Source organism: Rhinoraja longicauda, chromosome 5, assembly GCF_053455715.1.
Source record: "Rhinoraja longicauda isolate Sanriku21f chromosome 5, sRhiLon1.1, whole genome shotgun sequence".
Lineage (NCBI taxonomy): Eukaryota > Metazoa > Chordata > Chondrichthyes > Rajiformes > Arhynchobatidae > Rhinoraja > Rhinoraja longicauda.
The window spans coordinates 4,023,601-4,167,779 of NC_135957.1; the positions used below are offsets into that span (position 1 = coordinate 4,023,601).

The following is a 144,179-nucleotide window of genomic DNA, read 5'->3' on the forward strand; positions in this document are numbered from 1 at the left end:
TATTCCTTATGACCTCTTACTGATGAATGCCAAAGACAACTGCCTGTCCACCTGAGATGCCACCGTCAGGGGATTTAATCAGAAGCTTTTGGGTTGACCATGATATGGAGTGATAATGTTCGGTATAGTGTGTTGCCGGGCGCTGCTCCTAGAGGCTGAGCGCATGGACCAGGCACGGCCTGCAGTGGCACAGAGTGGTGGAGGACACCATCGACCACGCTTGGCCAGGCCGACCCTGCAAAGCCGCCAGGATAACGAGCCTTCATGGACAGGTTAAGAACTAGGGCAGCACGGTGGAGTTGCTGCCTTACAGCGAATGCAGCGCCGGAGACCCGGGTTCCATCCCCACTACGGGTGCTGTCTGTACGGAGTTTGTACGTTCTCCCCGTGACCTGCGCAGGTTTTCTCTGAGATCTTTGGTTTCCTCCCACACTCCAAAGACGTGCATGTTTGTAGGTTAATTGGCTCGGTAAATGTAAAAATTGTCCCTAGTGGGTGTATGGTAGTGTTAGTGTGCGGGGATCGCTGGTCGGCGCGGACCCGGTGGGCCGAAAGGGCCTGTTTCCGCGCTGTATCTCTAAACTAAACTAAACTCTGCACTTACAACCGGGACTTGAAAATGGAGCCACATCTGGCGACTGTGCACTGCCTCAGTGCACTACTACTACGCACTAGTCCTGTACCTGACATGCTTAACTAACATGTATCTAAGTGCTTATGTGTTGTGATACTGGTGCTGAATTGTATACCAAAGGAATTTTGCTTTACCATAGTACCGTTGACATATAAAGTATCATTGAACAGATTATTACTGTAGAGATCACTGTCTATAAGATGCTTCAGGATATCCTGAACTCATGAAAGGCTTTATAAGAAAATAACTGCAGATGCTGGTACAAATCGATTTATTCACAAAATGCTGGAGTAACTCAGCAGGTCAGGTAGCATCTCGGGAGAGAAGGAATGGGTGACGTTTCGGGTCAGACCCTTCTTCAGACTTGAAAGGCTTTTATCTCTCGATATACAATAATGAATAATTTAGCTGCTATCCTAAAAGGATAAGGTAGAAGAATGAACTGTGTAGTACAGTTACAAATGATCCTAAAACCAAGGCATTAGAGGCTGACTTTTGCCAAAAGGCAATCAGACCGTGGTCCAGTGTGGTTGGATTGTTGTCACAACCCTTGGCATAAAGCCCCTGCACACACAGAAAACATGCTTTAGTTTCAATGAGGCAATTCTTTTCAAAGGTGTGGGAAGGAACAGCAGATGCTGGTTTAAACCGAAGAAAGACACAAAAAGCTGGAGTAACTCAGCGGGTCAGGCAGTATCTCTGGAGGAAAGGAACAGGTGACGTTTCGGGTCGAGACCCTTCTTCTGAAACGTCACCTGTTCCTTCTCTCCACAGATGCTGTCTGACCCGCTGAGTTCCTCCAGCTTTTTGTGTCCACCTTCAATTCATTTCAAATAGTCTCCCAGAAACATAGATTGTCTCGATGCCGAGCAACGTATTTTGAATGTCAAAGAGAGACGCGAGGAAGTGCAGATGTTGGAATCTTGAGCAAAACACAATATGCTGGAGAAACTCAGCGAGTCAGGCAGGATGTGCGGAGGGAAACAGACAGGAGACTTTTTGGGACGAACTATCTTCAGACTGAAATGTACTCTAAATGCAACCTCACCAATATCTTATACAACTGCAACATGACTTCCCAACTTCTATACTCAATACTCTAATGACAGACGAAGGCCAAAGTGCCAAAAGCCTTTTTGACCACCGGATCTACCTGCGACTCCACCTTCAGGGAACCATGCACCTGCACTCCAAGATCCCTCTGCTCCACAACACTACCCAGAGCCCCACCATTCATTGTGTAGGTCCTGCCCTTGTTAGACTTCCCAAAATGCAACACCTCACATTTCTCTGCATTAAATTTCATCAACCATTCCTCAGCCCACCTGCCCAATCGATCAAGACCCTGCTGTAATTTTTCACAACCACGATCTGCAAATCCACCCACTTTTGTGCCAGTGAAGCCGAGCTGAACTGCACTGGTGTAAATACCTGGCAATGTAATTTTGTCTGGACAGTGCACTGAACTGAATGACTTATGACTGAATGAATTTATGAATGACAGGCGCAAATACACCAAACAATCCTATTTATAAATAGCGGGCACAAGTAAGCTGAACAGCCTTATTCATGAATGACAGGCACAGATACACTGAACACTCCTGGAGACTTTAGCCTTTCTGTGGCCTCCTTTTTATGAATAACAGTTCACAAATACACTGAACAATACTATTTATGAACCACAAACAAATACAGAAAACAAGCACAAGTGGAATCAAGAACATAGGACGTAGGTTTAAGGAGAGGGGGGAGGGGGATGGGAAAGATTTGAAAGATCTAACAGGAATCTGAGGGACAAAGTTTTCCACACAGAGGGTAGTGGGTGTATGAAACGAGCTGCCGGAGGAGGTCTGAAGAAAGGTCTCGACCCGAAACGTCGCCCATTCCTTCTCTCCTGAGGCGCTGCCTGACCTGCTGAGTTACTCCAGCATTTTGTGAATAAATACCTTCGATTTGTACCAGCATCTGCAGTTATTTTCTTATACTGCCGGAGGAGGTAGTTGAAGCAGATAGTATACCAACATTTAAAAGACAATAGGACAAGTACATGGATAAGAAAGGTTTAGAGGGATTTGGGCCTAATGCAGCCAAGTGAGACTTGTGCAGATGGGGCCTGATGGTCGACATGGCCATGTTTAGTCCATTGTCACGTGTACCGAGGTGCGGTGAAAAGCTTTTGTTGCGTGCTAACCAGTCAGCAGAAAGACAATATATGATTACAATTGATCCATTTACGGTGTACAGATACATGATCAGCCATGATCATATTGAATGGCGGTGCGTACAGGCTCGAAGGACCGAATGGCCTACTCCTGCACCTATTTTCTATGTTTCTATGTTTCTATAAGGGAATAAGAAGGTAGACACAAAATGCTGGAGTAACTCAGCAGGACAGGCAGCATCTCTGGAGAGAAGGAATGGGTGACGTTTGGGGTCGAGACCCTTCTTCAGATCCTTATTCAGATAAGGGAATAACGTTTAGTGCATTGTTAAAGTAAGAGGAGTTGCTGTAGGGGTAGAGATTTATGAGTGTGGTGTGATTGTAATATGAATTTGTAGCTTCTGTGGCTAGCCCGCAAATAGTCTCCTGGGTTGGGTGCCATCTTGGAAGTTGGGCCAGAGGGCCTGTTTCCCCACTGGATGACTCTACAACTCTAGAACAATCCTATTTATAAAAAACATGCACGGTTACACTGAACAATTCTATTTTTGAATAACAGGCACAAGGAATGATTACTGAGGCAAAAAAAAGGAGCACAACTTTTTCACGAAGAGAGTTGTGAATTTGTGGAATTCTCTGCCACAGAGGGCAGTGGAGGCCAATTCACTGGATGAATTTAAAAGAGAGTTAGATAGAGTTCTAGGGGCTAGCGTAATCAAGGGATATGGGGAGAAGGCAGTCACGGGTTACTGATTGTAGATGATCAGCCATGATCACAATGAATGGCGGTGCTGGCTCCAAGGGCCAAATGGCCTCCTCCTGCACCTATTTTCTATGTTTTTAACCATGGAAAGTCCCTGGAATTAAAAGCCTACTGCATTGAATAATTTAGAGGATATTAAGAAGTCACCTTTCAAAAAATATGAACAGAATGGAAAATAGCCATCGAGCTCAAATGATTTGGGTGTCGAGTTCTTGAGTCTCCGCCTACCAATCTATAATTAAATAATCAATCAGTCATCTTCTGGGGCCATGCAGGTTTGTGGGTTAATTGGCTTCTGTAGAATGCCCTGGTGTGTAGGATGGAAAAGTGGGATAGTATAGAACGGTGTGTGGGCGATTGATGGCCAGAGTGGACGTGGTGGATTCGGTGAGCCAAATGATGCGTTTCCACACTGCATCTCTATACTGCACTCCTGAAGTATAATACACAGTTCTGGCCGCCCAGCTCGACCAAAGATGTCATTAAGCTGGAAAGGCTGCCACTGGCGGTGACACAGTGGTGGACTTGCTGCCTCACAGCATCGGAGACCAGAGTTCAATCCTGACTAAGAGTGCTCTCTGTACGCAGTCTGTACGTTCTACCTGTGAGGTTTCTCCGGGTGCTCCGGCTTCCTCCCGCATTCCAAAGACGTGCAGGTTTGTAGGTCACTTGGCTTCTAGGTTGACATTGTCCCTAGTGTAGGATAGAACTAATGCACAGGTGATTGCTGGTCGGCACAAACTCGGTGGACCGAAGGGCCTGTTTCCACATCGTACCTCTAAACTAATCTATTTTAAAAAATTACAACATGTCATCGTCATTTGATATGTTCTATGGTGAATCCAAAGTTACCGAGGACCTTTCATAACCATGCAGAGAACAGATTCAGTTGTTCAAAGCTTGGCATTGGATCACTGCAGTACACATTAGCTGAGCCAAGCCTTATTAATGAAGTGCCGCGTCAAACTGCCACTGAGCAGTCTAGTTCGCAGGGAGGCGTGTCCTGTACGGGCTCCTCCTCCACACCCTGCACTTCCTCGCCCTGGTCCACCGTCTGTCCGGACACTAAGTGGCGGTCGGTGTTGCCTTCCGGTGGCGAGGGGGCCCCGCGGTGGGGATTCTGCCCCTCTCCATCGGGGACCTGGGGTGGAAGGTATTGCACCGAGGAGTCCCCTGCAACCTGTTCCTCGCGCGGTTCACAGACTCGCCAGCCACCTGCCACTTTTGCAGGTTGGAAGAGTCTGTGTACCACGTGTACATGGAGTGTGTGAGTCTGTGTACCACTTGTACATGGAGTGTGTGAGTCTGTGTATCACGTGTACATGGAGTGTGTGAGTCTGTGTACCACGTGTACATGGAGTGTGTGAGTCTGTGTACCACGTGTGAGGTTGCGGCCCCTGTTCCAATATCTAAAGGGGCTGCTCCTTGCTTTTAGGCTGCACTTTTCACCCACCACCCTCATCTGTGGACACCCTGTGCGTAGGGGAGAGGGTAGGGCCAAGGATGTCCTGGTTGGGTTGCTCCTGGGCCTGGCCAAGCTGGCCATCCACGACTCACGGCGCCAGGCGGAAGAGGGCTCTGCCCGAGCCGACTGCCTGCCCCTTTTCCGGGGTCATGTCCGCGCCCGGGTGGTGTTGGAGAGGGACCGCGCGCTGTCCACGGGCACCCTGGGGGATTTCCGGGACCGCTGGGCACCGCGGGAGATTGGATGTATCCTGGATAGGGATTGTAATATAATTGTATAATAGTTTCAATTGGTATATTTGTTTGTACAGTATTCTGGTGGTGGGTTCTGTTTTGGTTTTATTATATTGTATATATTATTTTAATATTTGAATAAATATTTTTGATTAAAAAAAACAAAAACAAAAACTGAGCAGTCTAGTAACTGCAGGGAGTCTTGATTAAGGACTGTCGGGACTTGCCTGTCGGGAGCTCCGGCAGCGGCAGGGGCAGCGTGTTCGCCCGCCCCGAATTGCGGGGCTTGGGTCGGCCCGCCGCGGACCTTTCACCGTCCGGCGCGGCCTGGAATAGGCCGCGGGATTTTCACCGCCCAGCGGGGGCTTCAATATCGGGAGCCCCGACCACTCCGACGTGGCAACTCCAACAGCCTGACCGCGGGAGAAGACGGCAGGGAAGAGAAAAAGACATTCTGGCCTTCCATCACAGTGAGGAGGGACTGGAGGAGACTCACTGTGATGGATGTTTCTTTTTGTTTGGTGTTAGTTGTGATTGTATGTGTTATTGCATTTTTATTGATTATTCTTATTGGTCTTATTGTTTAACTGCGGGTAATGTTTCATTTCACTACACATTTATGTGTATGTGACAAATAAATGACTATTGACTATTGAGGAAGGAATTGCTAACTTACTGGGCACATGCTGGGGCTCCATTCACCTCAATCAGCCAGACTTTGAGATCTTCATCAACCATGAAGTCAAATCCAAACAGCTGAAAGCTGTGGTAAGGGAGAAGCTTTGTGCCAATCCCAGATTCGATGCACATTAGACAGCTCCTAAAATTAAAATTAAATTAAATAAAACATAGCGATTTTAGCACTCACAAGATACACCCGAAAAAAAAGAAAAGCACACGTTCAATTGAATCCCCACCCCCTGCCCTCAACTGGCTTGGAGGTTGAGATTGTTCCTAGCGTGTAGGATAGAACTAGTGTACAGGTGATTGCTGGTCGGCACGGACTCTGTGGACTGAAGGGCCTGTTTTCACACCTTGGAACGGCACAGCAGTGCAGCAGTAGAGTTGCTGCCTCACAGCACCACAGACCCGGTCCCATCCTGACCACGGGTGCTGTTTGGGTAGAGTTTGCACGTTCTCCCCGTGACCTCCAGACCATGGGTTTCTTCCAGGTGCCCCGGTTCCCTCTCAAATCTCAAATACATGCTGGGTTGTAGGCCAGAATGTGTGTAGGGAGAGGATGAAGAAAGTGGGATAAGGTCATCGATGGTTCACACAGACTCAGTGGGCAGTACGGCCTGTTTACGTGCTGTATCTATCAATCAATCCCTTTATGCCTTGTAATGTTTTAGTTCAGATTTAGTTTAGTTTAGAGATACAGCGCAGAAACAGGCCCTTTGGCCCACCGGGTCCGTGCTGACCAGCGATCCCCGCACATTAACACTATCCTATACCCACTAGGTACAATTTTTACATTTACCAAGGCAATTAGCCAACAAACTTGTACGTCTTTGGAGTGTGGGAGGAAACCGAAGGTCTCGGAGAAAACCCACGCAGGTCACGGGGAGAACGTACAAACTCCGTACAGACGGCACCCGTAGTCGGGATGGAACCCTGGTCTCCGGCGCTACATTCGCTGTAAGGCAGCAACTCTACCGCTGCGCCACTATGCCGCCCTAGTTCTTAACCTGTCCATGAAGGCTCGTTGCCCATGTTATATTTACACCCTTATTTTTAGCTTAGTTTAATTTAGAGACACAGCATAGAAACAGGCCCTTCGGCCCACCGAATCCCCGCCACCAACGTCTGTAGTCTCCTTGTGCTCTGGTATTTTATTTCATTCTTCACATGTTTAAATTATAATGGTTTATTTTTAATTGTCTACTGTATATGGTGTTGTTACTTGCGAGCAAAGCACCAAGGCACATTCCTTGTATGTGTACATATTTGGCTGTTTTATTCAATTCAATGGGCCCGGGGACTGGATCAATGATAGGAGCTGAGCGGTTAGATGCAGGTCGACACATAATCAAACCTTCAGCACATCACCCAAGCAGAATTGGCAAATCCGATAGGGCCTCTGGCAGAGGAAGCTGTCAATAAGTCTGGACTAATCAACCCGAACACCAGCCTCAGTGACACGAACAGCATGCCTTGTAAAACACTTTGCGGAAACATGGGCCCTTTCTTTCACCGCTATAAATAAAGGGGCATGAGAAGAGACGGGTGTTTTTAAAAAAAAAAGAGATGCAACATGGAAACCGGCCTTTTGGCCCTCCGAGACCACGCCGACCATCGATCGCCCGTTCACACGAGTTCCATCTTACCCCACTTTCTCACCCACTCCCAACACGCCAGGGGCAATTTACAGAGGACAATTAACCTACAAAACTGCACGACTTTGGGATGTGGGAGGAAATCGGAACACAGAGAAAACAGTGGTGCAGCTCTCGCAGCGCCAGAGACCCGGCTTCCATCCTGACCTCAGGTGCTGTTTGTGTGACAATAGGTGCAGGAGGAGGCCATTCGGCCCTTTGAGCCAGCACCACCATTCAATGTGATCATGGCTGATCATTCTCAATCAGTGCCCCATTCCTGCCTTCTCCCCATACCCCCTGACTCCGCTATCCTTAAGAGCTCTATCTAGCTCTCTCTTGAATGTATTCAGAGAATTGACCTCCACTGCCTTCTGAGGCAGAGAATTCCACAGATTTACAACTCTCCGACTGAAAAAGTTTTTCCTCATCTCAGTTCTAAATGGCCTACCCGTTATTCTTAAACTGTGGCCCCCAGTTCTGGACTCCCCCAACATTGGGAACATGTTTCCTGCCTCTAACGTGTCCAACCCCTTAATAATCTTATACGTTTCGATAAGATCCCCTCTCATCCTTCTAAATTCCAGTGTATACAAGCCTAGTCGCTCCAGTCTTTCAACATATGACAGTCCCACCATTCCGGGAATTAACCGAGTAAACCTACGCTGCACGCCCTCGATAGCAAGAATATCCTTCCTCAAATTTGGGATTTTGTACGTTCTCTCTGTGACCATGTGGGTTTCCCCCAGGTGCTCCGGGCTTCCACCTAATTCCTCCCACTTGGCGGGACTGTCATATGTTGAAAGACTGGAGCAACTAGGCTTATACACACTGGAATTTAGAAGGATCTGAGGGGATCTTATTGAAACATAAAAGATTATTCAAGGATTGGACACGCTTGAGGCAGGAAACATGTTCCCGATGTTGGGGGAGTCCAGAACCAGGGGCCACAGTTTAAGAATAAGGGGTAGGCCATTTAAAACGGAGATGAGGAAAAACTTTTTCACCCAGACAGTTGTGAATCTGTGGAATTCTCTGCCTCAGAAGGCAGTGGAGGCCAATTCTCAAGAGAGAGTTAGATAGAGCAGTTAAAGATAGCGGAGTCAAGGGATATGGGGAGAGGGCAGGAACGGGGTACTGATTGTGGATGATCAGCCACGATCACAATGAATGGAGGTGCTGGCGCAAAGGGCCAAATGGCCTCCTCCTGCACCTATTGTCTATTGTATATTGTCTATCACAAAGACGTGCGGGTTTGTAGGTTAATTGGCCTCTAAAAGATTGCCCCTAGTGTGCAGGGAGTGGATGAGAAAGTAGGATAACATAGAACTAGTGGAACGGTTGATTGATGGTCAGCGTGGACTCGGGTGGGCAGGTCTGCTTCCGTATGTCTAAACCTTTTTTAAAAACAAACCGATGCGGTCATGGGGAGAATGTGAAAACTCCACACAGACAGCAACCAAGGTGAGGGTCAAACCCTGGTCTCTGTTGCTGAGATGCAGCAGCTCTACCAGCTGCACCAAGATCATATTACATCGAGACAGTCAGTCCCAGCTGCAAGCCTCCAGGAACAGGTAGCAGAAACTCAGCTGCATGTGGGGGCTTACGTTGTCACCCTCCCCAACTGACCTCAGTCAGGCGAACGACAACAAACAGAGACAGCAGAAGCAGAAGCAGCTGCATAACTTCTGCTGCCTCAAACGCAAGAAGAAGAAGAAGCCTCATGTGGTTTTCTGATCATTTAAACCCACTGATCTCCAACTGAGAAAAAAAAATGAAAGCCCACAGAATTCTCATCAACAGTAAACAGTGGTGCAGCGGTAGAGTTGTTGCCTTACAGCGAATGCAGCGCCAGAGACCCGGGTTCCATCCCGACTATGGGTGCTGTCTGTACGGAGTTTGTACGTTCTCCCCGTGACCTGCGTGGGTTTTCTCCGAGATCTTCGGTTTCCTCCCACACTCCAAAGACGTACAGGTTTGTAGGTTAATTGGCTTGGTAAATGTAACAATTGACCGTGGTGGGTGTAGGATAGTGTTAGTTTGCGGGGATCGCTGGTCGGCGAGGACCCGGTGGGCCGAAAAGGCCTGTTTCCGCGCTGTATCTCCGAACTAAACGCTGAAGTTCAGAAGTTAAAATGAAACGCACCTTATAATTTGCTTGATTTGTGGTAAAATACTGCTTTCCAAGCTAACGTTGTGAGTGCTCATTAGGTACTGGTTGAATTCTTCAAAGAACATCTCATTCCCTTCTTCATATTTCCCATAATTCTTGGAGAATTCCTTCTGAATACAGTGATTTGTCAGGTGACTCGTTTTATCCTGAAAATCAGTGCTGTCATATGGATCCGAGGAAGTTCGTAATACTCCTTCCTTGTAGAGGTATATGTTATATTGGTGATCAAGAAGCACCCAGCTTCTGGTAACGCAAGACAGAGAGAGAAACATGTTATACACAGCAGGATGGGGCACCAGAAAACACAAACTATATTCTTTAAAATTGCCAGAAAGAATAAGTAAATCAGACAGAATTCATGCCCCATACAATAGACAAAAGGTGCAGGAGTAGGCCATTCGGCCCTTCGAGCCAGCACCGCCATTCAATGTGATCATGGCTGATCGTTCTCAATCAGTACCCCGTTCCTGCCTTCTCCCCATACCCCCTGACTCCGCTATCCTTAAGAGCTCTATCTAACTCTCTCTTGAATGCATTCAGAGAATTGGCCTCTACTGCCTTCTGAGGCAGAGAATCCCATAGATTCACAACTCTCTGACTGAAAATGTTTTTCCTCATCTCCGTTCCAAATGGCCTCCCCCTTATTCTTAAACTGTGGCCCCTGGTTCTGGACTCCCCCAACATTGGGTATTTTTAAAGCGGAGATTTATTAGTGCTTGATTAGCAAGGGCGGCAAAGGTTATGGGGAGAAGGCAGGAGAAAGGGCGGTCATGGTGGCGCAGCGGTAGAGTTGCTGCCTTACAGGAAATGCAGCGCCGGAGACCCGGGTTCCATCCCGACTACGGGTGCTGTCTGTAAGGAGTTTGTACGTTCGCCCCGTGACCTGCGTGGGTTAGAGCTGCGATCTTCGGTTTCCTCCCACACTCCAAAGACGTGCAGGTTTGTAGGTTAATTGGCTTGGCAAATGTAAAAATTGTCCCCATTGGGTGCAGGATTGTGTTAGTGTGCAGGGATCGCTGGTCGGTGCAGACCCAGTGGGCCGAAAGGGCCTGTATCTCTAAACTAAATAAAATAATGGGGTTGAGGGAGCGATAAATCAACCAATATTGAATGGCGGAGTAGACTTGATGGGCCGGATGGTCTAATTCTGCTCCTATAACCTATGAACTATAACACAAGGAACTGCAAGATGCTGGAATCCACTGCAAAACACAAAGTGCTGGAGGAACACAACAGGTCAGGCAGCATCTGTGCAGGGAAATGGAGAGGTGGCTTTTGGGTCAGGACCCTTCTTCAGAGTTGATTTGAAGCATCATCTGTCCCTTTCCTCCACTGATGCCGCCTGGCACGCTGAGTTACTCAAGCACTTCACGTTTTGCCTGCAAATCAGGCTGCATTTATGAAGAGAGAAGATACACAAAATGCTGGAGTAACTCAGCGGGCCAGGCAGCATCTCTGGAGAGAAGGAATGGGTGACGTTTCAAGTCTCTCCAGAGATGCTGCCTGTCCCGCTGAGTTACTCCAGCATTCTGTGTCTGTCTTCGGTTTACACCAGCATCTGCAGTTCCTTCACACACATTTATGAAGACAGGAGCAGTTAGTAATTCAGATGACCCTTGAAGTTCTCCGATCTCGCCTTTCGATAATTAAAGCTGTCGTTCCAATCTATTATTTTTTCACATTACCCGAGGACATACATGCAAACTGATGGGCAATTTTGAGATGGATGTATGGTAGTGGGCGTTAAAGTGAAGACAACTATTTTAGAAGAAGGGCATGGTTATGATCTAGTTGAGTTTATTGTCGCATGTGCAGTGAAAAGCTTTTGTTGCTGGCTATCCAGTCAGCAGAAAGACAATACATGATTACAATCAAGCCATTTACAGAGTGTAGATACATGATAAGGAAATAGCGTTTAGTACAAGGTAAAGCCAGCAAAGTCCGATCAAGGATAGTCCGAGGGTCACCACTGAGGTTGATAGTAGTTCAGCACTGCTCTCTGGTTGTGGTGGGATGGTTCAGTTGCCTGATAACAGCTGGGAAGAAACTGTAGCTGAATCTGGAGGTGTAGCTGAAGAACTGAATCTGCAGCTCACAAGGATGAACATAACTCTCAAGACATTGGAAAAGATTATTACAAAAAAAATAATTTGAAGGCAGGGCCATCAGAAAATAATGGGATTGGTGGGAACCCACTTCCAATCCAGCAGAAAACAGCTCCTCACCTACTGCTCAGGATCGCTACAAGGAAGAGGACGGCTGTCCAGAAATATTAATTAAATTAAACTGACCTGATGTCAAACTTTCGGTGTCCTGGTTCTAACAGTAATGGTCTCTCGAGGTATTTTTGAATCACGTGAACTTGACCTTGATTATCGATATAGTCCAACAATTCATTGGCGTCAGAAGAAATAAAAATCCCAGCACCTGGAGAGAGACATCAATGCATCGGTTCAAATGGAAATCACACAGCATGTGCAATCAGAAAGTCCATGTTGTGACCAGGTGGAGGTAGACACAAAATGCTTTGCGTTTTGCCCAAGCAAATCAGGCTGCATTTATGAAGAGAGAAGGTAGACACAAAATGCTGGAGTAACTCAGCAGGACAGGCAGCATCTCTGGAGAGAAGGAATGGGTGACATTTCAAGATTCTCTGGAGATGCTGCCTGTCCCGCTGAGTTACTCCAGCATTCTGTGTCTGTCTTCGGTTTACACCAGCATCTGCACTTCCTTCCCACACTTTATGAAGACAGAAGCAGTTAGTAATTCAGATGACCCTTGAAGTTCTCCGATCTCGCCTTTCGATAATTAAAGCTGTCGTTCCAATCTATTATTTTTTCACATTACCCCCATCGTCCTGTCAGTTCCACTGTTTGCATCCTTTTAACCCCTCGTTATCACCTCCTCCACAACCAACAATAGACCATTGTGGGCTCCACCTTTCCTTGGTCATTGGTGCCGGCTACAATGTGTTCTGAACCTTTTCATACCTCTGGTTGCCTCTCCCCCGACTCTCAGGCTGAGGAAGGGTCTCGTAAATCTTCAAAAGTTTAGATTTAGATTTAGAGATACAGCGCGGAAACAGGCCCTTCGGCCCACCGAGTCCACGCCGCCCAGCGATCCCCGCACATTAACACTATCCTACACACACTAGAGACAATTTTTTTAACATTTTACCCAGTCAATGAACCTACATACCTGTACGTCTTTGGAGTGTGGGAGGAAACCGAAGTTCTTGGAGAAAACCCACGCGGGTCATGGGGAGAACGTACAAACTCTGTACAGACGGGATGGAACCCGGGTCTCTGGCGCTGCATTCGCTGTAAGGCAGCAACTCTACCGCTGTGCCACCGTGCTGCCCCTGACTCCAAGGGCCTGTTTGTCCAGACATGGCTGCCTGAACCACTGAGTTACTCCAGTACCTTTGTGCCTGTCTAAGCGAGATTCTATTTAGATCAGGGATTATAATTAGAGCACTCCCCAAAACATTCCAAACAAACCTTTAGCCAGAGAGTGGCAAATCTGTGGAATTCATTGCCACAGGTGGCAGAGAAGGCAAAGTCATTGGGTATTTTTAATGCGGAGATTGACTGGTTCTTGATTCGTACGGGCATCAAAGACGAGGAGAAGGCAGGGGAATGGGATTGATGGGGAAAGATAGATCAGCCATGATTGAATGGCGGGGCAGACTCAATGGGCCAAATGGCCCTATTCTGCTCCTGTGTTTTGTGGTCTTATTTGGTCCGACCATTCCACACTGCAAAGTGATCCCATGGTCATAAAACACAGATAAAGACAAAGTCCTTTCTTCTTCAACAGCCAGCAAATACAAGTCTTACATTTGGATTGACACAAAAACCGGAGTGAATCAGCGGGTCAGACAGCATCACTGAATAAAAGGAATAGGTGACGTTTCGGGTCGGGACCCTTCCCCTGAATCTTAACACGCAATTTTTTTAATAAAATTTAAAAAATTGATTTTAACAAAGCACATACATGCTACAACTCATAGTACCCAATGATACCTACATTATAAATTCGATTATACATGTATTCTTCATCAATTGTCCAAAAAATTTTGGGGGGTCTTTCCAAAAAGGGGTTACCTTCGGACATGCCCATGTGGAGTGTAAAAAAGTACCCACATCTTGGTTGCATCTAAAACAAATTTCAGATAAGTTTGGTTTAATTTGTTTAATTTTTTCGGAGTTAAATATAATTGATGTAAAAAATCATATTGTACTAAACTATATCTCACATTGATAGTATTTTTCATACTGTCTAAACACAATCTTTCCCAACTTGGTTCATCAATGCTAATATTCAGATCTGTTTCCCATCTTTGTCTTGATTTTTGAATTCCTATCTTTGGACTAGATTTTTGTAATGATTTATATATTGAAGATATAAATTTTTTAGAACACGCAAATTTTGAAAATCTACGACAATTCCCACCACCACAATCCGTCTGAAGAAGGGGCCTGACACAAAACCTCACCCATCCATGTTCTCCAGTATCTGCAGTTCCTCGTATCTAAACTTTATTTTTTCCACCTTAGGTGTCCTTGTCACGATACAGGTGGTCACGGTGGCACAGCGGTAGAGTTGCTGCCTTACAGCGAATGCAGCGCCAGAGACCTGGGTTCCATCCCGACTACGGGTGCTGTCTGTACGAAGTTTGTACGTTCGCCCCGTGACCGCGAGACCTTCGGTTTCCTCCCACACTCCAAAAACACACAGGTTTGTAGGTTAATTGGCTTGGTGAAATGTAAAAATTCTCCCTAGTGGGTGTAGGATAGTGCAGGGGATCGCTGGTCGGCGCGGACCCGGTGGGCCGAAGGGCCTGTTTCCACGTTGTATCTCTAATGTGAACAAGACCTCCATTAGCCGTGGATATTAGTCATCTGTCCTGTGATTTACCTTTGGCACCGGCCGAAGACTTGGCTATCCACACGTTCCGCTCTGCACTCCCTTGCCTCTTGTGGTGCGATGCCAGGAACACCTCCCGGTCGTCTGTCCTCACGTTGCTTCTTTGCACTTTTATTCCATTCTGCAAGGGGATGGCTGGGGCTTGCAGCCCCGTGGGGTAGATGACGTAGGATTCAGGAAACCAGGTGCATGACTCCAGCTCCGGGATCGACTTGATCAGCCTAGTTTTGAAATAAAAGCATATCAGTCAAGATTCAATTTATTGCCCAGTGAAATTTGAGTTACCTACAGCCATACTGAGTGAAAAGCAACAAGACACACAGCCACATGAAGTAAAATGTAACATGAACATCCACCACAGCGGATTCCACATTCCTCACTGTGATGGAAGGTAATAAAGTCCAATCAGCTTCCTCTTTGTTCACCCGCGGTCGGGGCTGTTGAACCGTCCACAGTCGCCGCTGCCGACTGTCCGAGGCCCTCGCGTCGGGACGATCGAAACTCCCCGCGTCGGGACGGTTGAAACTCTCCGCGGCATGGAGCTCCCGAGTCGGCCTCTTCTCACCAGAGACCGCGGGCTTCACGGTGTTAAAGTCCACAGGCCCCGCGGTTGGAGCTCTCCGCAGTCGATCCCCGGCAAAGAATCGCAAGCTCCACGATGTTAAAGTCTGCGCCGTGCCCACAGCATGAAGCGCCGGGCCGGTCTCCAGGAAAGGCCACCAACTCCTCGATGTTAGGCCGCAGTGGGGACGGAGATACGATACGGGGAAAAATCACATCTCCGTCGAGAAAGCTGGAGAGAGCAGAAACAGGCCCTTCGGCCCAACTTGCCCACGCCGACCAACATGACCCATCCACACCAGTCCCACCCGCCTGCATTTAGCCCATAACCCTCCAAACATTTCCTATACATGTATCTGTCCAAATGTTGCAATAGACACAAAATGCTGGAGTAACTCAGCGGTTCAAGCAGCATCTCTGGAGGAAAGGAATAGGTCAAAACCCTTCTTCAGTCTATCTTCAGTGTAAAAACAAGTCACTGAAGTTCCTTCCTACACAATGTTGTGAGAGCATCAGCCTCAACTACCACCTCTGGCAGCCCATTCCATATACCTACCACCCTTTGTGTACAAAAAACGTTGCACCTCAGGTTTCAATTAACTCTTTCCTCTCTCGCCGTAAACCTATGTCCTTAGTACAGTGAAATCCTGAGCAGAGTGTTCACTTATAGAACTGTACAGCACAAGGACAGGCCCTTCGGCCCGCAATGTCTGTGCTGAACATGATGTCAAGACCATTGCTTATTTACCTGCAGGTAACCCATATCCCACCATTCCTTGCGTATCCACATGCCTATACAAAGGTTTTCAAAATGCCACTAACATCTGCTTCAACTACCACCCCTGGCAGTCTATTCCAGGTACTCACCACTCACGTGTGTAATAAACCCCTGCTCTGCATGTCTCCTGTAAACTTTGCCCCTATCTCCTCAAAGCTAAGCCCTCTAGTATTTGACTCTAGAGAGAGAAAACCTTCATGATGTGGTGAGGCGACATAATCATCTCCAAATGTCCAGACATTGGTCATTCACACATCAAAATGACCACCCAACAAAACAATGAGACTTTTCCACGGGAGTTTTACAATATTACGGGTTTTTTCTACATTTTTTCTCCCACCTTAGCAGTTAAAATTGATTACCAAAACACAAAGTGCTGTGGAAACACTGTGTCAAGCATCATCTTAGTTTAGTTTAGTTTAGAGATACAGCACGGAAACAAGCCCCTTCGGCCCACCAGTTCCGCGCCAACCAGCAATCCCCGCACATTAACACTATCCTACACCCACTAGGGACAATTTTTACATTTACCAAGACAATTAACCTACAAACCTGCACATCTTTGGAGTGTGGGAGGAAACCGAAGATCTCGGAGAAAACCCACGCAGGTCACGGGGAGAACATACAAACTCTGTACAGACAGCGCCCGTAGTCGGGATGGAACCCAGGTCTCCGGCGCTGCATTCGCTGTAAGGCAGCAACTCTACCGCTGCGCCACCGTGACCGCCCATACGCTGGAAGGAATGAACAGATGACATTTTGGGTGGGACCCTTCAGCAGACTGAAGACCCTTTTTTTTGGTCTGAAGAAGGGTCCCGAGCCGAAACATCATCTGCACACTCCTTCCACAGATCCTGCCTGACCCACTGAGTTGCTCCAGTACTTTCGTGTTGCTGAGAACATAGAGTATCGAACAGTGCAGCACAGGAACAGGTCCTTCAGCCCCAAATGTCTGTGCCAAACAAGATGCCAAGACCAACCCATCTGCCTGCACATCATCCATATCCCTGCACACCCTTGTGCATATGCAAGCCTCTTCAATGCCAATATCCTATTTGCCTCCACTACCACCATTGAATTAGTTTCCATAATAACTGCCTTGACTCTCCTAGTCAAGTGGCTAAATCCATTATCATCCCAGTCCAGAGGAGAAATATCAGCACATTCCAAGCATTCTAAAACTCTTGCCCAAAACATCTCCTTTACACTTTGTCCCACTCACCAGGAAGCTATGCCCCCTCGTATTTGATATTTCCATCCAAAAAGTTCTGAATGTCTACCCCATCTATACCTCTCATAATATTATAAGCTTCAAACAGTTGGGGCGGTGTGCCACAGCGGTAGAGTTGCTGTCTTACAGCACCAGAGAACTGGGTTCCATCCTGACTACGGGCGCTGTCTGTACGGAGTTTGTACATTCTCCCTGTGACCGCGTGGGTTTTCTCCGGGTGCTCCGGTTTCCTCCCACACTCCGAAGGCATGCAGGTTTGTAGATTAATTGGCTTCTGTAATTTGTAAATTGTCCCTAGTGTGTGGGATAGTGCTAGTGTACTATCGGCATGGTCGGCGTGGTCTCGGTGGGCCGAATGGTCTGTTTCCACGCTGCATCACTAAAGACTGAAGCCCCCCCTTCAAGCTCTGACGTTCCAGAGAAAACAATCAAAGTCTGTCCAATCTCTCTCTCCCTGTAGCTAGTGAATGTTTGAACTATATTCTGCACTCTGGTATCTTTCTCTCCACTCTAGCTTTTGTACTTGAGCCGGGCTTGATTGTATTCATGTACAGTATTACGCATTTGATTTGATCACACGCAAACAAAAGCTTTGCACTGTACCTTCGTACACGAGACAATAAAGTTTAGTTTAGGTTAGAGATACAGCGCAGAAAGAGGCCCTTCGGCCCACCGGGTCCGCGCCGACCAACGATCCCCGCACATTAACACTATTCTACACCCACTAGGGACAATGTTTACATTTACCAAGCCAATTAACCTACAAACCTGTACGTCTTTGGAGTGTGGGAGGAAACCGAAGATCTCGGAGAAAACCCACGCAGGTCACGGGGAGAACGTACAAACTCCGTACAGACAGCACCCATAGTCAGGATTGAACCCGGGACTCCGGTGCTGCATTCGCTGTAAGGCGGCAACTCTACCGCTGCGCCACCGTGACCATAAACCTAAAGCACTTACGGTTTCTTGTGTCTTTCTTAAAATTGTAGCGTTTCTGGTAATGCCCAGAGAAGATCTTTGTAAATGACAAGGAATTTGGTTTTACAGTGAACAGACTGTTGTCCAGGAGCTCCTGGGCTTGGCAGCTGCCAATTGACCAATTGCTGGTTCAGGGCGGCACGGTGGTGCAGCGGTAGAGTTGCTGCCTCACAGCGCCAGAGGCCAGGGTTCAATCCTAACTACGGGTGCTGTCAGTACGGAGTTTGTGCGTTCTCTCCGTGACCTGCGTGTGTTTTCTTCGGGTGCTCTGGTTTCGTTCCACACTCTAAAAACGTAGGTTTGTAGGTTCATTTGCTTCTGTAAAGTATAAATTTGTCCCTAGTGTGTAGGATAGTGTTGATGTGCGGGGTAATCAGTGGTTGGCCTGGGGTCAGAGGGCCGAAGGGCCTGTTTCCACGCAGTATCTCTAAACTTAACTACGTTTCTTCCTCGCAATGGCAATTGGCAATTGTCAAGGCTTTCAAGGCAACGGCAGCATTATTACTGTCAGTTAGGCTGACACTGCAGAGGCTAGAAATCCAACTCATGATTTGGACAACGGTGTCGCAGCTGGTGGAGCCGCTGCCTCACAGCTCCAGAGGCCCGGGCTCCATCCGGAGCTCGGGTGCTGTCTGTGTGGAGTTTGCACGTTCTCCCCGTGACCGTGCGGGCTTCCACTGGGTGCTCTGGAAACAGGCCCTTCGGCCCACCGAGTCTGTGCCGACCAGCGATCCCCGCACACTAGCACTATCCTACACTAGAGAGGACAATTTCCAATTTACCAAAGCCAATTAACCTACAAACACAAAATGCCGGAGTAACTCAGCGGGACAGGCAGCATCTCTGGAGAGGAGTGCGTGACGTTTCGGTTCGAGACCCTTCTTCAGGCTCCCTTTTTGAAGTGATGCTGCCTGTCCCGCTGAGTTACTCCAGCATTTTGTGTCTACCTTCGATTCAAACCAGCATCTGCAGTTTTTTTTCTCTAACCTACAAACCCGCACGCTTTCGGATTGTGAGAGGAAACCGGAGCACTCGGGGGGAAAACCCACGCAGTCAAAGGGAAAACGTACAAACTCTGTACAGACAACGACCATTGTCAGGATCAAGCCGGGTCTCTGGCACTGAGGCGGCAACTCTACCGCTGTGCTACCGTGCCACCCCAACACTAAGGGCCACCACCACCAAATCTGCAAAAAAACTAATAACTGGCCAAAGGTTTTGGGCACACCTCTTGTAACATTAAGGATGTGAAGTTTCTTCATTTCAAATTAAAGCAAATTTAAAGTCCAGCTAAGATTGACACAAAATGCTGGAGTAACTCAGCGGGTCAGGCAGCATCACTGGAGAGAAGGAATGAATGGGTGACGTTTTGGATCGGGACTCTACTTCAAAAAGAAGTCCTTCTTCTGAAGAAGGGTCTTGACCCGAAAAGTCACCCATTCCTTCTCTCCAGAGATGCTGCCTGACCCGCTGAGTTGCTCCAGCATTTTGTGTCTATCCGGTTTAAACTGGCATCTGCAGATCCTTCCTACACATTGAAGTGCAGTTCAGTGGTTGAGCCAACCGTCCCATGAAATATGCTGCCCTCCATCCACTCCTTTATGTCCAGGCTCAAAACCTATTTCTACTCCCTTGCGTTTGAGGCCCTCTGGGGGGGGGGGGGGGGGGGGGCGCTGTGAACTGTTTATGTATGTGCTGTTATGTTTGTGTGCCATTGTATGTTTGTTTCTTAGTACCTGCACTGATGTACAGCATTTTGGTCAACGTGGGTTGTTTTTAAATGTGCTATACAAATAAAATTGACTTGACTTGACTTGACTACTTTGCCTTTAAAGACTGCATGCATGGAGCTATTCTCCTGCACCATTGCCATGCAAGAGTTTCAGTATCAGAGTTTCACAATGCCTCAGAAAAGCCACTAGCATTCACAAAGACTCCTCACACCCCTGCAACAGTCTGTTCGAAATTCTACCATCGGGCAGACGATACAAGGCCTTCTACGCCCGCACCTCCAGACTCAGGAACAGCTTCATCCCCAGGGCCATAGCTGCTATGAACCGGTCCTGCTGAGCCGGATGGTCACATCGCACAGTGAACCGGCACAGATCTACTTGCACTTTATACTGTTTAAAACTGTTTCTAATTTTGTTTCACTGGGTTGTATAAATTTATACTGACTAGCTAATTAATTTATTGCATCGTAATTGCATTCCCAATCTCGTTGTACCCCTGTGCAATTGCAATAAAGATATATTGTATTGTATTGTAACCAGAAGACTGTGGCAAAAATACGAGGAAGCTCCAATCAATGTCAATTGTTTCTAAAGTAGTCCTCTGAAACAGCAAGGACAGTCACGTTTATTTTCTGTCAACACAAGCAGATTTCTCAAGTTGGAGGTCATGCATATTGCAATGCATGTTGGAGGTGATGCAAGAGCCAAAGAGGAAGGCAGGCTGGCCGGATCTCATGGTTGCCGACCATTTTAAATCCACTTCCCACACTCACCTTCCTGTACTGGGCCTCCTCCATTGCCAGAGTGAGGCCACACGTAGACTACAGGAACAGCGCCTCGCATTCGGTCTGAAGAAGGGTCTTGACCCAATAGACAATAGGTGCAGGAGGAGGCCATTCAGCCCTTCGAGCCAGCACCGCCATTCAATGTGATCATGGCTGATCATTCTCAATCAGTACCCCGTTCCTGCCTTCTCCCCATACCCCCTGACTCCGCTATCCTTAAGAGCTCTATCCAGCTCTCTCTTGAATGCATTCAGAGAATTGGCCTCCACTGCCTTCTGAGGCAGAGAATTCCACAGATTCACAACTCTCTGACTGAAAATGTTTTTTCTCGTCTCAGTTCTAAATGGCCTACCCCTTATTCTTAAACTGTGGCCCCTGGTTCTGGACTCCCCCAACATTGGGAACATGTTTCCTGCCTCTAACATGTCCAACCCCTTAATAATCTTATACGTTAAGATCTCCTCTCATCCTTCTAAATTCCAGTGTATACAAGCCTAGTAGCTCCAGTCTTTCAACATATGACAGTCCCGCCATTCCGGGAATTAACCTAGTAAACCTACGCGAAACCCCACCCATTCCTTCTACCCAAGGATGCTGCCTGTCCCGCTGAGTTACAACAGCACTGTGTCTACCCTCAGCGTAAACCAGCATCTGCAGTTCCTTCCTACTCCACACCTCATACTCCACTTGTGTAGCTTTACAACCCAACGGCATGAACATTGAATTGTCCAATTTTACGTAACCTTTAGCAAAGCCCCCACCCCTTTCTCCCCAACACTCCCATTCCTCTTCAATCTTTTTTATCCCCCTCACACTCTTTTTTCCATCTCTGGCCTATGTCCAACCACCTGCCTATCTACCACCCCCCCCCCCCCCTCCCTTCCCTGTGATCGCCCATTACCTGCCACGCTTGGTCCCGCCCCCACCTCTCTTCCACCATTCTTACATAGAAACATAGAAAATAGGTGCAGTAGGAGGCCATTTGGCCCTTTGAACCAGCACCGCCATTCATTGTGATCATGGCTGATCATCCACAATCAGTAACCCATGCCTGCCTTCTCCCCATATCCCTTGATTCCACTGGCCCCTAGAGCTCTATCTAACTCTCTCTTAAATCCATCCAGTGAATTTGCCTCCACTGCCCTCTGTGGCAGAGAATTCCACAAATTCCCAACTCTCTGGGTGAAAAAGTTTTTTCTCTTCTCAGTTTTAAATGGCCTCCCCTGTATTCTTAGAATGTGGCCCCTGGTTCTGGACTCCCCCAACATTGGGAACATTTTTCCTGCATTTCGTTTGTCCAGTCCTTTCATAATTTTATATGTCTCTATAAGATCCCCTCTCATCCTTCTAAATTCCAGTGAATACAAGCCCAGTCTTTTCAATCTTTCCTCATATAACAGTCCCGCCATCCCGGGGATTAACCTCGTGAACCTACGCTGCACTGCCTCAATAGCAAGGATGTCCTTCCTCAAATTAGGAGACCAAAACTGCACACAATACTCCAGATGTGGTCTCACCAGGGCCCTGTACAACTGCAGAAGGACCTCTTTACTCTGATACTCGAATCATCTCGTTTTGAAGGCCAAGTACCTGCATGTTTACTTTTGAAAGCTGTAACGCATGTTTACTTTCACCCACGCTCCTCCACCAGTCTGAAGAAGGGTCCCGAACTGAAATAACTCCTGTCCATGTTCTGTAGAGATGCTACCTGGCCTGCTGAGTTACTCCAAAACTGTCATTTTTTAATAAAGCTGAGGAAATTGTCTATGAGGATCCTTCATTGCTTCTACTCTGGGGCTGTAGAGAGCATCCTGTCCGGCAACATTGCAGTCTGGTTTGGGAACAGCTCTGCCCAGGACAGGATGGCCCTGCAGAGAGTAGTGCGTTCGGCAGAACGCACCATGGGAACTACACTCGTCCCCCTGCAGGACGTATACATCAGGAGGTGCAGATCCAGAGCAAGCAAGATTATGAGGGACCCCTACCACCCCAGTAATGGACTGTTCCAGATGCTACGGTCAGGCAAACGCCTCCGCTGTCACGCTGTGAAAACGGAGAGGATGAGACGGAGTTTCTTCCCACAGGCCATCAGGACTGCTAACTTTTATAACTCCAGGGACTAAATTTTGTCTTCTCTATATTAACTTTATTTATATGCTGTAACTGTAATTCTTTTTTGTGCACAATCCGCAAGCATTGCCACTTTCATTTCACTGCACATCGTGTATGTGTATGTGACAAATAAACTTCACTTGACCTGCAGTTCCTCAGAATTTCCCAAAGTGATCACATTGTGGTGTGGATGTTGCTGTAATTAGGAAACCCTGCAGCCAATAGCTCCCACAAATGTCGACAGAAAGTGGTTTTCATCAACGGCCTCAGCTTCCAAAATGAGAAGCCTACGACTCAAAACAGACGGCTATGGAGGCCAAGTCAATGAATGTTTCCACTCGTGGGATAGTCCAGGACCAGAGGGCACAGCCTCAAAATAAAAGGACGTATCTTTAGAAAGGAGATGAGGAGGAATTTCTTTAGTCAGATGGCTGTGGAGACCAAGTCATTGGATATTTTTAAAGCGGACAGATTCTTGATCAGTATGGGTGTCAGGGGTTATGGGAAGAAGGCAGGAGAACGGGGTTAGGAGGGAGAGATAGATCATCCGTGATTGATTGGCGGAGTAGACTTGATGGGCCGAATGGCCTGATTCTGCTGCTATCACATACGACCTTAAAGCAACCTGGTGATTTGACCTCCAGTACAACAGTCAAAACGAGCAGATGTTTTACATACTTGACGAGTGATGCTTTGCGGCAGAGTTTGTCAGCGCCTCGGTAATAGTTCACAAGCTGTGCGAGCCCTGGTTCATGACCTGTAAAATGACCAGAAGGATCATTATTAGACCATTCGTGATGGACAGCACAATGCAGAACATACATAGGTGGCCATTTTGCCTCTGTAGCTTTAGTTTTAGGTATGTCCTTTTACTTGAGGCTGTGGCCTCTGGTCCTAGACACTCCCACTACTGGAAACATACTCTCCACATCCACTCTATCCAACCCTTTCATTATTCGGTAGTTTTCAAAGAGATACCCCCTTGGCCGTCTAAACTCCAGCGAGTGCACATTCTGGCCTTCCATCACAGTGAGGAGGTGACTGGAGGAGACTCACTGTGATGGATGTTTCGTTTTTTTGTTTGTTTTGTGATGGTTTGTGGTTGTGTGTGAAATTGTTTATTTTATTGCTCTTACTGTTGGACTGTGGGTGACGAAATCTCGTCCAAAAGACGTGGTTTTTTTTGGATGACATTAAAGGTCATTCTAATTCTGATTCTGATCCCCGAGATGATTCTCATGAACCTCCCCTGGACCCTCCCCGAAACCAGCACATCCTTCCTCAGATAGAGTTGAGTTTAGAGATACAGTGTGGAAACATGCCCATTGTCCCACTGAGTCCGTGCCCACCAACGATCACCCGTGCACTAGTCCTATCCTACGCACTAGGGACAACTTACAGACGACCAATTAACCTACAAACTTGACCGTCTACAAACCGTAGAAAGCCCACGTGGCCACAGGGAGAAAGTACAAACTCCATACAGACAGCACCCATGGTCAGAAGTGAGCCCAGGTCTCTGGCACTGTGGGGCAGCAACTCTACTGCTGTGCCGTCCCTAGGAGGTGATTCAAGGGTGCCACATAAGATGCACAGACAGTCAGCTCTACAAGGTAGGAATACCAATTCCCTTTCACAGCCGACTGCCTCATCTGGGTCAAGGACCTGAAAGGATATTGCAATGAACAGTGGCTGGCCACAGGATTGCAGTTAGAGTCAGAGTGATACAGTGTGGAAACAGGCCCTTTGGCCCAACTTGCCCACACCGAACAACATGTCCCAGCTACACTAGTGCCACCTGCCCACGTTTGGACAATATCCCCCTAAACCTGTCCCATCCATGTACCTGTCTAACTGTTTCTTAAACATTGGCATAGTCCCAGCCTCAACTACCTCCTCTGGCAGCTTGGTCCATACACCCACCACCCTTTGTGTGGAAAAAGTTACTCCTCAGATTCCTATTAAATCTTTTCCCTTCACCTTAAACCTATGTCCTCTGGTCCTCGATTCACCTACACTAGGCAAGAGATTCTGTGCATCCAGCTGATACATACCTCTCATGATTTTGTACACCCCTATAAGACCACCCCTCATCCTCCTGTGCTCCAAGGAATAGTCCCAGCCTACTCAACCTCTCCCTAGAGCTCAGACCCTCCAGTCCTGGCAACGTCCTCATGAATCTCCTCTGAACCCTTTCAAGCTTGACAACATCTTTCCTATAACATGGTGCCCAGAACTGAACACAATATTCTAAATGCAGCCTCACCAACGTCTTGTACAACTGCCACATGACCTCCCAACTTCTATACGCAATACTCTGACTGATGACGGCCAAAGTGCCAAAAGCCTTTTTGACCACCTTATCCACCTGCGACTCCACCTTCAAGGAACCATGCACCTGCACTCCTAGATCCCTCTGCTCCACAACACTCCCCAGAGCCCCACCATTCACAGTGTTGGTCCTGCTCATGACAGGATCCAACACCTCACATGCCTGTTAAATTCCATCAACCATTCCTCAGCCCACCTGGCCAGCTGATCAAGATCCTGCTGCAAATTATCACAACCATTATTACAATGTGCAAAACCACCCATTTTTATAACATCTGCAGACTTGCTAATCTTGCCATGTACGTTCTCATCCAAATCATTGGTAGAGGTGACAAACAGTAATGGGCCCAGCACCGAACCCTGAGGCACACCACTAGTCACAGGCCAACAGTCCGAGAAGCAACCTTCCACCAAAACCCTCTGCTTCCTTCCATGGAGCAAATTTGCTGTCCATTCAGCCATTTCTCCTTGGATCCCACATGGAATCTTGTCGAATGCTTTGTTGGTCCACATTTACAACATCTACAGCTCTGCCCTCATCGACCTTTTTGGTCACGTCTTCGAAAAAAACGATCAGATTTGTGAGAGAAGACCTCCCACGTACAAACCGTGCTGACTATCCCCAATCAGCCCTTGCCCATCCAAATGTCTGTATAACCTATCCATCAGAATACTCTCCAGTAACTTTCCAACTACAGATGTTAAGCTCACCGGCCTTTAGTTCCCAGGATTTTCCCTGCAGCCCTTAATGGTTGGAAACCAAAAGCAAGACCCACTGCAAAATTTATAAAAGATTATTTCATGCTCATTTATCTTAATCTTTCAATTGCAATCTATTGTCAGTATTGAAAACAGAAAAACAATTCTGGGTGGCACAGTGGTAGAGTTGCTGCCTCACAGCCCCAGGTTCGATCCTGAGTTGGGTGCTGTCTGTACGGAGTTTGCGTGATCTCCCCGTGGCCACGTGGGTTGTCTCCGGGTGCTCCAGATTCCTCCCACATTCCAGACGTGCAGGTTTGTAGGTTAATTGGCTTTGATAAAACTGTAATTTGTCCCTGGCGTATAGGATAGAACTAGTGGTCGCTGGTCGGCATGGACTCGGTGGGCCGAGCGGCCTGTTTCCACGCTGTATCCCCGAAGTAAAGTAAAAGTAATAGGGAAAAACAGAACTGCTGGAGGAACTCAATGGGTAAGCATCCGTGAATGGAATGGACAGACGATGTTTCAGGTCAGGACTTTTCAGACTGAGTGGAGATGTTGGGGAGTAAACTGAAAAAAAGAGGTGGGGGAAAATAAACTGCAGATGCTGGGAAAAATCGAAGGTAGACACAAAAAGCTGGAGTAACTCAGCGGGTCAGGCAGCATCTCTGGAGAGAAGGAATGGGTGACGTTTCGGGTCGAGACCCTTCTTCAGTCTCAACCCGAAACGTCACCCATTCCTTCTCTCCAGAGAAGCTGCCTGATCGGCTGAGTTACTCCAGCATTTTGTGTCTACGTAGAAACATAGAAAATAGGTGCAGGAGGAGGCCATTTGGCCCTTAGAGCCAGCACCGCCATTCATTGTGATCATGGCTGATCATCCACAATCAGTAACCTGTACCTGCCTTCTCCCCATATCCCTTGATTCCACTAGCCCCTAGAGCTCTATCTAACTCTCTTGTAAATTCATCCAGTGAATTGGCCTCCACTGCCTTCTGTGGCAGAGAATTACACAAATTCACAACTCTCTGGGTTGAAACATTTTTTCTCACTTCACTCTACCTTCAAAAAGAGGTGAGGGTCAGGACAAAGCCTGGCAAGTGATAGGTGGATACAGGATAGGTGGAACGGAGGTGATTAGCAGATGGGTGGAATATGCGGCAAAAGCTGGAGGTGAAAAAGGTGACAGCTGAGAAGAGAGTATTAAATGTAAAGCCAGAGGGAGGATATGGGTGGAAGGGGACACGTAGGAGGGAAATGAGTGTGGGGGGGAGAGAGAGTAAAGGGAAATGGGCGACTCTGGGAAGCCAATTAGTGGATTCACTGAAATAAAAGATCATCTCAATGTGGAAGAACCTGCATTTCAATACTGCCCTTCTTGCCTCATAACATTTTACAGTTCTAAAAAACTATTTCCTTTGTCACCCTTGCGATATAGGAAGTGTGGCAATGTGACTGTGTGACTGTGGGTGCTGTCTGTATGGAGTTTGTAAGTACATGGAGGATTCCAGAGAGAACAATCTCTTTTGTGAGTTCTGACGAAAGCCCGTAGATCTTGTGCATCAATTCTGCTTCTCTCTTTCCTGCGACTCTATTTTCACGTCTGCTATTTTTGATATCAATTATGGGATAAATGCTGGCGAGAGACTTTTTATCTTCCCTTCAGATACAGAAGGGAACGTGCTTTGCTTTCAAAGCTATTATTGATGCACAACCCTAATTTCCCTAGAGAAGGTCAGATTATTTTTGCCCGCTACAGTCACTGTGAAGAAACACAGACAACGTTGTTTAGCTCAGTCTAGAGATGCAGCACATTGGTAGAGTTGCTGCCTCACAGCGCCAGAGACCCAGGTTCCATCCTGACTACGGGTGCTGTCCATGTGGAGCTTGCACTTTTGTCCCTGTGACCGCGTGGGTTTCCTCCGGGTGCTCCGGATTCCTCCTACATCCCAAAGACTTGTAGTTGCAGGTTAATTGGCCCCCTGTAAATGTGCAAGGGCCTGTTTCCAGATGGTATCTCTGAACTAAAGATGCAGCATGGATACCAGGCCCACGCCGACGATCGATCACCAGGTCACTAGTTCTATGTTAGCCCACTTTTCCATCCACACCTACACAGTGGGGACAATTTACAGGGGCCAATCAGAAGCCAATTCACCTACAAACCCGCACGTCTATGGAATCCGGAGCAACGGGAGAAAACCCGCGCAGTCACGGGGAGAGCGTGCAAACTCCCCATGGACAGCACCCGAGGTCAGGATGGAACCCGGGTCGCTGCCGCTGTGAGGCAGCAACTCTACCGCTGCGCCACCGTGCCGCTCCCGAGTTAAGTAGCGCAAACCAGAATTCTAACCCAGTCGACAACGTTGGCCAACACATTTGCAGGCCGGTGAGGTGAATGACTTAGAGGGGGGCTTGCACAGAATGGTACCCATTCACACCTGCTGCCCTCAAGCCTCTCGTTGGTAGACATCGCAGGTTGAGAAGGTGCTGTAAAAAGATATGTTGATGGTTGAAACCTCCATTGTGAAGCTGGTCTGACAGATGTACGGCACTAAGATACACGCTGTTCATTACACCCCTCGGAAGAACAAATCTGCTCCTCTTTAAGACATTGCAAGTGGATTATTTAAATCCAGCAGTGGAGACAGACAGTTTAACACTAATCTCCTCCCACGGACAAAATAACTATCTAGAATCGTCCTCCCACTAAATAACTGCATGTAGAATTGAGAAATTCAACATGTTTTACACGTACTCTCTTAATTTAGTGATGAGCTCTTGGCATTGAATTTGAAACAGACCCGGGTTCCATCCTGACTACGGGTGCTGTCTGTACGGAGTTTGTACGTTCTCCCCATGACCTGCGTGGGTTTTCTCCGGGTGCTTTGGTTTCCCCCCACACTCCAAAGGGGTACAGGTTTGTAGGTTAGGTATCACAAAATGCTGGAGTAACTCAGCGGGTCAGGCAGCATCTCTGGAGAGAAGGAATGGGTGACGTTTCGGGTCGAGACCCTTCTTCAGACACTTCTTCTTGAGTCTGAAGAAGGGTCTCGACCCGAAACGTCACCCATTCCTTCTCTCCCGAGATGCTGCCTGACCCGCTGAGTTACTCCAGCATTTTGTGATACTTTCGATTTGTACCAGCATCTGCAGTTATTTTCCTACAGGTTAATTGGCTTTGGTTAAAAAAGTAAATTGTCCCTAGTGTGCAGGGTGATCGCTGGTCAGTGCATAGGCCTGTATCTCTAAAGTCTAAAAGAATCATATGACAAAGAAACTGAATTAGGCCATTCTCTCCAGAGATGCTGCTTGACCTGCTGAGTTACTCCAGCACCTTATGTCTATCTACAACATTTTGCTTTCTTTATAGAGGTTCTTGATCATTAAGGGCATCAGAGGTTATGGGGAGAAGGCAGGAGAATGGGGTTGAGAGGGAAAAATAAATCAGCCATGGTGGAATGGCAGGGCAGACTCGACGGGCCGAATGGCCTAATTCTGATCCTTTTAGACTTTAGACCTAAGAGTAACAGCATGAAAACAAGCCCTTCGCGCCGACCTGCGATCACCCCGTACACTAGCTCTATCCTACACACTAGGGACAACTTACAATTTGATAGAAGCCATTTAACCTACAAACCGGCACATCTTTGTAGCGTGGGAGGAAACCGAAGCACCTGGAGAAATCCCACACAGGTCATAGGGAAAGCGTACAAACTCCATACAGACAGAACCCGTAGTTAGGATGGAACCCGGGTCTCTGGCGCTGTGAGGCAGCAACTCTACCCCTGCACCACTGTGCTGCAGTTTAAGATGTAAACTTCACCTTTCTTAAACTGCACGAAAGACAGTAATGGCCCAGGGACCTGCCGCTCCCCGACTTAAACTGACTGCTAATGTGCAACTCGCTCTTCCCTTCTTTGCAATCACTGATGTGGACACCGCCTCTCTTCCTCTCGCCCTCCCCCGGAGATTTAAGATGTGCTGTCGGAGTACTTGGCAGAATAAAGGCCGAGTCCTGGCTCCAGACCCTGTGCAATGCAGCATCTCCACTCTGTCCCACCCATGAGGTGACCGGAGATTATTCCAGCACTCTACCCCCTCCCCACACCCCCTCCCTGCGGGGGTTAAACCCCTTTGCATTCACTTGACAAGCATGGATATTCACAGGTGTGCAAAAAGGAAGGGGTGTGCCTGAAGCGACAGGCGATCTTGCCTTTCACGCGTTGGCAGACCAGCGGCTATTTCACAGTGCTGCCTTTTGTTCGTAGGTTCAAGGAGCAGAACGAGGCCATTCGGCCCATTGAGTCTACTCCGCCATTCAATCGCGGCTGATCTACCTTTCCCTCTCAACCCCTGACACCCGTATTAATCAAGAATCGATCGATCTCTGCCTTTCAAACATCCATTGACCTGGCCTCCACAGCCTTTAGTGCAGAGGTGTTCAGTCCGGTGTCGTTTTTTAACTCCTTCCCTCCCCAGCCCCACATCTTTTACCAGCCACAGCCCCATCGCTGCCGACTGTGGGAACAAGACGGTCAAGATGTCTCAAACTCCCCGTAGAGCCGGGGTGTGCCACAAGGCAGCCACCCCCGTCAAACTCCCCGTAGAGCCGGGGTGTGCCACAAGGCAGCCACCCCCGTCATCCAGTGGAACACAACGAACTGCAGAGGCTGGTTTGCCGAGGAAAGACGCAAAGTGCTAGCATCCATGTAGAGGGGTTGTTTCAAATCAGACTGAAAGCAGGGGTGGGAGGAAAGAAAGCCCCATAGACTGTGTCCACAATTACATAGAGTCACAGAGTGATACAGTGTGGAAACAGGCCCTTCGGCCCAACTCGCCTACACCGGCCAACAATGTCCCAGCTACACTAGTCCCACCTGCCTGCATTTGGTCCATATCCCTCCATAACGTACTATCCATGCACTATCATTGGCTATATTTAAGAGGGAGTTAGATGTGGCCCTTGTGGCTAAAGGGATCAGGGGGTATGGAGAGAAGGCAGGAACGGGATACTGAGTTGGATGATCGGTCATGATCATATTGAATGGCAGTGCAGGCTCGAAAGGCCGAATGGCCTACTCCTGCACCTATTTTCTATGTTTCTATGTTTCTATGTTACCTGTCTAACTGTTTCTTAAACATTGGGGTAGTCCCTGCCTCAACTACCTCCTCTGGCAGCTTGTTCCATACACCCACCACCCTCTGTGTGGAAATGTTACCCCTCAGATTCCTTTTAAATCTTTTCCCCTTCACCTTAAACCTATGTCACCTGGTCCTCGATTCTCCCACTGTGGGCAAGAGACTGTGTGGGTCTACCCGATCTATTCCTCTCATGATCTTGTACACCTCTCTGTAAGATCACCCCTCATCCTCCTGCGCTCCAGGGAATAGAGTCCCAGCCTGCTCAACCTCTCCCGAGAGCTCAGACAAATTACGGGCAGTGACGAAGCTAAAATGACCTGAATGCAGACAAAACGTGTAAGAAGGAACTGCAGATGCTGGTTTTGGGAAATGGGGAGGGAAGGAGTTAAAAACAAAAGACAGAAGACTGAACACCTCTGTACAAATAGAATATAAATAACGACATTAATCAACTTCTTCTCAGAAAAACATTTTGCTTGCAATGAGATTCGTTCCCAATACCTACAACAGTGGAAAGTTGAGAGTTTATCTTAGCTTATTTTAGTGTAACGTACAACAGAGGCAGAGTTAAGAAAATCATTAAAAATGGGCACGGTTGCTTTAAATTATTCCAGTCCAAATAATAAAACAAGAATTTCTATCTTTCTCCTCCACAGTCTTTACATTAATTGAAACGTTTTGCATTAATTGAAATGTTTTAACGGCCAGGGTTGGTCTAAATTCCAGTCTTAATAATACATATAATTAGGAAAAACAAAAACTGCAGATGCTGGTTCAAATCGAAGGTAGACACAAAATGCTGGAGTAACTCAGCGGGTCAGGCAGCGTCTCTGGAGAGAAGGAATGGGTGATGTTTCAGGTCGAGACCCTTCTTCAGACTGAAGAAGGTTCGTGACCTGAAACGTCACCCATTCCTTCTCTCCCGAGATGCTGCCTGACCCGCTGTCAGTTTCTCCAGCATTTTGTGTCCACCTAATAAATATAATTCCTCTCTTTCCCTCTCCACAGTAGTTCCATGAATTGAAATGTTTTACATTCATTGGCATGTTTTAATGGCTAAGGTTGCTTTAAATTATTCCAGTCCTAATAATTTAAAATCATTTCTCTCTTTTCCCCCTCCACAGTAGTTTCATTAATTGAGATATTTTATTAACCATTTTTAAGGGGAGAGGGTGGGGTGATTACAAAGCTGGGTGCACATGATCCAGTAGGTTTGGTGCAGTGTAGGTTTCTCTGGTTTCGGATAATGTAATACACAACACTAAAGCCACCCCAATTAGATACTCCAGAGAGGACACCGCCCAGAACTACATTGCCGATCCGCCACTGACCCGGAGGTGACAAATTACAATTCCTTCCCAATGGATAATTATTTTCTTCTTCACAAAAAAATTATCTCCAGTCATAGAAGAAATAATAAGCAGGGAGATGAATGCAATCTCTCCCCCACGAGATGGTCTTACCCAGGGTCCCGAAAGGCAGCTTGTTCCTCTCCCCCAGCATCAGGTTGAACCTGGGATTGTCCCTCTTGAGTCTCCGCCATTGCCCCGTGGAGATCAGCATCTTGCCCACTTCGGCGTAGACCGAGCTGTTCCGATCCCGGAGCACGAACGTGTACATGGCAGTGATGGGAGAGAGAAAGCTGTAGCAGCCGGCAAACCCAGCCCACCTGATACACTGGGCGCTACGACCGACCCACACAATAGAGGCACTTCCTTGTAATGCCACTGCACGCTGACTAACAGACCATGTGGGTGTCAGCGAGCATCTCCCCACACAATAACTACACCCCAGATATTAACACTCCAGACACTAACCAACACCCTACACACTAACAACACCCCACACACTAACTACACCCCAGATATTAACACTCCAGACACTAACTTACCACCCACACCCCACACACTAACAACACTCCACACACTAACTGCACCCCAGATATTAACACTCCAGACACTAACTTACCACCCACACACTAGCTACACCCCACACACTAACCAACACTCCACACACTAAGTAAACCCCAGATATTAACACTCCAGACACTAACCAACACCCCACACACAATAACACCCTACACACTAACAACACCCCAGATATTAACACTCCAGACACTAACTTACCACCCACTCACTAACCAACACCCCACACACTAACACCCAACACACTAGCTACACCCCACACACACTAACACCCTACACACTAACAACACCCTACACACTAACAACACCCCACACACACTAACACCCTACACACTAACAACACCCCACACACTAACTACACCCCAGATATTAACACTCCAGATACTAACTTACCACCCACACACTAGCTACACCCCACACGCTGACCAACACCCTACACACTAACAACACCCTACACACTAACTACACCCCACACACTAACACCCTCCACACAAACTACACCCGCCCACACACTGACACCCCACACACTCACTACACCCCAGGTATTAACACCCCACACACTGACTAGCGCTCCAGACACTGACAAGCGACCTTCCTGGGTGTCAGCACTCAGCATCCCTCATCATGGACATGGGCACCGCGCTGCAAGGTCCAAGTGCAGATGCAGGCACCAACTGGGGAACACGGGCAGCAACGAGCGAGTTACTGGAGGGTGATGGCACTGACCACTGAACCCTGCCTCGCCCACAGTACAGGCACTCACTGCCCGGCGAGGAGTGAGTGAGGAGAGGAGCAGGAGCTGCAGCCCGGGGGCCGGGTGTGGCCGCTGCCGCTGGCAGGAGACGGGATCCCGGCCCTGGAGCTGGATGAGCTGGAGCTGGAGCCGGGGCCGCAGGGCGGAGTTAGAGGCGGGCGGGTGTGTGTGTGTCCCCAGGGCGGAGCTGATGGCCGGGTGTGTGTCCCCAGGGCGGAGCTGGAGCTAATGGTCGTGTGTGTGTCCGCAGGGCGGAGCTGGAGCCGGCTGTGTGTCCCCAGGGCGGAGCTGGAGCTGGCTGTGTGTCCCCAGGGCGGAGCTGGAGCCGGCTGTGTGTGTGTGTCCCCAGGACGGAGCTGATGGCCGGGTGTGTGTGTGTCCCCAGGACGGAGCTGATGGCCGGGTGTGTGTCCCCAGGACGGAGCTGATGGCCGGGTGTGTATCCCCAGGACGGAGCTGACGGCCGGGGATATCCCCAGGGCGGAGTTGGAGCCGTGTGTGTCCCCAGGACGGAGCTGGAGCCGGGTGTGTGTCCCCAGGACGGAGCTGATGGCCGGGGGCGTGTCCTCAGGGCGGAGCTGGAGCTGATGGCCGCGTGTGTGTCCCCAGGGCGGAGCTGGAGCCGGCTATGTGTCCCCAGGGCGGAGCTGGAGCCGGCTGTGTGTCCCCAGGACGAAGCTTTAGGCCGGGGGCCGGGTGCGTGTCCTCAGGGCGGAGCTGGAGCTGATGGTAGTGTGTGTGTCCCCAGGACGGAGCTGATGGCCGTGTGTCCCCAGGACGGAGCTGATGGCCGTGTGTCCCCAGGGCGGAGCTGATGGCCGTGTGTCCCCAGGGCGGAGCTGATGGCCGTGTGTGTCCCCAGGGCGGAGCTGATGGCCGTGTGTGTCCCCAGGGCGGAGCTGATGGTTGTGTGTGTGTGTTTTCAGGGCGGAGCTGATGGCCGTGTGTGTGTCCCCAGGGCGGAGCTGGAGCCGGCTGTGTGTCCCCAGGACGAAGCTTTAGGCCGGGGGCCGGGTGCGTGTCCCCAGGACGGAGCTGATGGCCGTGTGTCCCCAGGGCGGAGCTGATGGCCGTGTGTGTCCCCAGGGCGGAGCTGATGGCCGTATATGTCCCCAGGGCGGAGCTGATGGCCGTGTGTGTCCCCAGGGCGGAGCTGAAGGCCGTGTGTGTCCCCAGGGCGGAGCTGATGGTTGTGTGTGTGTGTGTGTTTTCAGGGCGGAGCTGATGGCCGTGTGTGTGTCCCCAGGGCGGAGCTGGAGCTGATGGCCGTGTGTGTGTGTGTGTGTCCCCAGGGCGGAGCTGGAGCCGGAGGCGGGGAGCAGCAGGCCCAGTGCGGCCTCTCCCTCCCGCTGTTCTTTACTTTGTCTCCCTCCCTCCCGCCTCGGGCCTAACGACGGCAATCAATGGCGCAGCAACGTCGGCGTCGACCGCTGCCATCCTCACCCTCACCAAGCGACGGCCTCTCCCACCCTCACCCCCCCCACACCCACACTCCCCCTTCCCCCCACACATCGTCCCGGGGCTTCCTGGTCCTTGTAGTTCATCCCCGTAGATTCAACGCGCCAGGCACTAGGGACGGCCGGCTGGGCCATCGTCCCGGGGCATTCTGGTCCTTGTAGTTTCAATCCGTCGATTCAACGCACTAGGGGACGCAATACGCATGCGTGGGACGGACGGCTGGGCCATCGTCCCGGGGCATTCTGGTCCCGTCGGTTCAACGCACTAGGGGCGCAATGCGCATGCGTGGGACGGACGGCTGGGCCATCGTCCTGGGGCATTCTGGTCGTTGTAGTCTCTCAAACAGAGACTACAACGACCGGCTGGCAGAGTCCACCAGGGGCGCAGTGCGCACGCGTGGACCGCCGCTCGCCCAAAGCCTTCTGGTCGTTGGAGTCTCCACCTGCAAGAGAGTCAAGATTTATTGTCATGAGTCCCAGATAAAACAAAGACATCCTTACTTGCTGCAGCACAACACAATATGTAAACACAGTGCACTGGAAACAACATGATAAACGAGAGAAAAAAAAAAGTTCAGTGTGTACATATAGTTTATTTTATACAGGTAAGCTGAGAACTATTATATTTAGGAAAGAAAACTGCAGATGCTGGTGTAAATCGAAGGTAGACACAAAAAGCTGGAGTAACTCAGCGGGTCAGGCAGCATCTCTGGAGAACATGGATGGGTGACGTTTCACAGAGTGCTGGAGTAACTCAGCGGGTCAGGCAGCATCTCTGGAGAACATGGATAGGTGACGTTTCAGGTTGAGACCCTTCAGGTTCGATCCTGACTACGGGTGCTGTCTGTACGGAGTTTGTACATTCTCCCCATGATCTGCGTGGGTATCTCCGGGTGCTTTGGTTTCCCCCCACACTCCAAAGGGGTACAGGTTTGTAGGTTAGGTATCACAAAATGCTGGAGTAACTCAGCGGGTCAGGCAGCATCTCTGGAGAGAAGGAATGGGTGATGTTTCGGGTCGAGACCCTTCTTCAGACCCTTCTTGAGTCTGAAGAAGGGTCTCGACCTGAAACGACACCCATTCCTTCTCTCTAGAGATGCTGCCTGACCCCCTGAGTTACTCCAACATCTTGTGTCTACCTTCGAACTATTATATTTGATGATCTTCTGCTGTGCTGCAGGCAGCATGTCGCACCAGAGATAGTCACTTCAGGCTGGAGTAACTCAGCCGGACAGGCAGCATCTCTGGAGAGAAGGAATGGGCGATGTTTCGGGTCGAGACCCTTCTTCAGACTGAGAGTCAGGGGAATGGGAGTCACCGAGATAAGGAAGGGTAAGGTGTGAGAGCGATACATCAAAGGAGATGCGGTTCCAGGAAGTTGTAGATTAGATCATTGTTAGTTTGTAAAAGGTGACAACAAAGCAAACAGAGATAACATTTAATCAGGCGAACAGTCAGACTGGTCGGAGAACTGGGATGGGGAGGGATGGAGAGAGAGGGAAAGCAAGGGTTACTTGAAGTCAGAGAAGTCAATATTCTTACTGAACGTAGAGACAAAAAGCCGGAGTAACTCAACGGGTCAGACTCTGGAGAAAAGGAATAGGTGATGTTTCGGGTCAAGACCCTGGGGATGCCCCCACCGACTCAATGTTCATACCGCTGGGGTGCAAGCTGCCCAAGCGAAATACGAGATGCTGTTCCTCCAATTTGCGCTGGGCCTCACTCTGACAATGGAGGAGGCCCAGAACAGAAAGGTCTATGTGGGAGTGGGAGGGGGAGTTGAAGTGCTGAGCAACCGGGAGATCAGGTAGGTTTAGGTGGACTGAGCGAAGGTGTTGAGCGAAACGATCGCCGAGCCTGCGTTTGGTCTCGCCGATGTAGAGAAGATGACATCTGGAACAGCGGATACAATAGATGAGGTTGAAGGAGGTACAGGTGAACCTCTCTGCCTCACCTGAAAGGACTGTCGGGGTCAAGGACACAGTGTGCACGCGTGCGCCTGGCTTTCACCCAAAGGCTTCTGGGATTTGCAGTGCAAACAAGGGTCTGGATTCCCAAGTAGGAGTGTGGAAGGTTTATTACAGTGTAGGAAGGAAATGCAGATGCTGGTTTAAACCAAAGATGGACACAAAACACTGGAGTAACTCAACTCAACGGGCAGCATCTCTGAAGAGAAGGAATGGGTGAGGTTTCGGGTCGAGACCCTTCTTCAGACTAGTTAGGGATAAGGGAAATGAGAGATATAGATGACAATGTAGAGAGATAAAGAACAATGAATGAAAAATATGCAAAAAAGTTACGATGATAAAGGAAACAGGCCATTGTTAGCTGTTTGTTGGGTGAAAATTAGAAGCTGGTGTGACTTTGGTGGGGGAGGGATGGAGAGAAAGGGAATGCCGGGGCTACCTGAAGTGAGAGAAATCAAAATTCATACCACTGGGCTGTAAGCTGCCCAAGCGAAATATGAGATGCTGTTCCTCCAATTTGCGTTTAGCCTCACTCTGACAATGGAGAAGTCCCAGGACAGAAAGGTCTTTTAAGTACTTCTTGGCAAACTGTAACCTGGCCATCCTATTTTTGCAGCTAACCAGTGGTTTGCATCTTGCAGTGTAGCCTCTGTATTTCTGTTCATGAAGTCTTCTGTGGACAGTGTTCATCGACAAATCCACACCTGACTCCTGAAGAGTGTTTCTGATCTGTCGGACAGGTGTTTGGGGATTTTTCTTTATTATAGAGAGAATTCTTCTGTCATCAGCTGTGGAGGTCTTCCTTGGCCTGCCAGTCCCTTTGCGATTAGTAAGCTCACCAGTGCTCTCTTTCTTCTCAATGATGTTCCATACAGTTGATTTTGGTAAGCCTCAGGTTTGGCTGATGTCTCTAACAGTGTTATTCTTGTTTCTCAGTCTCAGAATGGCTTCTTTGACTTTAATTGGCACAACTTTGGTCCTCATGTTGATAAACAGCAATAAAAGTCCTGTCCGCCAACCAATTTTCTATCCACCTCTTATACCTGCATTAAGGAGGCAATTAATCACACCTGAGCAATTACAAACGCCTGTGAATCACAACTCTTGTATTGAATAGCCCAACCGATAAAGCATGCCATATGCCTTCTTCACCACTGTGTCTATATGTCCCACCACTTTCAGGGTATGCCAAGAACGGTCTCAACCCGAAACGTCACCCATTCCTTCTCTCCAGAGATGCTGCCTGACCCCCTGAGTTACTCCAGCATTTTGTGTGTACCAAAGTCTCTCTGTTCTCCAACACTCCCAAACCCCTGTCAATTACTGTACAATGCGTGTTCTATTTTAACTTTGCAAAATGCATTACTGTGCACTTGTCTTGATTAACTTTCAGCCATTCCTATGCCCATTTCCCCATTTATCTAGATCCGCTTTCAACCCAAGATAATGTTCATCACACCAGTCATTTTGTCATCGGCAACTTTAATCATATCATCTATGTTCTTATTCAAATTGTTTATATGTCAAAACAACAGTGGGGCCAGCACCAGACCCTGCAGAACACCAATGGTCACAGGCCTCAAGTATGAGAACTGCAATAGCAACTTCCAGACCTTTCCAATACATTCTTTTCTAATTGCCATTACTACACAGGGAGTCGGAGTGAACTTACGCAAACACAACAGAACACATCTTCCAGTCATTTTTTCCAGTTTAATTGGTTGTGTGTATATATATATATGTATATATATTTATATTTATAGAGTGAGAGAAGCTCCCATGACATGTTGCCCTGTTGGAGCGGAAGTCTGTAAGAAGGCTCTTGACCCAAAGCGTTTTATATATATGTGTATATGTGTGTATTTATATGTATATATATGTGTGTGTATATATATGTGTGTGTATATATGTATATATATATATATATATATGTGCATATGTGTGTGTATATGTGCGTATATGTGTGTATTTATATGTATATGTGTGTGTATAGATATGTGTATGTATATATGTGTGTATTTATATGTATATATATATCTGTGTGTGTGTGTGTGTGTGTATATATATATATATATATATATATACATATATATATATTTACACACATACACACCACCCTGTTCATCTAACAACTGCCCCCAAGTGTCCAAAATAATACAGCAAGATATATCTAGACTAAATAACATAATATGCCAACAGTAACTCGCCTAAACATAAATGGCTCCTACAAGGACAACTCACCATTATTGTGCAAGGGTTAAAATGGTGTGCAGCTTGACAAAGCTTCAGTGAACACAAAGACCCTGGGAAGATCTTTGTCTCAGGCTTCACAGAACAAGTGTTACAGTTTTGTGCAGGAAGGAACGGCATATGCTGGTTTAAACCGACGATAGACACGAAAAGCTGGAGTAACTCAGTGGGTCAGACAGCATCTTTGGAGAAAAGGAATAGGTGACGCTTTGGGTCAAGAGCCTTCTTGCAGTCTTCCCCTCCAAAGGGGCAACATGTCATGGGAGTTACTCTCTGTATCAGGCATTGTGGAATCTTGACTTTGACAGTCCCATTGCCCCAGACAACCTCCCTTCCCCCGAGAAGAGTGTAACTGGCACCCTCTGACCCAGCTTTAGTTTAGTTTAGTTCAGAGATACAGCGCTGAAACAGGCCCTTCGGCCCACCGGGTCCACGCCGACCAGTGATCCCCGCACACTAACACTATCCTACACCCACTAGGGACAATTTTTATATTTACCAAGCCAATTAACCTACAAACCTGCACGTCTTTGGAGTGTGGGAGGAAACCGAAGATCTCGGAGAAAACCCAGGCAGGTCAAGGGGAGAACGTACAAACTCCGTACAGACAGCGCCCGTAGTCGGGATGGAACCCGGGTCTCCGGCGCTGCATTCCCTGTAAGGCAGCAACTCTACCTCTGCACCACCAGAGAATAATATAGATTATTGACAGAGAATAATATAACATGTAGTTCTATCGGTTACTAATAGTTATCAGTATGTATTAGAATTGGTTATGAACATATAAACATATCTTTTATTGGTCACTAATACCTATCAGAGTATACTAGGATTGGTTATTAGAATCTAACACGCATCTGTTATTGGTTACTAATACATGAGAATAGATAACGTTTATATTGGCTATTAACGCTATTAGAATGTACTTAGATTGGCAATTCATTACATCAACTAGAAAGTTGGTTGCGCACAAGATTCCAAATGACGACATTTCAGGTCGAGTCGGATCTCAGCCTGAAATATTGTCCTTCCATTCCCACCACAGATGCTACCTGACCCACTGAGTATTCGCTCCAGTAGTGCACTTTGGACACAGAGGGAATTTGTACTGCAGGCGTGCAAGGGAAAATCACAGTGTGAAAGGTTTCTCAAAGGTGTTCAGGAGATTTTTTTTTTAGAGATACAGCGCGGAAACAGGCCCTTCGGCCCACCGAGTCCACGCCGCCCAGCGATCCCCACACATTAACACTATCCTACACACACTAGGGACAATTTTTACATTTCCCCAGTCAATTAACCTACATACCTGTACGTCTTTGGAGTGTGGGAGGAAACCGAAGATCTCGGAGAAAACCCACGCAGGTCACGGGGAGAACGTACAAACTTCGTACAGACGGCGCCCGTAGTCAGGATCGAACCCGAGTCTCCGGCGCTGCATTCGCTGTAAGGCAGCAACTCTACCGCTGCGCCACCGTGCCGCCCAGGAGTTTTCTCCTGCAATATGTAGAGGCCCCCTCACGTAAGAGGGCAACACTTGATCTATTATTGGGAAATTGGGAAGGGCAAATGAATGAAGTGTTTGTAGAGGAGCCTTTTGGGGTCAGTATACGATTAGGTTTAAGATAATTATGGAGAGGGACAGAGAGGGCCCACGTGCTAAAATGCTCAACTGGGGTAAGGCCAACTTTGAGGGTATGCAAGTCTTGCTCAAGTTGATTGGAGCAGGATGATTGAGGAGAAAGGAACATGAGCCAAGTGGGATGTTTTTAAAAAGTGTGCTACAAAAGCTCAGGATATGCACAGCCCTGTTAGAGTGAAGGGCAAGGCAGGCAAACGTAAGGACATCGGTTTAAGGTGATGGGGAAACTATTTAATAGGAATCAGAGGGGTAACTTTTTCACACAAAGGGTGGTGGGTGTATGGAACAAGCTTCCAGAGGAGGTGGTCGAGGCTGGGACTATCCCAACATTTGAGAAACAGTTAGACAGGTACATGAACAGGACAGGTTTGGAGGGATATGGACCAAACGTCAGCAGGTGGGACTAGTGTAGCTGGGACATGTTGGGCCGAAGGGCCTGTTTCCACACCATATCACTCTGACTGTAAGTGCCAAATATTTAAAAATCTAAAATGTGTAGAGGTTCTAATGGTTAGACGATTCAGTTTCCGTTTAGTTTATTGTCACGTGTACAGTGAAACGCTTTTGTTGCGTGCTAACCAGTCAGCAGAAAGACAATACACAATTCCCCTAATTATCAATGGCTTTTCTCAGTCTGTCATGTTTTTTGGTATGACTGTATGGCAAACCAAATTCCTCATATGTTGCAAAACAAATTACAATTATGATTGTTATGTAACTATAATGGAATGAAACACCAAGCTGCTGCACATGATCAGATCAATAGGTTCCTCAAGGTTGATTGAAATCCAGTTAACATTGCCCTGTGTCTCAGCTATCTGCACATGGCCCGTATTCCAACCATTCCAGAATGCCCCATGGTAATTAATGCCACATTTGCTGCTGCAGTACTGATTACCTATAAGCATGTATATAAATCCAGGAACCATTCATTTCTGAATAAGGTAACCTTTCCAGATCACTAATGTCAAGCAAGTACCTGCTATGTAATTTCACAGCTGCTGTTCTCAAAGACAGAGTTGTTGCTTGTGCAGAAGATAGACACAAAATGCGCGGACCCGGTGGGCCGAAAGGGCCTGTTTCCGCGCTGTATCTCTAAACTAAACTAACCCTGAAAATAGTGATCCCAAGGATTTGGACCTCCTGACCCATAGACCACAATCAGTATGGTGACGAAATAATCTTCCACAATAACTCTCAATACTGAATGCACAAGAATGCATTCTCGGCACCTTCCTGCGCTCTCTACACTCATAATTCTGCTCTGACTTTGTTTATAAGTTTGCAGATGACACCACCATGGAGAGCTGAATTTCAAATAATGATGAGACAATGTACATGAATGAGACAGTGCTTTAGTAACATGGTGTCAAGCAACAACCTCTCCCTCAACGCCAGCAAAGTTAAGGAGTTAGTCATCGACTTCAGGAAGTGGGATGGTATACATGCGCCAGTCAGAATCAATGGCACTGAAGTGGAGATGGTCTTAGCAACATAGAAAACAGGTGGAGTAGGCCATTTGAGCCAGCACCGCCATTCAACATAATCATGGCTGATCATCCGAAATCAGTACCCTGTTCCTGCTTTTTCCCCATATCCCTTAATTCTATTAGCCCCAAGAGCTAAATCGAACTCTCTTGGAAACATCCAGTGAATTGGCCTCCGCTGCCTCATGTGGCAGAGAATTCCACAGATTCACATCTCTCTGGGTGACAAAGTTTTTCCTCATCTCAGCCCCTTATTGTTAAACTGATCCCTGGTTCTGGACTCCCCCAACATGGGGAACAATTTCCTGCATCTAGCCTGTCCAATCCCATAATAATTTTATATGTTTCTATAAGATCCCCTCTCATTCTTCTAAATTCCTGTGAACTTCAGGTTCCTCGGCATAAATGATCAAATTTTATTGATGCAATGGCCAAGAAAACACACCAAGGCCTATAATTTCCCAGTGGACAAAGGAAATTCAGCACGTCTCTCATGATTCTTATCCATTTCTACAAGTTGCACTGTAGAAAGTATCGCATTGAGATGCATCAAAGCATAGTTGGCAAATTCTCTACCCAAGCCCCCCAAAAAAGCAGAGAATTGTGAATGCAACTCAGTTATCATACAAACCAGCCTCTCCTCCCCATTAACTTCATCTTCACACTGCCTCAGGAAAGCAGCCAACATAATCAAGGACCACTTTCACTTCTCTCCTGGCCCATCGGGCAGAAGTTACAAAAGCTGGAAGGCACGTATCACCAGATTCAGAAAGTTCCTTCACCACAGAACCAGGGGCCACAGTCTAAGAATCCAGAACCAGGGGCCAGTCTTAAGAATCCAGAACCAGGGGCCACAGTCTACGAATCCAGAACCAGGGGCCACAGTCTACGAATCCAGAACCAGGGGAACATGGGGCCACAGTCTTAAGAATAAAGGGGAGGCCATTTAAAATTGAGGTGAGAAAAAACCTTTTCACCCAGAGTTGTGAATTTGTGGAATTCTCTGCCACAGAAGGCAGTGGAGGCCAATTCACCGGATGAATTTAAAAGAGAGTTAGACAGAGCTCTAGGGGCTAGCGGAATCAAGGGATATGGGGAGAAGCCAGGCACGGGTTACTGATTGTGGATGATCAGCTGGCTCAAAGGGCCAAATGGCCTCCTCCTGCACCTATTTTCTATGTTTCACAGTTATCAGACTATTGAATAGGTCTCTCATAAGGTAAAGGCTGTGCTTGCCTTCTCAACCTACCTGTTAGTGGCCTCTGCACAATTTCTATCTGCACTTTCTGTATCTGTAACACATTCTACATAATCAGTTTTCCTCTTGTGCTACTTGTGTATGGTTTGATTGTACTCACATGGTATGAGATTTCACGGGGTACCACACAAATCCAAGCTATTTCACCATCCCAGCGCATGTAACCAGAATGAACTTATCAGACTAGCCTCTCCATTCAAGACCACTAATATAATTTTCAGTACATTGTGCATTTTTCTTACATCTTAGTATTTGGATACAGATGAGTTAAAATGACCAGGCAATTTAAAATATGTGACATTGCATAATTAAATCAGATGCGAACAAAAGATACGTTAAAAGGTTTTAATACATTTGTACAAAAATCTTTTACATTAGGCTTTGTTTATAAAGCTCTCAGTAGCTCAATATGAAAATACGGTGTCATACATAACAAACAACAAGTTCAGAAACTTATTAATGCACAATAATCCACCACCAGCTCCTTGCATGGATGAGTAGTTGTTCACCAAATTTCAGACTTATTCTAGACCAAACAAAAGAGTTCTCACAATAAATGCCTTATAGATTGTTTACATTGATCTTTAGGAAATCATGACATGATCCAGGTAGATTTTCCAATTTAAAAACAGTTGATCAGCTTTTACATTTGCTAAACAAAAATAAATTGAAATACTTAAGATGTACAGTGCAATATTATCTGAACAGTGTAACTGTTAATGGTTCCACACTTGATTGTGACAAAACGTCAAAGCAATTTAAAACAAAACTGCAGTTCGCACATTACAGCGTCAATAAACAATGAAACACAAATTGGTTAGGATCTTGACTAAATATACCATCACCAGAGTGGTACTATTGAAACTGTACAATATAAAAGTGGCAGTCATTTTTCTCTTTTAAGATTAACTCTCAAAAACAAAAAGGTAATTACTTAAGGTACTAAAAACAATACACGTTCTTTTTCAGTGTACTACTTCTATAATACATAATCACACAATACCCAAGCAGGAAATAACTTAGAACACCAGAACTGTACAATAGGTTTTAAGCAATTTCAGTACACGGAAAAAACAAGTACTTCACCGGGAAGAAGTTTAAATGTGGTCACAGGTATATTCTCTCTATACATATATATATCATAAAAAATAATTCATTCAAAATGTAGTTCTTACATACTCAGACCAAAAGAAAATTAGCAGTGTCTGGCATGTGCCACTGCATGCATTTCTCTGAACAGTTAAACAGACTATACATGGTAAAAAAATAAATAAAACACTATCAACAAGCCAAATAAGTTAAAGAACCAGGACAAGCTACAATATACACACTGAACATCAGTCTTTCAAAATGGGTGCTAACAGAAAGGTGATGCTGTTGGGTCAAAAGTCTTGAACATTTCTTTCAGTGGTTTTTTACCCTTTTTACTGTTTAAGTCGTCTTCCTCCACCTGGTTCGAAGGTGCAGAATGTTTAGTTTGCCTTGGGTCACTGTACTGTGGTCTGATTAGGCCGGCTAAAGCCTGGATTGGTAGGTTATGCACAGCAGGAGCAGACGTTGTGGCTGCTTGAGCAACAGTCTTTGACTGCGCTTTGTACGCGTCTGCTTTCTCTGGACCAAGATCACCCGCCTCTTCTGCGCTTGTACTTTCCTGTGCCACTGAAGACTTGTGCGTTGTGGATGAATCGCACTGTGCGTTTTCTGATTTTATGGGATCTTTTGGTACACTAAGCTTTTTCGGTTGCTCTCCTTCCTTCGAGGAATCGGCTTGTGTCGTTAAAACCGAGGTCACTAAACTTTGAGAAGTCTGGGTCCGTGGATCATAGAGACTAATGCCACTGAGCAGCGTGCTAGGGGATCCAATTCCCATGCCACTTGCTGATAGCTTGGGAGCGTATGGAGGAAGTGTGGTCTGATCTGTCTTAACGGTGACTTGCGTTGAAGCACCACTTGCTTTTGATAAGCGCGGATCCACTCGTGTGACATGGGACTCCCTTGTAGCAGTATCAGTGCTGTTTTTCTGCAACCTCGGATCCGACGACTTCTGTAGTCGTGGGTCTAAAGGTCTTTCCGAAGAAGCCCTTGGGTCTATGTTCTTCTCTGCACTTTTTATTGCGCTGCTCTCCTTCAAGCGCACAGACAGCCGTGGGTCTGCGATCTGACGGGAGTCATTTGTAACATTCAGAGCTCTGTTCAGGCGCTGATTGGCTATTAGTGGAGGGAGAGGCAAATTTATTGAAGACACCGGATCTGGTTTTGGCAGAGGCAAGGGAAGGAGATCTTCCGGTGTCCAAACAACAAGTTTTGCAAAGTTGGGTTTAGAGAGAGTTATGTCCATCTTGATGTGGCTAAACTGCTTTAACTGACTGCGTGGATCCCGCAAGGTTGCAGCAGGTACGGTCTCCAAAGGTATTATGGCTGCTTTCTCCCTCAGTTCCCGTTCAGTATCTTCATCGTCATCCAGTCCTTGCTGCTTATTTGATATAGGATGGGTATCATGTTTAGGGCTCTCGCTGACAGGGAGAGCTGCAGTGGGATTCTCATGTGCTTTCATCTTTCTGGGATCTCTTGCTAATCTTGGGTCAGCAGAGACGGCTTCTGAAGATTTCTTGACTTCTCCAGCTGTACCCTGACGCAGGCCAGACCTTGATCGAAGATCAGAATGCTTATTTTCAGTGGACTTCTCTTTCACAAGCCTGGGGTCCGTGTATGTGTAAGACGATTGCTCTGTTGTAGGAACTTGCTGGTTCTTCATGGTCTCACTTTGTTTCTTGAGTGTTTTCAGTATCGATTTCACACTGCTACCATCTTCCTCTTCGTCACTCGAATACCAATTAACAGTCTCATCTGAAATGATTTAGGAAAAGAAACATACGTATGTTCATTAACACGCCAAGTAAAATACAAGCATGTAGCAAGTGGAATCATTCTGCCACTTCTAGACATATCGTACATTAGAGAATGCTGCTCTAGATATAGCCACGGGGATCATGAAACGGGCAACAGTTGAACGTTCAGTTGTTGAACTTGTACAGAAATGCTCGTCATGTCAATGGAATCAAAATGAATGAAAGGTTCCAGTACAGCAAGTTCAGATGGCCTTAAACCAATTGCAGCTGAACAAGACTTCATAACATAAATACAACTTATTGCTGAAGCTATTTTATTAGACACCACAAAGCTGACTGTGACTGGGAGCTTAACCCAAACTGTTGGAACTAAATCTAAGATTTCTTCTGCCTGTAAAGCCAAAAGATTCTTATACATAGTTATGATGTGCTGATATAAGACAGTGTCCGATCACTGAAGTTACCTTTAGGATTACCCCCTGAAGTTTTCAAAAAGATCCTAAACTGAGTACACACACTATTATCCAAATAATTCTACACAAGGTCAAATTCATTCTTATGTTACCAATCTATTTATATTATATTCATTAAATGCACAAGATCCGGCCATAAAATGCATAGAATATTCATTAGAAAAAAAACTGCAGATGCCAGTTTAAATCAAAGGTAGACACAAAATGCTAGAGTAACTCAGCGGGACAGGCAGCATCTCTGGAGAGAAGGAATGGGTGACTTTTGGGTCGAGACCCTTCTTCAGACTGAAGAAGGTATATTCGTACCTAGAATATTCATTACATTATTTGGAGCACTATATATAGTTGTGATACAAAATCAAACTTCCAGTTGATAGTTTTTATTCATGCCGTTAAATTTTGAATTCAAGTTTGCAACTCAATTGGTGGTTCTAAGCAGTGGCCACTGGGGGCAATATAAAACAGGGTTTGAAGTTGCATGCAAGCCTACACACCATCTTGTTACAATCTAAATGACACTAAATCAGGCCGTCAACTAGGCTTTGCAGCAGTTTATGCCATACAAGCCTCATCCCCAATTAGATCTAATTCAACCTACAAAGTTTTCTATTCCTCTCACCTTTGTATACACGAAGCAGACTTGTAGATTTGCCTCAACTATTTCCTATGATTGCAGTTTCCACATTGCAACTGTTTCATGTAAAATAAAAGTCACTTTTTGAAGTTGTGCCTCTTGGTCAGGTAGAAAACTAACTTAGATGGAAATGTATTCACCTTCCCTCATGCCTCTACACATTTCTGTCATACTGGATCATAACCATACACAGTGCACCAAATAATGTAATGGCCTTTATGTTAAAATAAGTAGCATTTTCCTTCACAATGCAATGTTTCAGTTTTCTATTAGCATGTGGTAATTAGCAGAGCAGATGGAGAGATAACTGGCAGTATTAATAATGTGCCCTATGGAATAGTGTTTCACAAATCAAGACTCCATGGGGTGGGATAAGATATTAGAAGGTACAAAGGATTTACTGAAAGGCTGAACTTCATAGAATACATAGATAATTTTTGATAGTTGGCAAACGTTTTAGTCCTGGGTGGGTATAGAGCATAACTACCTATAACAAAACAATATTGTGAAGTACCAAGTATCTTCATGACGCAAAGATGGCAAGTATGAGGCCGATATATGAAGCAAGTTGGAAAAAGGCAGATTAAGTATATGGGGGTAAACATTAAATGGCGAGAAATTATTAATCTATGTGCAGAGTGATTTAGGTGTGTTGGTACAGGAAACAGTTGAAATTCAAGTGGAGAAGGAATCATATCAATTAATATACTGACATTCATTGCAAATTCCTGTTTTTACATCTATACAAATAAAGACTAGCTCTTAAACAGCATCTTCCATTGCCACACGATATTCTGACATGTCCTGCAGTCAACAATGTGCCTGGAATTGTGATACGGTTGCAATGTAGGAAACTGTTAAGCCTGAAGTAGTTAGTTGATTATTGCCAGGACAAATAAAATAGCTGTCTTCGTCTTAAGCAATAGCACTTTGGGATTTTGGTATCACGGAGCATCCAGAAATCAACACTTTTGATAGTTTAGTTTAGAGATACAGCACGGAAACAGGCCCTTTCAGCCCACCGGGTCCGCACCGACCAGCGATCCCCGCACATTAACACTATCTTATACCCACTAGGGACAATTTTTAGTGCAAAGCATTTACAATACTGTGCTCGAATGTCCACCTAGATTACTGCACAAAGGTTTCCAGGCTCAAAATGGCGACTATCCATTCAGGAGTGAGAATACTACCCAGAGCTTGACAGCTAATAACAGAGGGAACTCTTATTTAATTGTAAAGTTCTTTATGATCTCCTTATGATCTTTAGGCGACAGTGATACAGATAAATTCACAGAAACATGGGATTGATTCACAAGAAGAGACTGAGGACGTACCGATAGCCTCCACCACTCAGAAAAATATGAAGCTCAATGAATCAAATGACTAAATGCTAAGAGGTAATTTCCCCTGGTTTGAGATTCCAGAACAAGGGTTATAAAACTTGCAAAAAAAGGTTGCTACTATTACAAAATACACTCTTACAGACAAATTAGACATTTTGTCAGAGAGCTGTGAATCTTGGAAATTGTGATAAGAGGGCTGGAGAGTTCCACTTTGTTCAAGAAGGAGATACAAGTTAATAAAACAAATTCCTTTGGATAAGATGTTTATTTAATTCACAGGATGTTAAATGTTGCTTGCAAGGCCAACATTTATTGTCCACCCATAAATGGGTATGAAATGGAGTCTCTTGCTGGGTCATTTCAAGGGGTAAGTAAGAGTCAATAGCTCTTAGATCGGCTTGGACGTACATAGGACGGACACGGGAGCAGTAGATTGTCTTCCCTTATTTACATTAGTTACATTATTTACAGCATGTGTTAAGACTAACCTTCATCTTTGCTCTGCTGCAAGTGTGACTGTTTATTGTCAGGCCCTCCCTCTTCCTGCTGCTTCCGCTTAATTCTGAGAAACAGGGCTTTTTGCTTGGCTGGGAGGAAGTCTGGAACATTAACAGTAGGCTTACGACCTGTTGAACTGCTGCCATCTGATTCAGTGTCACTTTCTCCTGAATCATCTGTGCCCAAGAAAGACTGATGATCTCTCTGCTCAGATGCTGAATTTGATACTCCATCTGCATATTTTAAAAAAACAAAGCTTTCTTCGTAAGTCAGTAAGGCATTACCTGTGGATCACTAACTAGCTGCATTTATATTTTTGTTAAACAAGCATCTTTTCCAGTTAAATTTTGTTGCACCTTTAAGGAGTTCAGATTTATCTCTACTCTGCATCTTCCTGTTCCAGTTAACCAGCGAGGAATCATTTACCATGCCTTCATATGATGCAACCTTAAAAAATTAAACTGCTTGCCTACATGCTGGGTCGCAAGGCAATGAAGGTACTTCATTCAGTACCGAGACAATTAAAAGCAGGGTTTAATCTTTTATGGTGGTACAGCACACCATCACAATGCCAAATTAAAAAGCAATTAAATCAGTATTACCTTCCCACTGAAAGGGTTGTATCAAGCTGCAAAGATTACAAAGTACAAAATCTAGGCTACTCAACACATCTAAGTTGTTCATACTCCACCTGAACTTGCTCTCACTATTAAACCTCTCAGCACAACCTTTCATTCCTTTTCTCCCTCATGACGGCATTTTCAAACAAAAAAGAATAATGAGATCCTCATTTGAAACTCTTGTTTGAGCAGCTGTTCCAGTGGCAAATTCGGTGCCACCTGTTGCAGAGTCGCTGCATCTAGTCGAAGGTGAATTAATAATAGATTTTGCTCTCCCAATGCTACCTGGAAAAAAAAACGTTTCATACAACTTTCAATCTTCAATTAAGAAACGATCATGCCATACCTCCCATATGATTTTCTGGCTCCAAATTATGCACAGCTTGCTGCGAATAGTAAGAGCTGTAGAAGTCCACTGGGGTTTGGATCTGCTGGTATGGGATGTCTTGTTGGTATGCCATATCTTGTTGGTATGCCATGTCTTGCTGGTATGCAACGTCTTGTTGCATTTTCTGAGGTCCATCGGGTGGAAACTGTGGGCGAGTTTGATTTAGTGATGGTGGTGGTACCTGATGCTCCATGGGCATGTTCATCATAGGTCCTTGAAATCCCATCTGACCTGGAGCTCCATTTGGTCTTTGATTTATCAGTGGACCTGGGAATCCTGGTGGGGGAGGTGGACCTAGATGTCCTGGAGGGATTGGTGCTTCAGCTTGGTCCTGTAAACCTGGCTGGCTGGGTAGGCTTGGTGGCATGATGGGCCCAGACATGCCTTGTGGAGCTGACATATTATGTGGAGCCACGGGGCCTGGAGGACCAAAACCACCTGGAGAACCTGGAGGCCCGTTGGGTCCTGGAGGCATCATGTTTTGATCAGGACCAGGACCTGATCCAAACATCTGAGGGGGAGGTGCTTGGTCTTCTTCAAATGGAGGATGTTGAGGTGATGTGCTGTTATAAAATTGGGGCCTAAGAGAAAATAATTGAACAATTAGAAAGCATTTTTCTCAGAAGCAAATAATGATAACAATTCAAAGTACCGAATATCATTATTGCCAACCATTTTCACCAACACAGGCTAATTTTCTTTTACTATGTTTTATTCTTGAATATGGATGTCAATTAAATCATCCTCAATATACTCCCAAGTAATGGAGTAATGCACATTATCAGTTTGGTGCACATTATTACAGGGTTCCCTGCCACTTTGTTCCAAAGTTTGGCTGGACTTCAATTCCAGTTCCAACATGAATGCATCAAATCTTGGCAATAAACTGGATAACATGCAAATGCTAACAAGCACATGTTAAATGGGACTAGCTTTGATGGGTCAACTTGGTTGACATGGATAGGTTGGGCTGACGGACTTGTTTTCGTGTGTATGATCAACTACTAGAACTAGTTGTGTAGGAAAATAACTGCAGATGCTGGTACAAATCGAAGGTATCACAAAATGCTGGAGTGACTCAGCAGGTCAGGCAGCATCTAGGAGAGAGGGAATGGGTGACGTTTCGGGTCGAGACCCTTCTTCAAACTACTAGAACTAGGATACTTTTAAGTAAATAAACATCTGTAAACGAAAAACTATGCAGTTTTATACAGATCATTATCTATTCAAATAAGGATGTATATTTCATGTTCATGTGATAGGAGCAGAATTGGGCCATTCACCCATCAAGTCTACTCTGCCATTCAATCATGGCTGATCTATCTCTCCCTCCTAACCCCATTCTCCTGCCTTATCTCCATAACCCTGAAACCTGTACTAACCAAGAATCTGTCAAATCTCTGCCTTAAAAATATCCACTGACTTGGACTCCACAAGCAACGAATTCCAGGTTTAGCACCTGCTGTCTAAACAAAGTCCTTTAAATTGGACGCAGCATTGTTCCAACAACGGAACATTCGAGTATTCTTTCAGGCATATGAGTGAGGTAACAAAAAAAGGAAAAGAGCAGAGCCTTTGGGCAAGGTGTACGGCGGGGGTCAAAAATTGGGGGATTTTTTGAAAACTACCAGTTTCAAGCCTCTTTTAGTGCATTTCAAAGTAAAAATGGACATAACAAAGTAATGTGAATATGTCACTGTATATTAATAACATTTAAGTAAATTTACACATTAATTGATAATCAGCACAAAAAGGTGGTAATTGGCTTTTCTGCTGTTTTATATTTTAACCCCGTCTTAATTAATTTAGTTATATAATCTTGCACTTAAATTTAATATTTACTCATTACAGTTCCACCACTGATTTTCTGGTACTCTTGGTTCCAGAGCTTTGCTGGTTTATCCAGCAGGCCAAGGAAGTCGGCTATGGGGATAGATGTGCTGACTCCAGCTGGGCTGGAGTTCCAGAGCCCCGGCCACAGGTTGCAAATTCAACCCACCGATCGGCCGTGGAAGTCCCGATGAGGTCGAGATTGGCTGCCTTGCCCAGCCTAGGTGCCACATTTTCGGGGAGACTTCCAGGGCGCATCTCGTGGAACCCTAGTGTTCACTACGTCTATACATCGTTTATTTTCTTTTTTTTCCAATCCGATTTCTCCGTTGATAAACGTGATTTTGGCACAGTGAAAAACATGGAAATCGTGCAAAAAAACGTTCAAAACGGATTTTAAAAAATTGCGGAAATCTGCAGAAACGCGAAAAATTCACATGGCTGCTATTTGGAGAGCACATTTTAGTGTATTCTAAACTCAGTTTGCATTGAATGATGCAAATCAAGCATCCAGTCACTGGCTTTTAATTCAACCGTAGACGTAAAATCTACGTACCGTAGTCCCATCTTGTGAGCAAAGACATCGGTTGGTTGTACAACAATATCAAATATGGAAGGAATCTTCCTCCCTGGGGAAGAGGGGCACTGCGGCTGGTTGTTCGGTGGACCCATCGGCATTTGACCAGAAAAGTTTGGAGGCTGCGGAGGAGTTGGTAATAAACCAACCCCAGGTGGTGGTTTTGGGATAGGACTTATGCCTTGTCTCCTCAGGTCTTCTATTTCGAGTTTATCATCATCTTCATGATACACATAGTCATAATCATATTCATAATTATCAAAGTCATTGAAATTGCCGTGGTCTTTGTTGTCATCGTAATTTACATTTTCATTATTCAGCACCTGACAAAATGAAATTAATATTAGCCATGCAAACATAGGTTTAATAAACAATTTTGCAAGATTTACAAAAGCAAGCATTCAGTTAACCTAGCTTAAGATTGTAAATATATTTAAGAAAAATGTCCTTCTAACTGAATGTATCATTCTACCAACAATGGAAAATTCAAGTACTATTGTAATTCCTTGCTGGGCACATAATCAACAATTAGAAAAACATAAAATAGCCACTTGTCCAGTAAGAATCAATAAATTTGCTTTCAGCTTTCCAAGATCTAGCTAAAGGTAACGCATGTGTACCAGTAATTCAAATTTAATCTTAAATCTAATTGAAATAGTTTGTTCCATTGGCAAATTGTTGATTTGTTCCATTCAACTATTGCCAACGGAACAAAATGTTTCAATTAGATTAAATTTGAATTACTGGTACATACGTGTTTTGTTCAATAACTTAAACACAGAAGCAATATAGTGATTTTAAATACTTAATCATTCCATATAATCACTCAAGTATTCAAGAAAATAGCCAGCCGTAGAGATAAAAACGGCGCTGAAACGGGCAATGCTGTTAATACCATTTTGATTAAGATCAGATAACTGTAATTTGTGATCTTTACCACAATGGCATATCAGATGGTGCATTTACCCACTATAGCCATTGAAAGAGCAACTTCTGAAATAGTTTTTTTGTTAAAAAAAATCAGATACATTAATTGACACACAAACCTTGTCTAACAATTCCCTTGTTTCTTCAGTGAGTGGAGCATGCGAGAACTTGCAATTATCACCTTGATAGCACATTGCTCCTGTATGATAGAATTTACATGGGTATTCACGTACATTAAAATCGTTAAGGAACATTAAAAAACAAGAACAAGGACATCTTAGAAGTTTTTGACCTTGAAGAATAAATTTGTTTATTATTTAAAACCTAACTAAGCAATTCATGTTATGGAACTAGTTTGTACAGATTAATTTTATATGTATTTAATGTATTCAAAAAGTCTGTACACAACTTTAGATGTGGAGATCATTCTGAATGTAAATACATTTGTTGAGAAGCAGGATTTCAGAGCCAAAGAACTTTAGATTCCCAAAAGTGCACAAATAAAATGTGAAGTACATGTTGTACGATGAATAATAAACTGCTTCAATCAGTTTCAACAGACAATCAGCTATATTTATTTTATAGGGTTATTTAAAGCAGTTATTTAGGGTAGGAACTTATTTAGAGTAGGAACTTAAGAACAAACAAAATAATGTTTATATGTTATTAAAATAGTAAAGAGATAAAAGGATATCATGCATGAAAATGCAGTTGTCTCCTTTGGTACAAAATCCGTTAAGGTAGAATTTGCAGATATCCTTCTTCTTTTGTATGACTACGTCATGACTGTATCTGCATTGGTCCCCCTGTTTAACAAAATCAAAAAAACATACATCATGGTTGGAAATCATTGCATCAAGCTTTCAGTCTTTTTGCTGTCAGAAAAATGACAAGCTTGAAGTGTGCGCCAAGTGCAAATTTGAGACAAATCCTTTCCAGCAGGATAAAATCATTATTGTGTATCTTGTGCATCTTCTATGGCGGGCCTTCCCAATTGTATGCAAGAGTCAACGTCTACAGGCCATGGTGCCATTAGTGATGGATGCTCTTAATGACTTGCTACTGTTGCTAAGATATAGACTAATGAACACATCCAACATGAAGTTATAGTTCAAAAAATGCTAAGGACATTATTGCCCAGACTATATTGTATAAAATTCCTCATTTTAGTTTGAATTATAAAGTTGAGAGTTTTGAATTTTCAGCAACATGTAGTGGAGATTGTAATTTATGCTATTAACTAATCTAACTAACCAGTTCAGCATATTGTTAACTGTACAGCAAATCATGTGTTTTCATTGAATATTTTAAATCATGCTTTCCATTGATAATGATGTGGGAATTCTGTCACGAACAAAGAGTTGTCAAAACCAAAATGTAATGACACAAGGCTAACCACAGTTACATTTACATCGTCAAGAGAAATTAGCTCCTCTTTACTTTTAATTTATTTTAACCATAGCCATCTCCAATTAAAAACATCAAAAACTATGAGAAACATACCCTTGTACAGCGACCCTCCAGAAAATATTTGCATATGCCTCCTTTCCTATTTTTTTCAACGTTGCCATGGTATGGATAATCTTGATTTTTCTTCTTTTTTCGGGCAAAATTTGCACCTCCATAACCATCCTGGAATATCAGCAAAGCTGCTTAAAACAATTTCTCCCCCACACTTGCAAATCAAAGTCATCAAATTCGCAAGCAATTAGAAGTCTGCACATCTATAATAAATTACCATTTACAAAATCAAAGAATTAAAGTTGTTACTATTGAAAACATGCACCATAGTAAAAAAACTATCGATATAAATGTCTTGCCTTAAAACCAATGAAATGTCTATGCAATCTAGGATAATTTTATTAACACTTGAAGAATAGGCAGAAAAACCAACAGCAACAAAAAGCACATTGAACACTACAAAACATTTAAAAGGGTAACATAATTGATTTCCAATAGGTGTTTGACCACACAATGCATTTGCTAGCAAAATTAAAGCATATATTAAAGGGGCAGTGTTACGTGGATAAAGAAAAAAACTAAGAAATAAAAGGAAGAGAACAGTGGTTTAATCAGACCAAATGATATACAATTGGTATTCTGAGGCGTTGTTCCAAGGACAACTGCTGTGTTTAATATTTTGTAGTGACGATTTACAAATTGCATCAGTTTGTGTCATTTGGTTGGTAATAAAAATAACAAGATTTCAAAATATCCGAAAGAGCAGATGGAATTTAATTAACTTTTAAGATTGTTTTTTAAAAGTAGCAAATTAATCAACTCTGACAACACCAAGCATTTTAAGGCATTGGTTGGTTGGGGTGTATTGTGAACCAGATTAAGCCGTAGAGTCAATGCAACCAAACTTGAATACAAAGAAGTTTAATGTTCGAGTTCCAGTGGCTGCAGAAGATATGCAAATATATGGCAATGATGCTGCCTGATCTGCAGTACTTTGTGTCCTTTTGTGTATTAACAAGCATCTGCAGTTCTTTGTTTCTACTGCTTGTACAATTATACTATTAGTTGTCAAAAACGTACTCGGTTATAGTATAAGAAAATAACTGCAGATGCTGGTACAAATCAAAGGTATTTATTCACAAAATGCTGGAGTAACTCAGCAGGTCAGGCAGCATCTCAGGAGAGAAGGAATGGGTGACGTTTCGGGTCGAGACCCTTCTTCAGACTGATGTCAGGGGGGCGGGCGGGACAAAGGAAGGATATAGGTGGAGACAGGAAGATAGAGGGAGGTCTGGGAAGGAGGAGGGGAAGGGAGGGACAGAGGAACTATCTAAAGTTGGAGAAGTCAATGTTCATACCTTTGGGCTGCAAGCTGCCCAGGCGAAATACGAGGTGCTGTTCCTCCAATTTCCGGTGGGCCTCACTATGGCACTGGAGGAGGCCCATGCCAGAAAGGTCAGACAAGGGAGTGGGAGTTGAAGTGCTCGGCCACCGGGAGATCAATTTGGTCAATGCGGACCGAGCGCAGGTGTTGAGCGAAGCGATCGCCGAGCCAAACTATACTCGGTTATAGTGGACAATCGGCAATAACAGAAACCATCCTCTCCCCATGGTTCGTTATAACAAGGGTTTACCTGTATTAAATCACTATAACTTTTAACAAGAAATGATTCACTTTCATTTCTTTACCTCATCACAGCCATCCATCATACCATCAGATCCTCTTCCAGGTCCCCAGGTTTTGCGTTTCTGTTTTGGTTGACCTCGTATCGCACGGCCACGGCCAATTCCTCGACCTCTACCCTTTTGCATGACACCTAGAAAAATTGCACAACTTAGTAAATTTTCCAGTTTCAAAACACACTCAAATCACAAAAGCATCTGCTAGACAAAGTCCTGCATTAAATCTTTACATAGTAAATCTTTTCATTTAGTCACACTAAATAAGTTTTCAGACGAGTGTCCCTTATTATGGGGACGTCTGGATAGATTCTCATTTAGGTAACAGAAGAAATGAGAAATAACAAGGCTGACAGAGTATTTCAGTACAGTAATCAAATAAAAAGTAATCATTTATGGAGTTATTTATTTCAGTATTTTTTATTTGGATTAAAATTCATTCAAGAAAAAGTTTCTTCTGTCTGCTGCGTCATTAAAAAATTTTTTTTTTAAATTAGCCAAATCAGCAATGGGCCTGCTAATGGACATCAGATGATGCTGCCTGTCCTGCTGAGTTACTCCAGCATTTTGTGTCTATCTTCAGATGATACATCGGGATTATGAAAGAGAAAAAAACTAATTCAATGGAAGTAACCACAGAGAAGTTTGTATAAAACTAGGTATTGCAGATGCAAGTTTTAAAAAATAATACAATTTTAGAGTAACCAGAGAGTATCGCTGGAGAACATGGATAGGGGACGTTTCGTGTCGGGACCCTTCCTCAGACTGTCTTGTTTCGTGTGTGATTGAATCATTTGCAAATGATGTGTGATTGAATCATTTGCAAATTCAATAAATAAAAAATAAAAATTCTACTCTAGAGATTTAGTGAGGCTTCAAATAAGTCATGAAGAATTGAGGAGCTTGATTATCAACAGTTGACTTACTTGGAGCAAATGAGCACTCGAGATTTAGGGCGGCACGGTGGCGCAGCGGCAGAGTTGCTGCCTTACAGCGCCGGAGACACGGGTTCCATCCCGACTATGGGTGCTGTCTGTGCGGAGTTTGTACGTTCTCCCCGTGACCTGCGTGGGTTTTCTCCAAGATCTTCGGTTTCCTCCCACACTCCAAAGACGTACAGGTTTGTAGGTTAATTGTCTTGGTATAAATGTAAATTGTTCCGAGTGTGCGTAGGATAGTGTTAGTGTACAGGAATCGCTGGTCGGCGCGGACCCAGTGGGCTGAAGGGCCTGTAACTAAATTAAACTAAACAACGCTAAAATGTGTTTGAGGGGAAAAGGACCTAAACTTTGTGGCTGTCATAGAGTACAAGTTCTTACAGCCCATTCACAAATGACCACCTAAATTTAAATGCAACACACACAATTCTATATACACACCATTAAACTTCCAGAATACAAGGTTTTAAAGAAACAAACACAACTCACCCATCTGGTTATCCTTTATACCAGGTTTCCGCACCTGTACCATTGATGGTCCTTTTGGAGACATAACATTTGAGGCTTCCTTTGCCTGCTTGTATTGTTTCAGTTCATTCGCAAAGTCATCACACTCTTCCTCTTCATATGTATCATATTTCTCCTCACTATAGTCGCTATAATCAGCGTAGTCGCGGTTATCGGCGTAGTCACGGTTATCAGCGTAGTCACGATTATCGGCGTAATCACGGTTATCGGCGTAGTCACGGTTATCGTCGTAATCACGGTTATCGGCGTAGTCACGGTTATCAGCGTAGTCACGGTTATCGTCGTAATCACGGTTATCGGTGTAATCACGGTTATCGGCGTAATCACGGTTATCGGCGTAGTCACGGTTATCGGCGTAGTCACGGTTATCGGCGTAGTCACGGTTATCAGCGTAATCACGGTTATCAGCGTAATCACGGTTATCAGCGTAGTCACGGTTATCAGCGTAGTCACGGTTATCAGCGTAGTCACGCTTATCAGCGTAGTCACGCTTATCAGCGTAGTCACGCTTATCAGTGTAGTCACGCTTATCAGCGTAGTCACGGTTATCAGCATTGTTGTTGTTGTACGGTTTCTGTGCAGGAGATTTCATGTAATTTCCAGGTCCTTGTGCATGCTAAAATTTAAAAAAAAGGCTAGGTCAAGTCCAAACACACAATTTTATATCAATTTCAGATTCACATTTAAACATTATCAATATGTATTATAAAGCAGAATTTCAAACCAGGATTGTTTAACATCAGGAGCTTTCTTCAAATGTTTAGTTTGGAGATACAGCATGGATAATGGCCCTTTAGCCCACCGTCAATGCTGGCCACTGATCACCCGTTCACACCAGTTCTACGTTATCCCATTTTCTCATCCATTCCTTTCACACGAGGGGCAATTTACAGAGGCCAATTTACCTACAAACCCGCACATATTGTGGCATGTCAGAGGACACAAAGCTGGGTGGCAGTGTGAACTGCGAAGAGGATGTTAGGAGGTTGCAGGGTGACCTGGACAGGTTGAGTGAGTGGGCAGATGCAGTATAATGTAGATAAATGTGAGGTTATCCACTTTAGCGGCAAAAACAAGGAGGTAGATTATTATCTCAATGGTGTCTCAAAGCTGCATTGGGTAGACTGATGGGACTGAAAGTTGATAAATTCCCTGGGCCTGATGGTCTGCATCCCAGGGTACTCAGGGAGGTGGGTCCAGAAATAGTGAACGCATTGGTGATCATTTTCCAATGTTCAATAGATTCAGGATCAGTTCCTGTGGATTGGAGGATAGCTAATGTCATCCCACTTTTCAAGAAAGGAGCGAGAGAGAAAACGGGGAATTACAGACCAGTTAGCCTGACTTCAGTGGTGGGAAAAATGCTGGAGTCAATTATTAAAGAGGTAATAATGGAGCATTTGGATAGCAGTAAAAGGATGTCCAAGTCAGCATGGATTTATGAAAGGGAAATCATGCTTGACTAATCTTCTGGAATTTTTTGAGGATGTGACAAGTAAAATGGATGAAGGGGAGCCAGTGGATGTAGTGTATCTAGACTTTCAGAAAGCCTTTGATAAGGTCCCATAAACAGGAGATTGGTGAGCAAAATTAGAGCACATGGTATTGGGGGCAGGATATTGACATGGATAGAAAATTGGTTGGCAGACAGGAAGCAAAGAGTAGGAGTAAACGAGTCCTTTTCAGAATGGCAGGCAGTGGCGAGTGGAGTGCCGCTGGGGCCGCAACTGTATACAATATATATTAATGATTTGGAAGAGGGAATTAGAAGCAACACTAGCAAGTTTGCGGATGACACAAAGCTGGGTGGCAGTGTCAACTGTGAAGAGGATGTTAGGAGGTTGAAGGGTGATCTGGACAGGTTGAGTGAGTGGGCAGATGCAATATAATATAGATAAATGTGAGGTTATCCACTTTTGGCGGCAAAAACAAGGAGGCAGATTATTATCTCAATGGTGTTAGGTTAGGTAAGGGGGAAGTGCAGCGAGACCTGGGTATCGTTGTACACCAGTCACTGTTGGCGTGCAGGTACAGCAGGCAGTGAAGAAAGCTAATGGCATGTTGGCCTTCATAATGAGAGGATTTCAGTATAGGAGTAAAGAGGTTCTTCTGCAGTTGAATAGGGCCCTGGTAAGACCACATCTGGAGTATTGTGTACAGTTTTGGTCTCCTAATTTGAGGAAGGACATCCTTGTAATTGAGGCAGTGCAGCGTAGGTTCACGAGATTGATCCCTGGAATGGCGGGACTGTCATATGAGGAAAGATTGAAAAGACTAGGCTTGTATTCATTGGAGTTTAGAAGGATGAAAGGGGATCTTATAGAAACATATAAAATTATAAAAGGACTGGACAAGCTAGATGCAGGAAAAATGTTCCCAATGTTGGGCGAGTCCAGAACCAGGGCCCACAGTCTTAGAATAAAGGGGAGGCCATTTAAAACTGAAGTGAGAAGGAACCTTTTCACCCAGAGAGTTATGAATTTGTGGAATTCTCTGCCACAGAGGGCATTGGAGGCCAAATTACTGGATGGATTTAAGAGAGAGTTAGATAGAGCTCAAGGGGCTAGTGGAATCAAGGGATATGGGGAGAAGGCAGGCACGGGTTATTGATTGTGGACGATCAGCCATGATCACAATGAATGGTTCGAAGGGCCGAATGGCCTCCTCCTGCACCTATTTTCTATGTTTCTATGAAACCAGAGTACCTAGAGGAAATCCATACGATCACAGGGATAATGTGCAAACTCCAAACAGACAGTGCCCAAGGTCAGGACCAATCCCAGGTGTCTCATGCTGTGAGGCAGCAGCTCTACAAGTTGCGCTATTGAGCCGCGCCCTAAATGTGTTCCACGTCTTTTCCCTTTTTTGCAGTCTGTAGTCTCTTTTTTGCTCTGGTCTATTTTCACCTGCATGTTTAGACTGTAATGTTGTATCCTTATAGTTTTGATGTGGATATGCTTTATTCTTAATTGTTAACTGTATGTTTGTTGTCATTTGTGAGCAGAGCACCAAGGCACATTCCTTGTATATGCACATACTTGGCCAATAAACTTATTCATTCATCATTCAAGCCACAGTAGATAAACTTATACATATTATTGTATCATGACCATTGAATACTATATTTGTCAACTTCACCTTTAAATGAGGCAGAATGCAAAAAATGGAATCCACAAAAGACAATGTAGTTTTCTGAATATATTGCTGACCAATTTATTAAAGCTATTTAGTTGGGAGTTATGTACTGCACAACAACAAATACATCCAATTATATCACTAAAAGAAAGTGAGTAAAAATGTTATTTTACATAGGAGATGGACACAACATGCTGGAGTAACTCAGGCAACAGGCAACATCTCTGGAGAGAAGGAATGGGTGACGTTTTGGGTGGAGACCCTTCTTCAAACTGTTTTACATAGGGTTGGATCCTCATCATTATAGGTATGTCTACATACCATTCCCATCCATTTATGCACACCAATCAAGTGTGCTGGAACAGAGTAAATATCACCAATCAGGACATTTGGCATGGGAGTAGGTGAAAACAAAGTAGTGTGGGCAGAAGAAAGTGCTTAAAACTGCTATTATGCAATTGCATGCAAAGCAAAACCAGTTTCCCATAATTTATGTTTTTAAAACAAAATTGTACTTTGAATTAAAAAAGGGCTCTAATATTCACCGTATTCGAGTTCCCGGTCAGCAAATTAAAAAGATCCACATGCATGCTTTAGGTTCAAAGCATGTTTTATCCAACAATACAGAAATTACTTACAGCAGCATAGTTGAAGTAAGTATGTTATAAAAAATTAAGTATTGCATTAAAATATATATAAACTAACAGACCAGAAAAAGAGGGATTTGAAAATATCTTTACTATTTTTGGTTACTTACCGCAGGGAACGGAGCATCATATTCCCTGTAGGGTGCAGGAGCTTTCTTGTGTGATCTTTCAGTATCAATATCAGAATCATAGCTGAAGTCTGAATCACCACTGGAAGGAGAATGCCGCTGTAAAGGAATTAAAGTTCATTTCAGTACAATATGGCACTATATAGAAAAAGTGTGAATGCTTATTCGGTTCTAAAGGGTTTTTTTTCTGGTAGGCTGCCAGTGACCAGTGGAGTTCCGCAAGGGTCAGTGCTGGGCCCGTTACTCTTCACGTTGTATATTAATGATTTGGCACGAGGGGATTGAAGGCTTTGTGGCAAAGTTTGCGGATGGCGCAAAAATTGGAGGGGGGGGGGGGGCAGGTAGTGTAGAGAAAGCAGGACTCTGCAGGAGGACTTGGACAGATTAGGAGAGTGGGCAGATGCAACAGTGTCGTAAAGTGTGGAGTCATGCATTTTGGTAGTAGGAATAAAGGCGTAGACTATTTTCTGAATGGGGTGAGAATCCAGAAATCAAGGTGCAAAGGGGATTGGGAATGCTGGTGCAGGATTCCCAAAAAGTTAATCTGCAAGTCGAATCGGTCATAAAGAAAGCAAACTCAAAGATTTATTTCAAGAGAGTTTGTATACAAAAACAGGGATGTAATGTTGAGGTATTTATCGTCGGCCGGGGGGTCTTGGAGGAACTGGTTGACTTATCCGGCCGTGTCCTGTTCGAGGGCCCCTACCAGGTAGAAGTAGTGGGTGTCGTCCACTGCAATGCCTCGCAGCTGAAATTGGGCCTCCGTCTGCTGAAACCAGACGCGATGCCGGGCAGTTCAGAACGTGGGTAACTTCGCGGAGACCGCGTCGAGAGACAGAGCCTGGTCGGCCTGTGAGGTGGACGGTCTGGTGGTTCTGCCTTTTGGCTCCATCACGATACTAATGGAGCGTCAGGGTCACCAATGTAGCGCAGCGATTAGGCCAAAATGAAGGCGAGGAGCCAGGTGTTTCGGGAAGAGTTTTAATTGCTGTCGTTGTCTTGACCAGACGAGTCTGCAAGAGTGATGGCGCCTAAACCTCTGCCATTTATCGCTGTAGCTAGGGGCCGCCCCCGGACTAGTCCATTCTCGTGCCGAGGGGTTCGATAATGGAATGGCCCGACCCTTGGTAGCCGCCACAAGGCTCTATAAGGTGTTGGTAAGGCCGCATTTGGAATATTGTGAGCAATTTTGGGCACCATATGAGGAAAGATGTGCTGGCTCTGGAGAGGGCCCAGAGGAGGTTTACAACAATGATCCGAGGAATTAGTAGGTTAATCTATGATGAGCGTTTGTCAGCACTGGGCTTGCACTCACTGCAGTTTAGAAGAATGAAGGGGGACCTCATTGAAACATACAGAATAGTGAAAGACCTGGACAGAGTGGATGTGGAGAGGATGTTTCCACGAGTGGGAGAGTCTAGGACTAAAGGTCATTGCCTCAGAATTAAAGGATGTTCTTTGAGGAAGGGGATGGAGAAACGTCTTTAGTCAGAGGGTGGTGAATCTGTGGAATTCTTTGCCACAGAAGGCTGCGGAGGTCAAGTCAGTGGATATTTTTAAGGCAGAGATAGATTCTTGATTAGTTTGGGCGTCAGAGGTTATTGGGAGAAGGCAGGAGAATGGGGTTAGGAGGGAGAGATAGATCAGCCATGATTGAATGGCAGAGCAGAAGATGGGCCAAATGGCCTAATTCTACTCCTATTCCTTATGACATAGTGGCCAAATTACACTGGTAAACCAGTCAATAAAAAGGCACTAGTAATACTGTACCTTGTGCTTCTCTTTCTTCCTCTTTTTTGTCTTTTTCTTTTCTCTTTCTTTCTCACGTTTTCTTTTCTTCTTGGACCTTCTATGGGACGATTTGTCCTCTTTCTCATTTTCTTTTGTCTCCTTCTTTACTTCATTTCCTTCAACTCCATCATCGTCGATTTCCCCATCTTCAAGTTCCCCATCCTCCCTGTAGAAACGATTATCAGCAGCATAGAAAAGTCACGTCATACTCAAGTTTCCACATTCATCATTGAAGTTTTAGCTGGGTAGTGTTTTTTTTGTTGTTTTAAGGTTGGCTTTTTAAAAAAACATCTGTCGAACTTACTTCCAAAAAATCCCACAGAAAATGGTCCATTGTACAAAATTCTAAACTAGACATGTGCTTAATCTTGATCTCTTGCAACAATCAGAAATTGTGCAAATCCATGCTTCAAAAAAAAACTGTTACAATGAAATAAATATAGTAAAAAAAAGAGCAAATTGTACCAGATCCACAAATTACCTAATGAAAATGCCCAGAGCTAGCGCAAGACAAGCAAATAGAAGGCTAGTAGACCCATCAAGCTCACCCTGCTATTCCATAAGATTATGCTCATCTACGCTGGCATCAATTTCTCTTGTCAGTTCCATAACCCCCAATTCATTGACCCATCAACTATTTACCCATCACTGTAAATACTTCTAATAATCTTAGCCTACACAACTTTCTGCGACAACATTCCAGAATCACTCCTGATAAAACATTGCTACGCAACCAGTTTCAATCACCAACCCCATACCTTGTATTTATGTCCGTTTATTTAAGACTCTTCCACTTGTGAAAACATCTCAATGTCCACCTTCAGACTGACTGAAGGGGGGTTTAAGAAAGCTGGAAGAGAGCTGTGTGTCACCTATCCACGTTCTGCAGAGATGTTGCCTGGATCGCTGTTTCTCCAGCATTTTGTGTCTTTCTTTGGTAAACCAGCATCTGCAGCTCCTTGTTATTTCAATAACTACCTTGCCAGGCCCTTGAGAACTTATAATGTTTGAATAGGGTTATATCTCATTCTTATACACACAAAGGAATATAGACCAAACTGGTCTGTCTCTCTTGCTCGGCCAGATAACCCTCTCATATCTGGAATTAGCCAGGTGAATCTTATTTGAACTGCATTCATGAAAGTATCACATAATTAATGTATCCAGCTCTACAATCCAGAACTGGAGGCACTTTTGGCAACCCAGTAACTGTCTACTTCCCCATGTACCAAGGTCTATTAAAAGCAGTACAATTCCATTATACGTGCAGAACAACTCATTGGTAGAAACACTTGAGAGTAGAAGACAGAAACAGCCAGTCTATTTTGTTATGTCAAGGATTTGGACATCATACTTTGTTAAGACAATATTTGCAGTGACCAAAGTTCAACTGGAAACAGATTCTGCTGATTATACTTGTAGCAATTCTGGTAACACATTCAAAAAAATGAACAAAGCGATGGATTTAGGTTAATTTAGGATTTATGTGGTGGTGTTGAAAATTTAAAGCCAATTTGGGGATAGCATGGAATTCCATTCATCATTTATGAGTTAACTTTTGATTATGAAAGCATGCTTCAGTAAAAGATGCATACAAACCCTTACAAGACATCAGCCAGTTGTCAAAGATCCTAACTCTACCAATGTATCAGGAACAAAGTCTATTTACATTGTTTAACAACCAGTCAAAATATAAGGATATATCTCTGAAACATACCATGTGGGTGTAGAGTAGCAAAAAGATCCAAAATGAAAAACTCAGATCATTCTTCCAATTAAAGAGATAATTCAGGTAAACAAGCCCAAGTACATTATGTCCTCGCGATTCACGAGAGATAGGGGCATGGACATCCCACAGATAACCAAAAATAAACATTTTGCTGATAAAGATACAAGGAATGCAATGGGTACACCTGTTAATACCTCCACCGATATAACTTATTTTACGTTTCAGCTTGTTCATAAACCTACCCTGTTCCTGACCATATGAATACATAGGTGGCAAATGAGCAGATAATGGGGATAGGTGTACTTTTTGAAAATAGAGGATGCAACAGTATCGCTACCACTGCCCTACATGCTCTTGCGTGTGTCATAGCCAGAACTGGTATACAGAGCGGAGAATACAAACACAATTTAGGAACTGTCTCGTTAATTTAACCATAATTATTCCTTTACTGTCATTGGGACAAAATCCTATAATTGGAGGCCTTGCAGCAATTGCTGAAGTTCTTTAATACAAAGGCCAATGATTGCTCACTACCAACCTCGAGGGATAAGGATGCACAATAAATCCCGCCAGCAATGCCAGCACCCAAATAAATAGTTCACTAACTTTAAACAGTTTTGTTACTCAAATTGCAGCACACTTTCTGTTAATGTTCTGTGTCTAAAGGAGTGCAGAAAGATTAAATGAACATCAATCTTGTTGCTGTCAATGATTTACACTGGTTTTAGAGCAACTCTTCCCTCGCTCCACCACAAAACGTGTTTCCCCACAGACGTCAATGTTGGTCTTTGACTCAACTGCCTCTTGCCATCTGTTTCCTTGCCAGTGAAACCTTAATTAAGTTTTAACAGCAAATGCTAACCAAAATGAACACATGTACAGGGAGAGGGGTGGGAATAGGCCAGTTCCCAAGAATCATTGATACCCAGAGCTAGAACTATTACCCAAATTACCCACTGATCTAGAAATAACAGTAGCATTTCTCTACCACTATAAAGTTCCAAATTTAGTACCATGGCACTTGACTCAATGATTTACTGGAGAGGTTGGTGCCAATTTGCCAAAGTCCAAGTAAAAACAGTACTCAAAATTAACACATTTAATTCAATTTATTATTCTGATAAAAACCCATAATCTGGTTTAGTTTAGATACAGCATGGAAACAGACCCTTCAGCCCACCAAGTCTATGCCGATAATCGATCTCCCTACACTAGTTCTATGTCCTACACACTAAGGGCAATTTATAGAAGCCAATTAAACTACAAACCCACAAGTCTGGAATGTGGGAGGAAACCCAAATGGTCACAGGGGGAACGTGCAAACTCCACACAGACAACAGCTCTACCACTGCATCGCCCCAAAGTTAGACAACCCTTTTAAGCCTTCCGTTAAGATTTTTGCTGACATGAATAACATGGTCATGGTTGACTGCATAACCTTCTAATTTTCTTTCTATCGTGTAACCCAGGTTCTCTTCAGTCAATGCTATTATCTCTAGTATCCAACAGAAAGCTATTTTTCTCTCCTTCATTTTTCATGAACTTGCCCAAGTACTAATATCCAAAACAAAGCAGTAATTTATACAAAAACATCACTGTCACCTTCCCGTAACCCATGAGCAAAGTTCCAAAGATACCCCTGCTTTACCCTTAAACACTTTTTAAGAGTAATGATACTCTTAGCAAGGACATGCTAAGAGTAACATTAGGTATACTAAATATGAGATGCCAATCGAATGTACCACACACAACTCCATGCCTGCCAAACATGAAAGTAGTGTGCAATAGACAGAGTTAAGCAATCCCACAACTAGGTTTGATTGAAGTTCGGCAACCCTACAGCTGATTATGATCCACTGCTCATTAATAAGTACCTAATGGAAGAAGCAAGCTCCAAGAAAATACTCAAAATCAATAATAACCTGGTACATGGATGCTAATTGTACATCTAAAACACTCATAAACCACCTTCAGCCAGAGGTGCTCAATGGATAACCCATCTCAAGATTCCTCCTGACAAAATTCAGTCTTCAGCTAATTCTATTCACTTCATGTTGTATGAAGAATCAGCTGACAGCGCTAGATATTGCAAGGACATTAACATCCCAGGTGTAATATATAGAAGTGTGCTCCAAAACTAGACCCACCTCCAGCTCATCTGTTCCAGTGCAGCTACACAATGCATCAACCCAAGAACATAGAAAATTGTCCTGGTATATCTGTTCCCTGAAATTCGGACAAGTACACTCCAGCCAATTATGACAAAGCCAGCCTATTTTCAAAGTAGTTGATCCCTGCATGATGGGGTGATGGGAGGGGGCAGGGGTGGGTAGTTCATCCTGTAAAAACTGTTTAGACCCTGATTTTAGCAGCATGAAATCCTATCATCTGCACATGCAACAAGATATGAAAGTTGTAAAATAAATACTTACTTTTTCTCACAAATTTTGTGAGTGAATTTCCATTACCCCTGACTAGCATAACATGGGGATCTTCTGTACTGGAAGGTTTAGTCGACAGTGTAACCAAGCAGCATTTATCACCAAGAACCTCCTCATCAATGTCCAATTCAAGATTGAGCATAGATATTCAGCTTCAGTCCTCATCAGACTTGGTCCAAACATTGGCCAAAGAACTGAATGTTCCATGAATGCCCATAACACCAAGGAAGCATTTGTCCAAGTAAGGCATGAAAGAACTCTGGATTATGTTTCCCCTCGATGTTAGTTTAACAATCTTTGGAGACACAAGTAACTGCAGGACAGTGCAATCTTGAGTAGAACACAAAGTCCTGTAATAACTCAATACGTTAGGCAGCATCCCTAGTGGGAATGGAGGGACATTTTGGTTCAGGACCTTTCTCCAGATTTCAATTTTTGGTGTTACAGTCTGCACAGAGAAAACTAGATATTCATTTGAAGGTTAAACTCCTAATTGCTGGATGACTGCTACAATAGCTTCGCTGTGTTGTCCTAGGCTCAAATTTTTTCAGCTGCCACATTAGTGAACTTTCTTCCAACACAAGGTCAGAAATTCGGATGTTTTTCCTATTTAAAACTCTTCTACAAATGAATCAGTGTCTTGATAATATGTAGGTGTGGTTGAAAAGTGGCAATGGATACTTGTACCACAGAAACACTAGCCATGATCATCTCTAAGAGTTAAATCTCCTACTCTTGGTAAATCAATACAATTACCATTGTTAAATCATTTACTACCTTCAAGTGTCACCGTTCACCAAAAACGCAATGAGAAAAATACTGTGACTATAGGTTGAGTGGGTGTGTAATGCTGAGCAATTCATCTCCTGACACCCTAAAGCCTCTGCTATCTACAAGGTACAAGTAAAAAACACAAATAACAAACTAGTTTCTAAACCATGTAAGAAGGGAAACATTACAAACCAGGATACGAGAAATATTTGAGAATAGGGAAATAAAGTTTATGACACAAAAAATTGCCTGAAAATAGTGGTGTAAAGTGAACGCGGAGCTCAAAGAAATTAGGTAGACACAAAATGCTGGAGTAACTCAGCGGGACAGGCAGTATCTCGGGAGAAGGAATGGGTGACGTTTCGGGTCGAGACCTTTCTTCAGACTGATGTCTGGGGAGTGGGTGGGACAGAGATCTTTTCTTGATCCCTTTCAAATCAAAGAAATTAGTATTAGTAAAAAAAATGTTCACTGAAGATTTTAAATGGGACTGAAATGTAATCAAAAAGAAATCATTAAATAAAAGTACAATGTATCATGGGTATTATACATGAATGGACTGGGGATTAGTTAAAAGATGGAAAATTGAGATGGAATAAATTGATCATTTTTCGGTTATTGTATTGTAACCAGTGTTTGTTGCGGCCCAGGACACAATCTATTTGTCTGGCAGGATCAAGTGCAATATATACCCAACTTTGCTGATGATATAGCTAGTTGGCAGCATAAATGCTAAGATGCTTCAAAGTGCCACAGAAAAGTTGTGAAGAAAGAAAGAACATGGCAGAAAGAACAAACCTGTACATCCTTGTATACAAACCACTGAAATTCTGACATGCAAAGGAAAACATAGTTAGAACGTTGGTCTTTATTGCATGAGGATTTGAGTACAAAATTAGACTGTCTTGATACAGTTATATTTAGCCTTAGTGAGAGCACATCTGAAATATTGTGCATATCTAGCCAGCTAAATGATACACACAATATAGAAAATGTAGTGAAGATTCACTAGATTGATTCCTTTGATGGCAGATTTGCTGTACTGGCAGACTGGCCTCTACCTTGGAGCTTAAAATAATAGAAATGGTAAGATTGAAATATTGTTCAACAGGGAACATGGAGAGATGTTGTTTCCTTGGTTAAGGTATCCAGGACTAGGTGCCATAGCTTCAAAACAAACGTCAGCCATTCAGGACAGATGATAAGAAACTTCATCACCGAGATGTGCAACTTTAAAAATTCTCTAACCAACATGGCTGTACAGGGTCAATGGCAAAATAGGCTTTTTGAACTGAAAAGCTTATTCCTACTTTTACTTATGCAACTATGTGATGCAATGCAATTACTTGATCAAGTATAGATTGATGAGATTAACATCATCCAGGACAAAGCACTTCTCTTGCTTGAAACCCTACTCGCCATTCCAAATATTCATTCTTCCACAACCAATGCATTGTGATAGCAGAATATGTACAATTCACAAATGTACTGCAGTTACTAGTCTAGGCTGTTCGAAAAGCTGTATCTCCCAAACAAGGACAGTGTGAATGGCACACCATTCTTACTTAGAAATCTATCACCCGTCCTAAATTATTGTGCTATTGCATAGCATCCCCAATTGCCTTAACTGTCACAAGCATGGCCTCAGCTGTTCAAAAATAGCTAAATTTTCAAGGACAATTAGAGTTAGACAATAAATGGTGGCCTTGCCTATGAAACATTAAACAAACTTGTTAATGTTAAACAAAATTATTTAAAGCCTCAAACTACAAGATCTAGTTTACTGCTTTTGAAATTGAATGAGTTATAAATGGATCCCATAACACCAGGAACTGGAACATTTTCTGGTGACCACTATAATCTACACAGCAAAATTTTAACTAGCTCAAAATCAAGTCTTATCGCATCTTTTACATTTGTAAACATGCACACACTTGTCGAGCCCTATGACTTTTTCTCCCATCATGTATAACAATAAAACTAAATGTCTAAAACAAGCAAAGAATGTTATTCTATTGCCAAAGTGCAACCTTTTGTAACCAATTCAATTATGCAAGATATTTAATTGCAAAATGTATTCTGAACATGTATAATTTCAACAGTAAGTACATTTTTGTGTGGCAACTCCCATTTTACTAATATTGCCATTAACTCTTCCACCAATCTATGCCGTCATTTTTATGAACCCGAGGGACACCATTTTCCATACAGACTGTGCATGTGGAATGAGCTGCCAGAGGTGATAGTTGAGACAGGTAATATAACATTTAAAAGACATTTAGACAGGTGCACGGATAGGAAAGGTTTAGAATATGGGTCAAACGCAGGCAGGTGGGACTAGTGCCGATGGGGCATCTTGGTCAGCACAGGGCCTGTTTTGTACTGTATGACTATATAACACGTCAAAGTTTGTTTTCTCTGCCCTGACTCATGAAGGCAAGGATGCCACATGCCTTCTTCACCAGCCTATCTTCTTGTATTGCCACTTTCAAGTAATTACAGTCTTGAACCCCAAAGTCCACCCATTCATCAACATCCCTGAGCGCTGTACATTTTACTGTATATGCATGTCCTACTTGTATTTGACTTTGCAAACTCCATCGCCTCTCACTTGTTGGGATAAAATTCCATCTGACAACATTCCACCCAATTTTCCTGATCTATATCCTGCTGTCGCCTTAGAAAATCTCTCCTGCTAAACGCACCAGCAACTTGTGTCATTCACAAACTCCAGTCAAAAAACTATCCTTCCCCCACAGCCCTACCGATTTTGGATCTAGTTTGTCAACATGCTTCAAAGATTCCTTGCACTTTATTCTTCTGGACCAGCCTACTTTGCGGGACCTTGTCAAATGCCTTACTGATGTTCAAATGAACATCTACTGCCCTGCTTTCAATGTTTTCAAGTTACCTCCTCTTAAGTAGTATGCAAGCTGTGGTCTTGCTAGCACTGTGCAGTCACAGCATAATTTCCCTGCTCTTATATTCTATTTCGGCAAGTGAAAGCATCATTTCATTAACCAAAGCTCTTTATCTTACTGACCTTCTCTGCTACCTTTAAGTATCGATGGGAACACATCCAATGTTCCTCCACTACTCAATTTCCTTCCAGTATCTCTGTACATTTGTTCATCAATCATTCACCTGGGGCATTGAGAGGCAAATTCACTAGCCTGAATTTGACGAGTAAGTTTGATAAATGCAACCAAAGCAGTAACCCAAGAGAGTGGCCAATATAAATATGCAACATAGATTGACCTAGAATTTAGGACCAGCAGTGTAAAAAAAATGTTCAATACATAAAACTATAAAAAATAATTGGAAGCATAAAAATATAAAATGCCAATATCTTGGATTTTGAGGAGGGTCAAATGGAATAGTAAAGAATGGTGCTCGTGGCAATAGATATAACCTCCAATTGTAAAATAAAAATGCACAAGTGACTGAAAACTTTAGAACAGTATGGAGAACTGTAGGCATAGAATCTGAGGAATGAGAATTTTAAATGTTGTTTAGAACAATAAGATTCTTCAAATTTATTTCAAAATTCAAGATTGCAAAATGTAGAAAACAAGCATTTCCCCAAAGCTTTTCATGCTAATAGTATTTCAAGAAGCAAATATCCAAAAAAGATGTTTCTGATAAGGTGATTTGATTGGTTACTTATAATTGGAAACTAACTTTATTTATCACAGTACATCGTGGACAAAAAATAGTGGAAAACAATGAAGAAACTTAAAGCATCTTATAACTGTTATAACGTTGTGTACAAAATACATTCTAATGATTCAGATGACTGATGAAACAAGTACTTTTCAGTTTCAACTGATAGTAGTTGTAATGCAAGACAGGTTAATATAGACTATGCAAATGTATAGGTGTGTACATCTCTATTCATACACAGGACATTTGATAACTATGAACTGCTTGCAAAGATGACTTTGCATTGCAGGCTTTGTCTGAAAATGTGTGTGATGTTAAATAATACTTATGGCTTCATACCCCAGCAAAAAAAGCTATTCTGGAGGCTATTAATTCAAATGACTAGAACATTTTCAATTTTACTTTGGAGTACAAATCTTCAATTTTGCTGCAAATCACAGGAAAATGAACACCTGCAAAACTACAAGCTAACAACATTCCCACATTTTTACAAAAAGACACACCCTGACCAAAAATGTTTGCTAAACATGAGTTAAATCGTAATGGGCAAGGTTAAAAATAAACAATGATTATTAATAGCCTAGATACCATTACTCATTTGCACTCAATGCAAGAATCAACGGAACACAAGCAGATTGCCGGGGCTAAGAGATCAGTTGCATCTCAGTTGTCAACCTTTCAATAGGTCAACAAACTCGCTATCATTTGTAACTGCTATTATAGAAATCAAATCTATGAATAAAATTGACCTAACATATTTGGTAGTCGTACATTTATAACAGTGTAGGTTTTAGCCATAGTGGGTCTGCGTGAAGTTCAACTACTTGAGTTAAGAGAAGAGCCAATATGAATCAGCATATTTTGTTCTTGCAATCCCATCGTAATTGCCCACTGTGTTTAAGATATACTTATCTCACAGAAATATAGCAAAGAACTAACCATTCAACCCATTGAGCCAATATCAACCACCACATATCTATTTTTACACTTATCCTGATCTAATCTATATTCCTATAAATCTCCCCAGATTTAATCATGCATCTCAATTTCCACCACTCGTGAAAGCAGATTCATGTCACTTCCAAACTGGCCACTTTCCAGTATCTATTCAACTGGTTGCCTATAAAACAACTGACACATCAGTCAATGTGGCTATCAAGTTCATCAAATCCAGTTCTGCCCTCAGAAGGTGCAAAGATTCTAATTATCGGGGATAATGGCAACAGTAATCAGAAAATAAATTGTCTTTTCTCCATGCTGAGAATAACTGTACTTGCTCAAGACATGCAAATAGAGTTCAATCAACAATCACTGAAATTGAATTCAGCAGTTTAGCCAAGTGATTTATAATGAAAACAAATGGAAACATGGAATGCAACTGAATGGAGCTTGCATTTTGCATTGGATTTTCAAGCTGAATAAAAAGTTCTTGCAAATCAGACTATTATTACCGTTCTATATTGCTCAACAATTAAAGCACATCTGTGATCAGCTATTTTCCACATGGGCAGTCAAGGCAATGGAGGCAAGTGCTCCTGGGAATTAGCACTAATTTCACTACCACCAGCAAATTATACAAAAGCAGGTGGAGCCACCTCATTACTTCATTGTTATACTTAGAGCATAGAAGCAACAAGTTTTGGGCCGATCGGTAAAGTATTAAATTTAATCAAGACAATGTCAATACTCCTGGATTACACATTGCTCACTTGTGTTAACTCGTACATGAGTGGAAAAAAACCCCAATTTGGAATGGAGTGACGTTATTAAGAAGGGAAACTAATAAACAAAATATCTCAGCAACAGTGGACCTGCACATCATTAGCATGCTTTGACAAGCCACAAATAATTTGGTGTAATGTCATACACTAAAACCTACATCTAAATTTGACAGAATTGTTAAGGTCTACTATAATGAAAAGTGGTAGGGGCCTCATATCTGCAAATATAAAATGAACACACTGACGACCACGGTCATTTAATTTTACGTTAAGCATTACAAAAAAATAAAAAAAACATAAATTCTAATCCTACCAAGACATTGGGGACATTTGTAAGTGTATAAATGGTCAGAAAGGAAGTATCCTATTTTAAGTGTTTGCTGCATTCTCCATCCACCAGATCATTCTGAACATCCACATTTTTGGTTAGAATTAAGCAAATGTTCATGGCCTCAAGTATACGACGTGATGGTCTAATATCATTACTAATTCGGAGAAATTAATAATAATGCTTAATATTAAACTTACTTGAAGTGCTAACTGCAAAAACGAATGTATTTAATTTCCTAATTGCTCCAAGCCATGATGATCTCACTGTTGGTAATATTCTATTACAGAAAATAGGTTAAAAATCTGTTCCCTGTTGGTTTTTGTAATTGTTTTTTTTAAAAGGAGGCACTCATTCATGCAAGGCTGCCTCAGATAATTAGAATGATGCACTTAAAAACAATTCTGTACAAAGATCAGCAACAGTCAAGTCCTAAACCTAAGGTGAAGAACATGGCAAAGTTTGGAATGAAGGGCACCATAATAGAAAATTGAATATTTATGAACAAAGAGATAGATGAAATACCCAGAAAAATTAAAAAAGTCTTCAGTAGGGCAGCAAATTTTTGGGAACCTATATTTTATGTACATCTTAAAAGACCTAAACAAGGACACACTGACATGGCTCTTCATCTGTCAAGAAACTACTCTGCACTCGTTGATATTCAAAGAAAAGTATGTAAAGGTAACCATAATCTTTAAGTGATATAATCACCAGTCTTACGTCCACTCCATCACTAAAAGTGTCCAATTTAAGGCATACATGCCAATAACAGTATTCCATTGTAATATTAATGTTCTGAAAATTTAAGCAGAAACATATTTTAAAAATGCTTGCATTTTTAAAACATGAACTCTATGGATAGGGCCATAAAATAGGAATTTCTGCATGTGATTCTGGCTGAAAATCAATCAGCATGGACTTAATTGAAATGGTCAACTTCTGTTCCATAATATGCCCTATTTCTAATCTAAAAATATTATGAACTAATAATCAAGGACTTTACTGCAGATCCAACAATAATTTGGCCACAAAGGAGGGGAGTTTGAGAGAAAATTATTTCCTAAATTAGTATTACTCCCACCTAACTTTGCAGAAAGGAGCAGAATGACACCAACTACTTTAAATTTGATGGGCATGTCTTCCCCACCATTGTAAGAGAAATGTTGGTAGAACATTTGTTACATTTAGTACAATTAAAAAGTACAAACAGAACGGTAGGGGAATGTCTTTTGGGATGTTTCATCAAATTACATTTCCCATTTAACAAGTAGCTGGTTAAGTCATCTCAGCGGGCATTAAGATTCAAATCTTTAATGTGTGACACTGGAACCATGTGAAAGCCAAACAGATTCTCTCTCCTTTTGGGTGTAAACCATTTGCATGTTTAATAATGATCTGGCAGTTTGTGCTTTACGGCTGGACAATTATCAGATTTTCTGAAACACATTCTGACAGGATAGGAAACTGACTTTTGGTTAAAGGTTTATATCCCATGGCAAATCGTGGAACTGAATTACTGAGCACAACTTTTGAGAGAACTGAATCGGAGGGTAATCAAATTTAAAGTACATTTACTATCCTATTCTGCCCCTCACAACAGTATCATCTCCAAGCTCACAACCTGGCTGAGCTCACCGTTTGTGTTTTTTATTTTAATAACTGATGTTTACTGAGACTACCTGTTGATGAATGATACCATTTTGTTGTAGTTTTGAAATGGAAAACAAACATTAAGATCAACTATCCTCCCGCAGAATAAATGCCTATAATCAGAAATGTTGCAGGAATCTCAAGTTTAAGTCAATTTACTAAAATTAAGCTACCCACTGCACTAGTCCATTGGGAAAACAGTTCACATTTGAAATCGCTGTCTGAATTGAGAAGTTGTCACGTAACCTCATTTATTTTTTACAAGGGAGGGAGGTGAGCAGAGTGAGAGTTGAGAACCCAAGTTATCTGACCACGCTACGGGGGTCCCAGAAGTCCACAATGTGTAGTACAAAAACAAGAGTCGTGTACTCAACACAAGTACCTGTATCAAACTGTCAATTATCGACAGTAGGGGGGGGGGGGGGGGGGAGTGCAACAGCAAAAGTATCTGCATATACCTAATTTACGGTATGCGTTATTTAACGTGAGAACGATTCTTTTTAAAAAAAGTTATAGATTTTGTTTCTCGGGTATGTTTGTTTGTTAAGAAGGTTATTCCCTTCTGCAATAAGCAAGGGAAAAGATGAAACTAACAATACCAAATGTTTTCGGACATGCTATAAATAGACCTGGGGCAAATTGATGTAACAAGTCTGGGAGTAAACAATTTTAAAATAATTCAAGGTTAAAAGGAGAACACTCGAATCGTTTTAGTTTTCCAAATTATTCCATGTGATAAGTGCTTGTTTTCTTTTAGTAAAGCAGTTTTCTTTGGAGGGGGAGGGTAGGGGAAGGACTTCTTTTCTCTGTGCTCATGGGTATATCAGTGTGGCAACAAGCTGCAAGTTAACATGTCGGTCACACCATTGATTCACATAAAGGTTCACTGCCAAAATGGAGGCTCTAATCCCATGAAGACGACATGAAACCGGATCACCCCGACTTCGAGAAGAGGTTTCGTCGACCCAGAATAGACAAAACAATTCAAATCTCGTTACTACATAATAAATCAAAAATGATCTCTCCCCACCCCCCCCCCCTCCTTATTTAAAGAAAAAACTCACTTATTTTTGAAAACTTACCACAATGAGGTGTTTTTAAATGGACGAATGAATATTGTTTTAGATATTTTTTAAAAAGCCAAGCATGCACAACTGTTTATATATTTTTTTTCCAAAAAAAGGACAGGAATAATAGCCCTACCCAGCATACATTTTTTTTTTAACTGTAAAAAGAGAAAGAGAAATACAAACTGTATAGTATTCACATCCCAGGAGCTGATTTTCCCCCGGAAACAAAGTTAAAAATTAAAGCAGGTAGAGAGAAAAGAGAGAGAGAGAGAGAGAAGAGAAAGAGAATGGCAATGTTAAAACTTATTTTTTAAGAATAATTTCAGAATGGTTGAGATATAAGAATGTTACTCGACCTTTCGTTCCCTGCAAGCTCAGACTCTGTCATATTTAGAACATCATTTTTGTCAACTGGGTTTGGGGGGTTGGAGAAAAGGCTTTCAAAAGCCATTTCCCCCACACAAGCAGTACAAGACTGGAGAGGGTCTCAACAAGAGACGTTGCTGGTGTGACTGTTGATTTAAAAAAAATAAAATAATAAAAAGAAATTATAAAAAAAATCTCACGGCAAATTTGATGAAGAGTACAGTATTTTTTCTTTTTTACCAAAAAAGAAAAAAACACAAGAGCGTTCAACCTTACGCGAGTTCTTATTTGGTTAAGACTGTTTGCGTATTGGTTCTATAGAGTTTGATACCCCTCTTTTTCCGTCGGTTTTGTTCTTGGTGATATTGGTTGGCGAGAGCAACAACAAAAAAAGAAAAAGGAAAATTTTCAAACGCTGTGGTTAACTCCTCACAAACATGGCGCTCGATGCTGTCTAGCGCAGCGACGGTGACAGGGTTCTCTACCGACTTTACACGGAGGGCACGAATGAGCCTCCCCGCACCCGGCCGCAACCGAACCCGCTGGGCGTCAGCTCCCGCCCCCGGCCCGCTCCCACTGGCTGCCCCAGGCCAACCCCGCGGTTCGATTGGCCTCCGCCGCCGTCAGTCCACTCGGGTCCCGCCCCCTTGACGGGCACTTCCGGTAGCAGGTTGGGTTGACGGCGCGATTCGGAGGACTCTTCTGGAAAAGAAAATAGGGCGCGCACTGATATCGACCGGAGTGATTGTAGGTATGTGGGTGGGGTTAGTGAACGCTCATGGAGCCTTGTTCATACTTTGTAGTGTTTCTGCTCGCTCTCTTTTTGTTACCCGCCGTCTTTTCTTGGCGACCGCCGAGCTTGTGCGTTAGGTATCAGCCCCAAAGGTTTGAATTGGGGGAATTAAAAATCCTGCGACGCAAATTTAAACCGAAAAACCATCCGTCGTGCTGACAAAATGGCGCCGGCAGGAAACGAACGGCCTGCTGGCAGATTGACTCCATTTGCAGCCTTTGTTCCGAACAACTGGTGTAAAATCACTTGACCGCATGCAAGCAGTCTCTGCATCCCTCTTGATTCTAGACGCAGAACCATTCCCCCCCCTGTTTTAAGTCGTGTTTCTGCACAAAAGATGACATGGGGGTAAAAGCGCCAAAAGTCACTCCCCCAATCAATGCTCCAAAAAAGGCACCAATTCAGAGAAGGGAGTGGGAATATTGCCTCTGTTGAAAGATGCAACGGTCACCTCTGGTTGAAAATCGTCCATTGACTTGTTTGACGGATCCCTGAAACAAATGGGCACAGTCAGATTTGGAGGGTGAAGAGGCAGCAAATTGGCACACTGATTGAGTACACTGTTCGTCGTTGTCACACAAATTGTTATGTTACCTATTGAGCAAACAGCCAAACCATGACTGTTTTCTCCAAGTTAAAATTTAACCAAAGTCAAATATTGCTCAGTCATTTTAACTCCCCCCTCCCCCCCTAAGATGTCAGACACACTTTCACTTCCCCCCCATCTTATAACTTCCTTTGCCACATGAAGTCCTTTCGGCTCTATCACGAAACCTCAAAATTATAAACAGTTGCTTATCACTTTTATTCTTGTATCGCCTTTTTGATGCAGCCTTCCATCAATCAGATTTCCTTTTGATGATGCAATTCTTGTTTGAGTACTAAGATGTCCTATGTCTTTTTATGTCGGTGTGCTACTATTTCAAAATTAGTTGAGTTAATTTTATAGCTATCATTTTGTTCTAATCCAATAAGCAGAAAAAAAAGTCTTGAAGCTCTTTGTGTTATTCCTGGCTGTGGAAAACTGGTTTATTTTATGAATGACAGGTCAATTGTAAGGTTACATAATACTACACACAAAATATACTCTTTATTTTCTCAGAAAATATCCTTTTTGGCTGCTTTGATTCTGTTGTGTGTCAAATGCCAAAGTAATGGTAGCACTCAATCAAAGATTTGAGTACAGTATTGTGTTATCAAATGGTTTCCTTAAAAATAAATCTAGGTGCATATTAAAGAGTGCATCTGACAATTTCTCAGTGACCAAGTCCATGTTAGAAATCAAAACAAAAACATTAGGATTTAGAATAGTTAGAGTAACAAATAAAGAACACTTGGAAGTAAAGACTGTGGATAAAGTGTGTAGAATGAAGATATTGGCAAAAGAACCAAAAGTGGTTTAGTTTAGAAATACAGCATTGGAATCAGACCCTTCAGCTCACCAAATCCATGCCAACGATCAATCACTCGTTCACACTAGGGAAAATTTACAGAGAATTAACTCACAAACAAACCATCGTGCTTTGGGATGTGGGAGGAAACGCACATGGTCGCAGGGTGCAAACTCCACACAGACAGTACCCGATGTCTGAGGCTGCAGCTGCACCACTGTGCCAACCTGTGCGCCACTGTCGCCTTTTGAGGATAATGATTAGAATCGGGAATGAACCTGGGGGGAGCAGGATGCAGTTATGACTTTCAGAAGGGAATGCAATAAGTATTTGACAGGGAAATAAATAGCAGGGCTCTGGGGAGAGGTTAGAGCATCAGTTAGTCTGCTTCTGCATTGAGCCATCGCAGACTCGAGCCAAATGACCCACTTCTGTGATGTTACCTTTCCATGAACTAATTTTCATCTGATGAAGTGTTCACAAAACTACTGGTTTGCTGTTTGTGCACAGCACTGATCTGACACTTAAGTAATATGCATGCTTCATTGACTTAACTGCAGTTATAGCTGCCTCTATGATTCTAGTTAAGATACATGAAGGTTCATACTAGTTTTAAAGCCAACATTTATTTCTGAGCCTTGGGAAAGTCTAATGGTTATGATACTTAATACTATTGTAAGAAAATAACTGTAGATGCTGGTACAAATCGAAGGTATTTATTCACAATATGCTGGAGTAACTCAGCAGGTCAGGCAGCATCTCAGGAGAGAAGGAATGGGTGGACGCTTCGGGTCGAGACCCGACGTACTTAATACTAATTGTTGCTGCTATATACAACAGAAGATAACTAAAAAGGCAATACGGGGAGAAAAGACGAGGTACGAGGGTAAACTAGCCAATAACTAGCAATAATATAAAGGAGGATAGTAAAAGCTTTTTTAGGTATGTAAAGAGGGAAAAAATAGTTAAGGCAAATGTGGGTCCCTTGAAGACAGAAGCAGGGGAATTTATTATGGGGAACAAGGAAATGGCAGACGAGTTGAACCGGTACTTTGGATCTGTCTTCACTAAGGAGGATACAAACAATCTCCCAGATGTTCTAGTGGCCAGAGATCCTAGGGTGACTGGAGGAAATCCACATTAGGCAGGAAAAAGTTTTGGGTAGACTGATGGGACTCAAGGCTGATAAATCCCCAGGGCCTGATGGTCTGCATCCCAGGGTGCTTAAGGAGGTGGCTCTAGAAATTGTGGACGCATTAGTGATTATTTTCCAATGTTCTATAGATTCCGGGTCAGTTCCTGTGGATTGGAGGGTAGCTAATGTTATCCCACTTTTCAAGAAAGGAGGGAGAGAGAAAACGGGAAATTATAGACCAGTTAGTCTGACATCAGTGGTGGGGAAGATGCTGGAGTCAATTATAAAAGACGAAATTGCGGAGCATTTGGATAGCAGTAACAGGATCGTTCCGAGTCAGCATGGATTTACGAAGGGGAAATCATGCTTGACTAATCTACTGGAATTTTTTGAGGATGTAACTAGGAAAATTGACTGGGGAGAGCCGGTGGATGTGGTGTACCTCGACTTTCAGAAAGCCTTCGACAAGGTCCCACATAGTCAAGTCAAGTCAAGTCAAGTCAATTTTATTTGTATAGCACATTTAAAAACAACCCATGTTGACCAAAGTGCTGTACATCTGATTAGGTACTAAGGAAATTGGTAGGCAAAATTAGAGCACATGGTATTGGAGGTAGGGTACTGACATGGATAGAAAGTTGGTTGACAGACAGAAAGCAAAGAGTGGGGATAAATGGGTCCCTTTCAGAGTGGCAGGCAGTGACTAGTGGGTACCGCAAGGCTCGGTATTGGGACCGCAGCTATTTACAATATACATCAATGACTTGGATGAAGGGATTAAAAGTACCATTAGCAAATTTGCAGATGATCCAAAGCTAGGTGGTAGTGTGAACTGTGAGGAAGATGCTATGAGGTTGCAGGGTGACTTGGACAGGTTGTGTGAGTGGGCGGATGCTTGGCAGATGCAGTTTAATGTGGATAAGTGTGAGGTTATCCACTTTGGTGGTAAGAATAGGAAGGCAGAGTATTATCTGAATGGTGTCAAGTTAGGAACAGGGGACGTACAACGTGATCTGGGTGTACTAGTGCGTCATTCATTGAAAGGAAGCATCCAGGTACAGCAGGCAGTGAAGAAAGCCAATGGAATGTTGGCCTTCATAACCATATAACCATATAACAACTACAGCACGGAAACAGGCCCGTTCGGCCCTACCAGTCCACGCCGACCACTCTCTCTGACCTAGTCTCATCTACCTGCTCTCAGACCATAACCCTCCAATCCCCTCTCATCCATGTACCTATCCAATTTACTCTTAAGTAATAAAATCGAGCCTGCCTCCACCACTTCCACCGGAAGCCCATTCCATACAGCAACCACCCTCTGAGTAAAGAAATTACCCCTCATGTTACCCCTAAACTTTTGTCCCTCAATTCTAAAGTTATGTCCCCTTGTTGGAATCTTCCCCACTCTCAAGGGGAAAAGCCTACCCACGTCAACTCTGTCCGTCCCTCTTAAAAATTTAAAAACCTCTATCAAGTCCCCCCTCAACCTTCTACGCTCCAAAGAATAAAGACCCAACCTGTTCAACCTCTCTCTGTAGCTTAAGTGCTGAAACCCAGGCAACATTCTAGTAAATCTCCTCTGTACCCTCTCCATTTTGTCGACATCCTTCCTATAATTTGGCGACCAGAACTGCACACCATACTCCAGATTCGGCCTCACCAATGCCCTGTACAATTTTAACATTACATCCCAACTTCTATATTCGATGCTCTGATTTATAAAGGCAAACATACCAAACGCCTTCTTCACCACCCTATCCACATGAGATTCCACCTTCAGGGAACAATGCACAGTTATTCCCAGATCCCTCTGTTCCACTGCATTCTTCAATTCCCTACCATTTACCCTGCACGTCCTATTTTGATTTGTCCTACCAAAATGCAGCACCTCACACTTATCAGCATTAAACTCCATCTGCCATCTTTCAGCCCACCCTTCTAAAAGGCCCAAGTCTCTGTAGACTTTGAAACTCTACTTCATTATTAACTACACCACCTATCTTAGTATCATCTGCATATTTACTAATCCAATTTGCCACACCATCATCCAGATCATTAATGTAAATGACAAACAACAGTGGACCCAACACAGATCCTTGGGGTACTCCACTAGACACTGGCCTCCAACCTGACAAGAGGAGTTGAGTATAGGAGCAAAGAGGTCCTTCTGCAGTTGTACAGGGCCCTAGTGAGACCGCACCTGGAGTACTGTGTGCTGTTTTGGTCTCCAAATTTGAGGAAGGATATTCTTGCTATTGAGGGCGTGCAGCGTAGGTTTACTAGGTTAATTTCCAGAATGGCAGGACTGTCATTGAAAGACTGGAGCGACTAGGCTTGTATACACTGGACTTTAGAAGGATGAGAGGGGATCTTATCGAAACGTATAAGATTATTAAGGGGTTGGACACATTAGAGGCAGGAAACATGTTCCCAATGTTGGGGGAGTCCAGAACCAGGGGCCACAGTTTAAGAATAAGGGGTAGGCCATTTAGAACAGAGATGAGGAAAAACTTTTTCAGTCAGAGAGTTGTGAATCTGTGGAATTCTCTGCCTCAGAGGGCAGTGGAGGCCAATTCTCTGAATACATTCAAGAGAGAGCTAGATAGAGCTCTTAAGGATAGCGGAGTCAGGGGGTATGGGGAGAAAGCAGGAACGGGGTACTGATTGAGAATGATCAGCCATGATCACATTGAATGGCGGTGCTGGCTCGAAGGGCCGAATGGCCTACTCCTGCACCTATTGTCTATACTATATGGCGGTGCCTAACGGCAGCGGCTGACTAGCAGTCTGTCCGTCTTTTTTTTTTTCCTTTTTTTGTTGTGTGTCGGTGTTGGGATGGTTTTTATATATATTTTTTTGGTTGTGTATGTGTGGGAGGGGGTGGTGGTGTGGGTGGGTGTGGGGGGGGGGGAACTTTTCTCTTCCTCATGGCGCGGGGTGCGGCTCGGCTGCGGGGCCTAACATCCCCCGGTGCGGCTTGGCCGCTGGACTTTACATCCCCCGGTGCGGCTCGGCCGCTGGACTTTACATCCCGGTGCGGCTTGGCCGCTGGACTTAACAGTGCCCGGTGCAGCTCGGCTGCGGGGCTTAACATCGCCCGGTGCAGCTCGGCTGCGGGGCTTAACACCGCCCGGTGCAGCTCGGCTGCGGGGCTTAACACTGCCCGGTGCAGCTCGGCTGCGGGGCTTAACACCGCCCGGTGCAGCTCGGCTGCGGGGCTTAACACCGCCCGGTGCAACTCGGCTGCGGGACTTAACACCGCCCGGTGCAACTCGGCTGCGGGACTTAACACCGCCCGGTGCAACTCGGCTGCGGGACTTAACATCGCCTGGTGCAGCTCGGCTGCGGGGCTTTACATCGCTGGTGCGGCTCGGCCACGGGACTTAGCTGCGCAAGGCTTGGTCGCGGGCCTTTCATCGCCCGGTTCGGCCGCGAGACGTTTCAGCGCCCGGTGCGGGGACTGTGCGGGTCGGTCGGGGACGTGGGGAAGAGAGTGGAAGTTTTGTTGCCTCCATCACAGTGAGGGGGTGTTTGGAGTCACTGTGATGGACGTTTGTGTTGGGGTTATGTGTCTTGTGTTCTTTTTTTTCTTCTATGACTGCTATGTAGTTTAAAGCTCTGTTATACCTGTTATTACCTGTTATATAGATGCTGCCTGTCCTGCTAAGTTACTCCAGCATTTTGTGTCTGCCTACTATTTGTTTCAAGCTGGAATTAGTAATTCAGAAATGCATGAACATTTTCAGGCCCGTGTTTTTAATCTTTAACTGCATCCTCATCTTCATTATCTCACGAAACCAGTTCTTGGCAACTGAACGAGTTAATCCTGTGCTGCTGGCAATCTTGCTTATTCTTCGAATAGGTGTCCAAGCCTTGGTACAGGAAGTCAATAGTTTATTTCGGTAAACTATAAATAGAAAGGCAACATATTCATTTTCTATGTTGATGGTTTTCTCTGGCTGCCAAGGGTTGTATTCTTGGTTATACCTTTGCTTGTTAACAAAAGGTCAGTTGTATCACGGAAGCCTGATAACAGACATACAAACGTTTAAATGGTAAAATTAGACCCTCCTTCAAGCTTTACCTCCAGCTGTGATATTTTATTTTAGTGTAGAATGTGAGACTGAAAGGGTGGTACATTTCCAGCAAACAAAATGAAAGCTAAAGCTCCAAAAATTCCCATCAGTTTTGTGACCATGTTGGTGCCTTGTGATAGTCATGATAGTCTAGATCATCAGATTTTATTCTCTGAACGGACCTTGGCTTGGCCTGCAATGTACTAAGTCCTTAAACTTAATGTCGTAAATGGCATTTGGCATATACCTGCTGAAAAGCTGATTCTATGAATCTGAGGTGTACCCCAAGGCATCCTAGAATTTTTCTCTTCCTTCTACTAATTGATAATCACTATTCTGCGGTAAAATGAACAAGATTAACTAATAGTGGCAATAATGCTGGATTGGTAAAATAAATTAGATGGATAGATTTTTGGAAAATAGAGAAATCCCGCATTCTGGAGATAGGGTAGGACATTGGTTTTCTGCCTTGAATTTGTTGAATTATGCAGCAGGCGTGAAAGGCTGAAATCCTTTCTTTAATGCTTTTATGAAACCAGGTCAAGATTGGTACTTAATTAAGTGGGCCGGCAGCATCTTGTATCAAGCAAGAAATTAGATGTTTTGATCAATAAGTGAGTTAAGAAGATTAATCCCTTGGATAGGCGTTTCTGTGGACGCAGTCGGGAGACCCGGATGGTGGTTTGCCTCCCTGGTGCCGGTGTCCGGGATGTGTCTGAGCGTGTCCAGGATATCCTGAAAAGGGAGGGAGAGGAGCCAGAGGTCGTGGTACATATAGGTACCAACAATATAGGTAGGATAAGGGAAGAGGTCCTGAAAAGAGAATTCAGGGGGCTAGGAAGAGAGTTAAAAAAAAGGACTTCCAAAGTAATAATCTCAGGCTTACTGCCTGTGCCACGCGATAGTGAGAATAGGAATGGAGTGAGGTGGAGGATAAATACGTGGCTGAGGAACTGGTGCAGGGAGCAGGGTTTCAAGTTTCTGGATCATTGGGACCTCTTCTGGGGGAAGTATGACCTGTACAAAAAGGACGGGTTGCATCTGAACCCGAGGGGAACCAATATCCTGGCGGGGAGATTTGCTAAAATAACTGCGGAGACTTTAAACTAGTACGGTTGGGGGGAGGGACTCAAACACAGATAGCTAATAGGCAGTGTGTGAGGCAGGAGGCAGAAAAGGGAAACACTCAGACCCAATATGTAGGAGAGAAAGAAGGGAAAAGAAATAAACTGAGAATAAGAAATGATGGGTCCCTTAAATGTGTATATTTTAATGCTAGGAGCATTGTAAGAAAGGTGGATGAGCTTAGAGCCTGGATTGACATCTGGAAGTATGATGTTGTGGCGATCAGTGAAACATGGTTGCAGGAGGGTTGCGATTGGCAATTAAATATTCCAGGATTTCATTGTTTCAGATGTGATAGAATCGGAGGGGCAAGAGGTGGGGGTGTTGCATTGCTTGTCAGGGAGGATATCACAGCAGTGCTTTGGCAGGACAGACTAGAAGGCTCGATTAAGGAGGCTGTTTGGGTGGAACTCAGAAATGAGAAAGGTTTAGCAACACTTATAGGGGTGTATTATAGACCGCCAAATAGGGAACGAGAATTGGAAGAGCAAATATGTAAGGAGATAGCAGATATTAGTAGTAAGCACAGAGTGGTGATTGTGGGTGATTTCAATTTTCCGTATATAGACTGGGAATCACATTCTGTTAAAGGGCTGGATGGTTTGGAGTTTGTAAAATGTGTGCAGGATAGTTTTTTGCAGCAATACGTAGAGGTGCCTACCAGAGAAGGGGCAGTGTTGGACCTCCTGTTAGGAAATGAGATGGGTCAGGTGACGGAGGTATGTGTTGAGGAGCGCTTTGGGTCTAGTGATCATAATGCCATTAGTTTCAATATCATTATGGAGAAGGTCAAATCTGGACCAAGGGTTGAGATTTTGGATTGGAGAAAGGCTAATTTTGAGGAGATGAGAAAGGATTTAAAAGGAGTGAAATGGAAATTGTTGTTTTATGAAAAGGATATAATAGAGAAATGGAGGATATTTAAAGGTGAAATTTTGAGAGTACAGAGTCTTTATGTCCCTGTTCGGTGGAAAGGAAAGAATAATAATTTGAAAGAGCCGTGGTTTTCCAGGGAAATTGGACACTTGGTTCGGAAAAAGAGGGAGATATACAATAAATATAAGCGGCAGGGAGTAAATGAGGTTTTTGAGGAATATAAAGAATGTAAAAGGAATCTTAAAAAGGAAATTAGAAAAGCGAAAAAAAGATATGAGGCTGCTTTGGCAAGTAATGTAAAAGTAAACCCCAAGGGGTTCTACAGATATGTCAATAGCAAACGGATAGTGAGGGATAAAATTGGTCCATTAGAGAGTCAGAGTGGACAGCTATGTGCTGAGCCGGAAGAAATGGGGGAGATATTAAACAATTTCTTTTCTTCGGTATTTACCGAGGAGAAGGATATTGAATTATGTGAGGTAAGCGAAACAAGTAGAGTAGTGATGGAAATTAGGAGGATTAAAGAAGAGGAGGTACGGACACTTTTGAAGAATATAAAAGTGGATAAGTCTCCAGGTCCTGATAGGATATTCCCTAGGACATTGAGGGAAGTTAGTGCAGAAATAGCAGGGGCTATGACGGAAATATTTCAAACGTCATTAGAAACAGGGATGGTGCCGGAAGATTGGCGCATTGCGCATGTTGTGCCTTTGTTTAAAAAAGGTTCTAAAAGTAAACCTAGCAATTATAGACCTATTAGTTTGACGTCTGTGGTGGGAAAATTAATGGAAAAGATACTTAGGGACAATATATATAATTATTTGGATAATCAAGGCCTGATTAGAAACAGTCAACATGGATTTGTGCCTGGAAGGTCATGTTTGACTAATCTTCTTGAATTTTTTGAAGAGGTTACCAGGGAAATTGATAAGGGCAAGGCTGTGGATGTTGTCTATATGGACTTCAGTAAGGCATTTGACAAGGTTCCACATGGAAGGTTGATTAAGAAGGTTAAATCGTTGGGTATTAATAGTGAGGTTGCAAGATGGATTCAACAATGGCTGAATGGGAGATACCAGAGGGTAATGGTTGACAATTGTATGTCAGGTTGGAGGCCAGTGTCTAGTGGAGTGCCCCAAGGATCTGTGTTGGGTCCACTGTTGTTTGTCATTTACATTAATGATCTGGATGATGGTGTGGCAAATTGGATTAGTAAATATGCAGATGATACTAAGATAGGTGGAGTAGTTGATAGTGAGGTAGATTTTCAAAGTCTACAGAGAGACTTGGGCCTTTTGGAAGGGTGGGCTGAAAGATGGCAGATGGAGTTTAATGCTGATAAGTGTGAGGTGCTGCATTTTGGTAGGACAAATCAAAATAGGACGTACAGGGTAAATGGTAGGGAATTGAGGAATGCAGTGGAACAGAGGGATCTGGGAATAACTGTGCATTGTTCCCTGAAGGTGGAATCTCATGTGGATAGGGTGGTGAAGAAGGCGTTTGGTATGCTTGCCTTTATAAATCAGAGCATCGAGTATAGAAGTTGGGATGTAATGTTGAAATTGTACAGGGCATTGGTGAGGCCGAATCTGGAGTATGGTGTGCAGTTCTGGTCGCCAAATTATAGGAAGGATGTCGACAAAATGGAGAGGGTACAGAGGAGATTCACTAGAATGTTGCCTGGGTTTCAGCACTTAGGCTACAGAGAGAGGTTGAATAGGTTGGGTCTTTATTCTTTGGAGCGTAGAAGGTTGAGGGGGGACTTGATAGAGGTTTTTTAAATTTTGAGAGGGACGGACAGAGTTGACGTGGGTAGGCTTTTCCCTTTGAGAGTGGGGAAGATTCCAACAAGGGGACATAGCTTCAGAATTGAGGGACAAAGGTTTAGGGGTAACATGAGGGGGAACTTCTTTACTCAGAGGGTTGTGGCTGTATGGAATGGGCTTCCGGTGGAAGTGGTGGAGGCTGGCTCGATTTTATTATTTAAGAGTAAATTGGATAGGTATATGGATAGGAGGGGATTGGAGGGTTATGGTCTGAGTGCAGGTAGATGAGACTAGGTCAGGGAGAATGGTCGGCGTGGACTGGTAGGGCCGGACAGGCCTGTTTCCATGCTGTAGTTGTTATATGTTATATGTTATATGTTATTAGTAATTGCAGAAGTACATTCCACATCACATTCTTCACCTGCTCGGGACAGAGAGACACAAAATGAGTAACTCAGCGGGACAAGCAGCATCTCTGGAGAGAAGGAACGGCTGAGGTTTTGGGTCAATACCCTTTTTAACTTTGTTGCCAGGATAACTTGGAGGACACATTGCACTTGTTCAAATAGATTGGAAGATGAGGAGGAATTACTTTCATCAGAGGGTGGTGAATCTGTGAAATTCTTTGCCACAGAAGGCTGTGGGGGCCGTCACTTGATATTTTTAAGGCAGAGATAGATAGATAGATGTCAGGGGTTATGGGGAGAAAGCAGGAGAATGGGATTAGGAGGGAGAGATAGATCAGCCATGTTTGAATGGCGGACTAGACTAGATGGACCAAATTACCTAATTCTGCTCCTATCACATATGACCTTGCAGGGAAAGATACCGTAGTTGCAAACCAGCACAAACAAAACATGAAATAAAAACAGATAAATGTTGGAAAAGCTGCTCAGAAGTGATGGTCTTCAGCCAGAAACATTAATGGGTTCCCTTTCTACCGATGCAGCCTAACCTGTTGAGTTTCATCAGCTTTTTCTGTTTTTATTTCAGAATTTCAGTATTTTTATTGATTTTCACAAGCAAAAAACATTTTTGCATGTTTGCAAAAAACATATACGAGGAATACGTAACATAAAAGGTTGCTTACAATTGTGGGGATATTGTTAGAAATCTAATTTGCACTGGGGAATGTCTGGCATTGGTGAGTGTTTATGGTGCTTCAAAACTAGAGCAACGTCAGGCTTCATATTTTAACAGATGAAGCGATAGAACACTTGGGGTAAAGCAATCTTAGATTTGCTCAAAGTTATTGAAGGAGTAATAGAACAAATTGATATAATGGCATCTAGGTGGTCCAGTGTTCAATGATTAATAGGTTTCTTTTTGATTGTTAATTAACCTGAACCCAGACTGGTTTGGCCTTTTGCAATTTCTAGAAAACAAAGGGAATCACTCAGAAGTACAGGTGCTCCTCAGCTTCCGATGGGGATCCGTTCCGAGAAACCCATCGGAAACCGAAAGTATTGTAAGTCGAAATGCATTGAAAACGCGCGATCACGTGGCCGGAAGCAACGGAATACTAAAGGATCCATGAAATCTGTCCTACGCAAAGAGACCAAATAGATCTGGATAACCAGGGTAATTAAAGAATCATGAGGAGAAAATTAAAAATGCAGAACCAACCTAACTATTCTAATACATTTTCTTCGGCATTTATTCAGACCAGATTTGGCTGGAAACTGGTACCTGATTGCTTCTCGCACTGGCACAAACAGGCCAAAGGAAAAACGTTTTCTTAATAATATTACCCAGCTGCAGATTAAACCATTTCATTTTGCAACTGAAGTCTTGAGAAGATTACCATATTTTTTAATGTCATACTTTGAAAGAAAGGACAAACTTGCATTTACGTAATATCTCAAAATCAAAAGTGCTAAGGAGCTTCACAACCACTAAAACATTTTGCAAGCATAGTCACTGTTGTACATGACATTAAACATTTCTTAGCATTCTCTATGCAGTCTCTATTCTCTATACATTCTCTATAGTGCCACCATACTAAATTCCAGCTTTTTGTGTCTATCTTCATAATATCTAGCCAATGCCACTTGTTTCCATGGCTCCAGTTTTGCTTTTTCTTCTAAAGGGAATGTGAAATTGTTCCCACACTCTTAGTGGAGAGTTCATTGTGCTTTTTTAAAAATACATTGGTATTTGTGTTCTCCTTCTTGTTGCTTCTCTCTTTTTATAGCAGCAAGGGGTATTTATTCAAAAGCCATCCAGTCTCCGCTGGTTTCTACTCATTAACAAGTAGTTTAAACCTTTATGATTGTTGCGGCTGTCCACCAAGCTTCAGATACTCCACGTTCTTTGTGCAATGTTGCCCAGTGTCATTCGGACTTCCCAGCAACTCCCTGACAACCAATGTGATTCAAGGCTTTCTGCATTTTTCTCCCCAGTTGTGGGAATGAATGCTTCAGTAACAACCAGCAGCAAAAACAAAGTATTTGCATGGTTGATTATAAATTATGATAAAATATGCATACTGAAAGCTAAGCTATCGGCGAAGCTGCTGCTTGTGAAGATTTTCTGACAGGCGTCTAGTGCTTCTTGGCAATGTTGCTGTGGACAGGTATTTTCATAAACATAAATATTTTCACCCTTACCTTTACAATTCTTTAATTTCACCCTTAGCTTTAATATACAGGGTATATTTAGTGAATTCCCCTAATCATTGCTTGTAGTATGAATGAAGAAAGATTTTGAGTTTGTGTTACTGCTTTTCTAAAAATCCTTTTCTAGTTTCTTAATGTTCCTCTAAAATCAGTTGTTTATTCTTGTGTTTAGCTTTCCTTTCTGTATACAGTTCCATAGTTATATGTGGAACAATAGAATAGTAGTTGATGGATTAGAAGCCATAATTCTGGGCTATTGATCCAGTGACGTTTGAATCCCATCACGTCAGTTGGATAATTTAAATTAATAACTTATAATTAAATAATTACACAGTGGCACAGCTAGTAGAGCTGTAGCTTCACAGTTCCATTGACCTGGGTTCAATCCTGACCTCAGGTACTGCCTGTGTAGAGTTTGTATGTTCTCCCTGTGATTGTGTGGGCTTCCGGTTTTCTCCCTCATTCCAAAAGATGTGAGAGTTTGTTGGCCTCTTTAAATTGCCCCTGGTGGATATGGAGTGAATGAGAAAATGGGATCACATAGTACTCGTGTAAATGGGTAATCATAATTTGCATGCTTGGTGGGCCGAAGGGTCTGTTTCCATGCTGTATCTCTAGAACTAAAATACTAAAACTAAATAAAATAACTATTCTCAGCACAAACTCCTGGATTGTAATAAAGACCCAGGTTCATTCAAATCTGCTGTATTTGTCTAATCTGAGCAGAATGTTATTCCAGGCCCATCTTAAGAGCTTCCTCTGTTTAGGGGTAATTAGAGATGTTAAATAAAGGCCAGCTTTGCTAGCAGCATCCACATCCGGCAGATGAATAAATAAAAGAAACCTGATCCAATACTGAGCTTCCTTTCATCTTGTGTAAATGTTCGGATTATGTATTGTAATGTCCTTATCTGCAAAAAATCTTGCTGTGAAAGGGGGCTTAAACAAAGTGCAGGGCTAGTAAACCAGAGCAGAAAAGGGTGAGTGAGTTTTGTGTTCGATAGTGAGGAAGAAGGACTGCAGTTGTGACTGAGAAGAAATTATAAAAGGAGAGTCTGTTGCCAGGATTAAGGACAGGGTAGGGATAGATGGCAGTAAGGTGCCATTTGAAAAATGCTGAAGAAAGACTCCAAATGCTGGAGTAACTCAGCGGGATAGGCAGCATCTCTGGATAGAAGGAATGGGTGACGTTTCGGGTCGCGACCCTTCTTCAGCCGTGAATGCTTACAGTTGTACAAAAATGCTGATGATGACAGTGAATGGGCTGGGAGTTGAAAGTGGTGGCAGCAACAGTGCTGCTTGCTGTTCAGAGACTGCATAGCAAGGTAAATAAATTAAGCAATTTAAGCAAATTTTGAAAGAATGAATTGGGAAGGAAATAAATTTGACATTGAAACTAGCTGAGGAGTTTTTAAAATTCATGTGTATTCAGGAATGTATTTTTTCAAATTCGAACTATGTCATGTCTACCCCATGGTGATTAAATTAGACCAATGACAACACGTCATTTTGTCATTGCAACATTATTTACGCCTGCCTGTAACATTGGATCATTTTTCTTCAACATTTTGAACTAATCCATTACAAGCATGTGTAGAAAGGAACTGCAGATATTGGTTTACACCAAAGATAGACATAAATGGTGGAGTAACTCAGCGGGACAGGCAGCATTTCTGGATAGAAGGAATGGGTGACGTTTCGAGTCGAGAAGGGTCTGAAGAAGGGTCTCGAACCGAAATGTCGCCCATTCGTTCTATCCAGAAAAACTGCCTGTCCCGTTGAGTTACTCCAACATTTGTGTCTATCTTTGGGGTAAACCAGCATCTGCAGTTCCTTCCTATACAAAGTCGTACAACAAATTTCAGGATGTCGGAAAGAAATTGAACCATAGTAGCCAATGGAAAGAATCTCAGAGTTACAAGGAACTGCAAATGCTGAAATCTTGAGCAATATACTGCGTGTTGGAGTAACTCAGCAGATCAGGCAGAATCTCCTATATCATTAACTTAAAAATAACATAACCACCTAACCCTAAAATTTCAACTGAAAGAGAATTTCTCAAAAATGCAGAACTGGCTCAGTACAACTCTGAGATAACAGTCCAGATTTAAGCTCAAGTCTCTCACAATTGCTTGAACCTCAGATATCATTTTGACTTCTGACTGAAATACTCAGAGAGAAGGCTGTGATTATTTCAGTCAGAGTTGCAACTATCAGTGGAAAATTACAATGGATAATCCAGTTAATAAAATATTTATTTTGTTGTTTAATAAAGGAAGGACTAACGGAAAGAAAAGGAAACAACATGGCTAATTCTGCAGACACGCCACTGGAGGGCAATGTAAGTATGGATACCAGTGACCAAGTGCATTTCACAATGTCTTCTGCTGTGTCTCCACAAATGCCGGGAACTATCTCCTCTGGGGCATTCAAAATCATTTGGAGCGAAAGAAATATTGCCTTTTGGAATTGAAATATGTGAAAACACAGCCACGAAGGAACTTGCTATTCTAAAACTGATTTATCAGAGCATTTGAAGAGACCTTTGAAGTGTTTTATTGTTAAAGTTCCCAAGTTTTTGCAACAGCCAGAGATACTTTGACTGTTAATAATAATGGTCTCATAATTAGTAAGTTACCAAGTTAATATGTCGACTAAAATTAATCGGAACAGCCTTTTTCTATTTCTATTCTTTTGCCGGTTTCGTTTATTTTAAAGGCTTTGCAAACTAAGAGTTATCAATTAAAAAAAAAAAGTAACCTGAAAGTAAGACCGAGCAGCAGGTTTTTCATTATTCTAATCATCTAAAATGTCTTATCATTGGTAGCTACAGCGCTTCAAGATCTGTTATATGCAAGGTGATCTATTTTCATGCCCAGAAAAGGATGCGTTGGCACATTGCATCGGCGAAGATTGTAACATGGATGCAGGAATAGCAGTCTTGTTCAAAAGAAAATATGGATGTGTCGAGGAACTACAGAATCAGAGTAAGAAAATTGGTATTATTAGAAATAACCTTTCACCAGAGGAATGTTTTTCTCAGATCCACCTGAATCTTTCACTATAGGAAAGGAAAAAAGACACAAAGTGCTGGAGTAACTGAGCGGGTTTGGCAACATCTCTGAAGACCATGTTCTCTAGAGATGCTGCCTGATCCATTGAATTACTCCTACACTTTGTGTCTTTTTTGTTGTAAACCAGCATCTGCAGTTCCTTGTATCTACTATAGGAATGGATGCATTTCTGCCATTTTCTTAAATTAAATGAATTCATTAGTCTTTCAAAAGCAGTTATTTCTTTCAGGTACTCCATTTGAAGTAGGGCGGCACGGTAGCGCAGCGGTAGAGTTGCTGCTTTACAGCGAATGCAGCGCCGGAGACTCAGGTTCGAACCTGACTACGGGTGCTGCACTGTAAGGAGTTTGTACGTTCTCCCCGTGACCTGCGTGGGTTTTCTCCGAGATCTTCGGTTTCCTCCCACACTCCAAAGACGTACAGGTATGTAGGTTAATTGGCTGGGTAAATGTAAAAATTGTCCCTAGTGGGTGTAGGATAGTGTTAATGTACGGGGATCACTGGGCGGCACGGACTTGGAGGGCCGAAAAGGCCTGTTTCCGGCTGTAGATATGATATGATATGATATGAATGGTCAACCTAATCTCCTGTTTCATTATTTATTTTATTCCTTGTTTTTGTCTTAAACAACATTTTAGTATATCAAATGTTGGCATGGTTTTTACTTGTCTTTAATTGATAATGTTATTTGCATAAAATCTTTCTTCACCTGAATCTCCTTTTTGCCTATTATATATGCCTCCCCTTGCCCCCACCCACATTCTAAACCTTGCATAGTTGGTGGTAACACATTTGTACCTCAAAAAGTTAAAAATAATCAATGTGAGTTTTCTAAAGTCACACATTAAATTCCCATGTTTGTTTTGAAGATCTTCACTCCGAAGTTGTTAACAAAATGAGAAGAAATTGAATGCTAAATGCTGGAAATTATAATAAAAAAAGAACTGCAAAGTAGTTCAGTCAACATTAGAAAGAAAGATATTCTCCACTGGGATACTGATAACCTATTGGAGAAAATATAGCATGATAATTGGGGGAAGTCACAGACCGAGTCTAATGTGAATAATTTAATTCACATGTAAGGCGTGAAGTGGAATTTTGGAACTGAAGCACTGAAAAGAATTGGGCTGTTTAGCAGGCCGTGAAAGATTGATATGTTTGTTTCAAAGGCTGAGGAATGACAAGAAGAAGTAGATCTGTGGACTGCACTCCATGGTTGTGGTTACCTTGGAAAAACCATAACTTCATTAACACCTTTTTGGCATGACTGATAGATGCCCATAGTAGAAGATGAGGGAATGAGATGGAGAATATCAGTACTTGTGTTATGCTTTTATGCCAATTCATAAGAGTTTTGAGATTGCCAGACCTTGAAATGTTAGGTTCCACTGAGCTTGATTGGAAATCATAAATTCTTCCTTTGTTTCATTGAACATAGATAACAATTTTGGAAACAAACTTTTATTGTCTCAAAGGCAATGCTATCAAGCCAAGCTTATTGTTCAAACAAACACTATTATTGTTAGTTTGTGTGTGTGTGTGTGTGTGCGTGCGCGCGTGTATGCGTGTTCATACTGAACTTTTTTTCTCGTTTATTGTTTACAGAGTACTATGTTTACATATTCTTGTGTGCTGTTGCTAGTAAGAATTGTATTGTTTAATCTGAGACATATGACAATAAAACACTCTTGGCACAAAGGAGGATGAAAACATAGCCATGCAAACATATACATAAGATTTCATTCATGAAGTTTATAGAAATAGGTTCTTATTGATAAATCTTTATCTGACTTTGACTCATTCAGATACATTGTAATTATACTTCTCATAGCAATGTCACTTAATTTTGTTTCAATAAGTATTTCCCCGAATATGAATTAAATATGTAACTAGATTTAATATGGGTTAAAGGCTTTAATTAGTTTGTTAATAAAGGCCCCTGGTTGCTCATGGGGTTTCAATATATTACATGGATATCAATGATTAACATTTTAGTGGAAAAAAATCGTCTCATGTTTTCTGATGAAATGTTATTGATAAAAATCATTAAATCTGCATTCATCTGTACAACCTGATCTGAGCAGTTTCAACATTTTTATTTCAATACAAATTTCCAGCATTCACAGTTTACTTTGATCATATTTCTAATCTGCACAATAGACAATAGGTGCAGGAGTAGGCCATTCGGCCCTTCGAGCCATTCAATGTGATCATGGCTGATCATTCTCAATCAGTACCCCGTTCCTGCCTTCTCCCCATACCCCCTGACTCCACTATCCTTAAGAGCTCTATCTAGCTCTGTCTTGAATGTATTCAGAGAATTGGCCTCCACTGCCTTCTGAGGCAGAGAATTCCACAGATTCACAACTCTCTGACTGAAAAAGTTTTTCCTCATCTCTGTTCTAAATGGCCTACCCCTTATTCTTAAACTGTGGCCCCTGGTTCTGGACTCCCCCAACATTGGGAACATGTTTCCTGCCTCTAATGTGTCCAACCCCTTAATAATCTTATACGTTTCGATAAGATCCCCTCTCATCCTTCTAAATTCCAGTGTATACAAGCCTATACACCTAATACACCTTTAAAACTTTTAGTGCAGTGCTATCTCAGTTTGTTTTGCGGCCGTGTTTAGATATCAACTAGACCAAGGGGACCCGTTGGGCGCAAATCTCTCCTGCATTGGTGCAGCACCCTCTCCTCCCCCCTCCCCCACCTTCTCCCCCTCCCCCCCACACTCCTCCCTTCCTCCCCTCCCCTCCTTCTCCTCCCCTTCCCCTCCCCCCCCACTCCATCCTCCTCAACCCCCTTATCCTCCCCACCCTCCCTCTCTCCCATCCGAAGAGATAGATTTAAACTTTAAAATGTGAACAACTTTAAAAATATAACTCCGATTTCAATGAAACTTCTTCCATTAGCACCAAAGGGATGACAGTGAGTAAGATGAGCCTAAAATTGTCGCGCTATCGTGTACCGTTTTGGCTGTAGTTCAGGAACAAACAAACGAGAGTCTTAGTATATAGACGTAAACCAATGGGTTAGATGCTGATCTGAGGGGGTCCGTCTCCAACAGACCCCCTCCTCTTGGACCTCCCCGGTTGGCCAACTATCCTCACTAGAACTTTTCATCTCCAACTGCCGGCGTGACATTAACCGCCTCAAATTCTCCACTCCCCTGACTAACTCTAACCTCTCCCCTGCTGAACGTGCAGCCCTCCACTCACTCCGCAACAACACGGACTTGATCATCAAACCCGCTGACAAGGGAGGTGCTGTGGTAGTCTGGCATGCTGACCTCTACCGGACCGAGGCCAGACGACAACTCTGACACCTCTACCTACTTATCCCTGGACCATGACCCCCACCGACAAACACCAGACCTTTATCATCAGCACCATCACGGACCTCACCATTTCCGGCGATCTACCCTCCAATGCCTCCATACTTATAGTTCTCCAGCCCCGCACGGGCCGATTCTACCTCCTACCCAAAATCCATAAACAGAACTGTCCCGGCAGACCCATTGTCTCTGCCTGCTCATGCCCCACCGAACTTATTTCCACCTACCTCGACTCCATCCTATCCCCCCTGGTTAAAACCCTCCCCACATACGTCCAAGACACCTCACACGCTCTCCATCTCCTCGATAACTTCCGGTTCCCAGGCTACCACTCCCTTATCTTTACCATGGATGTCCAGTCACTCTACACTTCCATCCCCCACAAGGATGGTCTCGAAGTCCTCCGTTTCTTCCTCGACCGCAGAACCAGCCAATCCCCATCTACCAACACTCTCCTCCGCCTAGCAGAGCTGGTTCTTACCCTCAACAACTTCTCCTTTGACTCCTCCCACTTCCTCCAAACCAGAAGCGTAGCTATGGGCACTCGCATGGGCCCTAGCTATGCCTGCCTCTTTGTCGGGTACGTCGAACAATCCGCGTTCCGGGCGTACACCGACCGGCCCCATCCCCGAACTCTACCTCCACTACATCGACGACTGCATTGGTGCTACCTCTCGTACCCATGCAGAACTCACTGACTTCATACACTTCACTTCCAATTTCCATCCTGCCCTTAAATATACCTGGACTATCTCCGACATCTCCCTCCCGTTTCTGGACCTCACCATCTCCATCACAGGAGACAGACTAGTGACTGACATCTACTATAAACCCACTGACTCGCACAGCTATCTGGACTACACCTCATCCCACCCGGTCTCCTGCAAAAAGTCTATCCCCTACTCCCAATTCCTCCGTCTACACCGCATCTGCGCCCGGGATGAGGTGTTTCACACTAGGGCGTCAGAGATGTCCTCATTCTTCAGGAAACGGGGCTTCCCCTCTTCCATTATAGATGAGGCTCTCACTAGGGTCTCTTCTACATCCCTCAGCTCCGCTCTTGCTCCCCCTCCCCCCACCCGTAACAAGGACAGAATCCCCCTCGTTCTCACCTTCCACCCCACCAGCCAGCGTATCCAACAAATCATCCGCCAAAATTTCCGTCACCTACAACGGGACCCCACCTCTGGCCATATCTTCCCATCCCCTCCCCTTTCTGTGTTCCGCAGAGAATGTTCCCTCCATAACTCCCTGGTCCACTCGTCCCTTCCTACCCAAACCAGCCCATCCCCGGGCACTTTCCCCTGCAACTGCACGAGATGCAACACGTGTCCCTTTACCTCCCCCCTCAACTCCATCCAAGGACCCAAACAGTCTTTCCAGGTGAGACAGAGGTTCACCTGCACCTCCTCCAAACTCATCTATTGCATCCGTTGCACCTGCGCTCGGTCCGCGTTAACCAATCTGATCTCCCGGTGGCTGAGCACTTCAACTCCTCCTCCCACTCCGTCTGACCTTTCTGTCATGGGCCTCCTCCAGTGCCATAGTGAGGCCCACCGGAAATTGGAGGAACAGCACCTCATATTTCGCCTGGGCAGCTTGCAGCCCAGTGGTATGAACATTGACCTCTCCAACTTTAGATAGTTCCTCTGTCCCTCTCTTCCTCTCCACCTTCCCAGTTATCCCTCTATCTTCCTGTCTCCACCTATATCCTTCCTTTATCCCACCCCCCTGACATCAATCTGAAGAAGGGTCTCGACCCGAAACGTCACCCATTCCTTCTCTCCTGAGATGCTGCCTGACCTCCAGCATTTTGTGAATAAAACCTTCGATTTGTACCAGCATCTGCAGTTATTTTCTTATACATTGTAAATAGACCTCGTTATTATTACTTATGGGAGTCAAACATACCTGCTTATGTGATGTGATTAACAATCTTATTCACATTGAGCTACTCCAACTATCTTCAATGGGTCAGACAGCATCTCAGGAGAAAAGGAATAGGTGATCTTTTGGGTCGCGACCCTTCTTCAGAGTCGAGCAGGAGGAATCACAGAGGGGAGCAGCGAGAGGATGATGCAGAACTCTCCTTGGCAAGAGGAGCATTTCTTCAAAGTAGGCTTACGTTGAGATTTAGCAGTGGAGCAGATGAAATGTGTAGGAAGGAACTGCAGATCCCAGCAGACGAAAAGTGTAGGAAGGAACTGCAGATGGTGCAGACAAAATGTGTAGAAAGGAACTGCAGATGCTGTTCGCCTCCTGCTTCTTCTCTTGCTGCTCCCCCTCTGATCCCTGCTGAGTCTGAAGAAGGGTCTCGACCCGAAACGTCACCTCTTCCTTTTCTCCAGAGATGCTGCGTGACCCGCTGAGTTACTCCAGCTTTTTGTCTTATTCACATTGGTTTGTCATCAGGGCATTGTATTTTCATGTTAGCTAAAAGGATTTTTAATTGGTACTTTTTTATTTACAGAAAAAGAAGTTGGGGATGTTGCAGTGCTTCAGAAAGATCAGAGACGCATCTATTATTTGGTAATTGATCTAACATTTTTTTAATTAATTATGAAATTAGATTATTATTTGCTTATTTAATTTATTTAAACATCTTGGAAAGATACAGAATAATTTGCAAATCTAAATACTTTTGTAATGTGTTCCTTTTGATAATCAATTTGGTTTGCAATGGTTCTTCACTATATTTGTTAATCAGATGGAAATCTCCACAATGCCTCTGAAAAATCACTGACTTACTGTTAAGCTAACCTTGATTCAATACCAGATTTCAATGTATATACTCAAAAAGGCCAAATTCCCAAGTTATGGATATGACATTCAAAGGCTATATAAAAATAGAAACAGGAACAGGTGATTCACAACCCTCTTGCCTGCCCTGCGATTTTGACTAACCCTTTTACCTAATTTTCCCATCTTCACCCCTTTCTGCTTTCCGCAGAGATGGTTCCTTCCGAAACTCCCTGGTCCACTCGTCCCTTCCCACCCAAACTACCCCTCTCCAGGTACTTTCCCCTTCAACCGCAGGAGATGCAACACCTGCCCCTTTATCTCCCCCCTCGACTCCATCCAAAGACCCAAACAGTCTTTCCAGGTGAGGCAGAGGTTCACCTGCACCTCCTCCAACCTCATATATTGTATCCGCTGTTCCAGATGTCACTTCTCTACATGACAATAGAAAATAGGTGCAGGAGAAGGCCATTCGGCCCTTTGAGCCAGCACCGCCATTCAATGTGATCATGACTGATCATTCTCAATCAGTACCCCGTTCCTGCCTTCTCCCCATAACCCCTGACTCCGCTATCCTTAAGAGCTCTATCTAGCTCTCTCTTGAATGTATTCAGAGAATTGGCCTCCACTGCCCTCTGAGGCAGAGAATTCCACAGATTCACAACTCTCTGACTAAAAAAGTTTTTCCTCATCTCTGTTCTAAATGGCCTACCCCTTATTCTTAAACTGTGGCCCCTGGTTCTGGACTCCCCCAACATTGGGAACATGTATCCCCACTCTTTGCTTTCTGTCTGTCAACCAACTTTCTATCCATGTCAGTACCCTACCTCCAATACCACGTGCTCTAATTTTGCCCACCAATCTCCTATGTGGGACCTTGTCGAAGGCTTTCTGAAAGTCGAGGTACACCACATCCACTGGCTCTCCCCTGTCAATTTTCCTAGTTACATCCTCAAAAAATTCCAGTAGATTAGTCAAGCACGATTTCCCCTTCGTAAATCCATGCTGACTCGGAACGATCTTGTTACTGCGATCCAAATGCTCCGCAATTTCATATTTTATAATTGACTCCAGCATCTTCCCCACCACTGATGTCAGACTAACTGGTCTATAATTTCCCGTTTTCTCTCTCCCTCCTTTCTTGAAAAGTGGGATAACATTAGCTACCCTCCAATCCACAGGAACTGACCCGGAATCTATAGAACATTGGAAAATAATCACTAATATATATATATATATATAATATATAATAACTACAGCATGGAAACAGGCCTGTCCGGCCCTACCAGTCCACGCCGACCATTCTCCCTGACCTAGTCTCATCTACCTGCACTCAGACCATAACCCTCCAATCCCCTCCTATCCATATACCTATCCAATTTACTCTTAAATAATAAAATCGAGCCTGCCTCCACCACTTCCACCGGAAGCCCATTCCATACAGCCACAACCCTCTGAGTAAAGAAGTTCCCCCTCATGTTACCCCTAAACCTTTGTCCCTCAATTCTGAAGCTATGTCCCCGTGTTGGAATCTTCCCCACTCTCAAAGGGAAAAGCTTACCCACGTCCACAATTTCTAGAGTCACCTCCTTAAGCACCCTGGGATGCAGACCATCAGGCCCTGGGGATTTATCAGCCTTGAGTCCCATCAGTCTACCCAAAACTTTTTCCTGCCTAATGTGGATTTCCTCCAGTTCCTCTGTCACCCTAGGATCTCTGGCCACTAGAACATCTGGGAGATTGTTTGTATCCTCCTTAGTGAAGACAGATCTAAAGTACCGGTTCAACTCGTCTGCCATTTCCTTGTTCCCCATAATAAATTCCCCTGCTACTGTCTTCAAGGGACCCACATTTGCCTTGACTATTTTTTTCCTCTTCACGTACCTAAAAAAGCTTTTACTATCCTCCTTTATATTATTGCCTAGTTTACCCTCGTACCACATCTTTTCTCCCCGTATTGCCTTTTTAGTTATCTTCTGTTGCTCTTTAAAAGAGTCCCAATCCTCTGGCTTCCCACTCTTCTTTGCTATGTTATACTTCTTCCCTTTTACTTTTATGCTGTCCTTGACTTCCCTTGTCAGCCACGGGTGCCTCTTACTCCCCTTAGAATCTTTCCTCCTCTTTGGGATAAATTGATCCTGCAACTTCTGCATTATTCCCAGGAATACCTGCCATTGCTGTTCCACAGTCTTCCCTGCTAGGGCCTCCTTCCAGCCAATTTTGGCCAGCTCCTGCCTCATGCCTCTGTAATCCCCTTTGCTATACTGTAATACTGACACCTCCAATTTTCCCTTCTCCCTCTCAATTTGTAGAGTAAAACTTATCATATTGTGGTCACTGGCTCCTAATGGCTCTTTTACCTCAAGTCCCCTTATCAGGTCAGGTTCATTACATAACACTAAATCCAGAATTGCCTTCTCCCTGGTAGGCTCCAGTACAAGCTGTTCTAAGAATCCATCTCGGAGGCACTCCACAAACTCTCTTTCCTGGGGTCCATTACCAACCTGATTTTCCCAGTCTACCTGCATGTTGAAATCTCCCATGACCACCGTAGCATTACATTTGTGACATGCCAATTTTAGCTCCTGATTCAACTTGCACCCTATGTCGAGGCTACTGTTTGGGGGCCTGTAGATAACTCCCATTAGCGTCTTTTTACCCTTGCAATTCCTCATCTCTATCCATACTGATTCTACATCTCCTGATTCTATGTCACTCCTTGCAAGGGAGTGAATATCATTCCTTACCAACAGAGCTACCCCGCCCCCTCTCCCCACCTGCCTGTTTTTTCTGTACATTATGTACCCCTGAATATTCAGCTCCCAGCCCTGATCCTCTTGTAGCCATGTCTCAGTGATTCCCACAACATCATACTTGCCAATGTCTAACTGAGCCTCAAGCTCATCCACTTTATTTCTTATACTTCGCGCATTTAAATACAACACTTTAACTTCGGTATTAACCTCCCCTCTCACACCAGTCACAATTGGCCCTGACCTTACACTCATATCCCTTCTAGAACTTCCCTTCCCATTCATTCGAGAGTCCTTTACTCCTGTATTCGCTTCCCCTTTAACTCCATCTTCATATTCCCAATTTGTCAACCCCTCCCCCCCACTACTTAGTTTAAAGCTACGCTTGTAGCGCTAGCAAACCTGCCTGCCAGAATGTTGGTTCCCCTGCTGTTAAGGTGTAACCCGTCCCTTTTGTACAGGTCACCCCTACCCCTGAAGAGATCCCAGTGGTCCAGAAATCTAAATCCCTGCTCCCTGCACCAGCCCCTCAGCCATACATTCATATCCCCGATCTCTCTGTTCCTGCCCTCACCAGCACGAGGTACAGGCAGCAGTCCAGAGATAACCACCCTCGACGTCCTACTTCTCAGTCTTCTTCCTAACTCTCTAAACTCACGCTGCAGTATCTCCTTCCTCTTCCTCCCGACATCGTTCGTTCCCACGTGCACAACTACTTCCGGTTGATCACCTTCCCTCGCTAGGATGTTCTGAAGCCGCTCCGTGATGTCATGAACCCTGGCACCAGGGAGGCAACAAACCATCCTCGACTCCCGCCTGTCACCACAGAATCTACTGTCCGTACCTCGGACAATGGAGTCACCCACTACTATGGCTCTTCCTGACTTCGGTCTCCCCAGTCGAGTTTCCTTGCCTGGGTTAGAACCGCCAACACAACTGCCGCTCGGACTGGAAGCGTCTTCTGCCCCAACAGTTCCCAATAGGGTGTACCTGTTTGCAATAGGCACAGCCACCGGGGTCTCCTGTAGTCCACGTTCGCTCCCCCCGAAACGGTCTCCCATCTTCGCTCGACCTGGACCCTTGGCATGACAGCCTCGCAGTAGGTCCTGTCCAGGAAACTCTCGCATTCCCGGATGGCCCTGAGGTCATCCAGCTGCTTTTCCAACTCCGCCACACGTCCAGTCAGGAGCTGCACCTGGACACAGTTCTTGCAGGTGTAGCTCCCAGAAGCTCCATCAGTGTCTCTACCTTCCCACATCCTGCAGGAAACACACTGCACCAACTTGTGCGCCATCACTTCGGTGTCAAAAACAATTCCGGCTCAAAAAACAAGCGTAACCTCCTCACCTCAGCCTCCTCACCGAAAGACTCGCTGCCAAAGACTCGCACTTTTCTCACAGGGCACTTCCCTCAACAAAGCTGTACCTCTTGTGCAAGCCTTGCTTATATCAGCCACTAAATTACTTAAATGGCCAATTTACCAATCGTCTGCTTTAATTGATCAACCAATCTCACTTCTATGCTGCCTTCCTGACCAGTTTGGAGTTATGCGCTCTTTTTAATCTGCCTTTTCCACTGCAATTGCCACTTACGTTTGTTCTCAGCCAATGGGCGTCCTTGCTCTGCTCCCGGACTTTTCAAACTGACTACTAGCGTCCTCTTGGCGCTCTTTTTAAACTGCCTTTTCCACTGCAATTAGCACTTACTTTTGTTCTCAGCCAACGGGCGTCCTTGCTCTGCTCCCGGACTTTTCAAACTACATCGGCGAGACCAAACGCACGCTCGCCGATCGTTTTGCTGAACACCTTCGCTCAGTCCGCCTTAACCAACCTGATCTCCCGGTGGCTCAGCACTTCAACTCCCCCTCCCGTTCCCAATCTGACCTTTCTGTTCTGGGCCTCCTCCATTGTCAGCGTGAGGCCCAGCGCAAATTGGAGGAACAGCATCTCATATTTCGCTTGGGTAGTTTACACCCCAGCGGTATGAACATTGACTTCTCTAACTTCATATAGTCCCTGCTTTCCCTCTCTCTCCCCTCCCCCTTCCCAGTTCTCCCACTAGTCTTTCTGTCTCCGAGTACATCCCATCTTTGTCCCGCCCCCCTGACATCAGTCTGAAGAAGGGTCTCGACCCGAAACGTCACCCATTCCTTCTCTCCCGAGATGTTGCCTGACCTGCTGAGTTGCTCCAGCATTTTGTGTCTACCTTTTACCTATGTGCCACTTGCCTATATCAACTGTATATCTTTTGATTCCTTTAATATCTATAAATCTATATCTTGAATATACTAATTGTCTGTAGCTTTCTAGACCTTGTGTAAGAATTCAAAAAAAATAAATCACCATCCTTATAGTGAAGATTTTCTTCTCTTTGTGGTCCTTAATGGCCAGTCCTTTATTCTGAGACTGTGATCTCTCGTTGGAGATAGGGCAGGGGAAGCAACTAAGCAATCAAGCACTGTAGTAATTCCGTATGTTTTAATTCGAGTTTACTTGTCGTATTCAATTTTGCAAGGGGGTCCTTGATTGGTGATGTTCTGAACCTGGATGATTCATTGCATTTGAACATAAATCTTAGAATATCTTTATTTTTTATGCTTCTTGATCATAATTACCAGCCTAGACCGTTAACAGAACATGCCCAATATTAAATGATGTATTTCTCTCTAGATCACCAAAAAGCTGGCATCAGATAAGCCTACGTATGACGATCTGCAGAACAGCCTCATGGCCATGAAGGACCACTGCATGGATAATAGCATTCTGAGGATCTCAATGCCCAAGTAAAAATAATGGATGCATTGATTTATTGCGAGTACACAGTAGAAATATTTGTGGATATCCTTGGTAACTGTCCTTCCTTCCAGCTTGTTGTTCTCTGCTGTCCCAGCTTGTTGTTCTCTACCCTCCACAGCGTTGGGAGAGTGGGATGTCTTGAAGGCCAGTGTGGGGAACACAAGGTTGTAGAACTGCCAGGACTCTGTGTGTGTGTGGGGGGGGGGGGGGGGGGGGGGGGGGAGGCTGAGCTATAGGGAGAGGTTGAGCAGGCTGGGACTTTATTCCTTAGAGTGCAGGAGGATGAGGGGTGATCTTATAGATGTGGATAAAATCATGAGAGGAATAGATCGGGTATATCTTACCCAGAGTAGGGGAATCAAGGACCAGAAGACAGTTTTAAGGTGAAGGGGAAAATATTTAATAGGAATCTGAGGGGTAACTTTTTAACATAAAGAGTGGTGGGTGTATGGAACGAGTTGTCAAGAGGAGGTAGTTGAGGCAAGGACTATCCCAACATTTAAGAAACTGTTAGACAGGTACATGGATAGTCCAGGTCTGGAGGGATATGGGCCAAATGCAAGCAGGTGGGACTAGTGTAGCTGGGCCATGTTGGCCGGTGTGGATATGTTGGGCCGAAGGGCCTGTTTCCAAACTCAATGACTCTAAACTGGTCATAGTTATGGAGATGGTAAAGTGTAGAGCTGTAACAGTTGAACATATCAAATTCGAGGCATCAGTGATACAAATCTTCATTAGGTTTAGAGGGCGCCACACTCGTGTAGAACTATTGCCTCACGGCGCCACAGACCCGGGTTCGATCCTGACCTTGCATGTGGTTGGTGTGGATTCTGTGGGCCGAAGTGCCTGTTTCCATGCTGTACCTCTAAACTAAAAATGAAACTAAATGTATTTCACAGGTACGGTTGCCAACTGTCCCGTATTAGCCGGGACATCCCGTATTTTGGGCTCAATTAGTTTGTCCCGTATTAGTAGGGTTGCTAACTTCCTCATTCCCAAATAAGGTTCAAAGGGTGATGTCACCGCCCCGCGCCCCACGTGACCTCACCCAGCCAGCGGCCACGTGCTCCCACTCCACCCATGGTGGCCGCCTGGGCCGGGAGGCGGGTTGCTTAGCATTGGTGGAGTGGGAGCACGTGGCCGCTGGCTGGGTGAGGTCACGTGGGGCACGGCGCGGTGACGTCACCTTGTCCCGTATTTGGGAGTGAGGAAGTTGGCAACCCTATTCACAGGAGAGCCTGAATTTATGCAAAAGCATGAATATGGCGAAGAAAGACCACCCTCACTGCAAACCAAGTGTTGGCTGCATGAAAAGTCTTCAGAACCAGCCGTTTTGTCCCAGTCACAGGAAGTTGATAATGCAGAATGCAAGGAAATTATCTTGCTTTGAAATAACACTGTGTTGAAACAACACAGCTTGTTGAGAGCTGACAGGTGCTCTTTTCATAAAGACTGAACACAGTTGATATGAGTGATCTCTGAAATCTGCTCAGTCTGATTTTGCAACTTTAGCTGGCACGTTGTTTAGACAGCTAGTTGGGAGTTTTGTAGTTTCAAAGGAAGTCAGGTGAAATAAATGTTAAAATGAGTAGAATAAACTACCAGGAATTTGTTTTGGTTCTCTTATTTCTTCTTTTCACTGAAGATATAGTTCTGTGTGTAGATATATTGATAGTCTCATTGTATGCAGTGACACACCCTGAACTAGAAGCCAACACAAAGTTGTTTGTCAAATCAGACTTGTGTTATGAGGGAATTGTCGGGAATTTTTTGGCATTTTTGTATTACTTTATTCTTATCGTTACTACTGTAGCACAGTGCTTTCCCAAAATCAGCTGAGCACATGAATAAAATCATTTACTAGAGGGCTTTAAGAGGAGAATGGTGAATAAAGTATTTGAAGGACAATGACTTATCTCAGAAAGATAATGCAAATACGTTAGCATCTGGGTCATTGTCTGTCCATCCTTATGCAGGGTTTGGGTTGTTGGTGGTACAACTGCTTCAAGGGTGTCATTTTTGAGTCCCGGCATCATTGTTTGCATAATTTATCTCTTTTTAGCCATTGTATGGCTGGAAAGCTAAATAAATCTTTCAGGTGTTGTTTTTTTTCATCCTGTTCACTGACTCCCACTTCATAAGCCTGATTCTATGGATATCCTTCCTGGTTTCATTGCATTGAGACCCAACGTTCCAAAGTGCATCATAGAATCACAAAAATTGATGGCAACACTATTTAATGTGTCATGTCTACCTACTCCAGCCAGAAATAAAGCCAATAACGTTACTCTGCTTCCCAGCTGTCACTCTGTTGCCTGTAAACTACAGTTCCTCAAGTACTGAAGTGTTGAGGATTTCTGCCTCCACCACTCTTTCAACCGGTGCTATCTCTGCCATTTGGGAGAAAATGTTTTAACACAACACCTCCAATTTCTTCCATCAATTAACTTAAATCAACGCCTCCAAGTTATTGACCATTATGTCCTAGTTCCCATTCACCCATTCCCTCTCTCCTAGATGCTGCCTGACCTGCTGAGTTACTCCAGCATTTTGTGATACCGACCATTATGTCCTAGTTCATCCTGTATAAACTACATACTTCAATTAAGTCTTGTTTCAATCTTCATAGTGGTCTGTACAACAAATTTTATATCCTCTGAAGAAGGATCCTGGCCTGAAATGTCGCCCATCCATTCTCTCCACAACTGCTGCTTGACCTGCTGAGTTTCTTCAGTAGTTCAAGATTCCAGCATCTATCTGCAAGTTATTGTGTCTCCAAATATCATGTCCTTATTCTTTCTGTGCATTTACTTTCAGTTTTTCTATAATTCTAGTGATTTCCTGCAGCAAACCTAGGAAGGTTACTTTCAGTTGCTGCCCTCAGACTTAAACTTCCCGAACTCAGGAAGTTGTCCAAGGTTGAACTAGACTTCTTGCAACCTCTTCATCATTGTGTGGTTCCGATTTTAATACAGATTCACCACCGAATTTCCAGCAACTGATCGCCTGGGGCCTCCTTTAATCTGGACACAAGAGCGCACTTGTAATCCTCCCCCCCCCACCCATCCGGAAGTCCCCCGAAAATGTGGTGCCCAGGCTGGCTGGGGTGGGTGATCACGACCTCATTGGGGCTTCAGCGGCCAGGGCTCTGGAATTCCAGCCCGGCCGGAGCTGGCAGATCTGTTCCCACAGCTGACTTACGTGGCCAGTGGATGGGTCGAATTTGCACCCGTGGCTCTGGAACTCCAACCCGACTGGAGCCGGCAGATTCACTCCCATAAGCCAAACTTCACAGCAGGCCAGACCTCAGCTCCCCCAAAGCCGTGACCTCTGTTGGTTCGGCCAAATGGATAATATGTCAAAGCTCCGGAACCAAGGTGAGCGGAAAATTGGTGGTGGACCTGTAGCTCTATTATCGGTCTCTATTGCAGTCACCTTAGCCCTGAGTGGTGGAATTCTCTTCCTACACCTTAACCTGGCTGCCCATATTACATCCTTTGAGATGCTCCTCGGTTATCTGTCCTGATATTTCTTTCTATGTGTCAATCTGCAGATATTATTTTGTATGTTTACTGCTTTTCACTTCATTAGAAGCCTAATTCAGTATCTGAGTCGATTGCAACAAACATTGCTACTTTCTCTGCAGGATCGGATGTGGACTAGACGACCTGAAGTGGGAGAAAGTTTCTGCGATACTTCAAGAGGTCTTTAAAAAGACAAATATTATAATCACGGTGTACTCTCTGTGAGAATATCATTGTCATATGTGTAACACTAATCAGTATTCTTTACGGATATTTCTGGGTACAGATAGGCATGAAATGTTGGCAGGTATTTCTTTGGTTACCTGTTTGATTCCAATTGTTTGGTAGTTTGTGGTTTCTGTCTCTGTTGGCAGGACTGGATATCTTAGTGTTTAATCATCTACCACAATCACCATATTTGCAATAACTCATTTCAATGCTGCCTATTCCACAATTCCTATAATGCCCCCACAGTTTGGGAGAAACACAAGCAATTCATTTTTGTTAGAGTAATTTTGTCTGAAATATTTGAGAATTCCAGAATCTTTTTCAGTCTGAGATTTATCAATGTGGCAAGCAATCTAGCACTAAGTCAAACACAACATGAATGAAGCTGTTCTCTTGTCCTTGCGTATGAATTGTTGAAAATTAAAATCTTTTGTTGAAACTGCTGTTGCCATTTTTTAAATGTTATTTGCATTCAATTTTATTAAACTTAAACAGACCATTTTACACAAGCATGTTTTCACTGCATCCTGTTAACATTGATTTTGGTTCCTTTCTTCATTGTGTTTCTCTTCATGTTAAATTATTGGAGTTTTTCATCTCAACCACGTTCCATATTCACAACAATGAATAAAGAAGTTTCACTTGAATTTATTGTTAGACTTGTTAGGGGCTGTCTTGTATTTATTTGTTCATGTTCTATGCTCCTTCCACTGTGGAAACATCAAGGCAAGACAAGGCAATGCAAGACAAGGCAAGGCAAGCATTGTAGGCAAGGCAAGGAAGGCAAGGAATGGCATAGAAGGCAAGGAAAGGCACGGAAGGCTAGGAAAGGCATGGAAGGCAAGGCAAGGCATGGAAGGCAAGGAAAGGCATGGAAGGCATGAAAGGCAAGGCAAGGCAATGCATGAAAGGCAAGGCAAGGCAAGGCATGGAAGGCAAGGCATGGCATGGAAGGCAAGGAAAGGCACAGAAGGCAAGGCATGGAAGGCAAGGCATGGAAGGCAAGGCATGGAAGGCAAGGCATGGAAGGCAAGGCATGGAAGGCAAGGCATGAAAGACATCAAAGGCAAGGCATGGAAGGCACTGGAAGGCAGGGCATTCTACGACATTGAAGGCTAAGCTAGGTAAGGCAATGCATTGATGCAAGACAAAGCAAGGCATTAAGGCAGGGCAAGGCATTGATGTCAAGATAAGGGAAGGCCTTGGAGGAAGCATCCTATAAAATTTCTCCATAATTATAAAGATCTCTTTTTCTTTTCTTTAAAACCCCCTGGTTCTGGCACCATCAATGCAAATTTTTTCTGCACTTTCTGCATCCTTTTAATAATACGGTGATTGGAAATGTGCACATTATTCCCAGCTGTAATCTAACCAGGGTTCTATGTAGATTTAACATAAGCTTTCATCTTTAATTCTGTTCTTCCAGTAGCTGTTTGCTACTTTTAATGCTTGTTATCACCATGATACCTCTCTCTTCAGATTCTGAGAAGGTCCAGTCAGTAGCTGGGACACAGTGGGTGAATAAGGCAAACAATGGGTTAAAGCAGACAGCCACTGAATTAACTTGCCTAGTGAATTTGACTGGCTGCATGCAGAAGTACTGTAAAATGAGTGAATAAAGATGCATAGAGAAAAATGGCTGTGGTTGGTGGTGATCAGCCCTGGGTTGTTTATACAGGCATTCCCTGTACAGGAGATAGACACAAAAAGCTGGAGTAACTCAGCGGGACTGGCAGCATCTCTGGAGAGAAGGAATGGGTGACATTTTGGGTCGAGATCCTGTCTATCTTTGGTTTAAACCAGCATCTGCAGTTCACAAGAACACAAGAAAATAGGAGCAGGAGTAGGCCAACCGGCACCTCGAGCCCGCTCCGCCATTCAATACGATCATGGCTGATCCTACCCCAATCCCCTTCCCACTATCGCCCTTCTTCCCACCCAAAAGAACCGTGTGATCTCCTGGGAGAGGCGAAAAAACGGATAAAAACCCAGGCCAATTTGGGGGAAAAATCCGGGAAATTCCTCTCCGACCCCAAGCTAGGCGATCGAAACTTGTCCAGGAGATTACTCAGGTCTTACTATACTAACAATAGCTCATGTCCACTTCCCTGCCCGCTCCCCGTAACCCCTAATACCCTTGTCTATTAAAAAACAATCTATTTCCGTTTTAAATCTATTTAACGTTCCTGCTTCCACAGCTCCCTGAGGCAGCGAATTCCACAGACTAACCACCCTCTGAGTGAAGAAGTTTCTCCTCATCTCAGTTTTAAAAGAGCCCCCTCTTATTCTAAGACTATGCCCCCTAGTTCTGGTCTCCCCGATCATCGGAAACATCTTTAGCGCATCCACCCGATCAAGGCCCCTCACGATCTTATACGTTTCAATAAGATCGCCTCTCATTCTTCTGAACTCTAATGAGAAAACGTCCCAACCTACTTAACCTTTCCTCATATGTCAACCCCCTCATCCCTGGAATTAACCGTGTAAACCTTCTCTGCATTGTCTCCAGAGCAAGTACATCCTTTCTTAAATATGGACACCAAAACTGCACACAGTATTCAAATGCGGTCTTACCAATACTGTGTACAGCTGCAGCAACACATCCCTACTTTTATACTCTATCCCCCTGGCAATCAAGGCTAAGACTCCATTGGCCTTCCTAATCACTTGCTGCACCTGCATACTAACTTTTTGTGATTCCTGTACTAGTACCCCCAGGTCCCTTTGCGTTGTATTACCACACAGCTCCTCCCCATTTAGAAAATAACTTTCTTTATGATTTTTTTTCTCCAAAATGCATAACTTCACCTTTATCAGTATTAAATTTCATCTGCCAAGTCGCTGCCCACTCTCCTAGCTTATCTATATCCTTTTGCAGGCTTTTTCTATCCTCCTCACTCCCTGCTTTACCTCCCATTTTTGTGTCATCTGCGAACTTGGATATATTACACTTGGTCCCCTCCTCTGTCATTTATATCAATTGTAAACAGCTGGGGTCCCAGCACCGACCCCTGCGGAACCCCACTAGTCACCGATTGCCATCCCGAGTATGATCCATTTATCCCAACTCTCTGCTTCCTGTTTGAAAGCCAATCTTCTACCCATGCTAATATATTACCCCCAATCCCATGATTTTTTATCTTAAGTAATAGTCTTTTATGTGGCACCTTATCAAAAGCCTTTTGGAAGTCCAAGTATACCACATCCACCGGTTCCCCTTTATCCACCCGAGATGTTACTTCCTCAAAGAATTCAAGCAAATTAGTCAAACATGACTTCCCCTTCGTAAAACCATGCTGACTCTGTCCAATTAAGTTATGTTTATCCAAATACCCCGTCAGTATTTCTTTAATAATGGTCTCCAACATTTTACCCTCCACAGATGTTAGACTAACCGGTCTATAATTACCAGCCTTCTGTCTACTTCCCTTTTTAAATATAGGTGTTACATTAGCCATTTTCCAATCCACCGGGACCCTTCCTGACTCCAGGGAGCTTTGGAAAATTATCACCAATGCATCCACGATCCCCACCGCTATTTCTCTCAAGACCCTAGGATGTAATCCATCAGGCCCAGGGGATTTATCCGCCTTAAGTCCCATTAATTTACCTAATACCATCTCCTTAATGATCTTAATAGTGCTTAACTCCTCCATTCCTATAGCCCCCTGTTCATCCAGCATTGGAATATTTTTAATGTCTTCTATAGTAAAGACTGATACAAAATATTCGTTTAATGCTTTTGCCATCTCCATGTTCCCCACCAACAAATTCCCCGTCTTATCCTCCAATGGACCAACATTTACCTTAGCCACCCTTTTTCTTTTTATATAACTATAAAAACTCTTGCTATCAGTTTTTATATTTTTCGCTAATTTACTTTCATAATCTATTTTTCCCTTCTTAATTAATGTCTGTTATTTTTTGCTGACTTTTAAATGCTTCCCAATCTTCTGTCATGCCACTATATCTGGCTACCTTATATGCCCTTGCCTTTAGCCGAATACTATCCTTTATTACTTTACTTAGCCATGGTTGGCTGTCCTTTCCTTTACCTCTTTTTTTCTTCAGTGGAATGTATTTTTCTTGAACGTTGTACACTAACTCCTTAAAAATACACCACTGCTCATGTACCGTCTTATTCTTTAGTCTGTTATCCCAATCTACTTTAATCAATTCTGTTCTCATACCTTCATAATCTCCCTTATTTAGACTAAGCACCCTGGTTTGAGTTTCAATTTGCTCCCCCTCTAATTGAATATGGAATTCAACCATATTATGGTCACTCATCCCAAGAGGGTCCTTAACTATGACATTTTTAATTAGTCCTGTTTCATTACACAGGACCAGATCCAAAATTGCCTCCCCCCTAGTCGGTTCAGTTACATGCTGTTCTAAGAACCCATCCCTAATACACTCTATAAACTCTTCCTCTAGTCTACTCTGCCCAGTTTGATTTGCCCAGTTTATATGAAAGTTAAAGTCCCCCATAATTACCGCTGTTCCCTTATTACATGCTTCAACTATTTGCTGATTTATATTTTGTCCAACAGAGTCACAGCTATTTGGAGGTCTATAGATTACACCCACTAGTGTTTTTTTCCCCTTATTATTCTCTATCTGTACCCATGCTGTTTCACTATCCTGATCCTTTAACCCAATATCCTTCATCATCATATCATATCATATATATACAGCCGGAAACAGGCCTTTTCGGCCCACCAAGTCCATGCCGCCCAGCGATCCCCGTACATTAACACTATCCTACACCCACTAGGGACAATTTAAAAAAAAACATTTTTACCCAGCCAATTAACCTACATACCTGTACGTCTTTGGAGTGTGGGAGGAAACCGAAGATCTCGGAGAAAACCCACGCAGGTCACGGGGAGAACGTACAAACTCCTTACAGTGCAGCACCCGTAGTCAGGATCGAACCTGAGTCTCCGGCGCTGTATTCGCTGTAAAGCAGCAACTCTACCGCTGCGCTATCGTGCCGCCCTATTACAGTTTCTATTACAGTTATTCCATCCTTTATTAACAAGGCCACCCACCTCCTTTCCTGTCTGTCTTTTCTGATTGTCAAGTAACCCTCTATGTTTAACTCCCAGTCCTGATCACCTTGCAGCCATGTTTCTGTAATGGCCACAATATCATACTTAATTGTACCGTCAATTCATCTATCTTATTACGAATACTACGTGCATTCAAATAAAGCACTTTCATGTGTGCTTTACTACACTTAGTTCCTGTTTTTGCCCCATTTACTACTATACCTTTATCTTCATACATTCTGTGTGATAGTGAACACATTCTGTGTCCTCCTAGCACACTTTGATTTTCAGATTCCCCACTGAAACCCTGCTCTATTTCCTTCTCCCCTGACGTTATCATCTCTCTTGAAACCTCCCCCTTCTTACACATTCCCTGCACAGGGTTGGATAAATAGCCATCTTCATGTGTTTCATTAATGAGCTTCCTTACACCATAAGGGATAATGGTTTAAGGATGTTCAGCTTCTCGGATAGGGAATATAGTTTTCCTGCTTGCAGCAAGACCGAGACAATATCCAAGCTTGGGTTGATAATTTAAAGAATAACATTTGCTCTACCCAAATGCTGGGAACTGATTATCGCCAAAGGACAGACTATGAATACCTACTCTCGCCTTAGAGGATCTCGACCAAAACATCACCTGTCCACGTTCTTACGGCCTTACGGCTGGGTTGAAGGAGGGTGGAAAGAACAAAGGGTGTGTCTGTGATGGGTTTAGGTTTATTATTGTTACGTGTACCGAGGTAAAGTTAACGTTCTGCATGCCACCCAATCAAATCAGATAAATACAGTTTCTCGCAGACGATGGGGGGGGAGGGGAATAAATGGTATCAGTTATTGACGATTGCCTGCCATAACTGAGTACGGTATTATCATTGTATGCAATTGAAATAAAGTAAATGCAGATGATGGTTAATATACACCGATCAGCCGAAACATAACGACCACCTGTCTAATATGCTTCTGGTCCCCTGTGTGCCGCCAAAACAGCGCCGAGCCGCTGAGGCATGGACTCTACAAGACCCCTGAAGGTGTCCTGTGGTATCTGGCACCAACATTAGCAGCAGATCCTTCAAGTTCTGTAAGTTGTGAGGTGGAGCCGCCGTGGATCGGACTTGTCGATCCAGCACATCCCACAGATGCTCAATCGGATTGAGATCTGGAGAATGTGGAGGTCAGGGCAACACCGTGAACACTTCATCGTGTTCCTCAAACCATTCCCGAACAATGTGTGCAGTGTGGCAGGGCACATTATCCTGCTGAAAGAGGCCACTGCCATCAGGGAATACCATTGCCATGAAGGGGTGTACCTGGTCTGCAACGATGTTTAGGTAGGTGACACGTGTCACATTGACGTCCACATGAATGGTCGGACCCAGAGTTTCCCAGCAGAACATTGCCCAGAGCATCACACTCCCTCCACCGGCTTGTCGTCTTCCCACAGTCGGTTCGGACCAGACGGGATAGCCTCCGTTGCCCTCGCGCATCGATGAGCCTTGGGCACCCAACACCCTGTCTGTCGCCGGTTTGTGGTTTGTCCCTCCTCGGACCACTGTCGTTTGGTACTCACCACTGCTGACCGGGAGCACCTCACAAGCCTTGCCGTTTCAGAGATGCTCCACTGACCCAGTCGTCTGGCCAGAACAATTTGGCCCTTGACAAAGTCGCTCAGGTCTTTACTCCTGCCCATTTCTCCTGCATCCAACACATCAACTTCAAGAACTAACGGTTCACTTGCTGCCTAATATATCCCACCCCTTGACAGGTGCCATTGTAACAAGATAATCAATGTTATTCACTTCGCCTGTCAGTGGTCATAATGTTTTGGCTGTTACAATGGACACAAAATGCTGGAGTAACTCAGCAGGCCCGCTGCAGACTGCAGGAGTACGTGCTGGGTAATGCACTGAAGCTTGGTGCAGCCAATGCCAAGGCTCTATGGGGGAGGACAACTGTCTAGGGTCTTTCCACTGCTGGACACTGAGGAGCAGGGTGCGGTGGAGATGCCCCTCAAATAAGGGAGTGGATGCCGGGGGGCCACATGAGTGGCACGGGTTTGGGGTAAAAACCCTTGCCACTCATGTGGCCAGAGCCAGGGGCCACAGTCTAAGAATAAAAGGGAGGCCATTTAAAACTGGAGTGAGCAAAAACTGTTTCACCCAGAGAGTTGTGAATTTGTGGAATTCTCTGCCACAGAGGGCAGTGGAGGCCAATTCACTGGATGAATTTAAAAGAGAGTTAGATAGAGCTCTAGGGGCTAGTGGAATCAAGGGATATGGGGAGAAGGCAGGCACGGGTTACTGATTGTAGATGATCAGCCATGATCACAATGAATGGCGGTGCTGGCTCGAAGGGCCAAATGGCCTCCTCCTGCACCTATTTTCTATGTTTCTATGTAAACGTGTATTTTGTGTAAACAATTTGTAACAACGAATGGAATGTATGCGCAGTCTCCGAGAATGTTGGAAGAAGTTTTTTGCACAGTTCCTCTATTGTACATATTTTATTTTGATTTTTTTTTAAAACTCAGCGGGTCAGGTAGCATCTCTGGAGAACATGGATAGGTGACGTTGGGGCCCTTCTTCAGGCTGATTCAGTTTGCTGAGTTACTCCAGCGCTTTGTGTCGTTTCACCTTAAAACTAGGTGCCGATGCCGTTGGTCTGCACCAGCGAGCCCTTCTTGACCAGTTGAAGCGATTATAGTCGTGGCTCATGTTGTAGCCCCGCTAACATAGGGCCGCCACCACCGACAAGGCACACTCGGCCACTCGGCTCCCCTTTCACCCATCACTATGTCCGCTCCACCGCTGCCACCTCCTCCTCCTCCTCCTCCTCCTCCTCCCTTGCAGACACCGACATAGAAACATAGAAAATAGGTGCAGGAGTAGGCCATTCGGCCCTTCGAGCCTGCACCGCCATTCAATATGATCATGGCTGATCATCCAACTCAGTATCCTGTACCTGCCTTCTCTCCATGCCCACTGATCCCTTTAGCCACAAGGGCCACATCTAACTCCCTCTTAAATATAGCCAATGAACTGGCCTCAACTACCTTCTGTGGCAGAGAATTACACAGATTCACCACTCTGTGTGAAAAAAAACTTTCTCACCTCGGTCCTAAAAGACTTCCCCCTTATCCTTAAACTGTGACCCCTTGTTCTCGACTTCCCCATCATCGGGAACAATCTTCCTGCATCTAGCCTGTCCAACCTCTTAAGAATTTTGTAAGTTTCTATAAGATCCCCCCTCAATCATCTAAATTCCAGCGAGTACAAGCCAAGTCTATCCAGTCTTTCTTCATATGAAAGTCCTGCCATCCCAGGAATCAATCTGGTGAACCTTCTCTGTACTCCCTCTATGGCAAGAATGTCTTTCCTCAGATTAGGAGACCAAAACTGTACGCAATACTCCAGGTGTGGTCTCACCAATGCCCTGTACAACTGCAGCAGAACCTCCCTGCTATACTCAAATCCCCTCGCTATGAATGCCAACATACCATTCGCTTTCTTCACTGCCTGCTGAACCTGCATGCCTACTTTCAATGACTGGTGTACCACGACACCCAGGTCTCGTTGCATCTCCCCTTTTCCTAATCGGCCACCATTCAGATAATAGTCTGCTTTCCTGTTCTTGCCACCAAAGTGGATAACCTCACATTTATCCACATTATACTGCATCTGCCATGCATTTGCCCACTCACCTAACCTATCCAAGTCACGTTGCAGCCTCATAGCATCCTCCTCACAGCTAACACTGCCCACCAGCTTCGTGTCATCCGCAAACTTGGAGATGTTGCATTCAATTCCCTCATCCAAATCATTAATATGGTGGAATATATCGGGACTCTGGGATGGAGGATGAGGCGGTGGTGGAAGCAGGGTGGGGGGGAAGGCAAGCACATATTGTCCGTGGCAACTGCCTGAAGAAAGCACTGTCTGAGGGGCTACAACATGAGCTGCAACCACAGCCTCGTCAACTGGACCATGCAGTGGGTGAAGAAGGGCTCGCTAGTGCACCTTGTCAGCTGGGCATGGCGTCGGCGTAGCGCCAGTGCTGGAAGCTGAGAGGTGGTTCAAGCTGGGGGAGGCGTCGGCAAGTCCGTCCGCTATAACCAAAATCCGTTATAAAGGGGTCCCTTAAAACAAGACATATTCAAATACAATAGGTAGAGCAAAGCGGAAGATACAGGTACTCCACAGCTCACAATGGAGTTACGGCCCGATAATGTGCAAGATACATCTTTGGGATGCACTGGGACGCATCCTCAGTGATGTGACCTGGGGTCATCGGGTGTTTCGGGTCTCACAACATCAGACACCCTCGCCCAGGCGACCCAGCCGGGGTTGATCAGGCTCGACCTGTGTCCCAGCAGCAACTGCCCCAGGACAGCCCTCTTAATCCAAAGCCATCTAGTGGCTTTCTCTGCGGCTTCGCTTGCGGATTGAATGGCCCTCTTCTTTGCCAGCCCCGTAATGCCCAGCTGGTTGAGGACTTTGCAGAGTGAGCGACCTGCAAAGCCTCTACAGCCCACCTCTATGGATTCATAGCATGTCTTCCAGCCTCTGTCCCGGCACATCTCCACCAGCTCCTGGTACTTTGCGCGTTTCCTTTCATTTGCTTCTTCAATACGCTCTTCCCAGGGCACTGTCAGCTCCAGAATAATCAGCTGTTTTGTCACTTCGGAGGTGATGATCGTGTCTGGCCGGAGTGATGTTGCTGTGATGTGCTGCAGAAATTTCAGCTGTTTGCCCAGATCGACGTGCAGCTGCCAGTCAGTGGCCGTGTAGAGGAGGCCCGCCCTTGTTTTTGGTTGTGGGCGAGGCTTCTCCAGCTTTGACAAAAACCCACTGCAAACCGAAAATATCATACGTGGAAATGCATTTAATACACCTGATCACGTGGCCGGAAGCGATCTGCGGGTCGCTGCGTTTGCACCATTGTAAAGTCGAAATATCACAAGTCGAAGCATCGTTAGTCAGGGAGCATCTATACAGAGTGCAGAATATAGTTCTCAGTGTTGTAGCACACCAGTTAAGAGACAAAGTCCAATTCCCACAATGGGGTAGAATTGAATCGGACAGAACCCTCGTGCATGGAAGGCCTGTTAACGAAAAGACTGTTCCCGAGTCTGATGGTGCATGCACAGAGGAATCCAAGGAACTTTGCCTCTCCTGCCTCCTCTCTTCAAGCTTTCGTTGCCATGCCCTCCCTACAAACTGTCTGAAGACCCGAAATGTCACTGATCAATCTTCCCCAGAGATGCTGTCTTTCCTTGCTCCATTACTCCAGCACTTTGTGTGCTTTTGCGAAAACCAACATATGCAGTTCCTTCCTTCAACAAATGTCTTGGTGCTTTCCAATCCAGACTGGCAAAGGGTTATTAACCAAAGTAGGGCCTGTGTGGAGAAGGTGTAGAAAGTGTGAGAACAGAAAAGAGAAACAAAAAGCAAGTAAACAATGCTCTAAATCTGAAACAAAAGGGAATGTTGGAAATACTCAGCTGGTGAGGTTGCAATTGTGAAGAAAGAAAGATAAGCTGATTAGAATTGCTGAATCCTTTTGATTTTTCCAGATAAATTAGATGGGCAGAGGAAAGGCCTCAGAAGGCAGTGGAGGCCAATTCTCTGAATGCATTCAAGAGAGAGCTAAATAGAGCTCTTAAGGATAGCGGAGTCAGGGGGTATGGGGAGAAGGCAGGGACGGGGTACTGATTGAGAATGATCAGCCATGATCACATTGAATGGCGGTGCTGGCTCGAAGGGCCGAATGGCCTCCTCCTGCACCTATTGTCTATTGAAACAATTTTCCTACTTCAGAAATCAAAGTTCTGGGAATTAATTTACATTGCAAATTGAAGTACCATAGAGTGGGTAGACAGATAGAGGACGGTATTTAGAGCTTAAATAAGTGAGGTAAAATGAAACAATGGAAAATCGATGAAATGTGTGAATGAGCAGGGACTCCCTTGTTCTTTCTGGTGTTGTAAACTTCTATTTCACAGGTGGTTTCTCACAAATACATCGATAAAGATGTCACAGCCGAGAAGGCTACATTTCTGTGGTATTAAGTGTTTGTTAACTTGTTGCAACACAACATAGGACCTGGAGTAAGTCAGCGGGTCAGATAGCATCTCTGGAGAAAAGGAATAGGGGACATTTCAAGTCGAGACCCTTCTTCAGGCTGAAGTCACCTATTCCTTTTCTGCAGAGATGCAGCCTGACTTACTCCAGCTTTTTGTGTCTATTTTCGGTTTAAACCAACATCTGCAGTTCCTTCTCCACTACTTAGGACCTGTTATCTTGTCTAGGATGAGATTTCTGCAGTGGGTTGATATGATCTGGCAGAAACATCCATCAAGTGTTCATATTTGTGGAAATTACTTACTAGCAAAAGAACACTGTTTCACATCAGAATTAAAATGAGCAACGAGAGTATTGTATATTATTCAGAGATAGAATCTTGAATTTCCTAATCTCTTAAATGCAATCTTTTGTTGAACCAGCAATGTATACCTTGATTTTTGCTTTTTATTTCGTCTTGGGGACAATAGACAATAGACAATAGGTGCAGGAGGAGGCCATTCGGCCCTTTGAGCCAGCACCGCCATTCAATGTGATCATGGCTGATCATTCTCAATCAGTACCCCGTTCCTGCCTTCTCCCCATATCCCTTGATTCCACTAGCCCCTAGAGCTCTATCTAACTCTCTTTTAAATTCATCCAGTGAATTGGCCTCCACTGCCCTCTGTGGCAGAGAATTCCACAAATTCACAACTCTCTGGGTGAAAAAGTTTCTTCTCAACTCAGCTTTAAATGGCCTCCTCTTTTAAATGGCCTCCCCAGGGACTGTGGCCCCTGGTTCTGGACTCGCCCAGTTGATAAGTTGTCAGTGTTACAGGGAGAAGGCAGGAGAATGGGGTTGAGAGGAAAAGATAGATCAGCCATGAGTGAATGATGGAGTGGACTTGATGGGCCAAATGTCCTAATGCTCCTATGAACATGAAATGTAAAGATGTCCATCTCCATTTGTATTCCAGTGTCATTGGTGAGTTGGCACTCTGCTTTTCTGATAATGCCTGACAGGCCTGACATCATTCAACAAAACTCAGTGATTGGGAAGGCTTTATGGCAGCTTGAGAACGATAATCTAGGCAAAGGCTTCTCCGTGGATTGTCACCTTGTCGTGGTGGTGAAGCTTGTGTGGTCCTGAGACCCTGAGAGCGATGCCGTCTGGAGCCACGCTCCTGGTGGGGTCACCCATGGCGGTAAGGTCGAGGGGTAGGGGGAGGGAGGTCCTTGACAAAGAGCAATCCAACCAAGACCTCAACGGTGGAACAGGCTGACTTTAGTGGAGCGTCACAACGGCTGGGAAGGCGGATGGATGAAGGCTGCAGCAGAAAAGGGTTCCCGGTCGTCTTGGACTCCACGCCACTGGATCCTGACCCAGATCCGTGTGGTGGCTGTCTGTGCACCAGTCTCCCCACGTTAAACAAAGTCACACACAGGCGTCCGACCCTATGGAGAGGACAGTCACACTCGCTTCCAGTGACCACCAATGATGAGGCAAATGCAGAGGCATTGATTCAACTGATTGAAAATCATGGCTGCAAACTGTGTGAAACTTTTCAGGGAATGGTTAATATGAAATGTCAGCTACAGAACTGAGTATTTATCACCTTTTCACAGCTGTTCTTAACCTGTAAGAAAGAATTCTGGAATCCTGTCTAATAAAAACATATTAAAAAACCTCAGTTTGAAAATCTGGGGCGCACGATATGATTGTGCCACTGAATGCTCGGATCATTTGTCTCCCTTGTGAAGTTCAATCTGGCCTTGTCAGCAGGGTGCATTGCACTATTTTGGTCTCTTGTTTTCATAGTTGCTTCTGCAAATGTGGCACGCTTTCCAAGTGCTCAGCAAATCTCCCAGAAAGCTTGCTGCATAGCTGGTGGTTTGTGGTCCTTACAAAGTTTGGTTTACCAAACCTCGGAAGTATGTGAAAAGTCTTTGTTTAGACTGGAAACCTTTAAGAGCAATTTTGGAAAAAGAAAACGTGTTGTGTGCTACTTTTTGGCCCACCTTTCAAAGCTCTGGGCCACGCTTCATCTCCAGTAGCTGATGTAATATCCCTTTACCAAGAAATACCTTGTGGATTTGGCAGACGCAGATGTTTGTCTTTCTCCAATGGAGAAGATTGCCTTAGGTCTCTGTGCCCAGGTGTTTGAACTTACTTGGATATCATGTTTCTAAGGCAATTATCTGATCGTAGGATCACCTTCAGTTGGACATCAAAGCATATTGTGTAGTAGAGCTATTTTTCACCAATAGCTTAGCATGTTTGGAATGCATTGTCAGATACCAGCAGACCAGGCCAGAGAGTTTCAGGCCTTATGTCATTTCCAAACTATCTCTGCTTTTACCTTTCTTGGTGTCAGGGATTATGGGGAGAAGGCAGGAGAGTGGGGTCGAGACGGAAAGATAGATCAGCCATGATTGAATGGTGGAGTAGACTTGATGGGCCGAATGACCGAATGATGGGCCAAGTGAGCGGGTGATCGCTGGTTGGCATGGACTCGGTGGGCCAAAGGGTCTGTTTCCATACTGTTTCCAAGCTGTATCTCTCAGCGAAACGAACGAGAAAACAGAGAAAGTGAATCATAGTGCACTTAAAAGCATACTGCTGAATCGAATCATTGGAATATTTCAGCACCTCCGTGGGTTAATCAGCAAGTAAATGAGTCATTCAGTCCGTAAAGGTCTGAAACATGATCTCTGACCTGTGTTGGCCTCTGGTTATTTGTGATGAATTGTGATGGGTGTCAATTTGGCTCTTGTAGAAATGTAATACAAATTTTTTTTGACCGCATCAAACATGCTAGCAAAGACGTACATAATGTTTTTGTCTGGCGAAAAGAAAGAAATCCTAACAAAATATGTTATCATTTATAATTACTCTGACCAGGGCCATTTGGTCCTTTTATTATTATTATTTTTTAGAGATACAGCGCGGAAACAGGCCCTTCGGCCCACCGGGTCCGCGCCACCCAGCGATCCCCGCACATTAACACTATCCTACACACACTAGGGACAATTTTTTTTTTTTTACATTTGCCCAGCCAATTAACCTACATACCTGTACGTCTTTGGAGTGTGGGAGGAAACCGAAGATCTCGGAGAAAACCCACGCAGGTCACGGGGAGAACGTACAAACTCCGTACAGACAGCGCCCGTAGTCAGGATCGAACCTGAGTCTCCGGTGCTGCATTCGCTGTAAGGCAGCAACTCTACCGCTGTGCCACCGTGCTGCACTATGTAAGGAAGGATACACCCCAGTACCAAAGGCAATCCATAGAACATAGAACAGTATTGCACAGGGACCGGCCCTTTGCCCCACTATGTTTGTGCCGAACTTGGTGCCAAGTTAAATTGATCTCAATTGAGATCAATTTACTGTGGCCACTGGTCAATGGATTAAATTGACCAGGGGCCACAGTCTAAGAATAAAGGGGAGGCCATTTAAAACTGAGGTGAGAAAAAACCTTTTTCACCTAGAGAGTTGTGAATTTGAGGAATTCTCTGCCATAGAAGGCAGTGGAGGCCAATTCACTGGATGAATTAAAAAGAGAGTTAGATAGAACTCTAGGGGCTAGCGGAATCAAGGGATATGGGGAGAAGGCAGGCACGGGTTACTGATTGTGGATGATCAGCCATGATCACAATGAATGGCGGTGCTGGCTTGAAGGGCCAAATGGCCTCCTCCTGCACCTATTTTCTATGTTTCTGTTTCTAAAGTCCGATTAAAAAATAGTCAGAGATCCTCTTTAGCAGTTCGTTCTCTGTACCCACCACTCTCTGAGTCAACGGTTGCCCCTCAGGTTTCCATTAAATCATGCCCCAGAGAGCATAGGTTAAAATGAATCTCTCACCTTAAGCCTATGTCATAGAGTCATAGAGTCATAGAGTCCTACAGCACAGAAAGAGGCCCTTCGGCCCATCGTGACCGTGCCGCCCGTTACCAAACACAGTCTAATTTTAATCCCATTTTCCCGCATTTGGACCGTAGCCCTGAATGTTGTAGCATTTCAAGTGCCCATCCAAATGCCTCTTAAACGTTGTGAGTGTTCCCGCCTCCACCACCACCCCAGGCAGTGAGTTCCAGACTCCAACCACCCTCTGGATGAAAAAGTTCTTTCTCACATTCCCCCGAAACCTCCCTCCCCTTACCCTGTATCTATGTCCCCTCGTTGTTGAACCTTCCACCAGTGGAAGAAGTTCCCCGCCATCTACCTTATCTATGCCCCTCATGATCTTGTATACCTCGATCATGTCCCCTCTCAGCCTTCTCTGCTCCAGGGAAAACAACCCCAGTCTCCTCATAGCCGAGGCCCTTCATCCCTGGCAGCATCCTGGTGAATCTCCTCTGCACCCTCTCCAAAGCTATCACATCCTTTCTATAATGTGGTGACCAGAACTGTACACAATACTCGAGCTGTGGCCTCACCAGTGTTCTGTACAATTCCATCATTACCCCCCTACTTTTATATTCGATGCCCCGGCTAATGAAGGCCAGTAACCCATATGCCTTTTTGACCACCCTGTCCACCTGTCCTGCTGCCTTCAAGGACTTGTGTACCTGTACTCCAAGGTCCCTCTGTACCCCATGTCCTCTGGTTCTTGATTCACTGCATTCACTTTCTGTTTACAGATTGACAAAGGCAGATGGGGAGAAAACAAACAAAGGAACCTTCTTCAAAACTCGAATGACTACAAGCCCAACCTTTCGGCTGTTTATAATGGGGCAACAATCCCATCCTACAGATTTGTCCAAAGAATCTCTTCTGGATTCCTCCGTAACGTTCGAGGTTGAAGGGAGACTTGACAGAAGTATATACAATAACAAGATCGGTCAGAACCATTTTCCCCGAGACCCGGGTTTGATCCCAACTGCGGGTGCTGTCTAGCCCCTAGAGCTCTATCTAACTCTCTTTTAAATCCATCCAGTGACTTGCCCTCCACTGCCCTCACTACACTTCCACAAATTCACAACTCTCTGGGTGAAAAAGTTTCTTCTCACCTCAGTTTTAAATGGCCTCCCCTTTATTCTAAGACTGTGGCCCCTGGTTCTGGACTCCCCCAACATTGGGAACATTTTTCCTGCATCTAGATGTCCAGTCCTTTTATAATTTTATACCTCTATAAGACCCCCTCTCATCCTTCTAAACTCCAGTGAATACAAGCCTAGTCTTTTCAATCTTTCCTCACATGCCAGTCGAGCCATCCCAGGGATTAACCTCGTGAACCTACACTGCACTGCCTCAATTACAAGGATGTCCTTCCTCAAATTGGGAGACCAAAACTGTACACAATACTCCAGTTTACCTTGCACTAAATGTTATTACCTTTATGCCTGTGGATGGCTCGATTGTGATCATATATGGACTTTCCGCTGACTGGTTAGCATGTAACATAAAAAGCTTTTCACTGTACCTCAGTACATGTGACAATAAACTAAACTAAACTAGTTAAGGCAGGTACTATAACAGCATTTAAAAGCAACTTCAACAGGCACATGGGTAGGAAAGGGAGAAGGAGCGGGATTGATTGATTGAGTGATCGAATGATTGATTGATGGATTGATTGATTGATGGATCGTTTGATTTATTGATTGATTGATTTATTAATGGATCGATTGATTGATTGATTGATTGATTGATTGATTGGCTGAAGGGGCTGTTTCTAAAATCAATCAGTTTCCATAATCAATTGATTGATCGATCGATTGATTGATTGATTATAGAAACAGTCCCTTCAGTCCACCATCCACGCCGACCATCAATCACCCATTCAGGCATTTACTTCCCACACACTAGGGGCAATTTACTGAGGCCAATTAACCTACAAACCCGCACTTAACCTACAAACCCGCACTTAACCTACAAACCCGCACTTAACCTACAAACCCAGGATGTGAGAGGAGACGGGTACAGTCCCAGGTAGAATGTACAAACTCCACACACCGACACCACCAGAGTTTAGTTTAGAGATACAGCGCAGGAACAGGCCCTTCGGCCCAACCGAGCCCACACTGACCAGCGATCCCCACACACTAACACTATCCTACACCCACTAGAGACAATTTACAATTATACCCAGGCAATTAACCTACAAACGTGTATGTCTTTGGAGCTTGGGAGATCCCGGAGAGAAATTCCACGCAGGTCACAGGGAGAATGTACAAACTCCGAGCGAAATTATTAGGAAGGAGAATTGATTATGCACACAAGAACCAGAGGTGGGATGGGACCTTGAGCAGGTTTGGTGAGAGATCAGCAGTCTTAAGTCCTGAAACAAGGAAACAGTTGGACAGATAAAGTGAACACATTTGAGGAAAGACACAATATTCAACGTTGAATTCGGCAACTTTAGGTAACCCCGACAGAACAGGCCCCTGTGAGCCTTACTTCCACATAACCCTCTCCACTTTCTTACTTTCTTTCCTCTTCCCCTCCCCGATCCCCACCTGACCTTGCACCTAACTCTCCCCTCCCCCCCTCCAACATGGCCACTTCCCTTGACTAGTTAGCGCGCAATAATAGCTTTCACTGTACCTCTGTACATGTGACAATAATAATAGATGGCACGGTAGCTCAGCAGTGGAGTTGCTGCCTTACAGCGAATGCAGCGCCGGAGACCCGGGTTCCATCCCGACTACGGGCGCCGTCTGTACGGAGTTTGTACTTTCTTCCCGTGACCTGCGTGGGTTTTCTCCGAGATCTTCGGTTTCCTCCCACACTCCAAAGACTTACAGTTTGTAGATTAATTGGCTTGGGATAAACGTAAATTGCCCCCAGTGTGTGTAGGATAGTGCTTGTCAGGGTCAGTACGGACTTGATGGGCCAAAAGGCCTGTTTCTGCGCTGTATCTCTAAACTAAATTTAACTTAAAAAAAAACTCAACTCAACTCAACTCAGCTATCCAATTCACACCTTGTCAATCCTCTAGCTTCACAATTTGCAACTCCTTTTGTCGCACATCTCGTGTGTTTTCATCTCTGGCTTTTGACCAACCATCTGCCTATCAATACCTCCCACGCCCCCCATCGCCTGTGTTCACCTTTGACCTGCTACGATTTGCCCTCCCCCGCCACTCTTCTAGCTTTCTTTTACGCACTCAGTCTGCAATCAGTCTGAAGAAGGGCCCTGACCCGAAACGTCACCTTTGAGTTTAGTTTATTGTCACGTGTACCGAGGTGCAGTGAAAAGCTTTTGTTGCGTGCTAACCAGTCAGCGGAAAGACAATACATGATTACAATCGAGCCGTCCACAGCGAACAGATACAGGATGAAGGGAATAACATGAATAAAGTTTAGTGCAAGATAAAGCCGGTAAAGTCCAATCAAAGACAGTCCGAGGGTTTCCAGTGCGTAGGGTTGCCAACTGTCCGGTATTAGCCGGGACATCCCGTATATTGGGTGAAACTGGTTTGTCCCGTGCGGGATCGCCCTTGTCCCATATTAGGCCTGGACACTGTAGGCCCAGACACTGTAGGCCTGGACACTAGGCCCGGGGGTCGCTGTAGTCCCGGACACTGTAGGCCCGGACATTGTAGGCCCGGGGGCCGTTGTAGGCCCGGACAGTGTAGGCCCGGAGGTCCGGGCGCTGTAGGCCCAGACAATGTAGGCCTGGACACTAGGCCCGGGGGCCGCTGTAGGCCCGGACACTGTAGGCCCGGGGGCCACTGTAGGCCCGGACACTGTAGGCCTGGACACTGTAGGCCCAGGGGCCGCTGTAGGCACGGACAGTGTAGGCACGGAGGTCCGGGCGCTGCCTAACGGAGGTTGCGCAGCAACCCGCCTCCCGGGCCAGGCGCCCGCCATTGGTGGAGCGGGAGCACGTGGCCGCTGGCTGGGTGAGGTCACTTGGGGCGCGGGGCGGTGAAGTCACCTTTTGTCCCTTATTTGGGATTGAGATAGTTGGCAACCCGACCAATGCGGTTACCTCTCCACATTCTCCAGGGATGCTGCCTGACCCACTGATTTACTCCAGCATTTTGTGTCGTTCCTTGGTGAACCGGCATCTGCAGCTCATTCTGAAAACATTTGAGAGACGGCAGCAAACTGTGGGATCATTGAGAGGCAGATGTTGAGGGAACGTGCGAGCTAATTTGCAATACAAATGTATAATTTTGACAGCAATCTATATATATTCCTTCCTACGACATTCCAGGAAATGTCTGGGAAACGTCAACATTAACTGATTTGTATTAATGTAAACAGAACTGTTACAGCGGTTGTGTGAGTAACTGGAATGTGTAATGTCTGCACGTTAGTTAAAGGGTTTCTGAATAGTGTTTAGTTTGGCAGCCGCTCTGTTAACAAAGTGTGAATATATGTGATTTATCTTCAGGCCAGAAAGCCAGGCATTGGTTCGTCTGAATTTTTATGGGCAGTAATTGAAAGAAACTATTCGAGAATGATGATTTATTTTCAGAAGCCTTCATATTAATCTTTCATTCTTTGAGCACTGGACAATATTTATTGCTCGACGAACACAGCCAAAGAGAACAGATGATCTGATCGCTATCTCCTTTCCATTTGTGGACTCTTGCCATGTGCAAATTGGCTGTTGTGTTTACTGCATGACCTCAGTCCTTTTGTCAAGTGTTCAGTGAAAAGGAAAATAATAAGCCATCATTCCAATGATATTGCTCTTCTTATTAATGCAACTCACAGGGCTTAAGGTAACAGTGGCGCAGCGGTAGAGTTGTTGCCTCACAGTGCCAGAGACCCGGGTTTGATCCTGACTACGGGTGCTGTCTATACGGAGTTTGTACGTTCTCCCCGTGACCTGTGTGGGTTTTCTCCGGGTGCTCGGGTCTCTTCTCACATTCCAAAGACGTGCAGGTTAATTGTCTTCCGTAAATGGACCCTAGTGTAGAGGAAATAACTAGTGTATGGGTGATTCTGGCTGGCGCGGACTCGGTGGGCCGATGGGCCTGTTTCCATGCTGTATCTCTAAACTAAACAATAAATAACCTCTGGAGTGCAGTTATCGAATGACCTGTTCCTGTTTTTAATGTTCTTATGAAGAGAAATGTTAGCGAGGACACCTGATCTGAATTACACCATTGCATTAATGACTTGTGACTTAAAATGTTAGACACAAAAAGCTGGAGTAACTCAGCGGGTCTGGAGAGAAGGAATGTGTGAAGTTTCGGGTCAAGATCCTTCTTCAGACTGTGAGTCAGGGGAAAGGGAAACGAGAGATATAGACGGTGATGTAGAGAGATACCGAATAAATGAATGAAAGACATGCAAAAAAGTAACGATGATAAAGGAAACAGGCTGTGGGCTGGGTGAAAACGAGTTACAGACAATGAGACTCAACAAGACGACTTTGAAGGGCAGGAATGGGTGACATTTTGGGTCGAGACCCTTTTTCAGACTGAAGTCTGAAGAAGGGTCTCGACCCGAAACATCACCCATTCCTTCTCTCCAGAGATGCTGCCTGTCCCGCTGAGTTACTCCAGCTTTTTGTGTCTGTCTTTGGTTGAAACCAGCATCTGCAGTTCCTTCCTGCACAAGATGACTTTGAAGCTGGTATGACTTGGGTGGGGGAGGGATGGAGAGAGAGGGAATGCCGGGGCTACCTGAAGTTAAAGAAATCAATATTCATACCATTAGGTTGTAAGCTGCCCAAGCGAAATATGAGGTGCTGTTCCTCCAATTTGCGTTTAGCCTCACTCTGACAATGGAGGAGACCCAGGACAGAAAGGTCAGTGTGGGAAAGGGAAGGGGAATTAAAGTGTCTGGTAACCGGGAGATCAGGTAGGTTCAGGTGGTGATCACCTGAGCGAAGGTGTTCAGTGAAACGATCGCCAGTCTATGATCTCGCTGATGTATAAAAGTCCACATCTTGTACAACGGATACAGTAGATGAGGTTGGAGGAGGTACAAGTGATCCTCTGTCTAACCTGAAAGGACTGTTGGGTCCCTGGACAGAGGAGAGGGAGGAGGTATAGGGACAGGTGTTGCATCTTCTGCGGTTGCAGGGGAAGGTACTTGGGGAGGGGGTGGTTTGGATGGGAAGGGATGAGTTAACCAGGGAGTTGCGGAGGGAACGGTCTCTGCGGAAGGTGGAAAGGGGTGGAGATGGGAAGATGTGGCTAGTGGTGGGATCCCATTGGAGGTGGCGGAAATCTCGGAGGATTGTGTGTTGTATGTGACGGCTGATAGGGACAATTTTTACATTTACCAATTCTACAAACCTGTACGTCTTTGGAGTGTGGGAGGAAACCGAAGATCTCGGAGAAAACCCACGCAGGTCACAGGGAGAACGTACAAACTCCGTACAGATAGCATCCGTAGTCAAGAACGAAACCGAGTCTCCGGCGCTGCATTCGCTGTAAGGCAGCAACTCTACCGCTGTGCCACCATGTGCCACCGCGAGTTCCGCAGGGCTCGGTGCTGGGGCCGCTACTCTTCACGTTGTATATTAATGAATTGGACGAGGGGATTGAAGGCTTTGTGGCCAAGTTTGCGGATGACACAAAAATAGGTGGAGAGGCAGGTAGTGTAGAGAAAGCAGGGACTCTGCAGAAGGACTTGGACAGGTTGGGCAGAGAAGTGGCAGATGGAACATAGTGTAGCAAAGTGTGGAGTCGTGCGTTTTGGTAGAAGGAATAAAGGCAGAGACTATTTTCTAAATGGAGGGAGAACCCAGAAATCGGAGATGCAAATGGACTTGGGAGTGCTGGTGCAGGATTCCCACAAAGTTAATCTGCAAGTGGAATCGGTTATAAGGAAGGCAAATTCTATGCTAGCATTTATATCAAGAGGACTGGAGTACAGAAACAGGGATGTAATGCTGAAGCTCTATAAGGCGCTGGTCAGGCCGCATTTGTGAACAATTTTGGGCCCCATATCTGAGGAAGGATGTGCTGGCTCTGGAGAGGGTCCAGAGGAGGTTTACAAGAATGATCCCAGGAATGAGTGGGTTAACATACGATGAGCGTTTGTCGGCACTGGGCCTGTACTCGCTGGAGTTTAGAAGAATGAGGGGGGACCTCATTGAAGCGTACAGAATAGTGAAAGGCATAGATAGAGTGGATGTGGAGAGGATGTTTCCACTGGTGGGAGAGTCTAGGACCAGAAGTCACAGTCTCAGAATTAAAGGGTGCTCTTTTAAAAAGGAGGTGAGGAGGAACTTCTTTAGTCAGAGGGTGGTTAATCTGTGGAACTCATTGCCACAGAGGGCTGTGGAGGCCAAGTCTGTGGATATTTTTAAGGCCGAGATAGACAAATTCTTGATTAGAACGGGTGTCAAGGGTTATGGGGAGAAGGCAGGAAAATGGGATTAGGAGGCAGAGATCAGCCATGATTGAATGGTGGAGTAGACTCAATGGGCTGAATGGCCCAATTCTACTCCTACAATTTGTGAACTTGTGAATGATGAGTAAGTTTGCAATTGACAACCAAGTGGGTGGTGCCGAAGATAGTAAAGTTGGTTATCTAAAAATTACACCAGAATCTTGATCCGTTGTGTAGGAAGGAACTGCAGATGCTGGTTTAAACCGAAGGCAGACACAAAAAGCTGGAGTAACTCAGCGGGACAGACAGCATTTGTGGAGAGAAGGAATGGGTGACATTTCGGGGCGAGTCCCTGACTCTCAGTCTGAAACATAGAAACATAGAAAATAGGTACAGGAGGAGGCCATTCGGCCCTTCGAACCAGCACCGCCATTCAATGTGATCATGGCTGATCATCCACTATCAGTAACCCCGTTCCGGCAAGAAGGGCCTTGACCTGAAATGTCACCTATTCCTTTTCTCCAGAGATGCTGCCTATCCCGCTGAGTTACTCCAGCATCTTGTGTCCATCTTGATCCATTGGGCAAGTGGACTGAGGAATGGTTAATAGAGTTTAATGCAAATACAGAAGGCTGTGGAGGCAAAGTCAATGGATATATTTAAGGCAGAGATAGATAGATTCTTGATTAGTGCAGGTGTCAGAAGTTATGGGGAGAAGTTATGGGGAGCACACAGCTAAGGCAACACAGGAGTGGCTTCTTGACAAGTTGGTGTATGTTCTTGAGTGGCCCAGCCAAGAGCCCGGACTTGAACCCGATCGAACATCTCTTATTTTGGAGTGAGATAGTTGGCAACCCTAGTTTAAGGTAAAAGGGGAAAGATTTAATAGGAACCCGAGGGGCAACTTTTTCACATAGGATCTTTGCAACAAGCTGCCAGAAGAGGTAGTTGAGGCAGGTCCAATAACAATGTTTAAAAGACACTTAGATAGGAAAGATTTAGAAGGATAGGGGGCAAACATGGGCAGGTGGAACCAGTGTAGATGGGACATCTTGGTCTGCATGGGCAAGTTGGGCCGAATGGCCTGTTTCTGTGCTATATAACTAAGGCTCTATTACTATGATTTCTGACTCTTGAATCTCTTGTGAGGATGTGAAATGAAGGGATGAAGCGAAGTGGTGGATCAGGTTAAAGGGTGAGATTCAGCGACAGACATATTAATAATAATAATAATAAGTACTTTATTCGTCCCACAACGGGGAAATTTGCAGGGTTACAGCAGCAAAGTAGATCGCAAAAATACATAAGCATTCATTAAACAAAACATTTTTCGCTGGTATGAACATTGACTTCTCCAACTTTAAATAGTTCCTCTGTCCCTCCCTATCCCCTCCTCCTTCCCAGATCTCCCTCTATCTTCCTGTCTCCACCGATATCCTTCCTTTGTCCCGCCCCCCTGACATCAGTCTGAAGAAGGGTTTCGACCCGAAACGTCACCCATTCTTTCTCTCCTGAGATGCTACCTGACCTGCTGAGTTACTCCAGCATTTTGTGAATAAATACCTTCGATTTGTACCAGCATCTGCAGTTATTTTCTAACACTAGGTAATTTAAGGTGATTTTCCAAAACACACAAAATAGATAAAGAGTCCAACTGAAAGCATTCAAAGAGCAGGCCTCCACACCTGTGGTGAGCTAACGGAAAATTAAAACTAAAAGAAAAAGTAGGTAGTTGTGCAAATGTGGGTCAGAAAATTGGACAGGTCATGAAAAATAGCAGCAAATAACAAAAAGATTCACAAGGAAGGAAAAATGAAGAACAGGGGATCGAGCGAGCCAGAAATTCTCGACTCCAGCAGTGCAGGAGGTTCAGCTACTGAGAATGTACAAGACAGGGATCGGTCGGTACCTTTGTTTGATATTAGGGGGACTGAGGGACTGGGGGGGGGGTTAATTCTTTAGTCAGAGGGTGGTGAATCTGTGGAATTCATTGCCACAGACGGCTGTGGAGGCCAAATCATTGGGTATTTTTAAGGCGGAGATTGATATATTCTTGATTAGTACGGGTGTCAGGGCTTATGGGGAGAAGGCAGGAGAATGGGGTTAGGATGGAGAGTTAGATCAGCCACGATTGAATGGCGGAGTAGACTTGATGGGCCGAATGGCCTAATGCTGCTCCTAGAACTTATGAACTTATGAACCCATGAACTTAGGCAAGAAAACTGCAGATGCTGGTTTAAATCGAAGGTAGACACAAAATGCTGGAGTAACTCAGAGGGTCGGGCAGCATCTCTGGAGAGAAGGAATGGGTGACGTTTCGGGTCGAGATCCTTCTTCAGGGGAGGGGGCGGGACAAAGATAGGATGTAGTCGGAGACAGGAAGACTAGTGGGAGAACTGAGAAGGGGGAGAGGAACAGAGGAACTATCTGAAGTTAGAGAAGTCAATGTTCATACCGCTGTGGTGTAACCCGTTGAGTTACTCCAGCATTTTGTGTCTACCTGCCAAACCTAAGAATTGTCAATAAGGCTGGTTATAATGATCCAACCAACCCATTATTTATGAAATCATATGCCCTAAAACCTATGGACCTACTAGACTTTAAAACTCTACAAATATTGTTTAGAGCAAAAGAAAGAAGACTTCCTGACTGTATCCAAGGATTGTTTTCCGTGAGGGAGAGCACGTATCCACTCAGGGGAAATTATATATATGAAAACATGAGGGTGAGAACAAATGTGAAAAATAGATGTGTGACTGTTAAAGGGGTCAATTTATGGAATAGTTACAACAATTAATTAAAAGAGTGTAGTAATATGTGTAAATTCAAGAAAATGTTCAAAAATATTATATTTGAAAGATACAAAATATGTGATCAGCACTGAGAAATGACTGACATGACAGAAACGTAAGAAAATAACTGCAGATGCTGGTACAAATCGAAGGTATTTATTCACAAAATGCTGGAGTAACTCAGCAGGTCAGGCAGCATCTCAGGAGAGAAGGAATGGGTGATGTTTCGGGTCTGAAGGAGGGTCTCGACCCGAAACGTCACCCATTCCTTCTCTCCTGAGATGCTGCCTGACCTGCTGAGTTACTCCAGCATTGTGTGAAATAAATACCTTTGACATGACCGAAATGATGGTTCTTGACTACATTTGTGTTTCTTTCTATGTTTTGTTTATCCGCTTCTGACTTATGATGTTGTGATTTTTTAATTAAGTATTAAGGGTAGTCACAATAAGCTTTGGCTTCTGCCTACACCTTTTCTTTCAGTCAGAAAATATCATGTGTGATTATATTGTTTTATTTTTCATACAATGATTTTGTTCTATTTAACTTTCACAACTGTGTGGTCAATCTGTTGTATTGTATTGACCGGAACATAAATAAATTAAATAAACAAAGAAACTTATGAATATACAGCAAAGTGGTGCTAAGGAAAAGAATCAGCCACAATCTTATTAAACGGCAGAGAAGGTAATTCAGCTTCTATTTTCTCTTATGAAGAAGACTTTTGGTCAAGGCAACTGACGCTCTTTCAATGAAAAGTTTTTTTTAACAATAGTCTTTCAATACATCGTGGGTTTTCTCCGGGCGCTCCAGTTTCCTGCCATATCTCAAAGATGTGCAGGTTCGTAGGTTAGTTGGCTTTGGTTAAATATTGTAGAATTGTTCCTAGAGTGTAGGATAGTGCCAGTTGGCGTGGGGACTGTATCTCTAAAGTCTAAAGATCCAAAACATTTTACATGGGGCGGCACGGTAGCGCAGCGGTAGAGTTGCTACTTTACAGCGAATGCAGCGCCGGAGACTCAGGTTCGATCCTGACTACGGGTGCTGCACTGTAAGGAGTTTGTACGTTCTCCCCGTGACCTGCATGGGTTTTCTCCGAGATCTTCAGTTTCCTCCCACACTCCAAAGACGTACAGGTATGTAGGTTAATTGGCTGGGTAAATGTAAAAATTGTCCCTAGTGGGTGTAGGATAGTGTTAATGTACGGGGATTGCTGGGCGGCACGGACTTGGAGGGCCGAAAAGGCCTGTTTCCGGCTGTATATATATGATATGATATGATATGAAAATATCTGATGGCATAATTCTGAAACATAGGCAATGATGTCTATGTCTATTCTACAGTCTAAGAATAAAGGGGAGGCCATTTATAACTGAGGTGAGAAGGAACTTTTTCACCCAGAGTTGTGAATTTGTGGAATTCTCTGCCACAGAGGGCAGTGGAGGCCAATTCACTGGATGGATTTAAGAGAGAGTTAGATAAAGCTCTACAGGCTAGTGGAATCAAGGGATATGGGGAGAGGCAGGCACAGGTTATTGATTATGGAGGATCAGCCATAATCACAATGAATGGCGGTGCTGGCTCGAAGGGCCGAATGGCCTCCTCCTGCATCTATTTTCTATGTTTCTATGATGTCAAATAGTAAACATGGCAGCCAGCCTGTGCTCAATAAAATCTCATTGACACATCTCCTGTATGGTGATGTTGATTCAGATAGCAGCCTTGGTCAGGGCACCTTGCAAGACTTTACTTTAGACTTCAGCCAGGGTGGGAACACTGAGTCCGTGCAGACCACCCCATAGACTAGAACTGTGGACTATATTATGTTCCATATAGTGTAGACTATACTGCACTAACTACACTATGGACAACTTACAGAAGCCAATTAACCGGCTGGAGTTTAGAAGGATGAGAGGGGATCTTATAGAAACGTATAAAATTATAAAAGGACTGGACAAGCTAGATGCAGGAAAAATGTTCCCAATGTTGGGGGAGTCCAGAACCAGGGGACACAGTCTAAGAATAAAGGGGAGGCCATTTAAAACTGAGATGAGAAAATACTTTTTCACCCAGAGAGTTGTGAATTTGTGGAATTCTCTGCCACAGAGGGCAGTGGAGGCCAGTTCACTGGGTGAATTTAAAAGAGAGTTAGATAGAGCTCTAGGGGCTAGTGGAATCAAGGGATATGGGGAGAAGGCAGTCACGGGTTACTGATTGTGGATGATCAGCCATGATCACAATGAATGGAGGTGCTGGCTCAAAGGGCCGAATGGCCTCCTCCTGCACCTATTTTCTATGTTCTATGTAACCTACAACCCAGTACGTCTTTGGAATATGGAAGGAAACCGGAGCACCCAGAGAAAACCCAGGTGGTCACAGGGAGAACGTAAAAACACCATACAGATAGCACCCTTAGCCAGGATGGGACCTGGGTCTCTGGTGCTGTAAGGCAGCAACTCTACCGCTGCGCCACTGAGCCGTTCTTATGCTCTCCTTTAAATTGGAACATAGGACATCAAACTACTGCACAGGAGCAGGCCCTTCAGCCCCTCTATGCCTAACATGACACTAAGGTAAACTAGTCTTCACTGCATCCAGGTGATCCATACCCCTTCTTGGATAGAGTGGATGTGGAGAGGATGTTTCCATCAGTGGGAGAGTCTAGGACCTGAGGTCATAGCCTCAGAATTAAAGGATGTTCCTTTAGGAAGGAGATGAGGAGGAATTTCTTTAGTGAGAGGGTGGTGAATCTGTGGAATTATTTGCCACAGAAGGCCGTGGAGGCCGTCAATGGATATATTTAAGGCAGAGATAGATATATCCCTTTACCTCCCCCCTCGACTTCATCCAGGTTCACCTGCACCTCCTCCAACCTCATCTACTGTATCCGCTGTTCCAGATGTCAATTTCTCGACATCGGCGAGACCAAACGCAGGCTCGGTGATCGTTTCGCTGAATACCTTCACTCAGTCCGTCTTAACCAACTTGATCTCCCGGTGGCTCAGCAATTCAACTCCCACTCCCATTCCCAATCTGACCTTTCTGTCCTGGGCCTCCTCCATTGTCAGAGTGAGGCCCAGTGCAAATTGGAGGAACAGCACCTCATATTTCGCTTGGGCAGTTTACACCCCAGCGGTATGAACATTGACCTCCCTAACTTCAGATAGTCCCTGCATCCCCTCCCCCTTCCCAGTTCTCCACATAGTCTTCCTGTCTTCGACTACATCCTATCTTTGTCCCGCCCCCTCCCCTGACATCATTCTGAAGAAGGGTCTCGACCCGAAACGTCACCCATTCCTTCTCTCCCGAGATGCTGCCTGACCCGCTGAGTTACTCCAGCATTTTGTGTCTACCTTCGTTTTAAACCAGCATCTGCAGTTTTGTTCCTACACAGATATATTCTTGATTAGTACGGGTGTCAGGGGTTATGTAGAGAAGGCAGGAGAATGGGGTTAGGAGGGAGAGATCGATCAGCCATGATTGAATGGTGGAGCAGACTTAATGGGCTGAACGGCCTATTTCTGCTCCTATCACTTATGACCTTCCCTGAATCTCCTCTTAAATCCTTCTTCCTGCTTCCATTCCCATCCATGGCAGTGTATTCCAGGCACCCACCACTCTCTGTGTAAAAGAACTGCCTGCACATCTCCTGTAACCTTAAAGTTATGACCTTAAAGTTATTTTAAGGCCTACAGTGTCCGGGCCTACAGCGCCCCCCCGGGCCTACAGTGTCCGGGCCTACAACGGCCCCTGAGCCTACCTCCTCTGACCTTAATGTTATATGGTCTTTGACATTTTCACCCTGGGGAAAAAAGTGCTGATGTCTCACCCTATCTATGGCTCTGATATTTCTAGAGACTTCTCTCAGGTCTCCCCTCAGCCGTTGATGCTCCGAGGAAATCAATCCAACTTTGTCCAACCTCTCCTTATAGCTAATCCCTCTAATCATAGGCAACTTTCTGGTAAATCTCTGCACCCTCTCCAAATACGGGGTGTTCCGGCTAATAGGGGACAGTTGGCAACCCTAAAACATGACCCTCATGACTCTTATACCCAATACCCTAACCAATGACAAGCGGAGGCATATAGGCCAGATGCAGGCAGGTGGGACTTGTGTAGAAGGGGCATCTTGGTCGGCAAGAGCAAGTTGCTCGACTTGTGTTGCCAGTGTCAGAACACTGGATCACAAGATCTCTCTGTTCCCTCTGTTAAGGATTTTGCCATTAACTGCATACTTTTCCCCTCACATTTGACCCCCCCAAAGCACAACTCCTCACACTTGCTCAGATTAAACTCCATCATAAATCACAGGTGCAGAATTAGGCCATTCGGCCCATTGAGTCTGGTCCGCCATTCAATCCTGGCTGATCTATCTCTCCCTCTCAACCAAATTCTCCTCTCTTCTCCCCATAACCCCTGACACCCGTACTTATCAACAATCTGTCAATCTCCGCCTTAAAAATACAAATAACGGCCTCCACAGCCATCAGTGGGAATGAATTCCACAGATTCACCACCCTCTGACTAAAGACATTCCTCCTCATCTCCTTTCTAAAGTAACATTCTTTAATTCTGAGGCTGTGCCCTCTGGTCCGAGACACTCCCACTGGTGGAAACATCCTTTCCACATCCACTCTATCCAGGCCGCTCACTATTCGGTATGTTTCAATGAGGTCCCCCCTCATCCTTCTAAACTCCAGCGAGTACAGGCCCAGTGCTGTCAAACATGATGGCACTTTTAACAATGCAGCTAGGGTTGCCAACTATGTAACTCCCAAATAAGGGACAAGGTCAAGTCAAGTCAATTTTATTTGTATAGCACATTTAAAAACAACCCACGTTGACTAAAGTGCTGTAATCAGTTCAGGTACTAAGAATGAACATACAATAGCACACAAACATAACAGCACGTACATAAACAGTTCACAGCGCCCCCTCAGAGGGCCTCAAACGCTAGCGAGTAGAAATAGGTTTTGAGCCTGGACTTAAAGGAGTCGATGGAGGGGGCAGTTCTGATGGGGAGAGGGATGCTGTTCCACAGTCTAGGAGCTGCAACCGCAAAAGCGCGGTCACCCCTGAGCTTAAGCCTAGACAGCGGGATAGTGAGTAGCCCCAAGTCGGCCGACCTGAGGGACCTGGAGATAGAGAGGGGGGTTAGAAGGTGACGTCACCGCCCGCGCCCCACGTGACCTCACCCAGCCAGCGGCCACGTGTTCCCGCTCCACCAATGGCAGCCGCCCGGGCCGGGAGTCTGGTTGCTACGCAACCTCCGTTCGGTGAACACACTCGACCCCGCTCCCCGAACACACTCCGTTAGCCTACACTGTCCAGGCCTACAGTGGCCTCTGGGCCTACAGTGTCTGGGCCTACAGTGGCCTCTGGGCCTACAGTGTCTGGGCCTACAGCGGCCCCCGGGCCTACAGCGGCCCCCGGGCCTACAGTGTCTGGGCCTACAGCGGCCCCCGGGCCTACAGTGTCCGGGCCTACAGTGCCCCTCGGGCCTAATACAGGACAAGGGCGGTCCAGTACGGGACAAACAAATTTAGCCCAAAATACGGGATGTCCCGGCTAATGCGGGACAGTTGGCAACCCTAAGTGCAGCACTCCCTCATGGTGTCAACCTAGATCTCGTGCTCATTCCAATGTGTCGGACTTGAACTCAAATGCTTCTACTGAGGCAAGAGCCCTAGCTGCTGAGCAAAACTGATCCAGAAACATGGCAGTGAGTTTGCTGAGGGAGAAATTGTGCCTGAAGTTACGGTGTGCTTGCACTTGTCATCCCACTGAGATTAGTTCGGCGGCACAGTGGTGCAGCGGTAGAGCTGCTGCCTTACAGCACCAGAGACCCAGGTTCATTGTATTCACTGGAGAAGGATGAGAGGGGATCTTATGGAAATGTATAAAATTATGAAAGAACTAGACAAGCTAGATGCAGGAAAAATGTTCCCAATGTTGGGCGAGTCCAGAACCAGGGGCCACAGTCCCTGGGGAGGCCATTTAAAAGAGGAGGCCATTTAAAACTGAGTTGAGAAGAAACTTTTTCACCCAGAGAGTTGTGAATTTGTGGAATTCTCAGCCACAGAGGGCAGTGGAGGCCAATTCACTGGATGGATTTAAAAGAGAGTTAGACAGAGCTCTAGGGGCTAGCTGCACCTATTTTCTATGTTTCTATGTTTCTATTCCTGACTTGGGTGCGGTCTGTACGGAGTTTGTACGTTCTGCCCATGACTGTGTGGGTTTTCCCTGGGTGCTCCGGTTTCCTCCCACACTCCAAAGACACAGAGGTTTGTAGGTGAATTAGCTTTGGTAAAGATTGTAGATTGACCTTAGTGTGTTTAGGATGGTGCTAGTGTGCAGGGTGATCGCTGGTCGGCACCGACTCGACGGGGTGTAGGGCCTGTTTCTGTGCTGTATCTTAAAACTAAGCTAAACTAAAAGTTCCCCGCAAAAATCAACCGAATAAGAGAATTTACCTCCTTGGGGATTTGTCTTATTTTTATTCTGAAGTCATTCGTTTGCAATGCTCAGAACAATAATGTGATTTATGAAGAGCAATTTGGTGGGAAATGATGGCTACTGGAGGAACATATTGCACGAGTTGTGGAAATAAGGTCATGAGCACAGTTTCCTCCAGGGATCTTAACATGGCTGCAAAATGATAAAATACAAAAAGCTACTGTTCCAACAGCAGCAGCCATTCACTGGCACCTTCCGTAAAACATGTTTTGTGCATATAACTACCTCCGATTAATGCCAGCAAAAAGTTTCAAGTCAACAGTTACATCATCTCTCTGGTATAAGGATCATATTCAGTTCAATGAGAAGGAAAAATATCAAGGACTTCATTTTAAGGACAGGGATAATAAATAGAAAGCAGGGAGACTCAAGGAACTGCAGAGGCTGGAATATTGAGCAGTCCACAAAGTGCTGGATTAACTCAGCAGGTCAGGCAGCATCTGTGGAGGGAATGGGCAGGCGACATTTTGGGTCAGGACCCTTCTTCAGACTTGATAACAATACAATACAATACAATACAATATATCTTTATTGTCATCGTACAGGGGTACAACGAGATTGGGAATGCGCCTCCCATATGATGCAATAAATTAATTACCTAGTCAGTATTAATTTAAACAACCCAGTGAAACAAATGAGAACAGTTATAAAACAGAATAAAGAGCAAGTAGATCTGTGCCGGTTCACTGTGCGATGTGACCATCCGGCTCAGCAGGACCGGTTCATAGCAGCTATGGCCCTGGGGATGAAGCTGTTCCTGAGTCTGGAGGTGTGGGCGTAGAAGGCCTTGTATCGTCTGCCCGATGGTAGAAGTTCGAACAGACTGTTGCAGGAGGTGTGAGGAGTCTTTGTGGATGCTGGTGGCTTTTCTGAGGCATCGTGTGTTGTAGATGCCCTCCAAGGCTGGTAGCTGTGTTCCGATGGTCCTCTGAGCTCTATGGACTACCCGCTGAAGAGCTTTCCTCTCTGCCTCCGTGCAGCTGAGATACCACACAGGGATGCCACGCGTTAGGATGCTCTCTATGGTGCAGCGGTAGAAGGTCGTCAGCAGCTGTTGGGGCAGACCAGACTTTTTCAGTGTTCTTTGGTAGAACTTAGGTAGAAATAGAAGTTGCGAGAGTCGCCTGACAATATAATCTTGTCGGAGATAGACACAAAATGCTGGAGTAACTCAGCGGGACAGGCAGCATCTCTGGAGAGAAGGAATGGGTGACGTTTCGGGTTGAGACCCTTCTTCAGACTGAAAGTCAGGGGAGAAGGAAACGAGAGATATATCATCATATCATATCATATATATACAGCCGGAAACAGGCCTTTTTGGCCCTCCAAGTCCGTGCCGCCCAGCGATCCCCGTACATTAACACTATCCTACACCCACTAGGGACAATTTTTTACATTTTACCCAGCCAATTAACCTACATACCTGTACGTCTTTGGAGTATATAGACGATGATGTGGAGAGATAAAGAACAATGAATGAAAGATGTGCAAAAAACGTAACGATGATAAAGGAAACAGGCTGTTAGCTGTTTGTTGGGTGAGAACGAGAAGCTGGTGTGACTTGGGTGGGGGAGGGATGGAGAGAGAGGGAATGCCGGGACTACCTGAAGTGAGAGAAATCAATGTTCATACCACTGGGCTGTAAGCTGCCCAAGCGAAATATGAGATAGACAATAAACAATAGGTGCAGGAGGAGGCCATTTGGCCCTTCGAGCCAGCACCACCATTCAATGTGATCATGGCTGATCATTTTCAATCAGTACCCTGTTCCTGCCTTCTCCCCATACCCCCTGACTCCTCTATCCTTAAGAGCTCTATCTAAGGATAGATGCTGTTCCTCCAATTTGCGTTTAGCTTCACTCTGACAATGGAGGAGACCCAGGACAGAAAGGTCAGTGTGGGAATGGGAAGGAGTAGGAGGTCACATTATCTCTGTCCACTTATTATCAACGTTGTAGGTTTATAAAACGGGTTCGTTTTAAAATTTGGAGTATAGTGTGCAGTTTTACATGTCCCACTATAGGATGTGGAGGCTTCGGAGAGGCTGAGGAAGAGGGTTACCAGAACACTGCCCTGATTTGAGGCACTGAAGCGCTGAAAACTGAGGTTGGACAAACTTGGATTGTTTTCCCTGGAGCATCAGAGGCCTAGCGGAGACTTGATACAAAGTTATGAGAGGTATAGATACAGTAGACAGACAGAACCAGCGCGGTGGCGCAGCAGTAGAGTTGCCGCCTTACAGCGAATGCAGCGCCGGAGACTCGGGTTCCATTCCCGACTATGGGCGCTGTCTGTACGGAGTTTGTACATTCTCCCCGTGAC

At 44.5% G+C, this 144,179-nt stretch overlaps 3 protein-coding genes across 3 annotated transcripts in view; 1 reads left to right on the forward strand and 2 right to left on the reverse strand.

Moving 5' to 3' along the window:
* The window catches only part of ttl (tubulin tyrosine ligase), a 37,098-nt gene extending 3,260 nt beyond the window's left edge, over positions 1–33,838 (reverse strand). Inside the window, exons 1-6 of the mRNA XM_078398793.1 lie at positions 32,490–33,838; positions 23,530–23,608; positions 14,665–14,894; positions 12,036–12,171; positions 9,718–9,987; positions 5,933–6,076 (exon numbers count right to left, since the gene is read on the reverse strand). Of these exons, the coding sequence (XP_078254919.1) occupies positions 5,933–6,076; positions 9,718–9,987; positions 12,036–12,171; positions 14,665–14,894; positions 23,530–23,608; positions 32,490–32,646 (1,016 nt within the window). The 5' untranslated portion in view covers positions 32,647–33,838. The remainder of the gene's footprint in view (positions 1–5,932; positions 6,077–9,717; positions 9,988–12,035; positions 12,172–14,664; positions 14,895–23,529; positions 23,609–32,489) is intronic.
* A 10,256-nt stretch (positions 33,839–44,094) lies between these two features.
* On the reverse strand, positions 44,095–78,433 carry zc3h6 (zinc finger CCCH-type containing 6). The gene is made up of 12 exons (XM_078398794.1): positions 77,946–78,433; positions 64,193–64,379; positions 62,405–62,521; positions 58,474–59,128; positions 57,056–57,183; positions 55,409–55,537; positions 54,600–54,711; positions 54,025–54,134; positions 52,958–53,301; positions 50,530–51,152; positions 49,554–49,796; positions 44,095–46,610 (listed from the first exon to the last, which is right to left on the reverse strand). Exons 1-12 carry the CDS (start codon positions 78,038–78,040, stop codon positions 45,121–45,123), a joined length of 4,233 nt encoding a protein of 1,410 aa, XP_078254920.1. The 5' UTR covers positions 78,041–78,433; the 3' UTR covers positions 44,095–45,120.
* A 14,545-nt stretch (positions 78,434–92,978) lies between these two features.
* On the forward strand, positions 92,979–110,816 carry LOC144593859 (ADP-ribose glycohydrolase OARD1-like). The gene is given in 7 exon segments (XM_078399978.1): positions 92,979–92,999; positions 93,001–93,063; positions 94,014–94,079; positions 94,566–94,725; positions 100,620–100,678; positions 106,311–106,423; positions 110,083–110,816. Coding segments are annotated over 7 exon segments (585 nt in total). The 3' UTR covers positions 110,186–110,816.
* The last annotated feature ends 33,363 nt before the right edge of the window (positions 110,817–144,179 follow it).

What these genes read in the sequence shown, in the direction of transcription:
- zc3h6 (XM_078398794.1), bottom strand. Translation starts at nt 78,040, where the DNA reads ATGGCTTTTGAAAGCCTTTTCTCCAACCCCCCAAACCCAGTTGACAAA. An exon ending in GGAAGAAAGAGAAGCACAAG is followed by an intron (nt 62,522 to 64,192) that starts GTACAGTATTAC and finishes ATTCCTTTACAG; the next exon opens with CGGCATTCTCCTTCCAGTGG. An exon ending in CAACTGCATTTTCATGCATG is followed by an intron (nt 54,135 to 54,599) that starts ATATCCTTTTAT and finishes ATTTTAATGTAC; the next exon opens with GTGAATACCCATGTAAATTC.